Raw genomic sequence first — 144,179 nt, 5'->3', positions numbered from 1 at the left:
TATTGGGTCTTCCTTGAAGGTCTGATAGAATTATGCACTAAAACCACCTGGTCCCAGACTTTGTTTGGTGGGGAGACTTTTAATGACTGCTTCTGTTTCTTAAGGGGTTATGGAACTCTCTAGATGGTTTATCTGTTCCTGTTTTAATTTTGATACCTGGTATCTGTCTAGAAAATTGTCCATTTCATCTAGATTTTCCAATTTTGTTGAGTATAGGCCTTTGTAGTAGGATCTGATGATTCTTTTTATTTAATTTCCTCAGTTTCTGTTGTTATGTCTCCCTTTTCAGTTCTGATTTTATTCATTTGAATACTGTCTCTGTGCCCTTTGGTTAGTCTGGCTAAGAGTTTATTTATCTTGTTGATTTTCTCAAAGAACCAGCTCCTGGTTTTGTTGATATTTTGTATAGTTCTTTCTGTTTCTACTTGGTTGATTTCAGCCCTGAGTTTGATTATTTCCTGTCGTCTACTCCTCTTGGGTATATTTGCTTCTTTTTGTTCTAAAGCTTTCAGGCATGCTGTCATGTTATTAGTGTATGCTCTTTCTAGTTTCTTTTTGTAGGCACTTAGAGCTATGTGTTTTCCTCTTAGTACTGCTTTCATGGAGTCCCACATGTTTTGATATGATGTGTCCTCATTTTCATTAAATTCTAAAAAGTCTTTAATTTCTTTCTTTAATTCTTCCTTGACCAAGTAATCATTGAGTAGAGCATTGTTCCGTTTCCACGTGTATGTGGGATTTCCATTGTTTTTTCATTATCAAAGACAAGCCTTAGTCCATGGTGGTCTGATAGAGTACAAGGGATTATTTCAATCTTTTTGTATCAGTTGAGGCCTGTTTTGTGACCAATTATATGGTCTATTTTGGAGAAGGTACTATGAGCTGCTGAGAAAAAGGTATATTCTTTTGTTTTAGGATGAAATGTTCTATAGATGTCAGTTAAATCCAATTGGTTCATAACTTCTGTTAATTTCATTGTATCTCAGTATAGTTTTTGTTTCCATGATCTGTCCATTGCTGAGAGTGGGGTGCTGATATCTTCCACTATTATTGTGTGAGGTGCAATGTATGCTTTGAGGTTTAATAAAGTTTTTTTTTTATGTATGTGGGTGCCCTTTCATTTGGGGCATAGGTGTTCAGAATTGAGAGTTCATCTTAGTACATTTTTTTTCTTTCATGAATATGAAGTGTCCTTCCTTAACTTTTTTGATAACTTTGGTTGAAAATTGATTTTATTTGATATTAGAATCGCTACTCCAGCTTGTTTCTTGGGACCCTTTGCTTGGAAGAAATTTTCCATCCTTTACTTTGAGGTAGTGTCTGTCATTTTCACTGAGGTGTGTTTTCTGTTTGCAGCAAAATGCTGGGTTGTGTTTATGTATTCAGTCTGATAGTCTATGTCTTTTTATTGGAGAATTGAGTCCACTGATATTAAGAGATATTAAGGAAAAATGAATGTTGCTTCCTGTTATTTTTGCTATTAGAGGTGGAATTATGTTTGTGTAGCTATCTTCTTTTGGGGTTGTTGAAAGATTACTTTCTTGCTTTTTTCTACATTGTAGTTTCCCTCCTTGTGTTGGAGTTTTCTATCAATTATCCTTTGAAGTGCTGGATTTGTGGTAAGATATTGTGTAAATTTGGTTTTGTCATGGAATATCTTGGTTTCTCCATCAATAGTGATTGAGAGTTTTCCTGGGTATAGTAGTCTGAGCTGGCAGTTGTGTTCTCTTAGGGTCTATATGATATCAGTCCAGGATCTTCTGGCTTTTATATTCTCTGGTGAGAAGTCTGGTGTAATTCTTATAGGTCTGTCTTCATATGTTACTTTACCTTTATCCCTTACTGCTTTTAGTATTTTTTATTTGTTTTGTACATTTGATGTTTTGATTATTATGTGGCTGGACGTATTTCTTTTCTACTCTAAACTATTTGGAGTTCTGTAGGCTTCTTGTATATTTTTGGACATCTCTTTCTATAGGTTAGGGAAGTTTTGCTCTATAATTTTGTTGAAGATATTTACTGGCTCTTTAAGTTGAGAGTCTTCACCCTCATCTACCTATTATCGTTAGGTTTGGCCTTCTCATTGTGTCCTGGATTTCCTGAATGTTTTGGGTTAGAAGCTTTTTGATTTTTGCATTTTCTTTGACAGTTTCGTCAATGTTTTCCATGGTATCTTCTGCACATGAGATTCTCTCTTCTAGTTCTTGTATTCTGTTGGTGATACTTGTGTCTCTGACTCCTGATCTTTTTTCTAGGTTTTCTACCTCCAGGGTAGTCTGCCTTTGTGATTTCTTTATTGTTTCTACTTCCATTTTTATTTCCTGGATGTTTTTGTTTAATTCCTTCACTTGTTTGGTTTTGTTTTCTTGCAATTCTAAAGGAATTTTTGTGTTTCTTCTTTAAGTTCTTCTACCTGTCTACCTGTATTCTCTTGGAATTCTTTGAGAGTGTTATTTATGTCCTTCTTAAAGTCCTGTATCATCATCATGAGAAGTGATTTTAATTGAGAATCCTGCTTTTTGGGTGTGATGGGATGTTCTGAGCTTGCTATGATGGGAGAGCTGGGTTCTGATGATGCCATGTAACTTTGGATTCTGTTGTTTACATTCTTGTGCTGGTTAACTCTAGTGCTACCTGCACTCACTGTCTCTGACTGAAGCCTGTCTTTCCAGTTATCTTGCTTGTGTCTGAACTTGTCAGGGTCCAGATGTCTCTGTGATCTTGTAATTCTGAGCTCCAGATGCTCTGAGTACAGTGGCTCCTCTAGGAAGTCTCAGGATATGGTATCTCCAAGGTAGCAGACCAGCTAGGAATCCACTGCTCTGTGTGCAGTGGCTCCTCTAGGATGTGTCAGGATATGGGTGCCTGCTGCTCTGACTTCAGTGGCTCCCCTAGGATATCTCGGGATAAGGTTTTCACATGGGAGCAGACCAGCTGGGTGTCTGCTCCAGGCACCAGGCCCAGAAGAGGGGTGGAAGGTGAATGGTATTCTTCAGGGGTGGGGTTTGGGTGTCTGCTGGGTACTGAGCACTCCCTGCACCCAGTTATGGCTCTGGGGTGGATATAAGGCAGTTGGTGAGTGTTCTTACCTGCTGCTCTGAATTCAGTGGCCCCTCTAGGATGTCTCGGGATAAGGTGTCCACACTGGAGCAGACCAGCAGGGTGTCTGCTCCAGGCACCAGGCCAGGTGAGTATGTTCTAATAGATTTTTATTAAAAACTTTAATTATCCAAGTACAAAACTAAATAGATATAATAATATTTTCACTCATTGTTTTTTGGATTTATTTCTCACTTTTAAAAAATAAAAGATATTAGAAATGCATCATGGTAAAAACTAAGAAACATTAACAACCTTAGCAATGAGCCTCTTTTATTTCCTTCTTCTTTGACTTGTCATTATCGTCGCTGTCGTCATCGTCGTTTTCATCATCATCATCATCATCATCATCATCATCACCATTATCATCACCATCATCATCATCATCATCATCATCATCATCCTTGTTTTGCTAGAGTCTCATTGTATACCAGAAGAGGATGGCATACAATGCTCAATGAAGAATAGGTTGCTTAATAGTCATAACAATGATCCTAAATCAACCTTCCTAATAGATGATTGCAGACATGAGCCATCATACCTGCATTTATAGGCAGAATTATAGAATTCTTATTTACCCTATGCTTTATATTTCATCCTGAAATATTATTTCTTGAATTATATTGAGTTCTTTTTATAAAAATAAGGTAATTTGGCTTCTCAATGAGTACTTCCTGAAAAGGAAATTTGATAATGGATTTTAACTTTTAAATACTTCAAAGATGTATACTTCAAAGTACTTTTTTTTTGTCTAGCATTCAATTACAGGAAACATTTTATAGTTTTAAGAAGGTATTATGTTCATTTTGTGTTATTTTAATAATACTCCAAGACTGAATTTTTTTTAATTCCCTAAGTTTGGCATCAAATTCCTTCACTCACTGAACAATCTTGCTAGCCCAATTTTTTCCCTCAAAAATATCTTATTTTATGCATTTATCATTTTAAATAAATTTCCGTACAATATATTGTATATTTTGTATTGTATATTGTATTTGTATTGTATATTTTTTCTTTTCTAAATATTGTCAGATATTTGCCAACTCCCAATTCATCCAACTTAATATTCTTTCTTCCTTTCTTTTTTGACTGCATTCCTTCTTTCATTTTCTTTCAGGACAATAACATAACAATGTTCATCAATTGATATGATTAATGTTGTTACAATGACCATTCTACTCAAAGCAATCAATAGAGCCAATGCAATTTTCATAAGAATCACAATACAGTTTTTTTCACAGAAGTTGGAAAATAATGCAAACATCATTTGATGATAATAAAAGTTTAGGATAGGTAACTTTTTTCTAAATAATATAGAAACTATATTAAAATCACCATCCTCAATCACAGATTGTACTATAGAGATAAAATAATAAAAACAACATGGTATAAAGCAGACAAGTTGATCAATGGAATTGAATTGCAAATGCAGACATAAGGTTCACACAACAACACATACCAGAATTTTTATGAAAAAACCAAGAAGACATTCTGAAAAAAAAAATAGTATCTTCAAAAATGGTGCTCATCAAATTGTGTGGCTGCATGTAGAAAAATGCAAATAGATCCATATATATCACTCTGCCCCAACTCAACTACAAATGTGGTTCAGAAGGAAGCTGACATTAGATATTCCTCAAGACCCTGGTAAACAACTCCTGGGAATATATCCAGAAAACTTTAAGTACTAATGCAGTGACACTTGTTCATCCATGTTCATTATTGTCTACTCACATATGCCAGAAATGTGAAACAACCTAGATGTCTATCAAGAGATAAGTGGATACTGGAACTATAATTATTTATAAATCAAACATTATTTGGATGTTGAGAGAAACAAAAGTACGTAACTTTCAGGTAAATGGATAAAGCTAAAAATTACCATCCTCAAAGAAGTAATCCAGAACTAAAATAGAAACATTTTATGTTGTCTCTTACAAATGAAAGTTAGATTTTAATCTTTAATATATGTACTACAATCTAAGTCATAACAGAGATAATGCACCTATTAATGGACCATGGTTTCGAGTGGATCTCCTAAGAAAGAAGAAGTAGAATATAGTATAATGGAGACATAAAGGAGGAATAGAATAGGAGAATTACATAGGAAGGGGAATGAGAAAGAAGGCCAATGGAGGAAATATGGGGAGGCATAACAAATAATAAAGATCTTTTAAACTTGTGTACTCTTAAAAGTGTAATGTTGGTGAACTTGTACAGCAACTTATTTAAGAGAAATCAGTAGACAAATTGATCTTCCTTTAGTCTTTTATTCATAATTCTTTCCTCTTGGAAATTTATTGTTTCCTTCATTCTCATTTCATCTCTTCTGAAACATCTTTACTTATGTATCACTCCTCTGTGTGTCTCAATTACAAGTTTGATGCTGGTCTTGGCTCTCTAAAACCTCCAAATAGTAAATTGCACAATTAATTGCAACTTTGTGGAAATTCCCTCATTAAAACAAATTAGCTGGCAACTTAACTAGTGTGTTGGTTTCCACTGCACCTTATCATCTGCTGTTTCTTTGCCTAGTCCATAAGAAATAAGATAATGGAAAATCGAATCTCACTTTTGTTTTAGAAAAACTTCTATGGTGTTGCCTAGTACACTGGTTCTACCTTCCATTTTCCCATCATTCTCTTCTCTTTTCTGATATATGGTACTTCCTCATTTCAATAACTAACAAAAATATCTCATTGTATTTATTATTCACATGATTTTCTATAGCAGACTGTCGTGGAAAAATATGATTAAAGCAGTCTACTGCACAGCACTAAGTCTGTGAACTTCACCTCTGTCTGCCTCTTAAAAGAGGACAACCCATTACAGTGCTGTAATAATGATTTAATCATAAATACATGAAGTCATAGTGCTCGTAAAAAAACAGGAACCCAGTAAATGTTTACTCCTTTTACAAAATCCCAGAAACTCTGGGAATGAATTATTTCTTGGAATGGGTAAAGCAAAAACAAAATCAAAACTATCGTGACATTTACTCACTTGGAGGCAATATATGACCTGAAGTGCAACTATTTATTGTTTTACAACTAGAATAAATACTTCTTTACTGAAATAGAAAATAATATAATGAACTGTGGAACCAATTCCCATTAGTATTATGGTAAGATATACTATATGTATACTCTATTACTTTTTCTGAACTATAAGACATTCTGAAGTCTGAATAAATGCATGTGACCCCAAAGTTTCAGAAAGTAGATCACTATCTCTAGGAACTTTAGAACATAGTTTGAATACTAGCAATTTCACTGATGATATTGATGGTTTCCAACCCATGTTAGAAATGCTGTTACAGATGCAGTTGTTTCCCACATGTTTTTGCCCTAGAATTTTCATAATACATTTGTCTGTCATATATATATATATACTTTAGTATCTAATATACTAACTGGAATATTGTAGAAACTCATGAGAGTACCTATAAATGTGGTGTATAGAGCTTCTTGTACCAAACTAGTCACAATAACATTTAGTTATTGCTTCTCAGATTTACTTTGACGCTAGGTTTATAACAAAGAAAGGAATTTTCCTTGATAATTGATAATTTAACAGTGAAACTAGGAGGTAGACATTGAAATAAATTTGATAATGTTTATAATGAGATGGAGAAATCCATCATAGTGTGCATAGGGATTTTTGAGGCATCTTTTGGATTCTAACATTCTCAAAGAAAGCGTGCTCTAACCAGAGCGAGCTAGTGAACATAGGCACAAGAACTGGAACTGGTTATATGGGACTGAGACATCATAACTTTACTATAGAAGTACCGTTTTCATGGACAGGGAGAAGAGAGTAACAAGAGTCAGTATTGATAGTGAACAATAAAGTTTTAAAATTACACATGAAAAATTTGAAAGAAAAGAATTAATTTTACTTGAAAATAGGAAATATTTTCTACCTTTTTATCAATACTTTTCATTGTGGGTGACACAGCTTTGGAATGTCTTTTTGTGTGTTTGTTTGTTTTGTTTTCGAGACAGGTTTCTCTGTGTAGCCCTGGCTATCCTAGAACTCACTCTGTAGACCAGGCTGGCCTCAAACTCAGAAATCTTCCTGCCTCTGCCTCCCAAGTGCTGGGATTAGAGATGTGTGCCACCACTGCCCAGCCCCTTGATGTTTTTTTTAATTGAGGTGCTCATCAGTAGTTGTTTCATGACTGCAATAAACTTTTGTTTATTTTAAAAATATTTTTCTTAACTTCTTATAATGATTCAAGTGAAAACCTTTAAACTGATTTATTATATGGAGATGCAGTCAGGTACATGGGTAAATGGGGAGAGTAGTAGCAATGTTAGCCAAAAGCAAATGTGCATGTACAATCTTATTAAAACACTGTAGCTATAAGTCAATTAATGATACAATTTTTAAAATGAGTTTGAAAACAGATACCCCACATTAATGAACAACATTTTATCTAGTATCAGGCAGGCCCTGCTTATCACTTTATCACTTACTGGTCATGAAGACCCTAGAGATACCCAAAGCAGTACAACCTATTTATACTGTTGCTTTTGGCTGCCCATGGTAACTAGATGATAAGATCATACTGATGACTATGTCCACACATTGGTTATGGACATAAATAAATAAATAAATAAATAAATAAATAAATAAATAGTAAGTTGTTCAGGAAACTTTATTGCTGGCTAAATTCACCATTCTGGAAGCTTATAGGTAGCTTTCTAGGGAGAAAAACCATCAGTGGTACTGCCATGCCCAGTGCCAAACCCTGCATTCACACAGGCAGGATGTGTCAAGGCTGTTTATGGTGACAACCAACTACTCTCTTAATCAGAGTTGAGGCTTTCTCCATAAGATGGAATTAATGTCTGGTACTTTAAGTATAGTTTTAAAAACATGATTATGAATGTCATAGGCACACAGGGAATCTTAATATTGCTTTTCTAAATGGTCATATTTTCAAACTGACTTCTAAATGTTATATTTATAGCTCTAGATTTATGTTGCTCTCAACTTAGACCAGAGAGGGTTCTTACTGAATGGGGTACTTATTCATGTAGAGATTTATAACTGTCAGAGGATTCAGACTGACTACAAATGCTCAACTATAGATGAGGCATGAGTATTAACCCCATAACACTCAATCTCAAGGCTATTTTGGAAGAGGGGTCAGAAAAAATTAAGAGCTGGAGGCTAATAACAGTGCACTCAAATGCTGTGATCTGCTCAAGGCTGAAAATGTCACTTCATCAGATGAAGTGATGAGACGAGAGCTGTGTCCAAGCTTTACGAATACATGGCTTGGGCTGAGCCCAGAGTTTTTCTGTCTCTGTACTAACTATTTCTAGGCCTGGGCTTAGACACTTATAGCCTACGTACAATCTAATCCTCTGCAAGCCCAGAGCTTGAAGGCTTTAGATAAAGGTTCTGACTGCTAACCTACGCCTAGAACGTTTCAGCCTCTGGGACTTAAATTCACCATTTCTACTTCTTTCTGAACTCCGGTTGGCTGGTTTAACTCAGCTATTCTGGCTTAAATTCATCTCCAAGCTGACTGATTGCAATTGGCTTCTCTAGGCTTCAAACAGAATTGCTATGATTCAAAATCCTGGCTCTTACCTCCATGAATTGCTGAGTTCAACTGCTTAATCCATTGAACAGGTGGAGCCAATTAATTCATATTACCTTCAAAATACTAGTCAAAATTACAGGGTAAAATTATAAGGTCAATTTCACATTTTTTTTTATGTCAAGTGCTTTTGACTCATAAGCAGTGGTGGCACATGTCTTTAATCTCAGCACTTGGGAAGCAGAGACAGGGGGATCTGAGTTTGAGGCCCGTGTGGTCTATATAATAAGTTTGAAGAAGACCAAGGCTATACAGAGAAACCTTGTCTCAACTCCCCACACATCTCAAAAAAGGAAAGAAAACAACTAAAAAAGGAACACATGTTTAACATAGACAGTTATTTTGCATTTGTTTCATTACTAAAGGAAATCTAGGCCTACATAAACTGGCATGTCCTGAACAGAGACAAAGTGATGGAAAAATAATAATGTAGAAAGAAGAATAAAACATTTATGTGCTTTTAATAATAGTTTTATTCTTTATACTAATGATGAAGGTGGTGGCCTTGTCATATTATAAATAAGAATATTTAATAAGACTATATAAGAAAAGCTAGAAAACACAAGATATAATTTCATCCCTTAAAGTTATCTAAAGGCCCATGTGACACCAGCTTGAACTATTGAAAGGTCAAGGAAACTTTCAGTAATGGGGTCTAGTGTGAGGTTTTCTGTTAGGTATGTTTGTACCCTTTAGGAAAGAGGTCCTTAACCCTTTCTTCTTCATTCCTTCTTCCACTTTTTGTCCATGAAATGAATAGTTTTACTTTTACTGTGATGGTACCCACACATATGCAAACCTCCAAGGTCAAAGAGCATGGAAAGAAATCCCCCAAAAATAGAGCTAAAAATGCACATTTGTATTTTATAATTTGATGATCTTGTGAATATTTTTAATGAATTAGCAAAATAATTTACCACGTTTATAAGGATTTATGTATATGTTTAAGTATTTACATACCAATAAGAAAGTCATCTGTCATCTGTCCGTCTGCCTATTATCCTCTTTCACCTATTGAACATTAAATATTTTATTATTTATTTACCTGACCTCTTGCCAAAACCACTCATGAACAGTAACAGGTACAAACTTTCTTATTCTCTTCTTCTTTTCAACTGTCCTCTATTTGTTCCCCAGATCTTAGAGAGACTTTTCATTTAGGATTCAAGAACGCTACAGATTCATAAGATGATAATTTTGGTTTGAATATGAACTATCTCCTACAAACTTGTTTGAATATGAATTATATCTTTCCACTTTATTTAGAAAATAAGAAAGTCTGTACCTGTTACTGTTCACAAGTGGTTTTGGCAAGATGGTCAGGTAAATAAATAATAAAATATTTAATGTTCAAGAAGAAAGGAAACCAAAGTGTGGGTGATTTGGTCCTTCTTAAAAATTTTTATTTTCTTCTTCTTTTCAACTGTCCTCTATTTGTGGTCTCTGAATTGTATTTTGAGTCTTCTAAGGTTTTGGGCTAATATCCACTTATCAGTGAGTGAATACCATGCCTGTTCTTTTGTGATTGGGTTACCTCACTCAGGGTGATATTTTCTTGTTCCATCCATTTGCCTAAGAATTTCACGAATTCATTGTTTTTAGTAGCTTAGTAGTCCTCCATTGTGTAAATGTTCCACATTTTATGTATCCATCACTCTGTTGAAGGACATCTGTGTTCTTTTCAACTCCTGGCTATTATAAATAAGGCTGCATATGGACATAGAGCATGTGTCCTTGTTGTATGTTGGGACATCTTTTGGATATTATACCCAGGAGTGGTATATGTTGGTCTTCAGGTCCAGCTGTCTGAAGAACCCCAGGCTGATTTCCAGAGTGGTTTTACCAGTTTACAATCCCACCAACTATGGAGGAGTGTTTCTATTTCTCCACATTTTCACCAGCATCTGCTGTCACCTGAGTTTTTGATCTTAGCTGTACTGATCTTCTAACTGGTATGAAATGGAATCTCAGAATTGTTTTAATTTGCATTTCCCTGGTGACTAAGGATTTTGAACATTTCTGTAGGTGCTTCTCAGCCATTTGATATTCCTCAGTTGAAAAAATTTTATTTTGCTCTTTACCCCATATTTTAATAGAATTATTTGATTCTCTTGAGTCTAACCTTTTGATTTCTTTGTATATATTTGATATTATTCCTCTATTTGATTTAGGATTGGTAAAGATCTTTTCCCAATCTGTTGGTTGTCGTGTTGTCCTATTTGCAGTGTCCTTTGCCTTATAGAAGCTTTGCAATTTTATGAAGTCCCATTTTTGGGGACTTCCCATTTTTTGAGTCCCATGTCAATTTTTGATCTTACAGCATAAGCCATTGGTGTTCTGTTCAGTAAATTTTTCCCTGTGCTCATATGATTGAGGCACTTTCCTACTTTGTCAGTGTATCTGGTTTTATGTAGAGGTCCTGATCCACTCAGACTTGAGCTTTGTACAAGGAGATAAAAAAGGACTGCTTTACATTCTTATACATGCTGACTTCCAGTTGACCCAGCACCATTTGTTGAAAATGCTGACATTTTTCCACTGAATGGTTTTATCTCCTTTGTCAAAGATCAACTGACTATATATGTGTGGGTTCATTTCTGTGTCTTCAATTTTATTCCATTGTTCTTCCTGCTTGTCTCTGTACCAATACCACAGTTTTTTTTTTTTTTTTCACTATTGCTCTGCAATATAAGTTGAGGTCATGGATGGTGATTCTCCCAGAAATTCTTTTATTGTTGAGAATCATTTTTGCTATCCTGGGTTTTTTGTTATTACAAATGAATTTACAATTTGCTCTTTTAACTCTATGAATAATTGAGCTGGACTTTTGGTGGGGATAGCATTGAATCTGTAGATTGCTCTTGGAAAGGTGGCCGTTTTTACTATAGTATTCCTGCCAATCCATGAGCATGGGAGTTCTTTCCATCCTCTGAGATCTTTGATCTTCAAGACTTGAAGTTCATGTCATACAGATCTTTCACTTGCTTGGTTAGAGTTACATCAAGTTATTATTATTATTGTTATTATTATTATTATTATTATTATTATTAATTTCATCATCATTATTATTTGTGATTATTGTGAAAGGTGTCATTTCTCTATTTCTTTCTCAGCCTGTTTATCCTCTGAGTATAGGAAGGCTACTGATTTGTTTGAGTTGATTTTATAACTAGCAAATGTGCTCAAGATGTTTATCATGTTTATGAGTTTTGGTGGAATTTCTTGTGTCTCTTAAGTATACTATCATATCATATTCAAATAGTGGTATTTTGGCATTCTTTATAAGGGATCCATTTGACCTTCTGTCATTGTCTAATTGCTCTACTAGAACTTCCAGTAATATATTGAATAGATAGGGAGAGAGTTAACAGCCTTGTCTAGTCCCTGATCTTAGTGGGATTGCATCAAGTTTCTCTCCATTTAATTTGAAGTTGGCTACTGGTTTCCATATATTGTTTTTACTCTGTTTAGGTATGGGCCTTGAATTCCTGACCTTTCCAAGACTTTTACTATGAAGAGATCTTGAATTTTGCCAAATGCTCTCTCAGCATCCAATGAAATGATCATGTGGTTATTTTCTTTGAGTTTGTTCATATAGTTTATTATGTTGATGGATGATGTTATATTGAAATGTCCCTGCATCCCTGGGATGAAGCCTACTTGATCATGGTGAGGGATCATTTTGATGTATTCTTGAATTTGGTGTGCAAGAATTTTGTGAAGAAGTTAGGGCAAAAACTGAAGGAGCTGAAGGGGTTTGCAACCCCATAGGAAGAACTACAATATTAACTCTCTAGACACACCAAAGGTCCCTGGGACTAAACCACCAACCTACAAGTACATATGGGAGGACCCATGCTCCCAACTAGATATGTAGCAGAGGATTGCTTTATTGGGCATCACTGGGAGTAGAGCCCTTTGGTTCTGTGGAGGCTAGATGACCCAGGGTAGGGGAATGCTAGGTCTCTGAGGCAGGAGTGGGTCATCAGGTTGAGGATCACCTTCATAGAGGCTGAGGGAGGGGGAGAGGATAGGGCGTTTTGAAGGGAAAATAACATTTAAAATGTAAATAAATAAAATAATGAATAAAAATGAAAAATAAAAACAAATCAAAAAAAGATGTGTAAACTGACTGAATGAAAATTTATATATGCCTAGATGCAGCATCTTTTTCAAAGCAAGCAGAATTCTTAGTACAGTGTATCCATGCTAGTATTGTCCATCTGACAGCAATTTATTCAGTCTCTCATATTGGAATACCCAATCATATTCCCTCAGACATCATTGTTAATAAGTAACTTTTCTTTATTGTAATATATGGTAATTTTGGAGATATTCTGGTTTATCCCTTGTGAATATAAGGTTTAAGCATTAAAATGGTTCATCTGTTTTCTTTTCAAGAGGGAAAATAGAATTTTTTCAGTGGCAACTTATGTAGATAGTGTATCACTTATACTGATTACTAATTTCATATGAATATTTCCATTACCAGAAAGCATAGAAAGTAAAGGTGGCTTTAATAGAATACAATACGCTCAAATATTTGAAAAGTTTGAAGCTATAATAAATTAATTTTACCAACTCTTCTATGGCAAGCTTTTCATATTAAATTGAGATATTATCTGCATACCATTGTGATATTCATAAATGGTATTAACATATATTCTTCTTTTCATTCTCTAATTTAGTAGTGCTGCATATCTTATTCTGGCTAATGGAATATGTGTATTTTTTACTGAATGAAAGCCTTAAATTCAGAATATCTTGAATCATATTTTTTCCTCTTACTATGATAAATATTGGGACAATTTTAGATAGTGTCTCTGTAAACACAGGACTCAGAGAGCCTACCATGTACCTGGTTATTCTGTTTATTTATATTTTACATGAGTTATAAGTGAGAAAAATGGTGGTTGTCCAATTAGAGTGTTGTTTGTGCTTGCTATATAATGAAAAAAATCTATGACAGATATGTGCTATTTTAAAGCTAATTATTTACCTATGATAATATTTTAAGGTATACAGACAGTTCATGATATATGTTAGTTTAACTTTAAGAAGAGTTTTACTTCCACAATTTATTATTTTTGTTAACCTTGAAGCACAAACACACACACACATATATGTATATATACATATATATGTATATATAACTTAAAGAAGAGTTTTACTTCCACAATTTATTATTTTTGTTAACCTTGAAGCACAAACACACACACATATATGTATATATACATAAATATGTATGTATATATACATAAATATGTATGATATATATGTATATATACATAAATATGTATGATATATATGTATATATATGTATATATGTATATATATGTATATATACATAAATATGTTATATATATATATATATATATATATATATATATATATATAATCTTCTATGTATATTTTCAGGGATGATTATTTTGTATTGAATACCCAATTGGTATGCACTTTCTTTAGGGAAACCATTACTCTTGCTCTCAGCATTCTTTGGTTACCTTCAGTTCTTTCTATAGTGTTGAGACCTCTTGGGATTTCTGCGTGCACTTCAGCCTATCTATTACTGTTGCCCTTGATCAACTCAAGTTTAGGAAGCCATTTTGGTGAGATTCGATGTATTTCAAAGAGATCAGTATGAGTTGAGTGGGTATATGGCAGAATTTGTATTGAGGAATGGGAAGGGGAAATGACACAATTAAATTATACTCTAAAATATGTGTGTTTGAACATTTTTGCGTGTTTATGTACATGTGCATGTGTGTATGGTATGTGTGTGTGTATGTGAAATTTTCTGCATGCATGTGTGTGTGTGTGTTTGTGTATGTTTGCTTCTGTGTGTGTCTATGTGTGGGTTCATGTGTATGTATGTGTATACATGTTTAAGTGTGTGTTTATGTGCATATGTGCATTTATGTGTATGATACACATGAGTAGATGCATATGTATACATGTTTAAGTGTGTGTTTATGTGCATATGTGCATTTATGTGTTTGATACACATGAGTAGATGCATGTGACATGGCATATGTTTGGAGATCAGAGAAAACCTTAAGCACGTTGATTTTTTTCTTTACATGAGCTCTGTGGATTGAAATCAGGCCTTTACACAAATGCTTTACTCTGGAGCCAACACACTGTCTCATGGCTTTTATTTTATTTCAAAATCAAAATGAAAATACATGCTGTTTATTCTGTGTAAAAGAATTAATGATTGTGAATTATGAGTATGTTATTTTGCATGTGAGTTACAGAATTGTTGAAAATTTTCATGTACCCATAACTCACCCCCACTCAAGAAGAATAATAGGCAATTGAAAAGAGTTATTTGACTTTAACTTTTAACTGATTAAATATTTAACTGTACTTTTTATGTGAGCATTTCGAACTTAACTAAAGTATTATCCATGAAAACATGAATATTTGAATTCCTAAACTCCCATATCAATAAGAACATAGGCATTGTCTATTAAAAACAAATTAGTGTTTTAAATCAAAGAATACAACCATAATTTAACAGTGATCTACTTCTTCAAGTGTAAACTAATCATGTGATGAACTGATATGTTCGCATTATTCGATTTTACTCAGAATTTTAGGCTTATAAATGCTCAAAAGACTTCTCTTTCAGAAACAGTAGATGATATAGCATCCCCTCTCACACACAAGATGCTCAATACATATTCAATAGCCTGTCAGGAATTAGGCATGATAGTGCTACTCTTCCAAAAAGGACTGTCCTGTCTCCTATACTCTTACTTTTTATAACAACATTATTTGTTTTGTGATTCTTTTTGTATTGGTTATTTTATTTATTTACATTTCAAATGTTATCTCCCTTTATTGTTTCCCATTTAAAAAACCCCCCATACTTATTTTGTTTAGAACACATTGAAAAGTATCATAGTAGTAAGAATTTATAGAACTTACTCAGATGAAGATTAAAATATAACTGAAAAATATTTAAAGATTAAGAATACACAAATATTTAATGTTCTCAAGTGTGCAGGAAAATGTTAGTAAGCTTTAAGTTATATTTTTGGCAAAAGCAGCAAATAAGAGACTTACTGCATTTCCTCCTATGTCCAACATTCAGCTTACCATTTATAATTCATCCCTGAACCAGGTGACCTCCATTTCAGTGTAATAATAGTATTTGTAGCAGCATAATCTAGAAATAGAAATATTTTTTCAAAAGAGAAAGATAGAAAACAGTGGTTTTATTTTTTTAAAGATGGTGAATGTTTGCTTTTGTCAAAACAAGCAGCAAAAGAGAAGTATTGAGAGGCTTCAATTTCATAAAAGGATGGATTTCTACATCAGTAGACAATGAGAGAGCTAGCTGAACACCAAGACCTCCAAATAAATAGAAGAGAAATGTAGAGAAATCACAACATTCCAGGAATAAAAATAATAGTGTTCGGGTGAGATGAAATCAGATTGTAGGAGTATATTGCTTTTCTACTCTCTTGAACAAAACTATCAATAGAAAAATGTATAATTAAAAATATAACTTTACAAATTAAATTTTTTCTTTAATTTTTTGAGATTATAATAAAATTACATCAGTTCCCCTTCCTTTTCTTCCCTCTAATCCCCTCACATATAAATTTCTTTGCTCTGTTTTAATAGCAGAGTAGATTTTTCATTACTAGTTGTTACATACACACATATGTATGTGCACACACATTTGTAACAAATATATGTGTATGTATAGATCCATACAAAATATGTTTTTAATTGAAATAGGATTAAATAACTTTTCTTTTTTTTTTTTTATTAGATCTTTCATTTACACTTCAGATACCATCCCGTTTCCCCATTCCCTCCCCCTTAGAAAACCCCTATCCCATGTCCCCTTTTCATTTTTGCATTTATACATTTTTTTTAAGAAATGTTAATCATAGGCTTTATAAGTTTGGTATTGTTCAATCAGAGGTGTAACCCACTACCCAACCTAGATATATCAACTATCTTTGACTGGTGGAGATACATAAACATCTGCTTCCCTGTTTCCCCCCTCTATCTCTCTTTCATCACCTAGCTTCTCCTCTCCTTCTTCTTCTCCTCTTCTTACTCCTTTTCTTCCTCTCAGTACTCCTCCCACCTTAGCTCCTCCTACACATCACCCTTCCTGTTAAAAGGAAACTTTTCTCTCAAAATACAATTAGAGCATAATTATGCCTATTTGTACCAGTGAGGTACAAGATAGTCCTAATACCCAGTCCATCCTTTTGTTGACTAACCAGCACCTCTGTCATCTATCCTAATTAAAACACTTAGTTCTGAACCTGGCTTTTTCCTTGGCTTTAGGATGAATGTCAGCTGATGACCATACACTCAGATCTTTTCTCTCAAAGTAAATAGCTATAAGTTTTCAACCCCCTCAGAAATCCAGAATGACTGAGTTGACTATAATTGTGGGAAGCACCAAGCATAGCTTCTAAAACTTAGCCAATTTATAGAGACCTCTGAACACCTGGACACTCGCTCTACTTCAAAACGTTGGAGCATCTGTTCTTCTGCCTTCTGGCCCAGGATCATCTGACAGACCTTAGTGCTGCAGAATTATTAAGGGCTGATTACTCTGTCTAGGCAGATATAATCAGTCGACTATTCTGCAAGTGTGTCCTTTTCTGGACAGTAATTTGTCTGTAGAAGGAAAGTGGCAATTCTTGCCTAGTGGCTGTCTCACCACAACTGGAGTAACTCCAAGGATGCTCAATTTCTTCTTAGAGTTTAACATAGGAAGCTGTCCGGAGCAGACAGGTCTCTAATGAAAATGAACATTAATACTGAAATGTTTGTCATATCAATTCTAAGGATTTCTGATGTTTTGAAAACCAGCTATCCATGTAAGGTAATCTGGAGTGTTGCCTGTTAACTCCACTCAGCTATTTCTAAATAAAACATAGAGAACACCCTTATAATAAACTCCAAGTCATGAATTTGCTATAGTCCCTTAACTCACAGGCTGACCATCTCAAATCAGTTAAAAAAGTTAAAGAAGGACTGGGTCTAAGCTTTGTATTCCTAAGTGTGTTATACTGGTACAATGCCTATGAGAGTAACAATATTCATCTCACTCTTATATCACTAAAAAGCTCATGCCACTGAAAACCTTAAAATTTGTAAACAAAGTAAATTGGTGCCATTTAAGAATTTATATCTTCATCTTGATATTAATTATACAGATTTCTACTAATAGGTTATGGCTATGCAATAAACCCTAGCTAATCCTCTCTATTCCGACAAAACCACTACTTTTTCCTAGGGAGACAGCCCAACATTTACCACCTTAGTCCCCATGCCCAGGGAATAGGGGCGCTGACTCATCATTAGCTTCTTCAAGCTGATTATGGGCGTTGAGATATTAGAAGAGGGGTGGGGGGGAGTGCAAGTTGACAATCCTCTGATGCTGTGTCTTCGCTGCCTCCAGATAGAATTCACGGACCTCAGAGGTTTGAGCAGGTCTGCCCAGCTTGCTTGTTGAGTAGATACACCAAGGTTGATCATTCTGCAATATACAATTCTCAAAACAAATTTTAGTATCAAGATAGGTTTTTTTATATGGTAAGGGGATAAAATTTGAAATGTAAATATTATATCCAATAAAAGGGGAAAAATAGAAAAACGGTTAGAACCAACATTCTTAATAAATAACTTTTCACTCTCTTCTTCTCTCTATCTCATTTTGGGATTCTTATTTCCAGTCTCTCAAGTTGATAGCCTCTTTTTCTTTTATTAATGAACAAATATAAATACAACCTGCTCGATTTCTTTAGGAGAGAGAAGTCAGTGCTTTTATTTCTTTTAGAAGCCAGTGCTTTTTATTTCTTTTAGAAGCCAAGATCCTAGATGCAAGAAAGAAATCAGTTTGTTTTATAAAGTGTAACCAATCAACAATTAAGTAGAAGAAGTGTTGGATTCTGTAAGTAGTAAAGTAAATAAGTCCCTTCTTAACACTGTGTCACATTTTAAGATGAACAGTTGCAGATTGTTATTAATATAGTGTTTGGTTTCATAAGAATAGAATCAATTTTGAGATATTTTTGAGAGTTGAAGTTTAACTGTCTAAAATCACAAACAAAACATACAAATAAAAATTCAGACGACAACTTTACTCAATTAAAGTCATCTGCTAAGAGGTCAGATCCCCTGAAGCACAACATATAGATGAAAGCTTTAGCTCCCCTCAGTGACATGCTCAGTTTGACATTATGCCTATAAAGTTACTGGTCTGGATTTCTATCATTTTTCTGTATATCATATCCTACACTGACCCTTAGTTCATCTGCCCATCATAAAAATGCCAGATAGTATTAAAGACTGATTTTTGTCAGCAATACTTAGTTTACTAAAAAGTAAAAAATAAAATAAAATAACATAAAATAAAATAATGAAGCTAACCTTTAGTTTATCCATATGTGACTGGATATTGACATGGAGAAAGAATTAACATGAGGAAACTAGCTATAAAATTTAGAGAAATGAAATCTTGCACAGGAATCATTGATACATATATTTGAGTCAGATATATCTGATACCTTACAGTGATCATGGAGGTTGGTGATTCCATCTTTCTACAGAGACTGCAGCATAGAAGGTCTTTCTACAAGTCTTGGCAATAAGCAACAACAAATTACGTTGGTAAACTCTGAGTTTTCTCTAGCTTTTTATGGAAAGACTAAGATATATGACTTCTAAGTACTAGAAAGTTTGTATGTGTTTTCTCCATTCTACAGAATCCAAGTTGTAACCTAATAGGGAAGAGATTCCAACTGAGGTCCCCTGGAGTTTTGTCTGTGTACAAATTTGTTTCACATGAGACCACACCACTGCACTGTGCAGCTGTCCCTCTCAGATGTCCTTCTCTCCTTTCCTATCCAACCTACAACAAATCCATCAAGCAGAATGCCTTATCTTCTCACTTACTGTCTTATTTCTCAACTACAAAAACCCTTGACTATGCCCCCAATCAATTCTCTAGTGAAGTACCAAATCTTGTCATAATGACTAATGAAACGCCCCACAAGTTATGCTTGTTATCAACACTGTTTTATATGCTTCCTTTAAAAGCTGTAAAGTGGGATATTTACTTTGAAAGATCTCCACGTTTCCCATAGTCATAATTCACCTTTGATAAAGAAAAAAGTGATGAAATATAGTGGTGTTACTGACATAAATAGCATTTAGGTGACAACTATACAAAAGGTTTAAAATGAAATATGACTTTAAATACTTTTCATTTGTGGTGGAAACGTGGAACTTAAGCAATCCATGGAGAGACCTTGTCACTGTAGTTGAGTGAATCATAGTTGGAAATATCTACTCAAATTTCTAAGTTAATAAATGTCAGTAATAGCAGTTAATGGTGTAAATTACACAGATAGGATGATGTGATTAAGATTACTTGCACTCTAGGTCATCACCATGTGACTGGTGTGAAACAGAGAATCACAACTGCAGCCTATTCTCAAATACATCAGACCTTGATATCATTTCTGCATTGTCTTTCAAATTCTAGATCAGATCTGTCTTCATAATATTTCCTATCGGTTAGATTGTACTTGTAATTATGCTAAGTTATAAGCTGAGGACATTTCACGCTAACCCTCAGGTTCTTTTTTTAAGTTTGATTTTTTTTGTTAATGATAATGTGCAGTGGTTAATACCTATAGAAGACAAGTCATATTCTCCACTATTCCAGTGATATGTTATGACTTTTTTATAGCCGAACTATGTAAATCACACAAAAATGTCTTAAAAACATGCTTCACATTTTCCATGCTGAAAAGTAAGTACATCAGAAGAATTCTGAATGCTCTACTCCTAAATCTCTTTTCTATACGAATAGGATTCAAGTTGTGGCTTTCTTCATGCTACATGTGACAGCTTCTCCATCTCCTCGATGCATTAACTTCATGTCTACTTTCTTTCTTTTTGCTTAACTAATTTCCCAATGCCTTTTGCTTCAACTTATGCTGGATAGGCTTGGAGGGACACAAAAGTTTTCTCAGTACCTTGTGATCTAGTCTTTAAAACACTTCACAATGTATAACAATGGTCTATAATGTTAACACACAAGGCAATAACTGTCCATAAAATTGAAACAGAAGACTGGCTCACTTAATCTTTATTGAACTCTCTTTTGAGGAGCATGCAAAACCAAAGTTTTTCTGTAGTTTTGGAGCTTGGATCCTGCTTACCTTTGCCGACCAGATTAATTACTAAGAAAGTTGAATTCAGAAAAAATATAAAAATGAGATGAACAACATTCCCCAATCCCACTAAAATTTACAGATATGTGTTTCAGCCCAAAATGCTGCAGGAGAATTCTTAGTAGCAGTTTCAGGCAGTTCCTCTTAAAGCCAATGATTGTACCAGTGCCTGTCTCATACCTCAATTCCTGACTGATACATGGTTAAGGAGTTTTTCTTAAAGGCTTACCACTGCATCGTCTTTCTATATTTCTTCTTGTTTAACACTCTAAAAATATTCAGAGATGCCTCATCACTGAACACAGCATTTCTGATCAAGAGAACAGTATTGTCATTCATTGACACTTTTGTAGCCTACTTATGTATACAAAGCTTTTATGAAAACAAGAACAGATTGTCGATTTCAGTATCTTGTACAAGCATCACAGTGGACATAAAAATAATGCAACATATGAAAACATATTCTAAAAAGTCCTTTCATTCCCAACCACATATTATGAAAATAGCTTAGGTCTGAATTGTATGTTTGAAAATACAGTGGAGGCTTTAAATAACTTTAAAGGAATGCTTAACTTCAATTACCATAAAACATGACTAGTACATTGAAAAAGTCCCCTTCAGACACATTAAAAATCTTAAGTATACTCATAAAATAGAAACTAACATGCATGTCAGTACTCAATACTCATGCATGGATGGCAAAATAAATTCAATCTATGTAATCATACTTAGAAATGAAAATCCTGTCATACAAATTAAGTCTATTTAAATGAATTCTTTGAGCATTTTTTAAGAAAAGGCTTACTCTACAACTTCTCTGTGCATTTATTACTGGCTGCATGAGTTAAGTGAGAGTTTAATTAGATTAAGAAGTTGTCTTTCAAGTTAACTGAAGAGGAAAATATGGAATTCAGAAAGAACCACATGTGATAGAATCCTTAATCTTTAATTATCTTCGAAAATGTTATATACTTCACTAATTATAACTGCATTGTTTCTTAAAACTGAGGTGCTTAAAACAAGTCATGAAGAATTTTATAAGAATCAGAAATTTTTTTAAAAAAATGTCAAGAAAAAAATCCATCTTTAATACTTTATACATTTTTTTAAATTTAAAATCCTAACCATAGTTTAGTCAGAACAGCAAATATGTGTCAGGGTTAGGACTTGGTGTTGAAATCTGAGATATCAAATAATTTGTGATTTATATGTGTGTTCACATACAAGCATTATTTAAATCTATTGGGATTTATAAACGGCTTTTGGGGAGTCAAAGGGAAAGAAGTCCTTAAAGAAAATGGTTTCCAGATACTGTGAAGTAAGAAGAACAGCAGTAAATGGGGAAATTAGGCCTAATGACCCCTGAGCTTGTTTCAGTCAGCTGAAGTATCTATTTTTACCCTCTTTTTTCTTTTATTTTTACACTGAGATTCAAGAAAAGTTTTCTGTGGAATGTCAAGTTTATAACAGAAGTTGAGAACAACTAACTCTTTTAAACCCAAGATCTGTGAAGCAAGTGGAACCTTCTTACCAGACAGAAAACTGGTAAGGAATGGTAAGATGGAAGAACCCTGGCAATTCTCATGATTGAGAATGATAAGCATTTGAACCTGCTTTCTACCCTGCTCCTGTCCTGGATCATGTGACCACAACACCCCACTCAGAGGACCATGGTAACTGGTGGTAGTATAGAGCCCAGAGTTCTCCATGCTAATGAGGTATCTATATGGTCCTGCCAGAGGGTATAGCCAATAAGCTTCCCTTCCCGGACATTCCTTCCTGCAAGTGTTATTTAATTTCTTGTCCAACCTGAGTAAGATATATGCGTCCACTTTTGTACCATGAAAAAAACAGTTTGGACAAGCAAGAACTATCTCCTTCCTCAGGAACTGCTGTGGGGTAGAAGCCTTCCTTGTGGATCATCTGTGCCCTTTAAGTCTCCCACAGAAGGCTCTTCCGCATTCCTGACACTCAACATGAGCTGGGCTGAATTCCCCTGGCCCCGGAATCATAGCCAGCCCTGGGCCTCTGGATTTCAACTCCTCAAAGTTCTCAGAGCTATCTGGATGCACAGGAGCCTGAGAACAGCCTTGGCCCAGTCTGCACTACACAGGCTGGGGCCGCCATCTTAGGTTGCATTATTCTGCCTCTGCTGAGCGGTATGTCCATGTTTCCCATGAACCCAGTACGCTGGTGGCGATTACAGTGAAGAAAGAATGTAGCCTAGCACCTGTGTGTTTAGTCTCCTCGAAAGGTGTACCAGCAACACAGCAGCGAGGCGAAACGCAGATGCACAAAGAAAATTTTTTTTTTCATGATCCATTCCGCTGTGTGAAGTACTGCATGGCTTCTCTTCATGCTTCTATTTATTCATTCATATTTTATTCAATTTGTTTTAAAAAGCATCAAGTCTCAGCTATATTCCATGCACAATGCTAAGCACCCGAGACATGAAGATGAATAGTACTCAATTCTCCCCTCAAATTCTCAGTTTAGAAGACAAGTACTAAATATAAAATTTTAAACGCAGAGGCAAATGCTCCTGTGATGTTCAGCGTACGCAAACAGAATCAAAGCTTTTAAAAACAGAATTACTCCAGCATACTCAAATAGAATTAAAGCCTTTGAAGGCAAATTATTCTTGCTTTGTTCACTCGGGTAGCAGATCTTGATTCTAGCATCCCGGCTCTGGTGGTTCATATAAAAATATGCAACAGTATCTGAATAAGTTCACTTTTGTCTCAACTGAAACCTATTTGAAGTTGATAAAAATGATTTAGGTTCGTTTATAAAAACCATTTAGAATTCATTGTGCTAATTTATATATATATATATATATATATATATATATATATATATATATGTATATATATATATATATGTAAGAAAGTATAGCTTGTCAATATCTAGTTTTTATATTAATTAATAGTATTCATATTTTATTAAAACAACAACAAGCTTCTGTTCCAGGATATACTCCCTCCTCTTTTTTTCCTATGACCAACATTTGGTTCTTTCACATGTCTTTTGGATTATGCTGAAATACTTCTATCTGACTTATAGAATCTTTCTATCAAATACACAGTAGTAATACACTTCTGTATTAGTTTGGATAGTCAGTGTGTGTGTGATCTCTATCAGACCTGTGTATTCTCCCAAGTATCATTTTCTGTCGATTAGTTGAAAATGGGTATCTTAGGATTTTTATTGCTGTGATAAAATACTATAACCAAAAGAAAACTAGGGGACAGTCGGTTAATTCTGTTTACAATTCATGTAACATTCCATTATTGAGGAAGTTGGGACAGGAACTCAAGACAGGAAACTGTAAGCAAGAACAATTGCAGAAGTGTTGCTTACTGGCTTATTTCCCATACCTTACTCAGCATGCTTTCTTCTCCCACCTAGAAACACAAAATCAAGAAGCACTGCCCACAGCAAGCTAGGTTTTCTCATGTCAGCCATCAAGACAATGTACCACAGGGTAGCCCAGAGGCCATTTCATCAGTTGATGTTCCCTTTTTCCAAAGGACTCCAGTTGGTGCCAAGTTGACACAAAAATGGTGAGGAAGATGGGTTTTATTCAAATCTCTTTGGCTATAAGTTTCTGCTCTACAAAACCTGGAGCCCACATTTGTATACTTACCAGTTCCGTGATTACCATCAAGACTGCTTCACATCTGACCCTTTAATCATGTTTTAGTCAATAGCACATGGACCACATGCAAGGTTGATTCTATTTAAACATAAATTATCAGAATAGACAGCAGATTTTACAGGAAACACTGTCCTTCTGGGAAATCTTACAACCTGAGAAGTTTCACTGTTTATCATAATAGTAGCTTCAAATATCTTTGAGATATTACTGAGCATTTATTTTACTACCATAGAGTGGCTTATGGCTTCAGAGACCATAGCTTAATATTTGCTTATATGATTGATTTTTTTCTTTGTACTATTCCCTGTAGTCATCTAAACTGCTTGTATTTCTATGATTGATAAATTATGTTCATCTCTATAACACAGTGACCGTTTAATCTCGCCTCTGTGTAAGCCTGTGATGTCTCTGATGAGAAAATCTAATAAAGACACTTGAACTGATGTGAGACTGACTGCTTAATTAATAAATTCTGATACCCTGAATTAAATCTGCAATCACAGAGTCCTGTTAATGAACCCATGCATGTAATAAGCAAATTAGGAAGAACAAAGGAAATCATGAAGGGGTTATTCTTAAATTTAGATGGCAAGAGTAGTTTCAGTTATTTAAGTATTCATACTCCATGTTTCTTTATGACTACAGAAATCAATGCTTCCTGTACCATTAATCTACAATTTGCAATTTCCTTCTTTGATGTTCTTCTAGCATCGTATTACTTAAATAAAGCAAATGTGCCCTTAGCTTTAAGCTGCTATTTCCATCCTTTGAAGTATGGTAACAAGCAGTAGGGTGTTCTAGCTAGGAAGTCTGAGATCAGTTTTGCTATTAGATGTTGTGTAACCTTAGGCAACTAATTCAACTTCTCTGGGTTTCCGTGACACCATCAAGAAAATTGCGATAATAATGTCACAATATCTTTCTGGTGACTGATGAAAATAATAAACCTATGTGAGAAAGCAAAAAGATCCCATCAAAACCAATTATCACTTTAATAGCAGCTATTATCATTTTTATATGCTGGCATACTAAATCTTCAGAGGCTTTAAAGGTAAATATTTCAGGATAATCTATTGAATATCAATGATGTTTATTTAGAATATTCTAGAAGATTCCAATTAGTCTCTCAGCGATGTTTTTATCTTGTTTCTCAAGTTGTCTTTCAATTTTGAAGCGTATGAGTTTATTCTTACATGGAAAGCTATGCAATTAGAAAGACAAAACATGAGTCCAAACCAACATTGCAAGGAGGACCTAGGTTTAGGAAAGTATGGAAAATAGATGCCATTCTAAAGGCATTATACTATAACAAATGCAATTTTATACATTATAATAGAGCATGTGTTATAGTAAAATATGATGTGATAAATATATTTTGAAGAATTTTATTTTTTTTATTATATTACTTATTTATATACCAAATGTTGCCCCTTCTCAGTTCCTGCTCCCAGAGTTCTTCACACCATCACCCCTCCCCTTTGCTTCTGAGAATGCTTCCACATCCACCCACTGACTCCCCTCACCCATCCACCCACCCGTTTCTCACTACCTCCAGCATCTCCCTTCCCTAGTGTATCAAGTCTTTACAGGATTAAACACATTCCTTCCCATGAGGCCAGAGAAGGCAGTCCTCTGTAATATATGTGCTTAGAGCCACTGACCAGCCCATGTATGCTCTTTGGTTGGTGGTTTAGTCTCTGGGAGCTCTGAGGAGTCTGAGTTAGTTCATACTGTGTTCTTCCTATGGGATTACAATCCCCATTCAGATCCTTCAGTCCTAACTTTTCCATAGGGGTGCCGGACCTCAGTCCAGTGGTTGGCTGTAAGTATCTGTATCTGTCGTAGTTAACTATGGCAGAGCCTATCAGAGGACAGACATGCTAGTCTCTTGTCTGCAAACAAAACAGCATTAGTTATAGTGTCAGGGTTTGGTGACTGTGCATGGATGGATCCCAAGTTGGACTGGTCACTTGATGGCTTTTCTTTCAGTCTCTGCTTCATTTTTGTCCCTGCGCTTCCTTCAGATGGGAACAATTCTGGCTCCAAAATTTTGAATATAAGTGGGTGGCACCATTTCTTCACAGAGGACCTTTCCCTAGCTATTTCCTGGAGGTGCTATCTTCAGGTTCCATCTTCCCATACTGTTGGACATTTCGGGTAAACTCATCCCCATTGAGTCCTGAAGCCTCTCGCATCCCAGGTCTCTGGAGTTTTTTAGAGAATCTTCTGGCTCCCAACTTTCTGCAGCTGCATATTTCCATTTATTATCCTGGCCCTCTGGGCTTCTCTCCTGTCTGATCCTGCCCTTCTTTTCACTTCCCACTGCTCTGTCCCACCCAGATCCCTCCCTCCCTCTGCCTTCAGTGATTATTTTGTTCCCTCTTGTAAGTGGGATTGAAGCATCCTTACCTGGGCCTCCTCGTTAAAGTTCTTAGTGTGTGGCTTTATCATGGGTATTCTGTACTTTTTGGTTAATATTCATTTATCAGTGAGTACATACTTGCATGTCCTCTTGGGTCTGAGTTACCTCACTCAGGATGGTATTTTCTAGCTCTAGCTATTTGCCTTCAAATTCATGATGTCCTCATTTTCCACAAATGAATATTGTAAGTAAACCACATTTTCTGTACTCATTCTTTGGTCGAAGTATATCTGGGTTGTTTCTACCTGCAATGGAGGAGTGTTCTGATTTCTCCACATCCTCACCAGCAAGTGTTGTCACTTGAGCTTTTTATTTAGCCATTCTAATTGGTGTAAAGTTGACTCTCAGGGTCATTTTTATTTGCGTTTCTCTGATGACTAAGGATATTGAACATTTCTTTACATGTTTCTTGGTCATTTGAGATTCCTTTATTGGGAATTCTCTGTTTAGCTATGTATCCCATTTTTTTAATTTGGTTACTTGGTTTTTTTAAAGTCTAAGTCTTTGAATTCTTTATATATTTGGGATATTAGCCCTCTCTTGGATGTAGGGTTAGGGAAGATATTTTCCCGATCCGTAGGTTGCCATTTTGTCCTATTGACAGTGTTCTTTGCCTTATAGAAGCTTTTCAGTTTCATGAGGTTCCATTTGTCAATTGTTGATATTAGAGCCTGTAAGATGGACATTTTTACTGTGTTAATCCTACTGATCAATGAGCATGGGATACTTTCTACCTTATGAGGTCTTCTTTAGTTTCTATTTTCAGGGACTTGAATTTCTTGTCATACAGAACTTTTATTCACTTGGTTAGAGTTACACCAAGACATTTTATATTATTTGTGGATATTGTGAAGGATATTAATTCTCTAATTTCTATATTCAACAAAACTGGAAAATCTGGAAGAAGGGGGTGATTTTCTAGACAGGTACCATGTACCAAAATTAGAATGGCATATATAGCTTGATCAGGCTAGCCCTTTTTATCCTTTGAATACTTTTATTCCTGCCCATCATGTTAAAGCTTGTCTTTAATAACATCAACATGTTGGCAGCCAAAGTTCATGGCTTGAACTGAAAATGTAACCCCATACAAAGTTATTAATTTAACAGGCTGGCAAGCCAAGGATGGGTAAGATTCTGTACAGAGCCTTTCCAACTTAAGACAAAAGTGCATTGCTTCTGATAATGCATATTCCATGATGGGTAAGGAAGATATTCTTATCAGAACAAATAAGACAGGCTCAGTCTTGTTTATGCAATGAAAAAGTGGGAGATGTAGAGAGCTTTTGGGGCTGCTTGGCACAAATCTGACATTGGCCAAGGACAAGGAAATGGGCTGCTTGGAAGGAATCTGATATTAGGCTAGAACAAAGAAGTAATTTCAGGCAGGATTCTAAATCTTAGACTAGAACAAAGAAGTACTTGCAGGCACAAATCTAAATCTTAGTCTAGAACAAAGAAGTAGGCTTCAGGCATGAAAATGACTTTGGGCTAGGACAGGGAAGTAGGCTCAGATATTTTGGTCATCCTGATAAACCCTTAGAAATAGTGATCAAGATCAAGAGAATGATCAAGGAACTTTGTTTATTGCCTTGCTTGGTCGTTGACTGTTTGTGTTTATTGTCTTGCTTGTACCTTAACTATTTGCATCTACTATATTGCTAGCTCCTCAACCTACAACTGGGCTTAATACTTGCATGTTATTAACATGATATAAAAGCAGATTTTGCGGGAAAAAAAAGAATGCCATTCCTGCTTTATAAGTAAGGCCCTGTGAACTCAAGCATGTTAAATACAATTCACAAGCTCACTCAGGCAACATGTGATAGTGAGAAGACAGCATAACATTTTCATTGTATGTAATATACCTTGATAAACATTGGTATTTAAATGGATGTTTTTTCAGGATAAATGCTTTTTTGCCTTAGAAGACAAATTTTTACAGTTTACTTCTCTTTGCTCACATGGTCTGGCTGCACCTCAGTGATCTAGCTTGATAATTACAAGCTTCTTGCTTCATTGCTGTTCTTTCTTTGCTTCACGTATTTGGCAATTTGGATGTGACCACTCTTTCATCTCCATCTCTGCTGACTTAAAAGTCACACATGTTCTTGTCTCTAGTAAACAGACCCCATATACCAAAAAGAATGTTACCAGTTATTAAATAAATAAATATCAAGACTGTCAAATGCTTAGTCTTTGAATGTATGCCCCTCCAAAATAAGGATTTCTCAGTTTCATTCCTATCTCAGTGACTATAATCCCAGTGACGATGATTTGGGGTTTTGTCATTATATAACATAAAATCAGAAAGTATTAACTACATCATACTTATAAAAATCTTTCATATTATATGTTTGTGTATTTTCAAAAACCTTTATTTTATTGGTGAATTTAGGGATATAATGAAAATTCTAAGTATAAAAATCTTGCTTTAAGTGAAAAAAAATCAAGATCATGTAAACTATCTGAACAGTCCCATAACCCATAAGGAAATACAAGCAGTCAGTAAAAACCTCCAAAACAACAACAACAAAAAAAATTCCAGGGTCTGATTGTTTAATTGCAGAATTCTACCAGTCCCTCAAATAACAGTTATTATCAATACTCCTCAAACTCTTTCTCAAAATATAAACAGAAAGAATACTGCCAAACTCATTCTATGAAGCCACAATTATTCTGATACCTAAACTACACAAAGACCTAACAAAGAAAAATTCAGACCAATTTTACTTATGAATATTGATGCAAAAATACTCAATAAAATTTTCACAAACCAAATCCAAGATCAAATATGCGTTACCCCAGAGATGCAGGGATTGCTCAATATATGGAAGCCCATCAACATAATCTACTATATAAACAAACTGAAAGATAAACATCACATGATCATCTCAATAGATGCTCAAAAGCCTTTGACAAAATACAACACCCCTACATATTAAAACTCTTGGAGCAACCAGGAATTCATGGCACATACCTAAACATATTAAAGAGCAATGTACAGCAATCCAACAACTAATGCCAAATTAAATGGAAAGAAACTTTAAGCAATCCTACTAAAATCAACAATGAGACAAGGCTGTCCACTGTTTATCTATTTAATACAGCACTCAGAGTTGTAGCTAGAGCAGAGAACAAGGGGAAACTAATTGAAATGAAAATATTCAAGATATCACTATTCAAGGATGATATGATAATATACATAAGCAATCCCCAAAATTCTACCAGATAACTCCGACAACTGAGAAACAACTTCAGCAAGGAGGCTGGATATAAAATTAACTCAAACAAATCAGTAGCCTTCTTTATACAAATGATAAATGGCCTGAGGAAGAATTTTAAATATGGTGAGAGGATATGAGAAGGAAAAGTGAAAAAATAACCTTCAAATTAGAAATCAAATTTCATTATTAATACTAAATATTTACTATATGCCCTAGATATTCATAGTTTACAGGTAACATTGATTATTTTTATTGAAAAAAATACCTAAGCATTCTTTGACTAGTATTGTCACATTTTTAAATTACGTATTTTCTTGGGAGTAATCTGTAGGTAAACTTTTTTTAAAAGCCATGAGATTTTTTAGGGACTTTTTTTTTAACTCTTTGGAAAATAAGTTTAGAAGTCTGTGAACCTACATATTTGTGTAGATAGAGCACTTGGATATTTAATGATCAGTGTTGGACTACACACACCTATATCATTAGTCTATATATCCATTTTGTGTGATCTTGAATAGGCAGAGTCCTTTCTAATAGACTTGCAATTTGCAGTTTAAATTTTGAGGTATTAGGAGCAAGAATAAATGTTAATTATTCAACCAAATGAAAAGAACTAGTTGAACAACCATACTCTAATCCAAGATTTAATCATGAGATGTTTGTTGCTATAAGGCAATTGAGTCAGAAGGAGATATGTGGCTTTGAATTTGAGTGGAAAAAATTCAAAAATTTAAAAAGTAGATAGCATAATTGTTAAAACACAGAGGTACTTTTAAAACTTACTGTCTGCTTTCATTTGCGTCTGAAGATCTCATTCTACATGAGTCATAAGTATCAAAGCTAAGGTCACCATAATGTGAGACAAGAGATTTTTTTTTTTTTAGTGAGTCATCCCCTTAAGCTCACTAGTAAAATATGTTTAATTTATTAAGTTATTTATTTGCTTTACATCTGGATCACAGCTTCTCCGCTCCCCTCTCCTCCAAGTCCCTCGCTTTCACCTCCCCTCACCCACATCAATCACCTCATCTCTTCTCTTCAGTAAAGGGGTAGCCTCCAGTGGATATCCATCAGGCATGGCATATCAAGTTGCAGTAAGATTGGGAACATCTTCTATTGAGGCTAGACAAAGCATCCCAGTCAGGGAAACAGGATCCAAAGGCAGACATCATAGTTAGAGACAGCACATTATCTTTATACATTCTTCAGTTGAAGGACATCTAGTCATTTTGGGTATATGAGGAAGACTGTTATAGATGGATCTTGAAGTGGTTCTATTAACACTTTTCTGAGAAACGACCAAATTCATTTCCAAAGGAGTTGTACAAGTTTTCACTCCTACCAGAAATGGAGGAGTGTTCTCTATGCTCTGCTTCATGACTAATATAAGCTGTCACTTGTGTTTTTGATCTTACCCATGATGATGTATAAAATGGAATCAGGGAGTTGTTTTGCTTGGCACTTCACTGATGACCAAGGATGTTGAACATTACTTTAGGTTCATAACAGATACCTCTTTAAGAGTTCTCTGTTTAGATCTGTACCTAAGTTTTAATTGAGTAATTTTGGTTTATTTATGTATAGTTTCTTGAGTTCTTTACATATTTTGGATATTAGTCTTCTGTTGGATGTAGGGATAGAGGGAATCTTTTCCCATTGTGTAGGCATCCATTTTGTCCTATTGATGGCATATTTAGCTTTTTAGAAGCATTTTAGTTTCATAAAGTCGCATTTATTAGTTATTAACCTTAGTGCCTGAGCTGTTGGTATTTTGTTAAGGAAGTTTTCTTCTATAAAAATGTATTCAATGGTATTCTTCATTTTCTCTTTTATCAGATTTAGTGTGTCCTGATTGTTGTTGAGGACTTTGATCCACGTGGACATAACTTTTGTGGAGGGTGATTGATACGGATCTATTTGTATTATTCTCCATGCAGACATCATCTAGTACTACAGCATCATTTGCCAAAATGCTTTATTTTTTAATTATATAATTTTTGCTTCTTTTTCAAAAATCAATTATCTGTAGGTGTGTGGATTTACTTCTACTTGCTCGATTTGATTCTAACGATCAATCTGTCCATTTTATGCCAGTATTATGCGGGTTTCATTACTATTGCTCTGTAGTACAGCTTGAAATCAGGGCTGGTTATACATCCAGACGTTCTTTTATTGTTTAGGGTTGTTTTAGCTAGCCTGTTTGTTGTTGTTGTTGCTGTTGTTGTTTTGTGTTACTATATGAAGTGGAGTAATGTTCTTACAATTGTGTTAGAATTTTGAAGGGATGTTTGTTGAATACATAGGTTGCATTTTGTAGGTAGAATGGCCATATGTTTTCATCCATGTATATCATGTACTTTTGATTATACTCATTCTTCTTATTATTCTTTCAATATCTTAATAGCATATATAAAGTACATGATATACTGATAAATTTTAAATAAATACTTTCAAGAAAATAAGACCTGTGTATGGCAAGCCAGACAAAATTCTATCCCTTTACTTTGAGATAGTATCTTTTTTTGCTGAGTTTTGTTTCTTTTAGGCAGTAAAATGATAGATCCTGTTTTCAGATCTATTCTGATACTCTATGTCTTTTTATTGAACAATTGATGCCATTAATTTTTGAGAGACATTAAAGACCAATGATTGTTAATTCCTATTATTTTCATGTTCTTGGTGGTATTTTATGTGTGTGTCTCCCTTATTTTGATTTTGTTGGTATGGAATTATTTTCTTCTTACGTTGGATTTTCATTCTAGTATATTCTATAGTGCTAAACTTGTGGATACATGTTTTTGAAATTAATTTTGACATGAAATATCTTGTTTTCTTTACCTATGGTGAATGAAACTTCTACTGGGTTTAGTAATCTAAACTGGTGTTTGTGGTCTCTTAGAGACTGAAAGACATCTGCCCAGGCCCTTCTGGGTTTTCAAGTCTCTGTAGCGAAGTTGAGTATAATTCTAATAGGTTTGCCTTTATATGTAACTTGGCCTTTCCCACTTGTTTGCCTTTTAATATTCTTTCCTTTGCAGCACATTTTCAGGTTTGATTATTATGTGGTGAAAGGAGTTTCCTTTTTCATTGAATTTATTTGGTGTTCTGTAACCTTCTTGTATGTTTATAAGAATCTTTCTTCCAGTGAGGGAAATTTTCCTCTGTGATTTTGTTAAAACTATTTATGAGACCTTTGAACTGAGAATCTTCTTCAATTTCTATTATTCTTAGGTTTGGTCTTTTCATAGTGTCGAATACTTTATCAATGTGTTTTTTGTCTTCAGAAACTTTAGGTTTATCATTTTCTTTGATGTATCAATTTCTTCTATAGTATTTTCTGCACCTGAGATTCTCTCTTCCATCCCCTGTATTCTGCTGGTGATGCTTGTGTCTGTAGTTTCTGTTCTTCTACCTAGGTTTTTTATCTCCAGGATTCCTTCAGTTTCTGTTTCCTTTATTGCTTCTGTTTCGGTTTTCAGGTCTTGGACAATGTTATTCATTTCCCTCACTTGTTTGCTTTTATTTTCCTGTATTTCTTCAAGGTCTTCATTTACTCTTTAAAGACCTCTAACATCTACATAAGGTTGGATTAACAACCATTTTTCTTGTGTTTCAGCTGAGTAAGGATATCCAGTGTTTGCCATTGTAGGATAACTGGGCTCTGATGCTGATGGTACCATAATGCTTTGGTTCTTGTTGACTGTGTCCTTCTTCTTTTTTTTTTTTTTTGGTTTTTCAAGACAGGGTTTCTCTGTGTAGCCCTGGCTGTCCTGAAACACACTCTGTAGACCAGGCTGGCCTCGAACTCAGAAATCCACCTGCCTCTGCCTCCCAAGTGCTGGGATTAAAGGCGTGCACCACCACCACTGGCAACTGTGCTCTTCTGCTGGCCATTAGCTATCTGGTTGTCATTGGTGCCAGCAGGCCTCTGGTAATGCAGGCAGAGTTGTGACCCAGAAAATGTGGATTTGGGATAGTTCACTTTCATTGGATGTGCTTTAAAAAGGCTTGGCAGGCAGGTGATTAGGGAATGGGAAGAGTCCTTACCTGGTTGTCTCATGCAGGCAGTCCTCCTGGAATGAAGGCTGAGTTGTGGGCTGGAATATTGAATGCAGGGAACACAGCACTTCTTACTGCTGCCAGGCTTGCAGTGAGAGGACCAGGTTGTCCTTGATGCAGGCCAGCCTACAAGAATGCATGCAAAGCTGTGGAATAATGTACTTAATTTTAAATAATATTTTATTACATCTTTGAGAATTTCCTAAAGCATGTTTTGATTATATTTTAATCAGTTTTCCCAAAAATTACCACATGCCCACTACCTCCCCACCTGTATACCCATAAGACTTCCTCTCTGTTTTCTTTATTTTCCTTTTATATTTTTGTTTCACTACAAGAAATCTAATTTGTGCTTCCTAAATACATTCAGGAGTAGTGGTATCTATCCCCTGGGGTATGGTCTACCATTAGGGGTCCCACCCTTATAGAAAACTCTCTTCTGGTGTCTTCCAATTGCTAATAGCTTCTTAGATAAGGATGGGAATTTGTACCCACCTCTGCACTCTAAGTCTTATATCCTTATTTTATTGAAACTATTTATTTGAAATATATCAGTATATCATGTACTTTATATATGCTATTAAAATATTGAAGGAATAATAAAAAGAATGCATACGATCAAAGTACATAATACAAATGGGTGAAAATTTCAAGATAAAATCTTACTTTGTATATATTTTCTAATAAACAGTAACTAATATGATAAAGATAAAATTAAAGAATAAGAGTGTGTGCCTTACATGTTGAGAGCAAGCCTGGTTGTTTCTGTAATGTTGATGTCCTCAATTTTTAATGATGATGTTGATCTAAAACTGCATTTAAATTTTTATTTGTGTCTTATTAACTAGTTCTACCTCGTTTTTTAAAATAGAGTATAAAATTATACTTAAATTCCATTTTTCCATGCCAATAAACCATTATATTAAGTTATTTTTGTTTTTATATTTATATTTTATATTTTTATTTTATTTTATTTTATTTTTATTTTCTTATATTTTTATATTTTATATTTATTATGTTTTTGTTATATTTTGTTGCATACCCCTTATGCAAAGATCCAGATTGACTTCTTGAGGCTATATAATTTGTTTATCAGAAAGTCCAAGATTATCAACAAAGGAGTTTCTCATTATATTAATTACTAAAAGAGCAAAAACTTACCTTAGGACTTATTTCTAATTCTACACAGGGATCTTTGTTTGAGTAGTTTTCATGATCTGTTTTCTGTTTAAATTAGTTTCCATTTGTCTTTAGATAAGTATGTTTTTGTAGCATATCAGATCTTGTAAGTGATACACATTTATTAGCATATTTCATTTTAACTTATTATTAAGAATTTTATACATGTATGAAATGACATATATCTAGATATTATATATAAGATTTATATAAAATATGTATATATTTATATATATATCTGATATATATGAGATATATATATCTCATATATATCAGATATATATATGTATTTCTTCCACCCATGCCCAAGTTCCCAAAATAATGACCCTGAGATTTAATTATATATGAATGAATGTCGAGGCCAAAAGCTTTGGCTTGTTCCCACTAGCTCAGACCTCAATTAACCTGTTTATTTTATGAATGCCTCATGACTGATGTCCTCTACTCAGATTCATGTGTCTCTCCTCAGAGTTCAAGACAACTCTCTTGGCCTGACTCTATCCCAGAATTTCAGTCTCTCTACTGGATGCAGCAATTTTTAATCCTACTTCAACTCATTGGCCAATCAGTACTTTTATTAACAAGTGGTATTTTCACACAGTGAACAATAGATGATCCTTACAATATTTTACCCCAATTTTCACTGACAAACTTCTTTCTGATCCTCCTTCTCCAAAGTTCTTTTTTGTGTCAAAAGAAAATCAATTAGTATTGCCCATATATGAATGGGTAAAGGTCATCAAATGGAGGCTGGGTAACATACCAATGGTCATACCCACTGGTTGATTTACCCAAACAACTCTCAACTCCATATAGCTCCCAGATAAAGGTGGGTTGTCATCAACTCTTTCCAATTCAAACTGGAATTTAGACTGAATTGTTACTGCACATGTAATTGGAATAACTTTAATCAGTGCAATAGTAATACCATGTCTAGAAATCTGATTCCACCACACTTCTTTCCATACTCTGGCTCTTACATTTTTTCCTCCTTCTTTACCATGTAACTTAAACAGACTAGTTATTAATCTGCACTAACTGATAGCCACTGCAATATGAAGCTTCTTTGACTAAAGCAAGAATAGCATGTGACTATAGAAATAAAAATTAAATATTTGGAAGGTGTTTAATAGTATGGCCTTTAAATGAATTATTCATGATAGGTTTCATGCTATGAAACTATGCACCTATAACTTCTTCAGTGATGGCTTTTAACAAGCTTTATAGTATTAGAAATAAACTCTTTCCAATGGAACACATCTCAGACATAATCAGAAAAGCAATTGGTTTCATATAACAGTCATGCAACTATTGTATACTTGGGCACATCTTGTGAGGCAAATAATTATCATAATATGCAAACCAAGTACTTTGGTAAGTCTATCTTATTTCCCCAAGAGTAGCCCTTTCTAGCACTATGGAATCTATTTAACACAAAAGACTTTTTTGGGGTCCATTTGAAATTATTTTGTATGTCCTACAGCCAAAGAATGTGGTACCTTCAGTAATAAGGTCTTACCATGTAGTTATTAGAGCAACAACTGGCAACCACAAAATCTTGTTGATTTGGAGAAATATGTTTCATCCTTGACTAAGCACTTATGTGGGATAGTCTATGCCAGGCACTCTTGCTTTTGTTTAATAATCAATGTTTTCTAGTAGCACCTTTGTCCACTCATGTGAGATACCTTAGTTTAACTTCTTTATGTTTGTATTTTCAAATCATATTTTGATATTATAATACTAATTAATAGCTTTGTATAAGTTTTTTCACCCATCCTTATTTGGGATTAACAAATCTTTTGGTCCCTTCTCCTGCCCCTCCTCTTCTGCCAATTTCTATGTCCCCATGCACACTTAAATCTTGACACAAAATACCCTTTTTGATATGGTAAGTATTCAACAATGTACTTCAATGATAACAGATTTAGAAAAATATTTTGAAGTCATGTATCCATTAAAATAAATATATCTAGATCATATATATTACACTTATACTTCTGTAACAATAATTTTTATTAATTTTTTATAAAGGAAAAGAAATTGAGCATATAGGTCACCACTGAAGATATATGCATGGTAAATAGTATATACCAGGAGTTCAACAGCATTGTTTATGAGGGAAATATAACAATGCTGATTGATGATGAAGATTTAGAGAAATTTTATATAGTGCTGACAAAATGCAAAGTCCTGTTGGAAAACAGTTCAATAGTTCAAATGGAACATATAAAATGTATCCATGTGATAATATAATGTGGAATTTGACCTTCTAGACATCTACCCAAAAGAAAGAATGCATTTGTCTATAAGTAGAGTTATATTTAAATGCTTGAAATATTTATATAGTAGACAACACTCTACTGTGAATGACTGTATCTTATAATACCTATACAATGGAAAAAATGTAACAATAAAATGAGGAACATATTGATGTCTAATAAATCAGACATGAATTTGTGCTAAAAATTAGCTATTTGTGCTTAAGAAAAATACATGTACATAACACTGTATAAATTATGACTTTGTTTGGAGTTCAGAGTAACACATGAAAAATTATACATTTAGAAATCACATAAATGATTTCTAGATATTATCTATGGCAGTAAACTGAATATAAAGGAATACAGTTCAATTTATGGGTTATTAAAAATATTTCAAACCTTCCTTCAGATAGTAGACTTATATCAACAACAGGCTACCTTCTACACTTGTAAATTATTTTTTGATTGTCATTATGTCATTTAATATCATGTTCCATCTACTTTTCCATGTTAGACTTTTAACATTTAACATTAAAGAGTTTTGTATTTTTTCTGATAACATTTAATTAACTTATTTACATCCCAAATGCTGCTTTCTCTCCCAGTCACGACTCCCAGAGTTCCTCCCGCCACCCCTTCTCATTTGCTTCTGAGAGGGTGACACCCCCACCCAGTATCCTTAGTGCATCAAGTCTCTTCAGGATTGGGCACATCCTCTCCCACTGGGCCAGACAAGACCGTCCTCTGCTACATATGTGCCAGGGGGCCTCAGATCAGTCTGTTTATGCTTTCTGGTTGGTAGCTCAGTCTCAGAGAACATGCAGCAGTCCAGGTTAGTTGACCCTTTTGGTCTTCCTGTGAGGTTGCCATCGCCTTCAGAGCCTTCAATCCTTCCCTGTCCTCTGTCAAAAATTTGGCTGTGTGTATCTGCATTTGTCTCAGACAGCTGCTGGGTAGAGCCTCTTAGAGAAGAGCTATGCTAGCCTCCTGTCTGTAAGCACAACATACTATCAATAATAGTGTCATGAGTTGGTGACTTCTCATGGGATGGGTCTCAAATTCGGTGGTCATTGGTGGGCCATTTATTCAGTCTCTACTCATTCTGTGTTCCTGCATTTCTTTTAGACATCACCAATTTTGGGTTGAAAGTATTATACGTGGGTTGGTGTTCCTATTCCACCACTGGGGAGCCTGTCTGGCTTCTGAAGGTGATTTCTTCAGGTATCTTATCCACACTGTTAGGCATATTAGCTAATGTCACCCACACTGAATCCTGGGAGCTTCTTCTATCCCAGGTCTCTGGGGACTTCCTAGAGATTACCCCCACCTCCAGAAGCTGCATATTTCCATTCATTCTGTTGGTCCTCTGGTCCTCTCTCCTGTCTTTCCCCATTCCTGTTTCTGTCTCCACATTCCCCTTCCCCTCCCCTATTTCACTCAGTTCCCTCCTTCAGTCTGCCTCTCATGACCACTTTGTTCCTCCTTGCAAGTGGGATTAAAACATCCTCACTTTAGTCTCCTTCCTTGCTTAACGTCTTTGAGTCTGGGGGGTTTACCGTGAGTATTCTGTACTTTTTGGCTAAACTCTACTTATCATTGAGTAAATGACATCATCTATCCTTTAAAGGGGAACTTTCTAGGTTTTTAGTTTTTATCATTTTGAAAAAAGTGTCTTTTAGTTCACCTCTTAGTTGAGAAGCAATTAGTCTCTAATGTTCATATAGATTAGAATTACCAAATACAAGATGAAATACTCTCTATTAGACACTGAAAACTGCACGCCATTACATTGAATTAGCAGCAAGAACTCTCAGTGTACTCCAAGAATGAAGAAGCCTGCTGACTTTATATCCCTATCTTTAATCCCTATCTTAAAGACCATTATGGCAAAAAAGAGAAAAATATGACTTTATGTCACATTCAAATCAATATAAAAATTAATACCATATGACATTGTTCATTTATCATACCATAATCTGTTTATTTTATTGGTGAAAATATCTGTGGTAACTTCATTGATATTTGAAATATCCATATTTTAGGCTGTTTGTATGTAGTAAAGATCAATAATTATAGAAACAAATCACAATATGAATATGGAACATTGGTTACAAACTACTGATGGTCCAATTATTTTAAGCGATAACATTATGGAAACTTTTCCTGAAAGTTTAAATGTATGAATAATACTGTATGAGACTATAGATCTTATTCATTTTTTTTAATTAAAAGGTCAACAAATCCTTAAAAGAAGTGCAACAACAAAATTTAAGTTCTAGGAAATATTTTAATATTTTCAGAAAAATAATAAATTTACCAAAGCTATAATCAGTTCTTCTATGTATTCATTGTTAGTTGTCTATATAGACTAAATTTTCTGCTGTATTTTACAACTCTGGGTTAAAATTTTTTTAATTACTTTTATATAAGAATCTCTTGAGAGGGTTTGTGTAGATCAGTGAGTAAGGGTATGTTCTACACTTCCAGAGGCTCTAAGTTTGATTCCCAGCATATACATCAGGAAGTTTGTAACCAAATGTAACTTCTGCTCCAGTGGATCAAATACAACTAGCATTTGCAGTCACCTGTATACACATGCACTTTGACCCTATACATGTTTTATGAAATAAAGCTAATCTTTAAGATCTTTTGAGAAATGTCTTTGACATATGCATTCAGAATTTCACCTGCTCAAACTGCATCAGATCGTAAAAAGACAGAGAGTTTGTATTTTAAAAGACTTCAGCAGGTCTTCTTGCTAAAAATCAGTTTGAAATGTGGTTCAGACGTAGGCATTACTAAGGTTCACACACATATACATACACATAAACATACATACATACACACACATACATATACATACATATACATACAGTTTATTGAATCTTTGAAATTTTCATCATGCACCTCAGTCAAGTATAAGACTGTCTAATTTGTATTTTTTTCCTTTACCAAAAAGAATATTATTGATGAAAAAATAAATTAAAAGACTATGGAGGGTGATTTTTTTCTTAATAACGTTAAAGCAAATTGTTGGTGCAGAATAATTTAACGGTGCCTTTACTATTAATGAACGTTCCAATACTTAGTGTAGTATTGACTTCAAAGTTAAAAGTAAAATTCATTTTTGTAGAAAATTTTAAGTACATTACTTTTCAAAATTCCTATAGACAGAGCATATTCTTGAACTTGTCTAGCTCTGAAGATTTTAGTCTCAGAACTCAGAACATTTAGGCAAATGTGCAATTTGGGCAAAAAAATTATAACTTTATGTGCATGTCTAATCAAAATCTCTCACAAATTTAGCTTCTTTGTTTATATCACTTGTAATCTTTTGTAGTAAATTCATTCTATTTGAGTCTGAATTTTGCCTGATGTGCCTCATAATGTTGCAGACCTTAATTGTTCATATTTCTGATTTAACTCTATCTATAAATCTAATAAATAGTAGCATCATACTTTGGACAAAAAAGAATAGAAAGTAAATTTATAGGATGATGTTTTTGTTTATAAAACTATATTATGTCTCCTTTCATTAGCACAATCCAGGTTTTGTAAAGGTGTAACATATATAGGTAAAATGGTATGAAAGTTATAAGTATTTGATAATAAATTTACTTACCATGCTTTTCCTCCTGTACTCATCAATAAGGCTATAGAATGATTATTGACTTCGGTTCTAAAGAACATGAACACACAAATAACTATCATAGTTTGAGCTAGTATAGCAGAATAAGATAGAATGAGTGAATTACTTAAACATCAGATATGGGTTTCTCATAATACTTTAGGTTAGGATATACAAGATCATAAAACCAAAAGACCTGTGTTCTGGTAAAAGGCTATCTTCCAGGTGTGCACTCACATGACCAAGATAAAATTTCTCTTCCATTTTTTTTTGAAAAGGCACTAATTTCAATTGTAGTGGCTCCATCACCATAGTAAATCACAATCATCCCATTGTTTTATATCATCAAATTGTTCATAAGAATCAAAATTATGGTTTATGAAAAAAAAAAAAAAAAGAAACACCGGGTTAATTATGTGACTCTTCCTGGAGCTAGCGATAAAGCCCCTGGCCTCAATGGAATACCAACCTTCTAATAAATGAGTTATGGTCCTAGCCACTATATGAGACACTGGTTCTTTAAAATATGACTAATGTGCATGCTCTGTTGTGCATTGATGCAACCAAAACACACATTGTCTTTGGCAAATTCTGCTGCATCTCCAATTCTCTAACATTCTCATCCCAATGAATGCTGGGAACTTCTTTATACTGACTCTCAGGAATATTTCCCTTTTGCAATCTTGATCTATGGGTAATAATTGTCACAGGGCTTTGAGAATCTGGTGGTACATGTTTCATAAAAACATTTAGACTAAGGAAGTGTATTTAGAAAACCCAAGCATTGACATGGGTGTGGCTTAGCAAATTATACAGGACTTGACTATGCAATCATTTATCCTTAGAACAATGGATGCTGACTTTTTACCCAATGACATTTCAATTTAGTTAATAAAAGTTACCATAAAACCATTAGTGAAGCAGAAAATCAAATTCTTAAGAGACACTCTTACTCATTATTTTAACACATTTGTTATATTTTTCAGTATTAATGTTCCCCAGTGATTCATGTATTAAAATGTATTCCTTAGCATTTGCTGGAATTTTGAGATGATCGGGAAACTAGTAAGTCTGGTGTAGGTGGAAGAAATGGTTCATTAAATCTGATGTTTTACTCATTTCATCTTAACGTGAATCTCCAGCTCCTCCAAATATATTTTTTCCACAATAATATGTATTGTGCCTCTCTGTGAGAGAAGCATACATGGAGCAAAAGGTTAAGCACTAACATTTTGAAATCATAAGCAAAAATAGCTATTCTTCCAGTAAGTTGTTTAAGCTAAATGTTTTGTCCCAGTAATACAAAACTAACACAATTTCAAATCTAGATTCATTTCACCATGTCTTCACCCCTTCAATATATTTGATCAACCAAATGTTATAATCTTTTCATGTTGATAAAATATTTTTACATAATTCTCACAAGGACTTCTGAGATTTCTGTGTATGAAGACTAGCAACACTTTGGCGTTTAAGACATCTCTTTATGTGACTGAGACTTGATAATAATAAATATAATAATAAATATTTTATTGCAATCTTTATGCAATTATTTGAGAGACAAATATAAAGCAGAACACTCTCTTTTTCAGTTTCTCTGCTTCATGTTTTCACTGTTAAAATGATCATAAGAAATTATGTTATTCTTCAGCTGTTAGTCAAAGTCACATAGGTAGACTTATTATGGGCTATAAACCTGATAAGTAAGGAGTTAGTTACTGAATAGGACCATATATACCTGCCCTGGGGGCTACTATTTCAATGTAAATTTGATAGCAAGACATTTTAAAAATAAAATATATTAGGCTATATATAAGGTAAGTTGAGTAACTATATAATAAAACCCTGAGGGTTTTCATTAAATGTCAGGCTGCAATAAATCTTCAAGTACTGGACCTCTTTCCTACAAGTGTTCTGTACTTTAAACAAGACCATATACCTTTGAAAAATGGCTGATTGAAGGTCATTCTTCAGAAATTCTTTCTCACTTTTGACATTTTTGTGAGATGACCCTTTAAAGTAAAATATGAAAGGTTTTCATGTCAAATATGTCCTAAAATGTTGCTGCTGAAATAATAGTATCAGTTAACCAGAGTGGAAAATATGATGTTGGAAGAAATATGAGCCATTTCCTTAAAGGCATGAGTCATAGTTCATTTCCAGATGGTACCATTACGCAGCAATTTCAGACATGGATTTGCAAATCTTGCTCTCTAGGTTCAAGTCCTGCTTTGGCTAGTCACTTAATAACTGAGGAAAATTAACTTTCTGTCCTCATATTTCTCACTTGAGGGATAAAGAAATAACAATAATAGACAATATATTGGGTGTTTAAGCATTTAAATATGCCACTCTCTCCAAATAAATTACACACATCTATCCACAGAGAACTATGAAGTGAACTATGAGTATTATCTAATTGTCAGCACTTGAAAGTTTGGATTTTTGAAGAGGAAAAATAATACTATGAAGTCTAGAGGATAAATTCAGGCTGAATTAATGATTGTGAACATATTTTAAAGTAAAAAAAAAATCATAATTTAAGAAATACCATAGAATATGATAGAATGATATTTTATTTATTTTGGTGTCTTTAGCATATTGAAGAGTGCTTGAGAACCAGGTGCTCTGTTCCTTCTTGAGTTAATTGAATCAATGAATTATTATAAGACAGAGTAGTGTCAGGAAGGAAATGTGCTGAGTGCCATTGGATGTTCTAATTGGACAATTACTTCATGTTGAGAAGCAAAAGTCTCTTGGAGGAGGTGTTCTAAGTATAGGAATGGATTGAGTACTTGAAGCAAAATGAAAATTTTAGGTTTTGTTTTTTAAATAAAATTATATATATATATATATATATATATATATATATATATATGAATGACAGATAAAAAGACAGTGCTTTAAAATATCTAAGCAGGAGCTGAACCTACTTGGAGTAACTATCAATAGGGATCTAAATAGTTGTGTTATAATATTTATAATTAATTAATATAAATGCATATATTCATATATATGATATTGGAAAAGGTAAAATGTTGATATATTAAGAAAACAAGCTGAACTGATGTTTCATGAAGTCAAAATATTAATGGTAAGAAGACAGAAGTATATTTAATGAAGCCTAAAAACATAGCCAAAGGCATGGAGAGAGAACACTGTGAAGCACAGGATTTTGAAAATGAGGAGATTGCCAGCTGGATCAGTTGCACATGAGAGATCATATTAGGACTATCTACTGGTTTTATCAAGAAAGTAGCATTAGTGTTACAGAGACAAAAGACAAATCAGAGTGTTTAGTGAGTGAACATGAGATGAAGCAGCAGAAATGGCTATGGATGACAGTTAAACTGTAAAGATGAAAAGAGAAAGGGCTTTTTATTTAATTTTTGAGATTACAATTTAATTACATTTTCCCCTTCTCTATAAGCAGCAATGTTTCACTCCTCACTATTCTTCAAATTCATAATGGCAAGGATTTTTATAAGCCATATGTTCACATATTAATGGTATACATAAGGGCATGCTTGTGTGTTAGTAAGAATATTAGACACAATTATATACATATATACACATATACATATATATATGTATATGTGTATATATATATACATATATATATGTATATGTGTATATATATATACATATATATATGTATATGTGTATATATATATACGTATATGTGTATATATGTGTATATATATATACATACATATACATGTATATACACACACATATATATATATATATATATATATATATATATATATTTCGTGACTATGCTCCAATTAGACATAATGTGCTAGAAAATAAAAACCCATTATAAGAATTGTTTATCTCCCATTGAGTATTTGACATTGGGCTTCCACAAGCTCTCAAAAATTTCAGGTCATTGCTGATGTTCTTGATTATCCTCCAAAAATTAATGGTAAGTTCCTATTGCTAAACACAACATAATCAAGTCATAAAACAGAGAATGCACGTTGGTACTGATGAAAGAGGTTTTTCTTCACAATCTAGAAGGTACAATAAATGCTATTTTAAGATGATAATAATCAGTTTTACTTAACCCTAAGCTACTAGAAGGCCCATTCTGGTACACTAGTAGCATTTTTAAAATTGGATGCATGTGATGTTCTGCAAGATAGAAACAATATCTGTCACTATTATCAAGAATCAGTAACTAGATATGTCATAGACCCTAGGGGAACATTCTGTTAAATGAACACATTATTCAAAGGACTCCTATTGACTTACTGCTCTACCAATAGACTAGTACATCTTTCAACCCTTATTAGAGAAAATCTTTTCTGCTATGGATTACAATTAACACAAAGATTTAAAGTAGTCAAAATTGGGAGTATCAGAAAACCAAGAGTGATCAGTTCTAAATAATGCATATCTAACACACCCCTTTTTTCCCAAAGCACAAAGAATATTGCAGAAGATGGGGAAAAATGATTTTAAGGCTCAGAGTTGGTTAAAAAAATTAAAAATGAGTTCAGTTTGTGATTTTTTTTTTTAAATCTAATCTTTTTTTGTTTTGTTTTTTGTTTGTTTGGGATTGTTGTTGTTGTTTCGAGACAGGGTTTCTCTGAGTAGCCCTGGCTGTCGAGGAACTCACTCTGTAGACCAGGCTGGCCTCGAACTCAGAAATCCACCTGCCTCTGCCTCCCAAGTGCTGGGATTAAAGGCATGCATCACCACCGCCCAGCTAGAAAGGATACACTTGCAGAATAGTTGACTGATTGTATCTGCCTAGACAGAGTAATCAGCCCTTAATAATTCTGCATCACTAAGGTCTGTCAGATGATTCTGGGCCAGAAGGCTGAAGATTTGATGCTCCAACGTTCTGTAGTATAGGGGCTGTCCTGGTGTTCAGAGGTCTCTATAAATTGGCTAAGTTTTAGAAGCTATGTTTTGTGCTTCCCATAATTTCAGTTAACTCAGTCATTCTAGATTTCTGACAGGGTTGAAGACCTATAGTCTCATAGCCAATCCTTACTACTTACTTTGAGAGAAAAGATCTTAGTGGAAGGTTTTCAGCTGACATTTATTCTAAGCCAAGAAAAAAAGCCAGGTTCAAAACTAAGTGTTTTATTTAGGAGAGACGACAGAGGTTCTGGTTAGTCAACAAAATGATGGACTGGGTATTAGGATTATCTTGTACCTCACTGGTACAAATAGGAATAATTATGCTCTAATTGTATTTTTAGAGAAAAGTGTTATTTTAACAGGAAGGGTGATATGTAGGAGGAGCTAAGGGGGAAGGAGTACCAAGAGGAAGAGATGGAGTAAGGAGAGGAGAAGATGAAGGAGAGGAGAAGCAAGGTGATGAGAGAGAGAAAGATGGGGGGGGGGCATGGAGGCAGATGTCCATGTGTCTCCACCAGTCAAAGACAGTTTATATATCTAGGTTGGGTATTGGGTTACTCTTCTGATTGAGCATTACCAAACGTATAAAGCCTTGGGCTAACACTTTAAAAAATTGTATAAAAGCAAAAAGGAAAGGGGGACATGGGATAGGGTTTTTCTAGGGAGGGGAAATGGGGAAAGGGGATGGCATCTGAAATGTAAATAAAATATAAAATAAAAAATGAAAAAAATAATAAAAAATAAAATAAAATTGATAACTTACAGAGAAACTAAAAAAAATAAAAAATAAATAAAATAAAATTTAAAAAAACCCTTATTTTCTGGCTAAAAATGGAGACTTCACAAATTAACTCATAGCATTGGTGAGAGAATATGGAAAACCTGAGCAACATGGAGAAATGAGGTGGACTTAAATTTCAACACCTAGATGGAGATGGGCAGAGATCTATCTATCTATCTATCTATCTATCTATCTATCTATCTATCTATAAAATAAAACCCCATCATAGGAATGGGTTATTGTTCATCTATAGATAGATAGATAGATAGATAGATAGATAGATAGATAGATGATAGATAGATAGATGATAGATAGATAGATAAGTTTTCTTTTTCTTTAAGGGCATAGCCTTAAAGTAACACCTCAACCTAGAATATTTGATTAACCAAAATTGAACTCTATCTGTCAAGAAAACAAAAGGAATTCATGAAGTTTGATGGATATGGAGTTGGAGTGAAGTAGTGAGAGGAGTTGAATTAAGAATAAATACTCAAACATCCAAAGAAAATCATATGAAACTCTCAGAGAATTTATAAAAATATTATTTAAAATAGTCACACCTACCTTCAGATGATCACAAGCTGAAGACTGGTTCTTGCTTTGTGAATGTAATAATTAAAATATTACTGAAACCTGAGGGCTCTTACCTAATCAGTGGAATAGTCTTTTAGTAGGTACATAATCTGATGCAATTATTAGGTGTTGGTAGAACTACAAGGTAGAGTCTTGTTTGAGAACTAGGTCATGGGAGCCTACATTTGAAGACAATACTCTGATTCTAGATTCTTATAGCTAATTCCCCTGTGGAAACTTTATTGATTTGTTCCCATGATAAAAACAATGTATGTTTTCAAAGTTATTTATTACATTTCTTTATTTATTGTGGGGCATGTGCATGCCACAATATAGCTATGGAGGCCAGATTAGAGCTTGCTGGAGCTGGTTTTCTCCTTCAAGCATATAAATCTTAGAAATCAAATTGAGATCATCAGGCTTAATGACAAAATCTCTACCCAGTGGGCAATCTATCCATGATGTAATTTTTCATAGTAACATTATTTATAAAGAAAAGAAACAAAGGCAAAAAAGCTGTATCTTTCTCAACATTGTATCTGCCTTTGTACCTAGATCATAGTTTATGAATGACAGATTGGCTCATCTATAGTTCTTGTCTGCTAGTGTGAACGATGCACATGGCATTATCAAGCTTCTGTATGACTACTATGTAAGGGAATATTATTCCAGAAACATGTCTACTCTGGCAAGTTATCACGTTGAATAACATGTCTTTAATGCCAAACAATGTAGATAAGATTAGTTTGTAAAAGAAAGCAACCATGTTTGAAAGTGACATCTACCTGAGGTGTTGAAACAGTGATGAATCAGAGAAATATTTGACAGAATGAATGAGGATAGGATACATCCATCTCTCACAAGGACCTCAGGAAAGAGAAGTGACTTGAAATAGCAGGGCTACTGGGTTACATGGTTTGTTGATATCTAATTTCTTGAATTCTTTATATATTTTGAATTTTAGTGGTAAGTTGGATGGAAGGTTGATGAAGATTTTTTTCCCATTTGTAGGCTGCTGTTTTGTCCTATTGATGGTGTCCATTGACTTGTAAAAACTTTCAGTTTATTGAGGTCCCATTTAATCTTAGTGCCTCAGCTACGGATGCTCTGTTCATGAATTTCTCTTCTGTTCTAATGAATTCAATGTAATTCTCTGCTTTTTCTTCTACTAGATTTATTATGTCCAGTTTTATGTTGAGGACTTTGATCTACTTGGATTTGTCTTTTGTGCAGGGTGACAAATATGTGTATATTTGCATTCTTGTATATGGACATCCAGTTAAACCAACATTATTTGTTAAACATGCTTTTATTTTTCCATTGTCTGGTTTTGGCTTCTCTGTCCAATATTAACTGTCTGTAAGTTTGCAGATTTATTTTTGGGTCTTTGACTCTATTCCATTGATTAACCTATCCATTTTTTATGCCAGTACCATAAAGTTTTATTACTATTGCTTTGTAGTATAGCTTGAAGTCAGGGATGGTGAAATCTCCAGAAGTTCTTTTATTGTTCAAGACTGTTTTAGCTATCTTGAGGTTTATTGCTTTGTTTTTCCATATGAAGTTGAGAACTGGTCTTTCAAGATCTATAAAGAATATACTGAATCTTTGATGGGAATTGCATTGAATCTATAAATTGTTTTTGGTAAGATGATCATTTTTACTATGTTAATTCTACCAATTCATGAGCATGGGAAATCTTTCCATCTCTTGGTATCTTCCTCGATTTTGTTCTTCAGAGGCTTGATGTTCATATCATACAAGAAGATCACAATGATGGATTTTCATAAATTGAACTATTCCTGTGTTCTTGGTATGAAGCCACTTGGTCATAGGTGATGATATTTTTGATATGTTCTTGGATTCAGTTTGCAAGCATTTTATTTAATATATTTGAATCAATGTTCATTAGGGACATTGGTGTGAAGCTTTTTCTTTGTTAAGTGTTTATATGGTTTAAGTATCAAGGTGGCTGTAGCCTCATAGAATGAGTTTACCAATGTTCCTTAAGTTTCTACTTTGTGAAATAGTTTGAGGAGTATTGGCATTTGCTCCTCTTTGAAAATCTGGTAGAATTCTATACCCATCTATACTACTCCTGGGCACATACCCAAATGATTCTCCACAATGCCACAGTGACATTTGTTCAACTATGTTCATAGAAGCTTTATTCAGAATAGCCAAAAGCTAGAAACAATTTAGATGTCTCTCAATTGAAAAATGGATAAAGAAACTGTGATACTTCTACACAATGGAATACTATTCAGCTATTTCAAAAAAGACAACTTGAAAATGGAAGGCAAATGGATGGAACTATGTAGTATCCATCCTGAGTGAGGAAATATAAGAGTACTTACAGAAAGACATTATTATATGTACTTATTTATAATTGGACATAAGCATTAAAGTGGAAGATAACCATGCTACTACACAGACCTAAAGAAACTCGGTAATTAGGAGGGCCCAAAGGAGGATGTGTGTGATTCTCACTGAGAAGGGGAGACAAAATAATTATCAGAGGTGAATGAGAGAGTTAACTGGGTGGAAGAGGGGATAAGGAATATCAGTGATGATCAGGTGTGGGGAAAAGGGGTAGGATAGGACTGGGAGTGAGAATAGAAATCCATGGGAGGTATCTCTGGGACCAGCTGGAGATCTGGGATAGGGGAAGTTATGGGTAGCTTATGGGGGTGACTCCAGCTGAGATTTTTTAGCAACAGGGGATATCAAGACAAAAGTGGTCACCTTTTGTAGCCAGGAAGGACTTCCAGGGGAAAGAGGAGGCATCAACTCATCCACAAAACCTTCAATCCAAAATTGTTTCTGCTGAAAAGATGTACAAAGATAAAGATGGAGTAAAGTCTGAGGTAATGGCCAAACAATGACTGGCCCAACTTGAAATCAATCCCATGGAAGAACGCCAAACTCTGACACTATTAATGATACTCTGCTATGCTTACAAGCAGGATACTAGTATAACTGTCTCCTGAAAGTTTTCACTCAGCAGTCAATGGAAGCAGATTCACCAACACACAACCAAATATCAGGTGGAGCTTGGGAAGTTGTGTGGAAGAGTTGGGGATAGAATTGAGCAAGCCTAAGTGGTCAAGAATATAGAAAGAATACCTACAGAATCAACTAACCTGGGCTTATGGTGGCTCACTGAGACAGTACAACCAGCCAAAGAGCATGCAGAAGCAGGACCTAGTCCCACCTATATTTGGAGCAGATATGCAGCTTGGTCTTCATGTGGGTCCCCTAACAATTGGAACAGAGGTTGCCCCTGACTCTGTTGCCTGCCATTGGAACCCATTCTCCTACCTAGACTTCCTGGTTGGTCTCTCTGTGGGAGAGAAGGTGCTTAGTCCTGCTGGGATTAGATATTTAAATTTATGGTGGTACCCATCAATGACTTCTCTGAGGAGAAGATGGGGGTAAGAGGGGTCGAAACTTGCAAGGATGGGATCTGGAGAGGAGGATGCAAAGGGTGCTAAAATTGGGATATAATTTAATAAAAAATAAATTATAAAAGAAAAGAGAGCAGGGCAGGAAGGGAGGGAGGGAGGGAGGAAGGGAGAGAGAGAGAGAGAGAGAGAGAGAGAGAGAGAGAGAGAGAGAGAGAGAGGTTTTATTGGAACACTTTTACAGTTTGTATGTGTAGACAGAACCAGCCAGAGAATGAGAAGTAGTCAGAAGACTGGAACAAATTGCAAGAGATTGTTTGAGGCTAGACAGACAATTCAGTCAGAAGCTGAGAGAAGCCAATTTGAATCAGTCAGCTTGGAGAGAAGATTTTAGCCAGAACAGCTGAGTTAAACTATCTGTCCGGAGTTCTGAAAGAACTATAAAGGGTGAGCTTATTCAGCAGTAAGCCTCTGAGAGGACAATTACATCTGGTGAATAAAAGTTACTTTTACACAAGTCCTCACTAGTCATTATGCAAGATGATGGAGTGGCTATGACTCTCAAAATCTGATGTATGAAAATTTTAAGTGGCTGTTTTTTATAATGCTTACTCCATTAGGTCCAGTGCTTAACCTATGTTGTTTTACCCGTAGTATAGCAAAGGCTTTATTCTAAAGTGATTCCAAAACCAGAAACACCCCTCAAACCTTTTAAAATGAAAGGGAGTGTGATTATGAGTTGATAGTCACTATGCTTAATTATAAAACTTAATAAATATGGTGATGATCTCAAAGGGGAAATATGCTCAAAACACATTGTATGATATTTTGTAAATAGATAATTGCAACACAAAACTTGCAGGCAGTGTCTGTGGCTCAGTCATTCAAAAGAATGGGTAAGAAAAGGATGACTTTAATGACAGTGGATGAGAAAAATATTTATAACTGTGGTCAAGTCTAGTTACCCATCCTCTGTGCTCATAGCCAAGGGCTGTTTTTCCTTGGCACTACTGAGACTTCACACTTGAATTCTTTATCATATGAAAAGTTTTTTTTTGTATATTTCTGAGTATAAAGCAAATTTTTTTTAAAAAAAGTAGCTTTTATTTCCTCCCTCCACAATTACAATAAGAAAAACTCCCAACATTTCTGAATCTCATGTGAGCAAATTGTCCCCAAGTGAAAAGAAGCCCCACAGTGGTCTCTCTCCAGCCCTGCACTGATAGTCACTTCCCACTTCCTAGACTTGAGTCCTTAGGACATATGGATTGTTCTTCCTAAGTGTGTGCTCCTGACATTTAGGAGTTTGTTTGATGGGTACAGTGGATCATTTTGGAGTTTTTCAGAACCTAGACTATATAGTTACCGTATTTATATGGCTGTTTTCTCTTGTCCAAAAGGAGAAACAGAGTCAAGTTGCCAAGTGATAGCCAACATACAAACTTACCGTGCCTTTTATTCTTTTTCAGTTTGCAAAGCACCTACATATATTTTGTGTATTTTAGAGTGAACTGGAATTAGCCATTGTAGCTATAGATAGTAAGATGTTTGAGAAAAATACCTCAGCACATATTGGGAAATTATATTTTGGAAAACACGGAAAACTTCCATCATAGTAACACTTTCCAGTTTGTGAATTGCAGTAGGCACCTTGTTACTATCCAAGGAAACATCCTTCACCTTTCCTTCCCATTAACTTCTTATAACTGCTGTCAGAGCTTCCAGTCAGATATGAGAAGAAGACCAAAGTGTGTTTGAAAGTTATTGATATTACAGCATAAGGTTAAAGTTGCGGAACAATAGATGGTTTCATATTTCAATAAAAATATGGAGAAAACTGTTTTATATTAGCTAAATGCAAGGAGTAACCAGAAAGTATTTGCTATTCATTATGTACTAGAAGTGAGTTAATTCCTGCTGTACTGGCTAATCAGATCCTTGAATTTGTGTGTGCAACCTGTGAAACAGTTAAATAATCCTTCACAAACACTGTTAATTGACAAAAAAAAAAACACCTATTGACATCATGGACCACCTAAATGCACTCATTTCAGAATCTATTCTAATGTACTTTAATTGATATTTGAGTTATTCGATATGAGCTGCTTTAATTAATATATTTTATGGAAACGAAAATGCTAAATATTGTGGAGTAGGAGAAAAGGAACAAGGAAGGTCATTACTCATTTTCAGATGACGAGGAGTCAAAAAGAAGAAAAAATGCAGCAATATATGGTAATCTGAACAACATACAAGAAAGGAAAAAGGAGGGGAGAGAGACAAAGAGAGAAAATCAATCAGTTTCTAGCCCTGCCATGCTCATCCGGTGCCTTAAATGGATTTCAGTGGCTATTGTAGCAACAGATCCCTTACCGCCCCACATGCACAAGCACTGTTACTTCTGCTTTGAACTGCTTGCTTCTCACCCGAGTACATGGTACATTTCACTTCATTTCTGAATTTGGGCAATTCCAGGTGGTGTGGCGTGATTAATGATGCAGCCTAGGACCCCATCCTTGGGCAAGATCCCTGGGAAGCACGGATTTAGCAAGGCGTAAAGGCAGAAGATGGCTGGGCACTGAGCCTGTTTCTCCACAGCCACGGGTCTTTGCAGTACAGTTGTTCCAGCTGCCAGAGGCTTTCTGGTTGCCATGACAACCCTTGGGCTCTCTGTTGTGAACTCAAAACAGAGCCTCTGAAGTTAGGAACCAAACACAGGAGCTCCACAAACGCAAATGAAATGCGCTTGGGCAGGGGTAAAGCAACAACAGGATCTTCCACGTTACATCTTTGATTGAAGGAGCTAGTACAATTAGTTTTATGGGTTTTGTGTTTGTAAAATAAGCGAGTACTTGGCTGGTATTCTTCATTACTGTCATTTTCCAGTGACTGATGAGAGATGTACATTGTAAACCCGCACACTATAACGCAGGCAGTAGGAGGGGGTGGGGACCGAAACGTGCTTAACGGGAATGGGTCCAGCCTGCTCATTCATTCACTGAGTTTTACACTCCTCAGCTCCAGAGAGCTCATTTGTGTAGGGCATTGTGTCAGGTCCTATGCCTGCAAAGAGAAATAAGACACTGTCCGGAATCAAAATTAAGTACCAATAATTAATAAAAAAAAAAAAAAAAAAAAAAAGACAGGATTCTCGCCAGCTCAGAGTAAGTCAATTAGGCTCTGTGTACAGAAGGATAATTCCCGGGGCTCTCTGTTGAAGACAAATTAAAAAATAAATGAATAAATAAAAATAAACGAATAAATAAGTGATTCCTAGCCAAAGAGAGAGAAGAGGTAGTGGCCCCGATACAGAACAGTAGGGCAGCAGGAAAAGCAACATTTCCCTTGGGATCCCGACTCTCAAGGCCACACCAATGTTTCTCAGGGGCTGGGACTGAGAAGAGGTTTATTTTCTTTTACAGAAAAACCGAGCCCTTTTCCCCACTGGGCTTGATTTCTAGTATGGGAAACCCCGCCTTTCTGGAACGCTGATTGGTTCAACTCTTTTTGAGATAATTTATGCCGCATCCATCCAGTGTGATTGGCTCCTCAGCTCAGTTCTGCTGGGAGTCGCATCCTACCTGCTTCGGAGGTGTACTGCCTATCCACACTCCTTGTACTCACTGTGCTGCTGCTGCTGAGGCGTGAGGCAAACTCTGTGCTTGTGGACTGAGCTAGTGGAGGAAGGATCATAAAAGCGAAATGATGGGTTCTGGGAAAGCCTTCTTCTTCTCTCCCTCCCTCCTGTGGAGTCAAACTAGAGGAGTGAGGTTGATATTCTTGTTACTAACCCTGCATCTGGGAAACTGGTGAGTAAATTCAAGGACTTAAAACTGTCTCCTTAATTTTCTTTTTCTTAAAAAAAAAAAAAAAAGAAAATCATTCCAAGTAATTTGCATTTTCCCGGGACATGTGCAATGTTTGCAATTAATGTATTTTCTGATTCTGCTTACTTGGAGACAGCATGAACTTGGCCTATTTCTGAAGAATAGCTATTAGTTCATTTGTTTTTGAGTTCTACAGGATTATACACTAATGTAGGCTCCATTCCCACAAAAAAAGATTAGGAGTAGAAATGACTTTGCCAAATATATTTGGGATTGAATGATGCTGCTGAACTTTCTGGATGATTCTGAATTTTAAAGACAAAGTTATTTCAGAAACTTTGTGTGAGATAGCATGATGTTTATGCTGTTTGTGTATAAGCAAATATGTTTTTTCTCATTCATTTTCCGGTAACATTCTTCATTAAGCTGTTCTTTTATAGGCTAGATCTGACTATGCATCTGTCACCTGTGAAAAAATATATATCCAGAAAACATCAAAAATAACTCTCTATTTTATTAAAAAAAAACCCCAACTTCGAAAGTCTTACAGGACACTATGAATGTCTTGGCTGTATTTGTGTGTGGTCCTACTATACACAAATCTTCAGTGTGACAGTAACACGACTGGACTGTAAAGCCTTTCAAAAACTTTGAAGTCATCCTGTGAGTGAAAGAAAATCTCACACTTGTCCTGTGGAGGAGACAGAGTGTAGGAGATATTGTCATGTTTGGTTAAGGCATAGACACTTTAAAAGTTTTTATATACTATTCATGTATTGTTTCATTTGCTCTAAATAAATTTGCATTCAAGTTATGGTATTCTATGCTTTATTGCTGCTTAGAATCCCAGTAAAGTGCAATTACTGTGAAGATAATTTTTGTATATGGATTTTTGTTGTCATTACCAATAGATAGAACATCTGTATATCCTCAGAATGTGAGCACTGGATCAGAGCATAAGCAATATTGGCCTTTCTGGATTAAAAATTTGGTATTTAGTATGTTTAGGTTTCATTTGAGTATTACAGTTCTATTTGTCATTTAGCCTTAGACTTTAAATATTCTCTATGTACAGACAATGTAATGAATGATTCATTCTATATACTATGTTGTAATGACTTATGTCCTTGAATATATGATGTTTAATAGGAGATATTTAGGGAGAACAGGTATATCATTGCAAAGGAGAACTCAGATTTGCTCAGTGCTTTTCTTGAGTAACAACCTGCATGCTCTTTTTTGTCTTTATAACTTCACATTTCTATTTCAGTCATGTAGGGATACTGTCTCACAAAGAGCATATTGTATATTCAAATAGATGTTTCTTTCGGGGTAGGCTCACATTACATTCATTGTAGCTGGCTCGCAAACTCTCCTCAAGCTGCTCCGGGTAAAGAGCTCTGAGGTGCTGTGGGCAGGAAACTCATTGGGTGCATGCTTTTTCCTGCCACTGCTCTTTAAACTCAGTGGATACAGTAGTTTAATCTACGAATTGTAGGATAGCAATAGACCATGTCTGACTGCTTCAAATATTCACAGTCAATACATGTGAGATTTGAAATGAAATATGCCGTGATTTAAGGGTATTTTCGTGAATCTGAGTAGAACAGAAGGGGAAAACTCTAATGTGACTGCCATCTCCTTCTCTATTGTACGTGTGAAATAAGTTACAGGATTCAAATTTATAAATAACTCATTTATCATTATAATATAGATAAACTGGGATACTTTTGTCAGATGAACTAATACATATGGAAACAAATCTAAATATTGCTACTATTTTATAGTCCAAGTGTCTCAATTATGAGCATTTATGGCTTTACCTTATAAAGCGGCCAAACTTGTGATGAATTTTATATTCTTTCAATGCACACTTGTAGAAAATTATCATCAATACTTATAAACTTTTTATGATCATAGGTATTAGTCTTATCTTCCCCATTCATTTAAGGTTTCTCTTCCCAACACATCAATGATTCTGCCTATAAGAATTTCAATGTCATATTAGTTTCTAAAATACACTTTCAATGTGGTCTATTTAGAGATTTACTAACTTGGGTTATATTACTTTTTATATCAAATCAATGGGGAGGTCTTGTTTCCACATTAGTTTCCATAAAGAGCAAAGGGAGACAGTGTATTGACTTTCCATACTGCTGGATTATGAAAGCTGATCCTCCTGTTGTACCTAAAAGCTCTGGTCATAGATGCTGGGCTTCATTCTCCAGGAGAGTCTGTGGCATCTTGAAAACTTGGCTTTATTTTCACCCTCTTGATTTCACTTTTGTAATTTAAAAAAAATAAAAGGAAGTTAATCAAGTTTACATGGAGTTGAAAAGTCTTTTAAAATTTAGGTGTTCTAAAAAGTAAGCCACTTTTGGAATCCTGAAGAAATAGAAAATATTTAAACATTTCCAATAGGTTAAAAAAATTCCACTGCAGCATTCAGTTTTCCACATTAAAATATTCAAATGCACTTACTTTTAATATATATTATTTTAGGTCATTTCAGGAAATTTAATTTGTGAGTGTGGTAGTTAATAAAAGGATTTTTATATATTTCTCTAGCTTTTAGGCTTACTTTTCTAGTACAATGCCAATGGTAACCACATAAATGTTCGATGGTTGAACATATTGAAGGGACTATAGAGACAAATTGATATTGAATGAGAAGATTACAATTGAATAAAGTTCTGGATATGAATCTTTTAGATTACCTAAACACAAATTACAGTACAGTTGCTCTCCATTCTGTATATTGAAACAATATTCTGTTTATTGTTAAGCAATAAAGGAAATGTTTCATACTGTAATAGTCATAGACATTTTGTATTTATATATATGTAATTATATTTGTTTAAGAATTTAAGAAAGAAGGTAGAGTCCCAATAAGAAGGAGTCAAGGTAGGATAGAAAACTGAATAAGGGCTGTTGGGGTCCTGGGAAAATGAAAGTCACATGTAGCATGTGACTTCTTAGAAATGAGGAAATGTGTTGAGCAATTTAAATGAAAGATTTACAGTGAATATTCCTAAATAGGAGGTATTAAGAGAGAATCCTGGTCTTTATCATCAAATTTCAATTTCATTTTCAGCTCTCATTTCTTCCTGAGTGATTTCAGGCAACCATTGGGGCATAGAAAACTCATTTTTTTTCAAAATCAATTCTAAGATATTAAAAATATTTGGAAAATCTCAGCACATAATAGTTTGAGAAGGATGCAGTAGCAGATATTGTGTAGACTCATTGTAACTCTACTATTATTGAACTTTTAAAGTAGTTTTAAATACAATAGAATTAAATATTGAACCATTATATGTTATTAAGTTTCATTTAGATTTTAATGAGATCATCATTTATTTATTAAAACATATTCATTGAGTACCAATTGGTTACAAATGCAGTGAATAATGTTAGGCTTAATCTAGCAAATAAGGTAAACAGAAGCTTTACACAAATGAAGCTTATCTCTCTGCTAAGTTCTACAAGTGATGTGTTAAAGAAAAACATACTACCTGAATAAGGAAACAGAATGTCAAAAGTCCAAAGAAAGTTTGCTTATAGTTCTTCTCCTAAGGGTGAAAGCTTGTGAAATTTCCTTTTCCAATGCTGGAATGTCAATACCATTTTGTTATTTAAGTTTTGTTAAATTAACTATATTATAGAGATTTCATGTGTATAGCTTCCGTGTTCTATCAAAAAAACAACAACAACAACAAATCTGGTTATCATAGCGGTTCTTAATTTGTGGGTCAAAACTCCTTTGAGCTTGCATATCAGATATCCTACATATCAAATATTTTACATTATGATGTATAACACTAAGAAAATTACAGTTATAAAGTGGCAACAAGATGATTGTATGGTTAGGGTCACCATAACATGAGGAATTGTATTAAAGGGTCACAGCATTAGGAAGGTTGAGAACCACTAGCTTATAGTGTCCAGATCCATTGGCCCTTACAACCTTTTTACCTCCTCTTCTTCAGTTTTCCCTTAACTTTCCGTGTAGTGGTTGCATTGTATCAATTGGGGATGGATACTCTATGGATTCTGCATTTTGACCAATTGTGATTCTTGGAAATCCTCTCTATTTGTTGGAAAAAGAAGCTTCTCTGTTGAGAGGTTAGAGATACTCCTATCTGTGAATATAGGAATAATTATAGAGAATACAATTGACAATTATATTGGTTTGAGGAACAGGTAGTAGTAGGTTCTCCTATAGGCTGTATGACATCTCTAGTCATGAATAGTTGGCGAGTGTGTAGAATCAGCCATTAGTTTCCCTCTATTGAGCAATCCTTAAGTATAATTACAAAGCTGTTTATCATCCTTCAGTTAAATGATTTATTATTGTATCAGTGACAGTAATTCCTTATGTTGGCAATTGTTGATTCGTTGGCTTTTGTAATGGGTAGAACTACCAATTGACTGTCTCTTGGCAGGTAACTCAGAATTTTCTGATAATGTGGGAGCTAACACTCAATGAGGAGGTTGGCAGATCATTTCCAGCTTGATTGCTTCAAGTCCTTTATATGAAGTTTGTGGTGTCTTCAGCAATAGAATTATATCTTTGAATTCTAGGAGACAGCCAATGACAATAGTAATAGAGTACATTGTTTGATAATCTATTGGACTCATCTGACCAAGAGCTCAACAGGCAGTTTCTCATGCCTGTTTAGTCTTTGACTTTTAGGGTGTGAATTGTGACTCCATAATGAGCAACTTCATTGAATATATATATATATATATATATATATATATATATATATATATAATTTTAAAGTCAGAGAATGCAAAAATTGCATTTCTCCATAAATGAGATGCCTGCTAGTTTATTTCATTCCATTGGTTGGACACTGAACATTAAGAACAACACTAAATGGATTCAATTGAATATACATATATGTATATTCATATAAGGGTTTTGTGACTTTTTGTAGTTATAACTAGCATATATATATATATATATATATATATATATATATATATATATATATAATGTTCTTTGCCTCATTTTGCAAATGACAATACAAAGGCTTAGAAACTTTTAGAATATATTAGGGGTTATCTTGCTCTTAAAAGCTAAATCAAAGAAATTCACATCTTCTGTGAGTAGAACCCACATTCTTAATATTAAACATTTCATATAATAAATTCGCTGTAAGTCAAATCAATGAGTATGGTTCTTAATGGATGGAGACTGGGGAGAGAGGAAATAAGGAAACAAGGGGAATGTTACATAAAGAAAAGAGGAAAAAAGACTGAAGAAGAGAAAGAAATAAAAAGCCATGGAAATGTAATTGTGGATTCATTGATGCAAACACGATAGAAATTCTAATGTATACCTATCTCCTAAGCCATTGACTATGCTAGATTCATTATTTTAGAAAAGCATTAAGCAACCTGAGGTACTTGTTCATTAAAAATGACAGGTTAGAAAAGAATTAAAAGCAAGAACTTACAGTTTAGATACAATTTGTTTTAAGAAACTTAAAGTTATTGTTTCAGGCTCTATAAAAAATCACAGTGAGATGTATAGGTGGACCACATACTACAAGCAAGTAATGAACATCACAGGAAGCTACAGTTTCTCTACAAAGGAATAATAGATGCCTTATCACAAGATCCATTCAAGCAGAAGCTTGTTAAAGTGTTCTTGTACTCAGTGGGAGGCTGATGAGATTTATGGTTTTTATCTATTTTTAAGCAGTATCTAATTTTCTCCATACTAAAATAGTTTGGCCAATTGAATTCTAATGCATTAACAAATAGCTTTAGCTATTAATCCATCCAATGAATATTTCTTGCCCATTATTCATCTAACAACAATTTACTCAGTGCTCACCAAAGTGTTAACCAGTGTCCTGGAACCTGGTGCTAAAGTGGTAAGCAAGAAAAACCTTTGACTCCTTGTGTTTGTAAAGTATAAAAAGAACATAGATATGACACAGGACAGATGTATCAGGTCTTATTACAACTGAGCTTGATTTCTGCTGCCCATTTTGTTGATAGTTTGTTAATAGAAACAAACAAATACAATAAAGTCCTGTAAGTTGGGTCCCAAGTGCTAAGTGAGGTGCAGTGCTAATGATTAATACTTTGCCATCAATGCAGATCCAAGCAAAGACCAGACTCTCTGGAAAGTGTTAGACTGAAATTGGTCCAGAGTTATAGAATGAGAGCTCAGGAAACAGGTCACAGTCACATGTGTGTATGAGGTGCTATTAGGAAGTTTGGTAATTTTTGGAAACAACATTTCTATCATCATCTCATGTAACAGTAAAGACAGCATTTCTGTAAAGGCTCTGTAATTTCCTGTAAGAGTGAGGTTCTGAATTATAGACATCATTTTCTCACAGAAACCATGTAGTCTGTAAATTGACATATCTCTTTATGTTTGGACAACTGAGTAGCAATGTTAAGAGACTACCAAGCCACAGGGACAAGAAAACACACTTAGATATTCTAAATTCTAACTTGCAGCTGCATGGATATATCAGAAAATCAATGCTTAATGCATGTTGGGTTTCATATTAACATTTTACTGTTGGTGTGGTCAAGTTTCTAAAATAGATTTAGAAGTGTTAGAATTAAGGTTTCTGGCTATTAAATAATCATAGTGTATACTTCTGATATCATCAATGGAGGTTGTGCAGTATGAGAAATTCTTAAATGCAAGGATGCATTTGCTCCTCTGTCATCATAGATGTATTTCAGAATGTATGTAATTTTCAGAATATTCATCTAATATATGTAATTCAGTGTTTTCAGTAAGGCATACATTTTCCCTAAAGAAGTTATAATACATTGAATTTGATCTCACTGAAACATCTGCAATCTATAAGACATTTTGTTATTTGTGCAAATGATTTATGAACAAATGTTTATTTTCAGGATTTAGTTAGTAGCAATTCCATTTTAACAGCCCAGATTGTCACAATTAGCATTTATGAGAAAAAATGATCATTTATTTCTGTTACACTCATTTGTATCCGTTGTCTTCTGAAGGAAGTGTTCCACAAGGATCTTATATTAATGAGTATTATACTCTTATTTTGGATCTCAGGACAAGAAACTGGCATGGTCCTCTTATAATGGATGTACTAAATCTGAATTCTTTCCCTGTAAAGATATTTTAAAATATTCTGTAATTGAATAAGAATCAACATGATGCCTTTACTTTGAAAAACTCTTACAGATTTAAAGCATGTATCTGATGCATAAAAGCATCAAAGATTTAGAAAATGTAAACGTCTTGAAGGATTGTGTCATATATAAATCCAATTTATGTCTTGTCAGGCTCTATGGATATAAATCGAAATGGAGACTTTGATGTTCCTTTTATAATATAATTTATACACAGTGGCCACTTAAAATGTACTGTACTGAAGAGTATGCTTGCTTTCTCTGCCTCAAAACATCTCCTATGGAAGTGGTTACAAAGGACATTTATAATCTTTGGATATAGACCATATCTCTGAAGACTTTTTGATATCCATGGTTTCTAGTTTCTAAAGTCAGTTTAAGGGGCTAAAGAGGTAACCAAGAATTTGGAGCAGAGTGATTTCAGAAGACCATGTTTGAGTCCAAGAATTTTCACTGGGTGACTGGAAACTTTCTGTAGCTACATCTTTGAGGTCTCTACCATCTTGTTCTGTTTTCCAGAGGCACCTATGCTTGGCACCTCCACATACACACAGAGACCAAAAATAATCTCTGATTTTAAGAACAGAGTTAATCAAGAAAATAAATAAATAAAACAGACAAAAATCAAAATGTTGGCAAGTTTCACGTTTTATTAGTAACAATTGCTACTTCTTTTTACTGTAATATGTATCATTAAAAAATTTCAAAATTGATATCTAAAATATGAAGAATATTTTTATCATTTTATTTTTATCATTCTTCTAAATATATGCTGCTAGTCATGATTTTTTTCAAAAATCTACTTTGCTATATTTCTGTCAATTTTTCATTAGTGAAAAAATTTTCAATCTTATAGCTCTAATTTGACCTAATAAACTATGTCACAAAAGCTTGGTTACTGTTCACAATGCTTTTGAAATCAACAATGACCTGAGAAGATCTCACTCCTATAGAAGGAGCTTTGGGCTTTTGATAACAGTGAAGGGAGGGAGAATCACTCACTCTCCCTTTGGGGACCTGGCTGCTAGTAGGTTGCTCCTGCAGTTGATGGAGTGGCACTAATGTGTGCAAGGACAGCCCTAATAGGACTTAGCAGGTTATTAAAAATAAAAACAAAACATAAAAAGAGGACATGAATCTGGGAAGGAGGTGGAGTGAACACTACAGGAAGTTGGTATGGTAAGGTAAGCACTAAGGTAGTCTGTATGGTTATGATCCAAATATATATATGAGATTTTAGAAAAAAATTATAAGATATACAATATCAACAAAACATAGCACATGAAAAAAATGACATATCTATAGATAAACACATTTGGTTATTTGGCTTTTTTATTAGCTTAGTATTTTATACTAAAGATGGGCTCTGGCTTATAAAAGTATTTTTAAATATATTCTCTCAGTTCTATAAACACAAATTTTGTGCTTATGTGTGCATAGGTAAACAATGTACATGATTTTTATTTCAATAAGTTAATCAATATTTCTAAATTATTTCACACAGAGCAAGTCTCAGTGTATTAATGGTTGTACAATGCCATTTATCAATCTGCTTACTGGTGATGGGCCATTTAATATTTTGCCAGTGTGATGTTTAAAAGTCCTATTATATTTTAATGTACTCATACTCCTACCAGTGAATGTTAACATAGTTCTGTATATTTACTGGTTTTTACAATCTTTAAATTCTCATATGCTTACTGTGGTGTGTATCTCTTACTTGTCTCTAGTGATGTCTAAAGTGAACTTTGTTATATAGCTTTTCTATTTTTTCTCTTTCCTATAGTTGTTTCCATATGTTCTTTAAGAGTTGGCAGTTTATTGCTTTTCAACATTAACTCTGTCTGCAATTTTCTGCTAGAAATCTGATTTTTATTTTTATATCTTAGTTAATCACAATTTCAATGCATTTTGCTAGATATATCACTATTTTATTTCTAAACAAACTAGTCATTTTCTTTCTACTCACCAAATTTCCACATTGTTGGATATAATTCTGAGCATTTAATTTGCTCCCATTGACATATTTTTGTTTTTCTAAGTAAGAAAAATTTTAAAATTTATTTTTAATACTCTTGTTATTTGAGAATTTTTGCATGCATTCAGTGGTTGTTTGAATAAGAGAGATTTCCTATAGGCTCTAGTGGAGGCATTGTCTCCACTTGGTTCTGCTGTTTACGAAGGTTTAAAAGGTATGTCCACATTGTCAGATATAAGTCACTGGGGTGGGCACTGAGGTTCAAAGCCTCACACTAACTCCAATTTAGTCTTTCTCCAGTGTAGTATCAGAAATAGGTTATTGTTTTTTGAAGTTGTTACTCAGTGAGGTCCAATATTTCCCCTTATATTGCAGATTAGTGTCAATGCTCTTCGTTAGCCTTGGTCTCATAAGACCCTATTACTGAAGATACAAGATACTTGAGTCATAGAACAAAGAGAAACTGAGGTAGAACTCACCTGGAAGATTCTGACCTATTGGCTAAATTTCACAGTGCCAGAAAGATCAATGCATACAGCTAGAATATAAAAATAATCATCAATATTACCAAGTACCAATAATGACTAGCGTTGGATACATGCTTAGTGGTATACTAGTGATACAATTGTCATGAGACTAGATATTCATCCATTTATGTTAGATTTAAACCAAATCCACCAAATGAAAATCATACTGCTGTTGGGCTACCCAAAACTGTCTGCCATTATTCTGCTAAATAGACATCCTATTAGACAAATCTCAATGACTTATTGTACCCATACATACTGTACCCACCCATCTTTTGTATTAGATGATGAATAACACAGAGATTCTCAACTGAACAAAATCCAGAGAATGAAGAAGGGTTGAATGCTCAGTCATAAATTGAACAGCTGTATTATACTCATTCTTAAATGCTCAAGAAATATTATGGAAGGTGTAAAATTGTAAATGCTGGAAAGGGGATTCTTAAAGATGAAATAAATATAAAATTATAAAGATTATTGAATGTTTCATGAGCAGCAGATCACAAGTGGAACTTGTGTAGGTAATACATATTTATGTTTACAATGTACATAAAATATTTATAAATGATATGTCACTTTTTTCTGTTATTTTGGAGTTAATATTCAGTAAGGGAAAATAATATATATACATATAAAATGATATATATGATATGTGCATAATTATAGACATGCATAATATGTTTTCTCTGTCTTATGTAATTAAAATAAATTAAATATTAAGTACGTATTTAATTATGTACAGATTTTAGTATGATAATGGAACTTTAAACTACAAAAAAGAATACCTTTAGTTAAGGCCAGCTTAAAATTTCACATACAATGTTCAGATATGTTACAAAACATATAAATATCTAAAGTATTATCCATTGTAAATGTTTGAGGAGGAAAAATTTAAGATGGAAGACCAGATGAAGAAACTGGTGATAGCCATTCTGAGTGCATAGAAAACCTTCACATTAGGATCCAGGGCTCTAAAAGTGTGTGTGTGTGTGTGTGTGTGTGTGTGTGTGTGTGTGTGGTGTGCCATGCCCTTCATTTTTACAGTATTTCAATGGTTGTTGTGTTGATTATTAAATACAAGTATCCAAGAGCTGAAGAGAGTTTCTGGCGAATTCTGTCTTGAAACTGGAAGTATGATAACTGCAAAGTTCTTCAAAATTTTCAGAAACTTCACTTGTATTTGATTATAAAAATCGCTATAATGGATACCTTATGTTAGGCACATTCCTATTTATTCAGTCATGGATTAAATAATAATTGGGATCCTATTTCCCGCAATGTTATAGTGTAAGTGATGAGGTTGCATGAGAAAATAAATAAGGCCAATCCCAACAGTTGAAAGTTTCCATTAAGAAGGAAACAAAAAATGAATGCATGTTCAGGAACCAGGAGAGAGATTCAGTAATGGTTGTCTTGAAGAAATGAATTTCTTGCACTTTAAACAACTGCTAAGATCCACAGGGAAATAAATGTCCATTTTTAGCTACTACTTTATGAATGTATGCCTGCACAACAGTAAAGAAATATAGATTGAACAAGACTGAGCTGCATTACAAAGCCTGAATCTAAAACTATTCTTCAGAGATTTATTGACATAATTATGATTACCATGACAAAAATCATGTCATATTTAATGGGTAGGACCTTAAAAATTAGATTTACTATGACTACATAATTTCTTTCTTTGAATAAAAACATCTACAAGAAATTCTGACACCAAACTATTGAACACAAAATATCAAGTATTCCCAAGTTAGTCATTCAGTTGAGCAAAGGAGAATGAAAACTGTAAAAATCAGATTAAGAAATCTATATGTAAATATATTTTTCCTTTTTTTAATTTTAAATTTTCTCCAGTCATATAAGACTATATGTAAATTTTATCCCACACTTACTTTCACGCAAAAATTTGTTTAAATACTTCCAATTGACAATGAAATAAGGAGAAATTCTAACACTATTTTTGGCAAATATTTATGTTTAATGAATGCTCAGAATGTTCTAGGCAATTATTTTTTGCTCTCCTTATGTTTTTAATGAATTTTTTTTTGCTTCTTTACTACAAATAAAAGTAGAAAGGACTCTGTATCTTTCTTCACATAACTTTATTTGTCAATGTGTTTTGAACTATATGACCATTCTCACTTAGAACGGACCTGCATTCAAGAATACTAAACAAGCTAAGTATATTTCACATGATCTGTGTCATAGAGGAGGTAGAAAGATAGTAATAAGAGCCAGAGTCAGTGACCCCCTACCCCAGGAACAGCATCTTCCAGACAAAACACTGTTGTAGGTACACATTCACATAAAGTGCAAATTCACAAGTCCTGTTCAAATTCAGCCAAACTAGACTAAATCACAGCATAGAGAAGGAGAATTAGGTGCAAGTTCTCACCCCAAACAAGAAGCTACTGCTATTTATTTTATAGATTTATGGGAGGAAAAATCAGTTTTCTCCAATGTGCTACATTGGATATAGCAACACAACTTAGGACAGGCTACCTGCCAGGAAAAGCTAACCAACACAAAATGGATATCATGTTGCCTGTGTGCCTGTGTGTGTGTGTGTGGTTGTGTGCATGCATACCTGCGTGTGTGTGCATGTGTGTTTGTGTTAGTGTATGTGTGTATGAGTGCACCTGTGTATGTATGTGTTTATGTGTTTATTTATTTATTTAGACTTTTTGTTCTTTTAAATTTTGTTGTTATGTTTATGAGTAAGAGCATGAGGAAAAGTGAAGTTGGGAAGGCTTTGGAGAAGGGAGGATTTGGGAGGACTTTATGTAGGTTCAAAAATATCATCCAAATACCATGTATGTAATGAAAGGAAACACTAGCCAGTTGGCACATGACAACAGAACCTTGAGGAAGAAAATAATCACTCTGGCCCATTCCTTGTTTAAATTTGATCTTTTGCAGAGTCTGTTAAATTTTAATAACTATTTACAACTTCACTTATGCGAACTTTCCTAAGACTGAGGTGTAAGTATTTTAGAGGAATATTATGTTACTAATCAAATCCATATTATTTTTATATGAATTATGGTGATGGTAACATGTTTGTCATTCTTGGGGTGGCCAAGAACCAAGATTCAAGACTAGGTAGCCTAGGTAGCCTGGAGACTTCGGATAAAACCAAATATTATTCTTCTAAAAGGAAAAAAAAAGTAATAATAAAATGACTCCTAATGGCATTCTGTTATACCCCTTTTATGGTTTGGCTTAGCCATCAGAAAAGCTTCCTCCTGCAGCAGATGAGAACAAATACAGAGTCCACAGACAGACTTTACTTGGAAAACTCAGCCCTCAAATGGATGGCTCCATCAGCTCCTTTCCCTCAGAACTCAGAGAAACATGCAGAAGGGAAAGTGATAAGAATGGAAGAGCCAGCTGGATGGAAGACATCAAGAAAACAAGGTGCCCTGAATCACCATGATCAAAGCACATGTAATGAACTCACTGAAACTTTGTCAATATACACAGGGCCTTCACAGAATGGCATTAAGTCCTTTTTATATATATATATATATATATTATGACTTTCAGTTTAGTGTTTGTATCAGATTTATGAATGTAGAAATGAGTGGGTCTCTGATTTTTATACCTTCTTCTGGGCCATTTTTCTTCTGTATGTTTTGTTCAATTTCAATGCGTTAGACTTTACTTTGTGTTATATATTGTTATATTATATTTACTATAATTTATTTTCCACCACAACTCTCTTTTTTTCTAATATGATACAGAAAGGGTGTGGACCTTTAATGGGGAAGGGTGGTGGGGAGGGACCGGGTGGATTAGATGAAGGGAAAGTGTAATCAAGATATATTGTATGAACAAAGACGAATTGTTTTCTCTTAAAAATTTCTACAGGAACATAGTTGTCTTTAAAACATTATTTTGTTTTGAATATAATAATTACTATGCTTTTCCCAGCTACTCTACACAATACTTATGTAACCAAGCAGTCAGGATTCAACACCTCTCCTGCTTCAGTAAAAACAGCTGTGTATTCTATGGCTATTACTATATGCTGTTCTTTCAGTCTTACTGAATTTTATTTTATTTTATTTTGTTTTGTTTTATGCAAGTCAGTTCCATAAAGGACCTGTATCTGCTGCCATGCCATTTGTTTGAGTCTTCATGAAGAGTTTACCCCTGACTACAGAAAAGACCATATTTTAGATCTCCAGATGTATATAGCCCCTATACTTATTGTGTAGTTCATGTTTGATATGTCTCCTTACTCATCAATGAGTGCTGCTTGCAAAACCATCTTTCATTTAGCTACTTCTGATTGTTTCTTAGAAACATAGAATACTAAACCAATATACTCTTTCAAAATGCAGCTTCTAAAGATTTGAAAATATATAAACTGTAAACTATAAGAACAATCCAGAGAAAAAACTTTTAACGACTTCTTTATGCCCCACAGTTTTATTAACAGACCAATACTAATGCATATTCTAAATCTTCTATATTCTACGAGTTTTAATCTAGGGATATTGTATTTCTCCTTCTACGCTCATCATCTAGAAAGATGCTAAACTCATAGCAACTACTTGGTCATTATTATAAATAAGATACTATTTATAAAAGTAGCATTAAAATTGAAACTATAGTATAATTCACAGCTCAGTTGTCTTGTAAATTTGTCCAAATCAATAGGTGCTATATATCCAGCATTGTTCTATTTTACTCATGTATCATTATCAGTAGCTTATTTTCCTGGCACTTATAGGGATTACATAGTGTTTCATACTCACATTTACAAAATGAATTACGTAACTATATCTACCAATATACAATATATATGTGTCATTTAGAAATAAATTGTATAAAGTAAAATAAAATAGCTACAACATTATGAAGTTCTCTGGCATTGATGAGAGAGTAAAGTAGACTGTTGTACACCTTAAATGCTTGTTGAATTCATGCAGAGTTGACAACTGCACTATTATCTATGGTTTTATAGTTCATAACAGATTTCTTTCTACCACAATCTCATCCTCTTAGCTCATCATATGTTTGCTGGGTTTATAGACTGATACAGCTCTGCCTGTCTTATTTGAATGCAGGCCCTCACAACACTATAACTAATATTTTACCCACTGAATCACTCCTGATTCTGCATGCATTCAGAACCTTTGGAAAAATTATTTGTCTCTTATACTTAACTTATTTATAGTTAAATTAAATCATATATTTGCATTAAGTTAAGAACTCCTAACTGGGCTTTATTTACTGAATGTTTTATGAAAATAGCAAAATATGTAAAATATATATTTTGATACCACCTTTTTCATAAAAGAATTTTTAATCATTAGGCCTTTTTAGCTCAGTAAACCAACACTAATTAAATATACCAAAAAAATAGAACAAATTATATTTAATAATATTAACATGACAATATTTACAAGCTCAGCTAATTAAATGTACAGAATGATGTGTAAATAAGATAAAAAACTGCAGTCACAATATCTGAGTCTACACACACACACACACAAACACACACACACACACACACACACACACACACACACACATATATATATATATATATATATATATATATGTTATATATATATATATATATATATATGAATATTTGAAATGTTAAATTGTGCCAACTCAGGTTCCTTGACCAAGTATACTTATCCTATTACATTTAATGTCTACAGCTCATTCTTGTTTCTGGAAAGCAGTTAGTATAATCCCCAAATATAATATAATGATAATATAAGTTTCAAATTTGGTGATTTTAATATAAGTTCCAAATTTGGTGATTTTAATAAAGGTAGTAGTAGTAGCAGCAGCAGCTGTAATAGGAAATTTGTTTGTGATTATGTAGTAATCAGTTAGTCCCAAAACTTTGAAGTATGAGTAACAGTAGCAAAATGTGTATTGTATTTTCTACCCAGAGATTTTTTTCTATATATTTGCAGTACAATAAGCAATCATCATCCTGTCCTTGTCCAGGAAATATATAGGGAATATCTATGTAAAATTTATGATCCTGTCAGTGGATATCACTTGAAATTTTAACCTTTCTATTTCAAATCATGGGAAACATGCAGATAATACTCTTTAATAGTTTAGAGAAATTCCTTGGGCAATTCCTTAAGATGGTCTGGATTACACTGTTGTTTCTTAGATTAATGGGAGAGGCACCCTCATATGTCAGAATCAGAACACGCTGCCCCTTTTATGTGAACTATCTATAGAGTTACTCTATAATTCATCATCCTAAGTAGGTCATTTTGTAAGTGAGAGAGAGGGATTTAAAAATAATTCCACAGCAACAGATTTGAAACAGACTTGTCCTGAGTAAAATTAAGGAATTTTCATCTTATGAATGAAAATTAGTTTATGGTGGTTGATTGATTTGCTTTAGGCACATGTATGTTATCATTGTCTAAACATGGCTCCACTTTTGATTGTATGACAGAACCCCACTTGTCTTTTCTGATATTATCTCTTAAATATTAGGTAAAAACACTTTCTGCATGAAAAAAATCAACTTATATAGCCATGAAAGTCCTTTCATATGCAATAACGTGTCATCAAAGAACTTCCTGTATTGTGCTACATTAAGAGTTTAGGAAGATATGATATATATGATATCAAAGCATTCTTTAGTAACTAGTTACAGATAACTGTAGATGCAGACACTTTGTTGTAGGATATAGAAGCTAAGATGAGATAGGGCATGTAGAGATATTTGAAAAAAATACAGGAGAAGGTAATGTAAGAAAAACAAATAGAAGGGAAAAGCTTTGAGTAAAACAGTTGCTTGCTACCTGTTAAACTAGAAAGATGGAATGTCTTGAGAATACGTTGCTCTTCTAAGACAGGGAGGCATCAGACATGAATAGATTGAATACTGTCCCTGCATGTTCTGTTATTGCCTGAGAGTAGCTTCTGGTAACTAGGGCCTGTATAGTCTCAGGGCTGTTCCCAGGTGCTTGTAGCTGAATAGGTTGGAGAGCAATGTTCTCAGACTGGGGTATCTTTCAGCAAATTTCAGGTCTATCATGATAATTACGTCGACAGAATAATGTACTATCTCTCCTCAGAAAAAGCTCCATTTAATTATTTATTTTCTATGATTAGAAATTCAATTTAGAACTCCTTTTTGTATAGACGAAGCAGAAGTTCATTCTTAGGTTGTGAATACTTCTATATTAGGTCCTCTCTGTTCATTAATATTATAAATTATATATTGGAAAATTGTATAATACTATTAAATAAAGAATAACATCTGTGGTTTCATTTGTATAAAACATTGAGTATACATGTTACCTGTTTTCTCACCAAATACTTAGACTCACTTTATACATAAATGATAGAAAAACTGCTTAATGTTATATTCATTTCCTCTTGTGATTATAATGCCCTATATTTATAGTTTTGGTAATTATTAGAGATTAAATTCAAGGCCTCATGCACACTAGGCTTATGCTTGAGTTCTCACCTGCTTGGCTAAGTTCCTAGCCCCCTTTTCAGATTATTTATAAGCATTAATTGATTACATATAAACAATCTATTATGTGAATATTTAGTTATTTACTAAAGCATATTCATACTATGAAATGTCCACTGTTTCTTAATAAACCCAGTTGTGTGCAATGTTTTTCAGTATTATTTGTTTGACTACATCTACTGTGTTTTAGGAAATCTTTACTAAATCAGGAATGCCATGCTATTTGTCTACATTTCCAGAATTCCACACATTTTAAATACATAGTAATTTCTCCATAAATGAATGAAAACTGGGTTGGAGACCAGTCTCCTTAGAAAGTCTTTTTCAGAGAGAAGGTGTGATTCCTTAATACTCACACTTTCAGATGTGGAATCCCTTGAGGTTATTATTTTACCTTCTTGTAACCAAAAGATGGAGCAGGAACATTTTAGACTTAGATTTTTCCATAACTTCATTTATACTATGTAATGTGTGCTCCTCCAAAGTAGCAAATCCATATCCCGCAATCTTTAGTAAAGATAAATTATGTTATTTCAGGAAACTTCAGAAAGCTCATTTTTTTAGCTTATATAAATTTTAGAAACAAAAAAAAAATAAATCTGCTTTTTATTATTTAACCCATAATGCATCCTGTAAACATTTTCTTATCTATGAAGTAGGGATGTATGTGTTTTCCCCAGAATTAATGCATATTAGGTGACATAATGTGTCAAAGAAACCACAACTAGATAAGGTTAGGCAAGGTTTCTTAAAACCATTGGTATTTAGTAGGGACAATTGCTGATAATAACAATGAAACCATTAATTATCACCTTGGACAATTAGTAAAATTGCATAATCAAGACTAAAAGACTCATTGAAGTTACATTTACATGAATTTAAATTGCTTATAGACTTCTTTGAGAATGAGTCCAGAAAAGTTCTAATGTTAGTAAAGAAAATTTAGTAATAAATATTTACTTCCTATTGTTGCCCAAAATATGTCAATTTTACATTAATCTTCAAACTGTTTACAAGATCTACATAACCAGTTGAGTGTAAAAATTATTTTCAAAAGTAGTATTTTTAATTATCTAAGTAAGACCAATATGATGTTAAAATACTTAACAAATATTCTTAAGCTGATTTGGATAGCTTCAAGGAAGGTGTAGTGACATTAGAATTAATGAATTTTCTTTTATATTATGAGTTAAAGTGAGATAAAATAGTTCCATAATAGTAACAAGATCACTTTTCTGTGCTGCATATTGAAGGGCGAATACAACTCATTATAAATGTGTTTTTGTTTACCAAAGTCTACTATACAAACTAGGGTGAAAAAGCTTTAGTTTACTGAGAGATTTGACTGCAATTATGTTTCAAGGGAAGGTTATATACTTAGATATTCAGCAACTTTTCCACACCTACTAAACACTTCCTTCTCTATAGCATGGATTGAAGGGTGAAAGAGTTTAAAATAAAGCTTATTAACAATGTCTCAGCCTCTATATGATTACTAACTTCCAATAATTATATTCCAAGGTGTCTCACCAGCCTGAGGTCTTACAATTTCAGTGTTTTCGATGTCTTAGCTCACCTAAGTGTACACTTGTCATTTTAGAGAAAACAGTGAGATCTGTTTAAGAGAACAGTATAAGGTTATATAAAGATAATTTGTAGAACATATAAAAGAAAATTGAAGCAATGAATCACTTGTATAAAATTCTAATAAATAAATCTTTATGAAAGTTTATCTTTTTTATTATTTGTAATAGCTATTGCTTTATTTGAAGGGTAGGGGAAAGCCTTCATTTTCATTTGTAAATATTCTCTCAATAAAAGCAATATTTCATTATCTTTGCTGAGCAGTGCAACTGTCAGAATCTCAGGTCCACCAGCAGATCATAGTCAAATCAATTAATCCCCTCAGGTGCTATTCCCCCATTAATAATGTACTAGAATACAGATAATATGGCAGAAGCATAGAGCTGTCAATTACCTTGTAACTCTGCAAAGGATATTTCCTAAGGTTGTACAAAAAGTACATACTATTGTATTTTTTCCATCATCATGTAAGTAGGATAAAATGAAAGAGCAAAGATCAGACTAAGTCTTCCTCTGTAAAAGATGTGGCCTTGGCGAGAGAAATTGATGGAAGTTTGGAGAAAACAATCGCAGGCAAGTTTCACAAGTATATGTCTACTTGTTTCCTAAGACAGGAAATAAAAAACCAAAAAAGACCACAGTGACATTATAAGTAGGAAAATACCAGGTTAAAGCCTGCTGGTTACAAACTGATCTGAAATGCCTGTGGCTTACAAACCTAGCCTGCTTGAACACTATAGTTCTGTTATGTCTTGTCCATGTCACCTTCATTCTTGGACTGAAAAGATCAAGTATCCTTTAATACAACTAGTTATCTGCCATGGTACATGTATATGGGATTAGACATTCTACTTTGGTATGATTAATAACTTATTTTTCAAAACAATTTAAAGAGTATTATTTAATACTTATTAATATTTGAGGCCAAGGTTATTTAATATTATTTAATATTTGAGGCCAAGGTTTGTATAAATTTTTTTTCAGGAACAACTGACCAAGTCAGAAGCGATTGGGCTGAGAAGTATGCCTGAATAGAAAAGAACAAACATACATTGCAAAGAAACTAAACACAGCTAGCTACTAGCTGAAAATATCAAAATCATGGCAGAGATGAATTAAGACATGAAATTCTTTAAAATTTAGCTTCCCTTTATTGTTTTATTTAATGTTTCATTGCTCAACTTTTTGTTCTGTATAAAAAAAGGACCAGATAGAATCAAGGCATGTCGATAACAGTCTCATTTCGGTCCATGATTTTAGAGGTTTCACCATTTAACTGTTTATTCCATTATGTTGGGTTTGTAAAGCCACATGACAGAGAGGTAAAAGAAATATTGGACAGCCCGTGTGTTCTCTTGGAAATATAGAAGCAAAGTGATAGGGAAACAAAGACAATGGTGGTCCGCAGCCCAATTATGTAACTGTACTATTAGAATTCATCTTCATAGATCCCATTACCTTTCAGTGGTTCCACAGACTGAAGACCAAAGTTCTACCCATGGCTCATCGGAGGACATTTTACATATAATCTATAGACAAACACATATTAAATATATAAAAAAGAGTAAATATTTACTAACAATTTGTGGTAACAGCAATAGAGACACAGGAATAGTGCATAAAGATATAAATATACTGATGTAAGTAATTTAGGATAGAACTTGTCCTTGAGTTATTCAATGTTAGGTTTAGGTGTTGGATGTATTTCACTTAAGAACTAAAGACATAAAATATAGTCTGTTGACAAGTCTATAATGATTTCCATTAAACAAGAATGGGGTAGTTAAGCTTTGTGTAATAAAAAAGTTCATTAATTCTTTTTTCTCTTTTTATCTGTACATAAACATTATACCTGAATCTATATCTGTTTTACTTGAATGTCTTTATCATTATTTGGTAGTAGAATGAATTCTTATGCTTATTATAAATGTATCTGTGTTTCCATGTAGAGATGTAACCAAATGCACATAAGAGTACAGCACAACAGTACAGAAAAGAGAGGAAGAAAAGTTAAATGTAAGGAGATGAGTAAAGACAGAATGTAGATAACGGGCATGAATTGGGAGAAAAGACATACAGCTAATTCTTGTTCTAGTTTCTGTTTTGTAGGTTTTGGTCTGGTGGTCTTTAATGATAGGATTATAAATACAAAATTTTACTCCTTGTTTAATAAAATGGTTCTTTATGTGCTTTCCTGATTCTTGTAATTTACCCATATTTTATATATTTTGCTAGACTATTATTAATTTTCTTATAATTATTTACTTTTAATTTTAATCATTTATTGTAGGCGTTACCAAGTCACCACATGCAGCTTTGGGCATTATATTCTGAACAAGTCTAGGGAGCAACATTCATATTTTTATTGACTATTCTGTTTATGTTATGGAGCAGTTTGAAGACGTATTCAATATTTTCTTTAGCATGCTTTATGGGCTTTATTTTTAATGTATTTCTTATTTTAGTGTTACCTTGTATGTTATTACAATTTAAAGTGATAATATGTTTTCATACTACCATATAAGTTACAATTTTGAAGTAACTTACATATTTATAAATACACATTTTCATAAAGCTTTTTCTGCACAACATTCTCTTTGAATAATTTAGCGTCGATAAGGCAGATGATGAAGAAGATGAAGATTTAACTATGAATAAAACATGGGTCTTGGCACCAAAAATTCATGAAGGAGATATCACACAAATTCTCAACTCTTTGCTTCAAGGTTATGATAACAAACTTCGTCCAGACATAGGCGGTAAGTCTGAGGTATCAATCTTGGATCTTGATGACTTCAACTGTTACTAATTTAGTCATTATCTCATATCCAATGGATGTTCCCGATTGTTCTGGTTAAAGATTTTTTAAATTAATTTTTATTGGATATTTTATTAGCATTTCATATTTTATACCCTTTCCCCATTTCCCCTCACCCAGAAACCCCTATTCTACCCCCCTCCTCTTGCTTCTATGAGGATGTACCCCCACTCACCCACCTACCCTTGAATTCCCCCACACTAGGGCATCCAGCCTTCATGGACCAAGTACCTCTTCTTTCACCTATGCCTGGCAAGGTCATCCTGCCATACATATACAGCCTGAACCATGGGGTTAAGGATTGTTAACAGCTGTGTTCAGGAGTCTTTGAAGAGTTTATGTTCTGAAAGAAAACAGAAAACAAATATTTTTAATGTGGTTTTGTGTCAACTGGTACTATAAAAGGTGTGTTAGCAAGGAGTTTTGATAAAATATTTTGGAAGACTAAAGAGAATCATAAAAGTGATGGTGTTTAAAAATAATTGTTGGTACTACATCTCATAAAATAACACATTTTATTAACAGAGGACTATAAGAAGTGGTGGCAAAGTTACGCTGTTCAACATTGTATCTCTAAGGCCCAGGCAGGTATATCTGTATTTAACAAAACAATTAACTCTGAAGGTTCTAATGTTAACTTCAAACAAAACCAAATAAACAAATAAAATTTACAAAAAGTTTAATTGAAATTGTCTTAAAATTACAGTTAACAACAAATTGCATGTATGTAGAAAAATTTCCTAAGTTTATTACATTTAATGGTGTAAATTATTTTTCCATAAAACTATTATGAGAAATATTCTTAAATATAATAGATATCCTTGAAGATTTTAAGAACAGTAATTGTATTTTCCTAGAATGTACGTTCAGTCTATATTAATAAAATCAATTTTGTATATGTACACAACATTGATTAACTATTAGTTATTGTAGAATAATTCTATATTTGTTTTAATAATACAAAGATGTGATTATCTTCACAATGATGACCACTTTACTTGTTTAATTTTATTTAAAAGTGCCATGACAGGACTTGAATGCAGTGTACAATAGTTTTGGTTTGTTTCTGATTCCAGAAGTCTAATTTACATTTCAGTAGTATATAGGAATGATGGTAGATATGAGAAAATTTTAAGACACTATGCTTGCTATATTTTCTTCTTATATTGAAAGGGTTTTATTCCCCTAAAACTTGAAATACTTTCTGATATAGAACATAGTTTTTTTCAGTATTATCTACAAGTAAGTTTTAATCTTTGAATAACTTTAGTCAAGGGCTGGAGAGATGCCTCAGAGGTTAAACACATTGACTGCTCTTCCAGAGGTCCTGAGTTCAATTCCCAGCAAACTCATGGTGGCTCAGAACCATCTGTAATGGGGTCTGATGCCCTCTTCTGGTGGGTTTGAAGAGAGCAGTGGTGAATACATAAATAAATCTTTAAAAATAAAAAAAGTCAGTCAAGCTTTGTATGAATTTTATTTATATATAAAACTTAGGGTGCAGCTTCTCCATTCTTTCATCTGTATGCATGTTTACCACAGTGTGAAGCACACATACTAAGTTACATCTCATACCTCATTTAATAAGATTGTATCTGTGTTTGTGTAGAATAGTGATTGATTGGCCATGTTGCTGTTTGTATTGTCTTTATGTTTTCTAACAATTATTTTAGTGATATAGACTAATGAGCTACACATTACCTCCCTTTTATTCTCTGGATATCTGACATGAATGTATATACTTCCTTAAATATTTGAAAGAAAACCTTAGAAAATTTATGTTGGAATAGAATTTTGTTTGTGGGTAAGTAATATCTGCAATATGTAAAAGTTTTAGTAGATTACATGCAAAGTTAAAACTTGTGTGCAAATTTCGATGATAATCATTTCAATGAATATGTTATATTTTTAAATTGCTCATTTTAAATAGTTATATATTTTTTATTTTTAATGTTCCTAGGATTTTCGTATTTTCCATTTTTTATTCATTTTATTAACAATCTGTTTCTTTATCTATAAAAAATCTTGAATAAAGTTTCAATTTTATTTTTATATCAGGTCCAGTTATTTCTTTGCCAGTTTGCTGTGGTGGATAATTGCAGGACCATTTCACTGCTGTGAAATATTGGATTTATTAATTTAGTTTATTTTAGTACTCATACATTATCTCTCTTCCTAGGTTGTTTAAATAATTTTATATTAAAATTGAAATAATAAAAATCTGCATGTATACTTCAATAATCTGCAATGTTAACTTTAGAAACTCAGTTTAAGAGAAATTAAGAGGAGAACATTGACACAAGGCTACTACTTAAACATCAAATCTTCTAACCTTATGCCTCTTTAACATTTTGCAGTATTTGCATTTATATGACCTTAGTAAATTAATAGAGAAAAAGAAATAGTTTTCTTTGGTTATTCTTAATCAATCAAGCAATCATTTCTGAAATATCACATATACACATACACATATACACATAGATACAAACAGATATGTATACATACATATGCATATGCAAGTTAACACTAAACCCTAAGCATTCTAAGCAGAAGGTATTTATATGATTAAGCACATACATACCTATTTGACTCCTTGCCTCCTCACTCTCCTCTCATGCAGTTTTACACTCTTTCTATCTCTTGTCAGAAAACATAAATCTGAGGAATAATAATAAAATACAGTAGGATATATCAAAATGAACAAATTGGAGTATGACAAAGCAACCAAATTAAAAAAAACAAAGGAAATACACAGTAAATATATATAGACACAAAGAGATACATATGTACATATATATACATACATACATACAGAAACATACATTTATATCTTCATATGTTCATTTGTTTGTTTGTTATAATTGGGTATCAGTTGGCGATAGCTTGTTGGTTATGGATGAGGCCCTGTGTCTCCATCTTCCTTCAGCATAGGACCCCATTTGATTTGGACCCTTTTGGCCCTGTGCATGCTGTTTCTGTCTGTTTCTGAGTTCATGTGTGAACCAATTCTGCTGTATCTCGAAGGCCTTGGGTTCTTTGATATACTCCATCCACTCTTGTTCACCACTGCTTCTGCAGCTAAGTGTTCTTTGCTATGAGGGGAGGGACGTAACGGAGACATCTCACTGAGGATTTCAACTGGGAGCAAGGTAGAGTACACAGGGAGGAGTCTAGGGAAGAAAGAGACCATGGAAAATTAGGTAATTATATTTTAATTTGAAAAAAAGAGAGAGACAAAGAGCACTGGCCAGTTAAGTGCCCCTAAGTGTTTTATTACAGCCGTGTTAGTCTTTTTGCCTAGAATCCCACAGCAGTGATTTGATCCCTTTCAGTGCATTGCATCAGGAAGATGTGTTACTGCTCAATCTTGGACCAACTTGTTGCTTTGTGATATTAATGATGTTAATATGCTTAAGTATCAGATCTTCCAACTGTCTCTAAAAGGTGTTATGTTCCCCTTTACTGGTTAATTTATTTTAAAAGTGATACTGTGAAACTGTGCTAAAGTATCCATCACAGTCCTGTCCATTATTTGTGAATCATCAGTGAGTCATACCTGTGACATTTGTTTCTGCCCTACTTTCCAAACAGACTTAATACTGCCATTATTCAGTCTATGAATATTGACTGTAATTCTATCATAAGGAACAGTGGCTCCTCCTCTTGCAATTGCTTGCCTATAATTACTGTCATCAACAAAGACCATAAGCAATTATTTTGCTTTACACTTCCTAATCCATCATCATCATTATTCATTGTATTGTACAATGTGAAACCTTCAGCCACAGGAGTCTCTTATAATTTGTTCCCTTTGTTTGTGTAAGTGTCCCTACTGTTTTATACGCTCAAGATTTTTTTCCTCCAATCAGACATTCCAGCTCATCTTGACCTAGAACTAGAATTCACTCATCCTCCAAGAACATTGCATTCTCTTGTAATTTTTTTGGTTTTTGTAAGGACATTTAGAATTCAAGATCTAAGCCTTAGGTGTATTCATTACTATTGTGTAGCACTCATTTTTTTTTTTTTATTCTCCCAGTGGACTATGGTAGAAAATTACTAGTGTTTTACACACATGAATACTCATAGATATTTCTTTCATACATGTATTATGAAGTATGATTTTGAACTGTAGTTTTGGCTTAAATACAAACATCATAGCAATCAATCTAGCCCTTGGTTCGTTCGCTTTCTTTCTTTCTTTCTTTCTTTCTTTCTTTCTTTCTTTCTTTCTTTCTTTCTTTCTTTCTTTCTTTTTTTCTTTCTTTCTTTGATTTTTTTATTCTTTCTTTGTTTTTTTTTAAACGTTTGCTAGAATATTCTTTATTGGGTATTTTATTTATTTACATTTCAAATGTTATCCCCCTTCCCCTTCCCCTGCTTCTATGAGGGTGCTCCCTCACCCACTCACCCACTCCCACCTCCCCATCCTGGCATTTCCCTACACTACGGCATCAAGCCTTCCCTGGACCAAGACCCTCTCCTCTCATTGATGCCCGACCAGGCCATCCTTTGCTACTTATGCCTCTGAAGCCATGGGTCCCTCCATGTGTACTATTGGTTGGTGGTTTAGTCCCTGGGAGCTCTGGAGGTTCTGGTTGGTTGATACTGTTTTTTTTTTCCTAGGGGGTTGCAAACCCCTTCAGCTCCTTCAGTCCTTTCTCTAACTCCTCCATTGGGGACTCTGCTCAGTCCAAACTTGGCAGTGAGCATCCGCCTCTGTATTTCTTACAGCTTCCTTTTCCAACGCTAGGACATGATCCTAATGTCTCTGCCATATATCTTCATACTTAGCCCACATAATAGCATATAATTTTAGAACGTAATGTATCTCTGCGCATGTTATGCTTCATTAATCACATATTTTGAATTAACTCCTGGATTTGGCATAAATTCTAAATCAAACTATATTTTCCAAATTGTTATTCTGTTGACTCAGTTTTATGAATTATTTTACTTATTACTTGAGTTATTTTCCTACTAGATATGATATTTTAAGCATTTACTTTTTCATTTGCATGTGTATTTTATATACTAGAAATACTATGGTATATAGTAAAATATTGTAGTATATAATGTATCCATAATATAATATTACAGTACATAATATATAGTATTTAATATACTAAATACTCTAGTTTATCTTGCCCTAGAACTAGAATTCACTCATCCTCTAAGGACATCGAGATCTTTTGTACTTTTATTGGGTTTTTGGAATGACATTTAAAATTTGAGATCTAAACCTCATATGCATTCAATACTATAATACTGTTAATATATAATATCCTTTAATGCTATTATCTCATAATTCTATGGTGTCTTTAATTTTTAGAGTTACCTGAGTTAACATGCATGTATGTTTGAATATATCAACTTTACTACCATTATATTTGTCCTAAAATTTTTGGTATTTTTTTAATGAAAAAATGATATTTTATTTTTATTTTATATTTGGTATTTTATTTTTATGTACTGCAGTTTGAAAATTTCTTTAAAAAATGAAATCTTGATAACATGGAATTTTCCAACAGAACAATGTGGACTGACTTTCCATTCATTCACATTTAGTTTATGATTTCTAAGAGTAAATAAAATATTTCCCATATGGTTTGTTTACATGTACTCATTCTAGTCTTAGGTATTTATGAATTATGTTTCAAGCAATGTTTTCTTAACTATCATATCTAGTAATGCTGATTTATAATCCTCATTGTGTATTCTGCTATTTCATATTTTTTATTTTAAAAATTGTTTTATGAATTTTCAGAATGTGCTATCAGAGCATATGTCGGTAATTAACCCCCTGCTGCATCAGTTAATATGCAGTCCCATTTAATAATATTCACTAGTAGTCTACTTGTCTTGATATGTCTGTGATCTCACAGAAAATAGTATTTTCAATTAGTTTTCATTTGGGTCCAATATCTTATCCTATATTTGCATTATTAAACTTACATTTTTTTGTCCTTTTAATCAATAGTCTCTTGTCATTTTTCTATCTTGAGTCATTCTTTCTGTAGGTAGATTTTTCTCACATCATTTATGAATATTAAGCCTTTTTTGATGGCTTGATCTTAAATGTACATGCAGATATAAAAGCTTGAGTGTTCTCTGTCTTTTCTGAGTTTCTGTTAATAGGAAACTTTGCTTCTGGCATGCTCAGCTTTTTCATTTTGAAAAGTGTGATGACAGCTCAATGATTTATTCTTTAACGAATATTTGATTATTTGATTTTAAGTTGTTCTTTCTGTGATGGTTTCCTTTAATTGTTTTGTAACATTTCAAAAAAGTGGTTTTACTAATATATACCCAAGAATTATTCTGTTTAATTAGCTTTCCCCAAAGCACTTGATTGTTTTAAAGAACCTGTTTTTATGTTTTTAATGCCAGGAAGATTTATTTATTTGCTTGCTTGTTTTTTGTTTGTTTCACATGATTCCATTACTATTTCTATTTCAATGCATCATTTCTCCGTGGATTTAATTATCAGCAAATTCATCACACTTGCTGATCTTGCATTTATCATGTATTTACCTCTTTTTATAATAATTATACTCTATTACTAAGTTTCTAAAGTATTCACTGTTGGTCATCCTGTGATTCCATCTTTGTATACAAGCAACAGGCTTCTTTCTCGGTTTTTTTAAGGACAGGAACTGTGCCTCAGGCTTACCATCTGAATTTCTGATTCAAAGTGAATGGTGTTCTTTCTAGAATACTTGCTTGGATACAGGCAGCTTCTCTGAGTATTTTTCTTTTGAGGTCTTTATGGCTTACTGCTTGTAAGCATTTTTTGCCAAGTTGCATTACTATGACTTTAAATCATTTTTGAAACAAATTTTTTTGTCTAATTATTTTGTGATTTGTAGATATTTTACCATTGGTGTTCTCAGGGTGTACACATAGCATTTAGTGGCTGTGGTGGTGATGTTTCTTTTGTGTTAGATGAGGATTGAATGACATTCAGATTGTTGGATTCTGTTCCTTTGTAGAAACATATAATTCTCCTTTTGCTATTTTTCTCTTTTCCCATCCAATTTTTAAAGCATGTTTCTATTTTCACTTTTGACATTGTGCTCTGCCCAGAAACACCTTGTATTGAAGAATGTTCTTTTATAACACACTTAGTCATAGATTTCTTTCTTCTTACTGTTTGTAAGAAGAAAACATGTTCTTAAGTATCTTCAAATTGATGACACACAAGTTGTCTTTTATGGGATTTTCACATCATTCTCAAGCTCGTTACAGATTTCCTTCTCTCACAAACCTTGTTTTATTCTGTTAACAGAAGAAAAGTCATACAGAGTGAGAGGATGTTTGAGGTATTTCTAAGAAAATCTGTTCTCAATTCTTTCTCCCCCTCACTTCTGTCCCCCTTCCCTGGATTTTTCTAATTTTGTCTATTCCCAGAAATCCAGTTTGGAATTTGAGCATAGATTTTTTTCCTTCTTCTCTGCACTACTGCATTTCTTATTTTGTTGGAAATGTTGGAACCTTGGGCAGAGTTATACATGTTTCTTTAAGCACTACTTTGACCAGTTTATTCTTCTTTCATTTCTTCTTGGATATGTGGGAAATTAAGTGAATATTGCCTAATTTCAATAGTTGAGAAGTATTTTAGAAATATTCTTATCACTGACTATTTCTACTGAACAATAGTGGTTTCAGTAGTCTGGGCCTAAGACTTGTATTTAGAACCTGCTTCCTTTGTTGCACACATATTCCTGGAGTAACTGAACAATTTCTATATTACCCTAAAATCTTAGCAGCTTTTTATATTCAGTTTGTCAGATAACTTCTGTATACCAGATGACTGAGGACATTTCATGCAAGACTCCCAACTCCACTCCATGTTATTGTCATTGTTGCATATAAATTGTGGGTATCTCACAACACTTACTCATAATTTTCTCTAACTTAGTGAGATAGTACAAACTACTTGATGGACCTGAAGTTTGCTTTGTTGCAAGATGTGCACTCACAATTCAGTATCTTTAATAATACAGGTATTCCTCAGTAATTCCTATGAGTTCTCTCAAGTCTATCACTGTCTTCACACAGCTTTCAGTTTAAAACACTTGTTATCCCCAGATTTTTCCTCATCTCTGCATTATTTTGTTTACTTACATCCAGTGTATTTCAGGATTTTCTTATACAAGCATATGAGGTTATCACCGTACATTTTTATTTATTTTATTTCATGTATACCCTATACGACCATCAGAAATATAATGATAACACTAATATATTGATATTGTTTATCCATGTCTCATTTCTAATTATTTTGGGAATTTTACAGGCTAAGGATTCAGTGATATAAAAAGTATCATTTTTGTCTTTATTTGCAAATTTACCAAATTGGTAATAAATGAATAAATACTGAAAAATGTCTCAAAAATTAAGGTCCCTGACTCATTTCAATAATTGGCTAATATTCTGTTAAACAAACCAGAGTTAGACATTTCAAAATAAGTTGGCTAATAGCACTCCTAATTATACAGTGTGGGTAAAATTGTTCTTGGAGAAGTAATTTTCAGATATTTAATTCCATAAAAAAAATTGAAGAAAACTTCATAAAAATCTGACCATGGTTTGGTAACTAAAATTTAAATTTAGGAAGGAATATGAAAATTTGAAAACAGACACTGTGAAAAACCTGTAGACAATGAGCTCTCTGCATGGAATTGGGTTTGTCCCATTTGAGAACAGTAATATGTTTGGTTTCCTGAAATTATTTCTATATGAGACAAAATTCACAAACATAATTTTTTAAAAACTGTGTTGTTTCGTAAAATGTCTCAATCAATTATATGGTTTAATTGCTTTAATGACTATTTTGTGAAAATAAGAAGTCTGTAAAAACTTCTTCCATGTATAAGAAGGTAGGTTTGACTTAAACAAACTGCCGTAATAAATTATAGTTGTAAAAAGATACATACAGATCAAACCAGAATTATTATAAAATACAATAAATGTTCAAATTATTCTTATTTAAAAGGCTGATATTCTGCTGAAACAGTCTGAGAGGGACTGGAAAATTTTTTCAGGAATGCATGATCAGAACCCTCTGTCAAGAAAAGATATCCCAAAATCCCCTTATTAAATATAATTTATTTTTTTCTCTTACGTAGATGGTCAAATTAACCTGAACTTCTGTTTTTATATATTTATTTTTTCTGGGATGTCTCTTATCATCTTGGTGTATGTTTATAGAAGTATGTTTAGTCCAAATGTGAGCCCATCTTGGACATGCCAAAATGGATGGTACAAGGTCCATGAGGCTATAATCCTGTGCAAAGAACTAAAGGCAACTGAGGAAAACTTGGATCAGGAGAGATGATCATTCACAGGAAGAGCACTCAAAGTGGTTGTCTAGTGCCAAATGATCCTCCATAAAAACATACATACAAGCAATATTATACTGACAGAGCAGATTGTATTTAGGAATATACATATATACACATACACTCATGAATGTGATAATAATTAGTGAGAAAAAGAAGTCATGAATTCAAAAAGTTCTGGGTAGATAAACATTTTAGAAAGGAGAAATGGGAAGGAGAAATGTAATTATGTTATAATCCTCCAAATAAATAAAATGTATAACAATTCAGAAAAGAATATTTAAAGTCCCATCTCAGAAAGGAACTTTACAGAACTAATGCAATTCCTTCTCAGTTCATTGTCAGTGCATAGATCTTTTGTTTATTGTTAGACTGCTATAGGGAAGACTTTGATATATGTGTATATTGATGAATTAAACATAATATGTGCTAACTCTTAAGAAGTCACTTCATGAGGCCAAATGGCATTTCCCTCTAAATTGCTTTTCTCTTGAATTCATCTGGAATATGTTTTTCTTTCTAAATATCATAGAAATGTTGCTGTTGTCCCATTTTGCATAACATGATGCCAAGAAGATATTTTTTCAACTTGTAAAGACATTTGATTTTGAATAATTTTTACCTATAAACAATACTTACAGTATAAGTCAATCAGAGGGGCGATGAGTCACTGTGATTGAGAAGTTACAGATTTTTGTTTCTTTCCTTAATTATGTTTTTTGTACTTTATAATCATTAAGCTTAGTTTTCAAATTCATCTGAAACATTTTATTTCTGTAATTTTTTACACCCATACTTCCTCATCTTGTGTAGGGCTACAATTTAAGTCATCTTAACTCATTACCAGATAGCTAATGTTACCAAATGATATAAAAAAGAGGACCCATAGCTGGAAAATATGCATTTCATGATTGTTAATGGAATATTTTTCACCAATGAAAACAAATAGGAAACCATGAAAATTGTCCATATTCTATAAACAAACATCGAGACTGTTTGCTCATTTTACTAATGTTTTCATCAAAACACAGTTCTAAAAAATACATCGTACATTTCTTATACAAACTTAGTTTCCTTACACAATAAACCAGTAGTTTACTGATTAAGAAAGTATTAAAGTAATCTATATCAATAGCAAATATTTTGTCTTGATCTGATGATGGTCTTCACTGTGGGAACTTCAGTGGCCTTGCTTGTTGATATTGGTCAGCAATTCTCCTAGTACCTGAATGTCATGTAGCCTGTTCCCTAAAGCCAGAGTTAATATTTGACTAATATATACAGTTTCATCTTATAATCAGTTTAGAAATATTGATATTATGGAGTGAGGGTAACTGATTAATATGCAGAAGTTTCTACATTTGAATATGATGAACATGTCTTGTAAAATAAATACCCTGTAGTCATTTTTTTTTACTGTAGGCAGTAAGTGTTACACAATAAATACAGAAACCAAATATTTGTTGATTTATGTGTATAAATGAAAAATCTGTTTATGAAAGAGTTGTATGTTTAGATCAGTTGTCTAATTGCTTAGAAAAGGCAATAAATATACTTGCAAATTCAACTGAGGAACATCTTATATTGTTGTTAATTTGCTTCATAAAAATTATCCTTTAAATCCTAGCTGTGATTAGCTTAATTATCTATTTATTGCCACCAGTAAATAGTTAGCAGAAATAAACGACAATTAAAGGCACTCATCTTAGATGTCATCAGTCATATATATATATATGTGTGTGTGTGTGTGTGTGTGTGTAATAACATATATATATATATATATATATATATATATATAATGCAAACCTCTAAATAATGTGCCCTATTTTTAAGACAGCCACATGAGGCTAGCAATTAAAATTACATTTTCTTATGTTAGTCTGGAAGCTCAACTTTCTTTTAAATTACTTCAAAATGATTTTTTTATATTTCTGATTAGATAAATAGATATAATAGTCAATAGTTCTTGTTGGAGGGAACACATAAACAAATCTATGTGGAGAATGAGTGATTCTTCACCTGCAGATGCTAATCACTGAGATGTCGTTGTGAGCACTGTTTTGCAAAAATGCCTACAAATTTCTAATGAAGTTTTGTAGCTTGAGGGCTTTGTTAGATAGACCAGTGGACAACAGCCCGAGAAACATTGAAACTGACAGGTTTGGCACTATGCAAAAGAGAAATAAAATCCAATGAAGACTAACACAACCCTTGAACAGAAGTAATGTATATCAGGTTAGAAAAGAGAAAGCATACAAGGCTTACAGAGATAGAAACGTGAACTGAACAATATGGCTTCAGGCATGCTGTGATTGCAGATAAACTGTTAACTACAAGATGACTTTTCTCCTCATTTCCTATATCAAGTTCTCTGGAAAACATGATAGATTGTCTTGCAAATGATTTTAAAAAATTAATTATCTTATTTATTTACATCCCAAATGTTGCTCCCTTTCCTGGTCCTCCCAATCTCAGAATTCTTCATTCCATCCCCTTGCCTCTTTGCCTCAGAGATGGTCTCACCCCTTCATCATTCTTTCTTAAGATATCAGGTCTCTACAGAATTAGGTTCATCCTCTTTCACTGAGGCCAGACAAGGCAGTCCTCTGCTACACACGTGCCTGGACCCATGGACCAGCATGTGTATGCTCTTTGGTTGGTGGCTTAGTTTCTGAGAGCTTTCAGGGGTCCAGTTTGTCTTTTAATGGGGCTGCCATCCCCTGCAGCATCTTCAGTCCTTCTCATAACTCTTCCATAGTGGTCCTGACCCCAGTTCAATGAGTTGGCTGTAGGTATCTACATCTGTCTCTTGCAACTCTTATCCTCTCATGTCTACTTTGTGAATATGTTTTGTCTTTTCTCAACTAGAATCCAATGAACCAAAACAAACTGTCCTTTGCATGTTTTATTATGGAGATGCCAAGTAGAGTTAAAGAACTATGTAAAAATATTATCCGTGGCAGTAAAACAATTGTCAAATATTTTGATAAATCTCATTAGAGAGAGGTTTAATAGGAACAAATGACTTCAGACACTATCAGATACAGGACTCTAGTGGGTAAGTTTTAATGGTAAATGGTATCACTTTATAACAATTTAAAATGCAGGCCATTGATGTGTATTTTGGTAGAATATGCAAAATCAGCTATATTCTCTGAAGACTACCTGAGAAACCCCGAATGACAACATACAAAGGAAAATAGATGAGGACCATAGAAATATCTCTATAGTGATCAGTAAAAGCAAGTATCAACAACATCAAGGAACACTCTTACCAAAACAGAGTAAAGAATGAATGAATGTCTGTTAAGATACTCATGGGAGTCCAGTTTACAAGCAGCTTCTTACGTAACCTCCTTCAGTATGTATGCTACGTTGGCACTCTGTGCCAAACATGGCTGTAATTAGTAGACACATACTGTATATCATCTCAAATCTATTTAGTGACTTCACATTGAATCTTTAAATTAGCCATCCTGGATTAAATAACCACTTTATAAAACAGCAAAAGTTAGAAATCAACATCTTTTTCCTTACTCTATGAGAGTAATATTGCTATACACTCACTAAAAAGAATTCATTATATTTGAATATATCTATTCCAATCTAAAGGCCTAGAACTAACTCAGAAAAAATCTGGTAAACATTTTATTGAATATAGTTGTAATTTTGGTAAACATTTTTTTGGTGAACAATTTTTAGATATCCATAATATTTTAGATTGTACTCGTGAAATATTAAATCAGTGATTTATATTCATATAACTTATTTCAAATTGAAATTATTTTCAAATTTTGTAACAGGTTTTTGTAACTATATTTCATAATGAGATGTGTTATTATTGAAATATATAATTAATATGATGCATAACTAAACTTAAGGTTTTTCTCAATCCTTGATATTATTAACCATTCTGTGCCACTTTTCAGTGAGACCCACAGTAATTGAAACTGATGTTTATGTAAACAGCATTGGACCTGTTGATCCTATAAACATGGTGAGTAAGAACTGTTACAATACAGGGTTCATGAGTGCGAGCCTCACAGCAGCATGAGGAAATGTGTGAATTAAGATAGTTGAGTGTGAAATGATTCTGTTTTAAGATGGAAATTATTATTATCTTGGTTAATTTGACAATTTTGACGCAGAGTAAGTTCATCTGAGTAGAGAGAGCCCCAGTCGGGAGAAAATGACTGTTTCAGGTTGGCCTGAGTGCGAGTGATTGGGAAATTTTCTTAGTTAATGATTGATGTGGGTAGTGCAGGTGTTTCTAGGTTGTATGAGAAAACAGAATGAGCAGGCTCTGGAGAGCAACCCAGTAAGCAGCAGTCCTCCAAGGTCAATGCTTCAGTTCCTTTTTAAAAGGATTTGGTCTCCCTGAATTCCTGCCAAGGCTTTCCACAATGATAGACTGTGACCTGCAAGCCAGCTAAACACATTCTTCCTCAATGTTTTTTCCCCCTTTGGCTGTGGTCTTTATTACAGCGATAGAAATCAAACTAGAAGCACTCTGTGTCAAATATAGGCAAGTGCAGCTATGACACTCCTTAGGGAAGAACTAGTAACACCTTATTCCAGTGGGTTCAATTTCTAGTGCATAAATAATTATCACCCAATTTATCAAGAGTCAATCGCTGATGAAATCTAGGATAAGAAAAATGAGAAAGCCCAATGTGAAAACAGACTAAGATTAAGAAGGCTTGCTAGAAAAACAAACTAACAAAACAGACATAGTGTGTTAGCAATTTTATGATTAAAGGTATTAAGAATAATCATTTTAATAGCCCTTATTAACAAGCTTTTATTTTAATAGCTTTTATTTATTAAAGATTATAGATTTGTAGCTTCTAGGAGGCTACAAACCCCCATTCTAGAACCCATACTCTGTGTATATGTAATGGAGTCAGTAATATACTGTATTATGTAGCTCAATTAACACTTCCATCAGTGAATGGTTGTCCAGGTTTGCTGTAAACAAATATAGACTGTTGTGAGAGGAATTCAATTCACAATTGTAGAAGAGAGAAGTACAAGTTCTTTGTAGGCATCTTTCATGTCCACATTCTCCTTGGATCCTAGCGATGCTTCTGTGTGGTTGTTTATTCCTGGTGTCTCTTTCAGTATGTTTTAAAATATTTGTCTTTCTCTATAAAATTATGTATGTGTTTTAATATGAATACAATATTCAGGTTTATTATGCTTGAAAATAAGAAGTTTAAATTAAAAAGTGTATGTGTATGGGTGCAGGTGTATAGATGTGTGTGTGTTTTTGACTGTCTGTTGGTCTATCAGTCTGTGTGTCTTTGTGGATGTGTGCAGGAACCCTTCAAAACCAATCAAAAGCCCACAGTTACAAAGGGGGCTAGTGAGAGGCCCATGTAGAAGACAATTTTAACTAAGGAATTCAAGACAAATAGAACTCACATTTCATGAGATGTTTATGTGCTTTGCTGTGAGTATTGTAGAGCAAGGGAACATGAGTACAACTTACCAGACAAGAGAACAGCTTCAACTTTATCTCAGTAATTGCCCAGACAATTACAGTGAGAGTGGAAATATTCATGCACTGGTATAATTGTTATATGGGACTTGTTTGCCTTGTTATAAAAGGTTATGTTTCTTTTGAAAGTTACTCATGTTTAGTAGCACATTATAAAACCTAAAACTTCATTTTCCAATTAATTACAGATTTCTTTCCTGTGTTTCAGGATTGGATCATGAGTTTGAAAAATCATATTCCTATTTTTAAAACTAGGGATCTTTATATTAACTACAAAAATGTTTCAACCAACTAATAGATCATTTCATTAATTTTTATTTTGAGAATATTTGAGAATGCACTAATGAAGGCTGAAAAGAACTAAGTAATGTGAAGAGGCATTATAGTTTTGTTTACATTTTTATTAAAATGCATAAATATAGGCAGAAAAACAGGTGCATTTGGATCTGAAGCCAGATAATACCAAAGGGTTAGTATAATGGAAGTAAAGTATTTTCTTCTTTGTAGATTTACTATCTTTGAGATGTGGATAGGGTGTTATTTTGTTGATCACATACAGCTCATAATTGCCTTCTAACTAGTGGGTAAAACAACCATGGATTAAAGAATTTGGGAAGGGGAATAACAGTTGAAATATAAATCAATAAAATAACCAAAAAAATTCCTCCAGTGAAGATAAAAGAAGAGAAGCAACCAGAAGTGAAAGCAGATTTGTTTATGTGCAGAGACTAGAGCAGATTTGCAGGTGTAACACCACCATCTCATTGAAACCTGCAAGCATGCACTGGATGTGAGATCCTTAGTGGGAATTACTGGAAATGAAAGACAGGAGAGATGTAAGCATCAAACCCTGCCATGGGGTAGAACCCGTACCACATCTTCAGAACATAATTTATCTTATCCCAGTTACCAAGTGGTTTCTCTCATAGTCACAGAACACAGTTTCTAAAACCATAGATCCTTCTTGCTAGAATTTCCTCCCCCCCCTTTTTTAATTGGATATTTTATTTATTTACATTTCAAACATTATTCCTTTTCCCTGTTCCTCCCAAAAACCCTTTTACATCCCCCTCCCCTTCTTCTGTGAGGGTGTTTCCCCCACACACTCACCTACTCCTGCTTCCCTGCCCATGAATTTCCCTACACTGGGGCATCAAGGCTTCACAGGACCAAGGGCCTCTTCCCCCCATTTATGCCGTACAAGGCCATCCTCTGATACATATGCAGCTAGAGCCATAGGTCTCTCCATGTGTACTCCTTGGTTGGTGGTTTAGTCCCTGGAAGCTCGGGGGGTCGGGGGGGAAGGAGTAAGGTTGGTTGATACTATTTTTCTTCCTATGGAGTTGCAAACCCCTTCAGCAATTTCAATCCTTTCTCTAACTCCTCCATTGAGGACCCCATTGGGAACTCCGTGCTCAGCCCTATTACTTGGCTTTGCTAATGGAGATTGGGCTGAGAACCAAAGATCCAGATATAAAGTGTGTAAGTCCGAGACAATCTGGAGAATCAGTGGGGCTGTATTCCAAATAACAGACTACCAGAGTAGGCTACTTGGCTAATGGTACAAACAGAATTGGGTCAAGTTGATAAATAAAGTGAAATTATATAAGTCAATATAGAAACATTTAACAAACAAGATTTTTTTCAAGTTAGTTTCAAAAGGAAAGGAAATCCAGGAGATTTTTCAAACAAATATACATGTAAAGCTGCAAAGTCAGAAGCTCTGGTCAGAATGAAATGGGAGTAGAGGGTAGTTCTCTTCAAACATGAGGAAGAGATATTGCTCTCTTTAATTTTCATGAATGTAACAGAATAGAAAACTGTCAAAGCAATGTGTGTGTGTGTGTGTGTGTGTGTGTGTGTGTGTGTGTGTGTTTGTGTGTAGAAATAACTGAGAAGAGAGAAAATAGAGTTGGGGAACCAACATAGAGATATTAGAAGCAATTGTATCTGCTCTTCTGATACATAAGACAATGCAGACACATTATTTAATTATACCCAGCACACAGATACAGACAACACACACACACACACACCATTTAAGAAGAAAAAAAGAAAACCCATGGGATGTAGCTTTTGCACATCAAAGAATATATTTTTCTTTTACTATATTAACAGGAAATGTTATCATGCCAAGAGCATTAACTTGAGAAATTATGAACAGGAAAAATGGCACAGGAATAAAGCTTTGTTCTTTTTTTTCTTAACAGATTAAGTGGTCTGCATGTGCTGTGGAGTGGAGAAAATAATTTGGGTATTGGGAATTGGTGAACAGTTGTTATATTTGAAGAAACCCACCTGCAGTTTTGACTTTAATTTTATTCCCTTGATTTTTATGATCATTAAAATCTTGTCACTGTAATTTAATGTCCTTACTTATGCACCAGATAGTACATTTTGTCACTAGTTACTAAAAAAATGACTTTTAACCACAAATGATATTTTAGAACAATAGGAAACATTTTTAATATTAACACTAGCAGAGAAAAATCCAGTTATACATACAACATTTTCTTTTCTTGGCATCTATGATCTAGTACGCTCATTTGCCATGAACTTATTACATCAAAGTTATATTAATGTTTAGGTACTTAAAATTCAAAATAAATTTTATCTTGCTTTAGACAAACTGATTTTTTTGTTTTTTTTTAAAATTTGTTTTATGTATTCCTGAAGTATTTGAATTCATGGTGTTTGTGTATGAGTGTACATGCACCATGGCATGCAAGTGGAGATCAGAGGTCAAGTCTGTGGAAATAGTTCCCTTTTTCCATCTATGACTTGGATTTTGAGGCTCACACTCAGGCTATACACAGGAAGGACTTATACCTGATGAGCCATCACACTGGTTCAAAATATTTATTTAATTAGGGTTTGTTATATTTATTGTTGCTTAGCTGATGAAAATTTCTGCAATCACTTCTCAGTTTGTAATATAGAGGCTTTTTCTGTGAGGGATGCAAAAGAGAAATTATAAAGAAAGCTGCCACAGTTTTTAGAAAGTAGATAATTTAGGTTATTTTATTATTCTATTATTTATTTATTTTACTCTTTTAGCAAGTAGTTATTTTTCAGAAAAAGAAAAGTAAATGATATCAAGATCAATGTATGAGTCTATGTAAGTTTAATGCCAGTGCTGTTTGTTATAAAAAGAAAAGTTGATAAGAGTAGTGTTTTCCTATATTGCAAAATGAATGTGTGACTGGTAATTTAGCCTAATGCAATCAATAGTAACTCTGCTAGGGAGAGAGAAACTGTGGGAAGGAGAGAGGAAAGAAGAAATGAAAGATGGAAAGAAGTGAAGAAGGGAGGGAGAGAGGGAGGAAATGAGATGGGAAGAAAGGAGAGAAGAAAACAGGCAGAAAGAAATAAAACAGGACAGAGCTAGCTGTTGTCATAGCAAAGTTACAGTTGGCACAGTTGTGATCAATTTTTCCTCACTGTTGTGGGCTTTTATAAAGATACTTCCTTGCATCACAATTAGGGCAAAAAAAAGTCAGGAGAGCATGAAAAGACTGAGCTTGAAAATGTAGAATAATTTTTATTTAAAAAAACTTATAGATTCTAAAAGGAAATGAGAATGCTCTTGGAAAATTATATTTAGTCATCTGTGCTGTGAAATATTTAAATGTGTATATGAACACACTTGTATCTTACAAATGATGCTTCACACACTCAAATCTGATTCCTAATGGTTTTCCAGATCTCATTTTCTGGGGATTTCTTTGAATACTACAAGTCTTCAGGGTTAGTTATTTCTTTCTTGAATTGATGATCATTTAGGTGAAACTCAGCATGCAGTGAAAATACAATCATGAACCTATAAATGTAAAGTTTTAGTCTATTTTTTCCATTCAATTGAGAAATATGAAACAAAGCAGAATTAAAAATGAGATGAGACAACACAAAAACAAATGTAAACATTATTAGAAAACATAACATAAAACTCTTCCTCCCACCAAAAAGATTCATTTCCCTTGTCTAGAAACAGAGAAGTGGATATTTTTATTTAGATAGCTTTCTTTCCAAAGCCAAAGAATAGCTATTCACAGTGTGATAGCACCCTGAAGAATAATTTCTATGTTATTTTTTTCTCGGGTAAGATTACCAGTTATTTGTCCAAAATACAATTGCAAACCAGTTTTTAAAGGTTTCACTTTTTAATGTTACTAGCATTAACATATTAGAACAGTTTTTTAAGAAAGCAAACTAGCTTCTATAATGGGGGTCAGCCTCCCTAAGTCACATGAAAACTTAAGAGAACAAACTCAGTTCCTCAAAAGGCAACTTGGCCTTCAGAATGCTAAGTCTGAGCGCGGAGCATCAGCATCCCCTGTTCTTTAGTTGCTTGTCTGCTCTGCAGATTTTAGACTTAGTCATACTTCCCAGGTTCATGTGCCAATTCTATATAAAAGGCCTGTCTACTCTCTCTTTCACCTATCCATCTGAAGTGTCTGTTCTTTCTCTGCAAAAACTGATCAGCAAAAACTCATGGAGACAGATCTGGGTGCTAAATGGTTAGACATGAGAGCTACTACTAGCCCCTTTGTTGTGCCCAAGTCTCCCTAAGGCTAGGGAAGTTCTTCTTTTCTATACTATGGCAAGAGTCTGGCTGTGGTCCTACTAATTTGGATGTTTTACTCTTTAAAATTATACTCAGATTATTATGAAACTTACACCTGATGGTAAAATTATGGTTAAGCATTATACCAAAAAACCGAATGAATTATTAGTAGAATTTTAGGTTCTTAGCTCCAATTGTAGTATTAAATGGATTTAGAGCTATATTTATAGCTCAGAAAAATTAAGAATTTGATATTAAATGGACAAAAGCTTACACATGTAAAATATCATGTATGTTTTAAAAAACTAACAAACAAAAACAAAAAAAACCCAGCATCTTAGACATACACACAAAATTCAATCCTTTATTATGTTAGGTATGCATTCTTTAACCATTTTAATATATGCAGAAATTGAGAGTATTACTCTAAATTTATTACCAATTTATTAATCGAGGTGCTTTGCACCTTCCAAAATCCTGACCATATGTACCTATATCACTAAGTCTTTGTAAATTACTTCCAGCTAAAAATAATTTCTACCAGTTTTTACCATTTAGCTATACTTATTCCAAACTCTGTTGATGTTTAAGTGTTTATTAACCAGATATTCATATCAAACAAATAGAAATAACAGAGTAAGTAAACCATGAAAAGTTGTTTGTTGAATGAGTTAACAAAGTAATATTTGTGATACTCTGTGATATTTGCAAACTACATTCACAGAAACAATGCCAGAGCAGAAAGGTTCACAACTGAATCCAGGACTCATGGGAATTTCTTGAATTTATCTCATTTTATAGTTTTATGACCTCCATCTTCTCACTGAAAATTTTTAGATAAAACAAACCATCAATTTTTTTTACTTATTGTGATAATCTCGGGTCTTCTGTTTTAGGATAATTAAGTGAAATACAATTGGTATCTGTGAAGTGTTACCACTAATACTCCTATAATATGGATTCAATATTCATCTCTCTCCCTGTCTGATTCTTTATTTTAGTTTACAGATGATTAGGTAGTTTAAGAAAATATTAATCTGAAGGTGGACAGATAAGATCAGGATCAATCAAACAGCACAATAAAGTTATAACTCTATGTTAATAGCTAGGAAGATTATGCATTTTATATGAAGATTTTTTTTTCATTCTAAGATCAGACAAAAAACAAACATCCCCTCCATCTGCAATAGTTATCCAAAAGGTAGCTACAATATACAGCTTTGGTTTCTGTACTAATACCCACTTATGATTCTGCTTTGCTACCTTATAAAGCAGAGTAGCACATTTTTGTCAGTTATTCATTTTGTGGATTAAATTTCGAGGAGACAGTTAAGTTTACAAGGCATGGCAGATCTGAAGTATTAAATGTACTGTTCCTTATCTAAAATGTTTCTGCTAGAAGCTATTTTACTTGTTCTGAGTCAATAGAAACTCCATTTCAGATTCTTTTTTTCCTTATTTTTATGCAGATGATTATAACCTTTAAATAGGAACATAAAGTACAAGAACATAGTTTGATCATTTTCTGAAAATTACTCTAATATGACTGTGTAAACAAAAGTGGATTTTTTGATTACATATAAAATGGCACAGACTTCAATAACCTTCTTATCTCAGTAAGACATTTATTAAGGATTAGCAGTTCAAAAGTGCTTGGGAGTACAGCACCTGCGAGGCTTTGTGCACGACAAGTTATCGAGTAATACTCTCTGCATCTCTTTCTTTTGACCACAGATTAATTTTGAGTAGAAACATTTCCCTTTTCTTTAATATTTTCTATTTAGGGAAATTTGATCTCTTCAAAGCCAGAACCCATTCAACAGTGATGAACACGTTTAGAATTATGTATAATGAAATGAAGCTCCATTCTGAGCATAAGGCTGTGCAGGTGGAGAACCCTGGGTTAATACATCCCTTGAAGTTGCTGAATGCCATTTGTGTTATTTCAACATTTCCGTTAGTGGGGAAATCATTCTCAAGCGCCACCTTTGATGATATCTTTGGAATCTGAAATTTAAGTATGCCTAAGAATCATGATGCTCTTCATACTAGACACATTTTATACTTGGTTAAATATGAATTATCTGCTGTAGTTGCCCATCCAAATGTGTAGGGGAAAGTGGAGTAGGCCCGGGTAAGCTGCCTTGAGAGATATTCCTTGTAGGTTTTCCAGGGTAGAGTCCATGGTTCCTGGGGCACAATGTGCCTTTCAGTTCTGAGGAGATACCTATGCACTACCTCAGGTAGTGAAACGTTCAGGCTGCTTTTTTTTTTTTTTTTTTTTTTTTTTTTTATGTTTCTTTAGTTGTTGAGGAGGCATAGAAGCTCGATAGGACAATTGGTCATAGATATTAATCTTCTGTATCCAATGTAACTTACAAACTTCATATATCCTGGCAATTACAACTGTATTAATCCTGGCAATTGCCTTTGTATTCCATTTCTGATAAAGCTATTAAAAACTTGATTGCTTTTAATAAAATTGCTGCAGCCTCAGTTTTGCTGGGTCCCTTCAAGTGGTCTGATTTAATTTTGTTCCAGTAAATAAGTACAGGTGAATACATGAATGTATAACTTGACTCTGCTAAATAATATTAGCCATATTCTCTCACTGGGGTGTACAGAGCTTTTGCTCTGTTTATATTTACTGTTACAACCCAACATTTTATCATTGGCAAAGTTAGTATTGGGCATCAAAGAGTTAATCATTTGAGTAAATGAAGAGGAAATATAGCTAAATTTCATCAATATTAAATATTTATTAGGGACATTTGCCCTGACCAGGAAGAGAGAAAAGGATTAAATATAATAACCTTTTATTTATTTTAATGATAATAATAATTTTTACATGATTCGAGGATCAGTCCGTCCAGTGCTAGGGAATTTAGTAGATTTGACTTGCTAAAACTGCTGAGATTATGTAGCACACCACTGATAATATTCAGTAAGATGATTAAGAATCTCTATCATATGTTTGTGATAAAATGAAGTTTACCCTCTTAATTTATCTCCATATTCCAGTAACCAAATGATAAAAACTCTTCCTGCAATCTAGGATTTTATCCAACTTCCCTATTGATAAGCTGAGTCCCTGACTGTTTAGTCATTAGTCTCTCTGGCATAAAAATAGATATTAAACATTCATTAACCAAGCTCACAGTCATGCTTCCATTCATTTCTTTTCTTTCTTTCTTTCTTTCGTTCTTTCTTTCTTTCTTTCTTTCTTTCTTTCTTTCTTCCTTCCTTCCTTCCTTCCTTTCTTTCTTTCTTTTCTTTTTTTTGTGTTTCAAGACAGGGTTTCTCTGTGTAGCCCTGACTGTTCTAGAACTCACTCTGTAGACGACCAGGCTGGCCTCGAACTCAGAAATCTGCCTGCTTCTACCTCCCAAGTGCTGGGATTAAAGGCAGCATGTGCCACCACTGCCCTGCTATGCTTTCATTTCCTATGATAAATACTTTCTTTCAGGCAAATTGACCAACTGCAAATTTCACATCAAGAATGAGGACTGAATCTTCCTTTCTACTAGCCAGCAAGATACTTCCTATTATTAAGCTGCTTTTACTTTCTCATTTAATATCAACGTTTTGCAAACATACAAGCCAATGTCCACACAGAAACATATATTTATAGTTCCTTTCCTCTATCATTTATTACTGTTCTCTCCTTAATTTTATATAAAAAAATTAACACTCATAAGATGGGTAAATCTTAGGCTAGAACAAAGAAGTAATTTCAGGCAGAAATCTAAATATTGGCTTTTCAGACAGCAATCTAAATTTTAGGTTAGAACAAGGAAGTAGGTTTCAGACATGAAAATGACTTTGGGATAGGACAGGGAAGGTGGCTCAGATACTCTGGTCATACTGATGAGCCCTTAGAAACAGTGATCACAGGAGTATTCCCAGAACTTTGTTTATTGCCTTGCTTGTTCTTCCACTATTTGTGATTATTTTCTTGCTTATTCCTTGGCTATTTGCATCTATTGTATTGCTAGTCCCACAACCTAGAACTGACCTTAATATTTGCATGTAATTAAAATGGTATAAAAGCAAAAAGGAGGAGAGGGGATGAGATAGAGTGGGTTCTAGGGAGGAGAAATGGAGAAAGGGGATGACATCTGAAATGTAAATAAATAAAATATCCCCCCAAAAGATAATAGGCACTTTTTCAGGTTACAAAAGTGGGTGATATCTGATCTGATATTTGTGATTTATAGCCACACTTCTTTCTCTTGGTAGTTATTTTCTGTCAGCAGAGTGTTGCAACCTACATCTCACTAGAACTCTAATAGGAATTTAATATTCAACCTTGTAAATGACCATTGGAAATTATTAACCCTGACATGGGGAAACGTTCTTTGCCTTTCATCATTTGAGCTTTTGAGAAAAAAATTATTATAATATATATTTCACAAGATGTTGGAAAGTTCTGAGAACAGGATAGCATACAGAACCATTGATGTGGTGTTTCAGATGTTATAATTGCTTAGTAGTCAATAAGGCATTTAACACTATTGAACTCAATGAGAATCAAATTTTAAACTAAAGATATTATGAGTGACTTTTGATAAATTAGTGGATATTTGCCCTTCTTGATGTTGGACATGTTTATAGAATGCATATATAACCAATCTTAATATTGTTAACAATAATTATTAAATGCTAAAACTGAAGACTATGGAACTGAAAAAAATCACAAAAGATTAATACCACAGAAGAAATATGAAATTACTGGATTTCACTTTATGTGAGTCACTTGAAATCATTTTAAGGGAAGTTTAAAATACGGGAATTATTTCTTCAAAGAGACAGAATCTAAGTGCTACTCATTTATAGGAAATTTGTACTATAAAATGCAAATTTCTTAGGAAAACATCTAAAATGATAACATTATTAATATACTATTATTTCTTAATCTTATAGGAGTACACAATAGACATAATTTTTGCCCAAACCTGGTTTGACAGCCGTTTAAAGTTCAATAGCACCATGAAAGTGCTTATGCTTAACAGCAATATGGTGGGAAAAATTTGGATTCCTGACACTTTCTTCAGGAACTCAAGAAAATCTGATGCACATTGGATAACCACGCCTAATCGCCTACTGCGGATTTGGAGTGATGGAAGGGTTCTCTATACTCTACGGTAATATTGTTTGTAACTTCCTGTTACTTTGTCAGCTACCAAACAGGCCTTCTTTATACCAGCCAAGCAGGACACAGGGTCTCCTTTTATTTGCTAAAATCTAAAATGAGGAACTGTTGGAGTGATACGTTTTTATAAGTAGAGTTGCTTTTATGTGAAAGGTCTGTGGAAAGTCCTTGGAGTTTCTACTTGGAAACAGAAAAGATTTCAGCTAGTATTTTAGCATTCATTTATTTATTTGATGTTGATTTAAGTTCTTTTTATTTTATATGTATATTATTTCTGTTTGTATTTCACTGAAGCAGGGTTTCTTTGTATAGCCTTTGCTGCCCTAGATCTCATGAAGTAGATCAGGCTGAACTCATGGAGACTTTTACTTTTGGATTTACTTTTCAATTCCTGACACTTTCTTCAGGAACTCAAGAAAATCTGATGTACATTGGATTTGTCTCCTCACTGCTGGGACTGATGGTGTACCTCAATACTGCCCAGCCTTGCTTACATATTTACCAAATTCATGCCTGGCAGAAGCCAAAAGAAGCATTTGGATCTCCTGGAACTATATTTATAGAGGGTTATGAGCCATTATGTGGATACTGGGAATCCAAATAGATGCTCTGCAAGATCAGTGAATGTGCTTACCTACTGAGTCATCATTCTAGCTTGGCTTATATTGCTGAAAGTGTAATGGAAAATACTGGCATTTTTCTCCTTAGAATTTAATATTACTCTGATTTTTAGCACTGTAGTAAAACATGACCATGAAATGATTGATGTGTATGTACAAAACTAATCAATAGATTCCCATTAACATATATGCTTATTAAAAAAAGTTTTTTTTAATTTTACTGTTTTAATTTTAGTTTTGAGATTATAATATAGTTACATTTCTCTCTTCCATGTGCTCCCTCTAAATCCTCCCATATATTCTTCCTTACTTTTCTTCAAATTTATTTCTTTTATTAATAATTGTCATTACATGCATTACATATATATGTATGTGTATACATGTGTGAATGTGTATATGCATGTAAATATATATTTTTAAGTATGACTTGCTTAGTCCATATAGTCCATATATGTGTCTTCTCAAGGCTGACCCTTTGTCCCTGGACAGCCAGTAGGTACAATCTTCCTTGAGAAGTCCCCTGGACAGACAATGGTTATGTTCTTCCTTGGGAAGACCACCTCTCTTGCTCCCAGTGTTCCTCAGTTGCCTGAAGTTCACTGAGGTTTCAAGAAGATTTTCACTTTTCCATGTTCCTTGGTGTTGTCTTTGAAGATTTTCACAAAAAAAATTAGAAAAAAATTCATACATAGCCTTGTATAATGTATTACTTTCATATTCCTATAAATATATATTCACATACATGTGTTCATGAAGTTCCAGAAGGTATTTTAATGTGAATGTAGAGATTGAAACATATAGAGTAGTAGAATAGCTACTTAGTTGGCTTAAGAAAAAATGTTTGAATTTCATACTCAATAGTGAATGATGTAATATTTATCATTAAACTTTAAGTTAAGCTTAGTATTCTATTCTACCATAGTCCATTACAGGAGGTCCAAATGCTGTTTTAAAACACAAATGGGTTTTTGATGACTTAAAGTATTTGCTTTTATGTAATACCTTTTTCCAATTAAATAGATTGACAATTAATGCAGAATGCTACCTTCAACTTCATAATTTTCCTATGGATGAACATTCCTGTCCACTGGAATTTTCAAGCTGTAAGTAAAAATAATTGATAATTCTACAAACTTTAGCTTCAATATACTTTATTAATATACAAAATAAAATAAAAGCTAGTATTAGAAATAATTGATGATTTTTGTTAAAAGTCTTGGCCACTCCCTACTGGACTGTGAGGTAGCCACTCCTAAGTTTTACCCAACTTTGTCTCTCATTTACCTCTCAAATCCTTTTGAATTCAGTATTAATTTTCTGAAATATATTAAGTTTACCAAACCACAATATAATTCTATACTAATCAGCTCAGATCTCAGTTCTTTGTTTTTCAAACTTTATCTCAGGGAGATAAAATTCAATTTCCAGACAAGATATACTTAATAGGTAAATATTGATGGTATGACAGTCATTGTTTCCTTTTAAAATTTTAATTCTAAAATCTGGGTATGATCTTAATTTGGCTTTGATTGGAATTACATGGGAATACTATATCTTGTATGGACAATTTGGTGTCAATGACACAAAAACTCATTAGTTATAATCAGAATTCTTCAGGTTGATCACACAAGTCCAGGAGGGAAATTCAAATTTTCACTTCTCATATTTTACAACAATTTACAGCAGATTCTATTATAGTCTAAATGTATCAGTAAATGTCATAATTCTGTGTTTATCAGTGCCCATGATACATTATAAATATACTGTGTACTTTCTGTACCTGTAATGAATAAGAGCAAACAACACACAATACAATAAGAGAGTGACAAATGATGAAATTGAAAGAGTAAACACTCTTAAGACAAGTTTTCAAAGATGACTCAATTATTAATTTAATGACAGAATATCCTGAAAAATAATGTATTTACTTGAAAATCTCTACAGTGATTAGTGTGTACTGATTATGTAATATGCATACCAACTCCTGTGTTGAAACAATTAAAAATTTCTTCTTCCTAAAATATGTTCAAAAGTTATAAATGATTTCAAATAGGAAAACACTTTAGTCACAAAAATTTATATAAGAATTTGTAACAAGAAAGGTAGACTTGCAATCAACTTAGATTTGTGGATATTTTTAAAACATGTTGATTTCATATGTTGGTTTGATAATATTTCAGGAATAATGTCTAGTAGAAAATAGAAATTACCACACCATGGTGGTGGCAAAGTATAATTCCAGCACATGATATTCTGAGATGCTTTTCAAGTTTCAGACCAATGATGTCTGAGGAAAACTGAAATGCATGAATAAGGACCAAAAACAAGGCCCCATCATTCTGAAACTAATGATGCTGAAAGAAACCAAATCATACCTGTAATCATCATAACTGTTATATAATACCTGTAATCATCATAACTGTTATATAATTCTTTAAAGCACGCACACACACACACAAACATACACACACGCACACAGACAGACAGACAGACAGGCATTTCAAGTAGCACTTTCTGTATTTGACAAACCTTGTAACACTGAATGAAAGAAGACTTTCCAAAAGCCATGGTTTGGATGGTGTTGCTATTGCAATGGTAACTTGTTTGAATTTTGCTACACTACATATATTTTATAACAATTTTCTCTCCAGATGGATACCCTAAAAATGAAATTGAGTACAAGTGGAAAAAGCCCTCTGTGGAAGTAGCTGATCCTAAGTACTGGAGATTATATCAGTTTGCATTTGTAGGGTTACGAAATTCAACTGAAATCTCTCACACAATCTCAGGTAAGGAGGAAATTGAAGTCAAATGAATAATACTGGCGGTCATAGTCATTGTTATTAAAGTTTAAAAAATAAAATCTACATTTTATATGTTTTACTCACTTTAAAACGTATCTGTTTTTTATAGGAGATTATATTATCATGACTATTTTTTTTGACCTGAGCAGACGAATGGGCTATTTCACGATTCAGACATACATTCCTTGCATTCTAACAGTGGTTCTTTCCTGGGTGTCTTTTTGGATCAATAAAGACGCAGTACCTGCTAGAACATCCCTGGGTAAGGCTATGTTACTACATCATAAAAACTTAAAAATTAATAAATAAAACTTTATTGATGCATATATTAGAAATATCTTTTAGACTACAATGAGGTAAAAATAAATAGAAAAGTTTAGTATTATACCAAGTTGAAAGGACTTTAAAGAAAAACAAAACAAAACAGAAAATCACATAGAAAGAACTTTGAATTAGAAAACTCATATTTTTTCCTATAAACAGAACTTTAAAATGTATGAGAATTAACACATGAAAAAGAGAGAAGGAAAATGTCTAAATTTCATTTAATCAGTATTTTAATTGCTTTATAATAAAATTTTGTTTGTTTTAGCAGAGTCAAAAAAAACCCACAGCTTTGATTTAATGGTGAATCCTGGAATCACAAATCAATACTCAGCTATTCCAAGAGACAGATATCTGGAAGGAGCATGAAGCTTCCTGGCTTCTGTACTATAAAAAACACTGATTAATTTGTTACTCTTAGTTTCCTGCACAATAATTAAAAGAGTACTTTCTATTCATACTTAAAAAAATAAATTATTTTCTTCCTGTAAGAGTGTTCTGTAGTGAACATGCTGTATAAAAAAGTAAATGATGTATTTTATATATGCTTATGAGAGAGACAATTTATTATCCTTGTAGTGATGTACAAGGAAAACTTATTAATCAATTGATTCATTTACAGCATGAAGATTGGATCTCAGTACAATTATAATGGAATCCAAAATACAAAGTTAAGTTGGTTTTATTTTCTGTGGTAAATAGGTTTTCCTGTAATTTCTATGAGAGTAGTTAAATAAGTTCATCTAATAAACATAGTAAAATGCAAATCACATAAATATGTTAGCAATAGAACTGAAGATTCAAGTATCAGAAAAAAACTACGGTGTCTTATCCATGGTGCAGACAAAATAAGTGAAAAAAAATCTACATATCTACATATCTACATATCTACATATCTACATTTCTTTATATTAATTAGTAAAAATATTTTATGGTCCTATGGTCCATAAGTTTTATTACTTGTGGAAAGATTTGTATGATAATAAAATTATAACTTAGTTAACTGGGTATGTTTGATGACACTAATGTAAAGGTATAAGAAAAAGCAATTAAGACACTGTTTTACGACTCTTGGAAAGATTTGTATGATAATAAAATTATAACTATGTGGTGTAAATACAAACATACAAACAAATCAGGCATACACAAGAGTGCTTAGATAAGTATGTTAATAGATGAATGAGAACGACTGCTTTAGGCACAAAGAATATGGAGGTTTTTCCTCTCATTTATTTGTCCCAAGACTAACAGAGGAGAGAAGACTGATATGTATAAAAAAGAGAGGTAAATGAGTCCAAAGACCGACCGATGGGCTTGGCTCCGATATGTATTACAATTACACATACTAAAATCTTGGAAACAAAAATTCATTGTGTCTTTGAAATATAAAATTTATGTAACTCTGGATATATCCTAAATTTGGAATTTTAAATAGTAAATCCAAGTTATCATATTAAAAAACGTTTTGTTAATATATTAGTTTATGTTATTTTCACTGGGTAAGGCAAAACAAAATTTTAAAAAAGCCCTCCAATAACTCTTATTTGAAGTAAGGTGAAAAGTACTTGTTTTTTATTGTACAAGTGCAGAAGTTGCGGTTCATTGTGGTGCATATAATGTGGTGCAAGAAGGATTCAGGAGCATTGGGTTTGTTGTGGGTGGATTTCTGGAGTCTTCTAATAGTTTAAGGTGGCTATGCTGGCTTCTGGATTTTTTGTATCACAGCAAACCTAAGAACACAGAAAAAAGTAGGGCATCTCCAGCAATGGCTTCTTCTAGGCATTGATTTCTGGCTTAGATCTTATTCTGTGATCACACTCTGCAGCAGAGAAAGTAGACAATGAAAACGTTTTTCAGAAACCACCTATCAACTAAAAAAGGTTATTTTTTTAAAACTATGGAGGAAGAGAAGACTGAATATTAGAAACCAACCTGCAATCCATGGCAATTTAAATCATTAAAATTTTCTACACAAAGAACACAGTGAATGTAATGTAGCCATGGTTACTAGTAATTCTTTCTGGCAATCATATCCGTTTGTTTCTTTTGTTTATTTCAGCTGACAATATTGTCAAATTAGACAAAAGAATACAAATGCTCTGTTAAAGTACTTTTAATCATCTATTTTCCCCCTTTATTCACAGGTATCACTACGGTTTTGACTATGACAACCCTCAGTACAATTGCTAGAAAATCTTTACCTAAGGTTTCTTATGTGACGGCAATGGATCTCTTTGTCTCTGTGTGCTTCATTTTTGTGTTTGCAGCACTCATGGAGTATGGAACCTTGCATTATTTTACTAGCAACAATAAAGGAAAAACCACCAGAGACAGGAAGCTGAAAAACAAGACTTCAGTATGTGTTATTTTTAGTTTTTATTATTGATATGGTGATAACTTCACACAGGATGGAGCATTGAATAAATGTCCCTCTTATTTTTTTTCTGTTCTTTGCTACTTTCCTAGGTCATAATCTTTTCCTTCAACTATTCTTGTTACATGCACAAACATACTTGTATGTAATATGTGTGCAGATGTGCATACGGCACTCTGCGTCCATTTACCATTACTCGTATGTGAATTTGTCCAGGGTTGCTTACTTGGGATTGGACACATTTTATGGGAGTCTGCTCCTGGGAACAACTGGTTCTCCATTTCTCAGCAACAACTAATCCCCTGTAGCAATCCATCTAGGAGTAAGACCTATAATTTCTCCTGCCTGCAACTGGTGTTGTCATGATGGTTTTGTTCAGGCAAGTAGGCTGCTGAGAATTCATATGTGTGTTTACTTGTCGTGTCTAGGAGATAAGGTCTCTTAACAGGCATCCTCAGGCACTGTCTATTACAGTTTTCCACTCCCTCTTCTATGATTTTCACTTAGCATCAGGGTTTGGAATTGTACTGAAGATGTATTTCTTGAGATTGATCATCCCACAGTCAATAATTCTCTGCATGTTCACTAGTTGTGTATAGACCATATACTTGTCTCTATCTCTTATGAAATGAAGCTTCTTTGATGAGCAGTGATGGCTACACTTATCTGTGGATATGATAGTTATTTTGAAAATGGTTAGAAATTATACTGGATTAGGAACCTGGTAGCAGCATATTTTGTTCTCAAGCCTATGACCACTTCAGCCACTGGTAGGAGAGTATGTTTATAGAACCACCATAAATTCTCTCCTTTTGAGCTGCTGAGTAGGCTGCTGAGAATTCATATGTTGTTTACTTGTCATGTCTAGGAGATAAGGTCTCTTAACAGGCATTCAATTAGGCAGCTGCTAGTTATGTCTGAGTAAATCATACTTCTCTTTCACCAATGTGGATACCTTAACAGTACCCCATTTTAGTTAGAGATGCTTTTCTAAACATCTATGGGTTTATCTTGTTATATAAACAGGATGTTTGAGAATCTATGATAAAAATTAAGATAGCACCAGATTACCTGCAACTTCCCAGTTGGCAAATCTATTTTATAGTTTTCTCTACTGGATATTCTTTATAAAATGACTTTTTAAAACATATATTTTATACAGAGTCCATTTTTGATATTACTATACTTCACTGCCCTTACTCAATCTCTGCCCCCCCACAAGACTGTTGCAGCAAATTTTGATCCCAACTTCATGTTGTTTTATAACTATTTATTTTTAAGTACTTAGTCTTATCTGTCCTGATTATATATACACATACGTGAGAGCATGCTGTAGGTTCTGGATAACCTTCCAATGGTCATAATTCTGAAGTAAATGATGCTTTTTCTTCAAGCAACTACAAACACTCAATAGTTCCTCATCTGAGTAGTGGTTATGGAAGCCACAACCTGCTTCTAGCTACATTTTTTAACTGGATTGATCCTATGTATGCAATCATAGATGCTGCTAATTCTTGTGTAAAAAAGCCATTTCCAGAAGACAACATTTCACCACATGCTTTTTCTTACAATTCTTTTTGTCTCTGTATCCTAAAAGTTCACTGAAGTTTTGTAGGATTGATGGTATTGATGTAGATCTTCTTTCAATTATTGGGCACTTACAGTAATTCCCAATACTTTTAAAGAGTTACACACTGAAATATAAAGCTCCTCTGACAAAAGTTGAGACCAGGACAAACATAAGTATATGTAATAGAAATATAAGTACTTATAAAGCAGTTTGAGAACATGGCCATTTAGAAGAATAGCACCAAAATTATCCTCTATAGTCCAAGACTTCCATAGCCATGAGTTTTGATCATGTTTTCAGTACCCCTTCTGTGAAGTGGCTTGGCTTCAAATCTTGTCAAGAAAGCAGCTGGTTAACCTTGAAATAGAATTTCATTGTTGTACCAATGAACACATCCTGTCTAGCAGGTCAGTATTAGGGCATTCAGGGACTAGAGTTAGACAACACCATTGATGTCCTTTCTTCTGCAGCAGCCTGTATAACACCTTGTAGTGCTATGAAAGCAGGCAGCAGGTAGAGTGTCTGGTCTGCTCAGGATTGATTTCTCTGGAAACTTAACCAAGGAAGTGGTTTCTCCAGCAAAAGAATCTAATTATATGACAAACACAAGAAATGGCAAAAGATTCTATTGTTTAAGTTTGTATTTAGGCCTTCCTAACCTTAGGGAAGTAATCCATTCCTTTAATTAAAGTTTTCATTTAATAATCTATCTCTGTTAGTAGTAGTAGTATTCATTAATGTGCAGTATTTCTGTTCAAATTGTCTTTTAAAAGATTATATCTTAAATTAGCTAATCTCCATAGACATTGTTTTAGTTACTGGTCCATTTCTGTGAAGAGGTACTGTCATCAAAGCAACTCTTATGAAAGAAAGCATTTCATTGGGGACTTTCTTAGGGTTTTAGAGGGTTAGTCTGTGATCATCACTGCACAAACTAGACAGGTATGGCATTGAAACAGTGAGAGAGAGAGAGAGAGAGAGAGAGAGAGAGAGAGAGAGCACCTGACATGGCTTTTGAAACCTCAAGCTGACTTTCAGTGACACATTTTCTCCTACAAGACCACATCTTCTAATCCTTCCTAACAATTCAACAAATGAGAAGAAACATTCAAGTCCATGAGGGTACGGTGCTCATTACTTTTCATACCTCAATCCCCCATCTCCACTTAAACCGTTATTCTCCCTCTGTCACCTCATATCATATGTGTTCTATTATCCTCTCTCACTGTATTTTCACTTGAATTGCAAGATAATAGGTTCCCAATATGCTTTCATGCTTCCCCATGGGTCCTCCCATTTCTAATCCTGATACGTCACTACCTACTTCAGTTTTTCTGTCCCAAGAATTCCTCTTCTCATTCATTTCGTATGAACTCTACAACTCCCCTTTTCCCACATGCATCTTCCTCATTAAAAGTCCTCTTCAATTTTCCTAGTCTCCACATATGCTATATGTTAAACATACAGAAGCAAATAATTGGTTTGATTCCATTTCCTATCTATTGTGAACAAAGCAGCACTCAACGTGAATGAATGTACAAATACCTTTATAGTAATCTATAGAATTCTTTGAGTATATTTGGAGCACTATGTAAATTTCTTTTTAGCTTTTGGAGAAACCTGCATACTGTTTTCAGAGTAGCTGAGCTAGGTTATACTTCCATAAATAATATATAATACAGGCAAATAAAATCCAAGATTGCATTAAAGACCAATCATCAATACCAATATAGCTTCATTCTAGAGATGCAGATATTATTCAACATGTGAAATCTGTAAGTGCTATTTATTCATAATAAACCCAAAGACAGAAGTCATGTGATCTTTTTATTATGTTCATTCAAATTCTTTTGACAAAATTAATTCAACATCTTTACATGGTAAAGGTTTTAGAGTGTTTAGAGTTAGAAGAGCATGTCTGAACACAATAAAAGCTGAGCTGTATAAGACACACACACACACACACACACACACTCACACACACATAACCAACATTTGTCTAAATGAAAAGAAACTCAGAATACACCACTATATAGGAAAAAAGACACAAGTTCTAGCCATTTATATTCAATTACTGCAAAATTCTTTCATACAACATTATTTTATATAAGAATCTAAAGTTATTTAAGACACATTTTGAATATGGGTGGTTTTTCACACCTGTTATTTCAGCAGTTACAAGGTAGAGGAGGGGGATTATCATGTGTGCTGGGCTATAAAATAAGGCCTTGTGCCAGTGCAACAAAGCAAACATTAATAACATCAAAGATTTCTCTTTGATTTCTATTTCATAATACATTCGTATTTTCAACAATGAATGGCACACACAATTAACTTAATTTTAGAAAGTAAGATCACTGTTTAGGTTAAAACCCAGCAGTAGCAGGAAGTCATAACTGTTACATTCTTTCATATTTCTGTAGATGTGTATACCTTCACTCCATGTTCCCAATCACAATGACTAAATTACAGACTGCAATTGATGCTAAAATTGATTTTTTAATGATTCTAAAACATGTAACAACTTGATGATTGACAGTAATTTCATTTTAGAAAAGCAATTATAACAACCTGAATCCAATCTCTAACATTCACTGAGGGTCCCAGGAACTGATATGAGCATTTTATATGATTTCATTTAGACTCAAAGAAACCATAAAGGTAAAGGTTCGGTGATTTTTCACAAGGACAGTTTTGTTAATGTTGGATCATAGACTCATACACAGGACTTTTGAGAACTCACAGCTCCAACTTTCTACCCTTCATTTTAACATTTCCTCTGTTCAAAGAACTTATAAAAAGTAGGCTTTCACTTCTCCAAAATTGACAAAGTGACAGTACATTACTGATTCCAGTAAAAACTCTCAGAGCAGATTATGCCAAAGCTCAAATAAAGAGAGTGTAAAACATTTATTCTCGACAAGCAGCTTGTAACACTGCTGTAATGTGTGCACCATGAGACTCATGGGATCAAATTTGTTCACTTTAAGTTTGGAGACTTAATGTTTTGGATCTCTTTCTTATTTTTTTATATTATTTGATTTATAAATTTTGACATAATTTTAATTCTATTTTAAGTCATCTATTGTATTTCAAAAGGTAGAGCCTAGTAAACTTTGCTTTTGGGTCTTGTGATATTTAAAGAAAGAAGATATTGCTAGCTGTAAAACGCCAAGACTTACTTCAATCTACAAATCTGTGACTGTCATAACTGCACATCATCTTAAAAGATGTTTTTAACATGATAGCCTGCCCAAATCGATAAAGTATCAAAGAACAATGATTTTAAATAAATAACCACTGCTAGATTCAAAACAAATAGCATTATCATTGTGAATATGGGTTATGTGTGGGTGTGTTCTTCCACATTCCAGAAGATGCATGAACAGCTCTAAGTACAGCATGTGGTATAGGTTTCCTCCTTCCATCTTTATGTCGATGTGAGTTCCAGAAATCAAACTCAAGATTGTCAGGTCTCCAAGGCAAAGATTGTATCCACTGAGCCATTTTCATCAATTTTTCCACTGACAAAAAAATAAAATTTAAACAAAGAAAACTGAACATTGTTTTCCTTTGATTTTTCTATAATCAAGGCCAAACATCCTGTTTTCTCTCATCATTTAGCCTTTATTTCAAACTTTAAATAGCTATCCCTATAGTTAGCTATTCCTGTTGTATTCATTGTTTTTTTATTTGCTTTTTGAAACTCGTATAAATAAAAATAAAACCTATACCACATGTTGTACTCAGAGCTGTTTATCTTTGAATAAAAATAGTTGGCTTTAACCCACAGGTAATATGCAATGCCATGTGAATTTTATAATTTCTTTCTACATATATGTAATGCAGGAGAAATATTACTAAACAATGCACATCTTCTGTGGAAGAACAGCTATCCAGTATAACACCAGGAAATAAAGTATTGAGCATAGTTCCTGGTGTCAGGTTGACTGAGCCGAGCTGAAGCATAAAAATGGAAACTTTAAAATTATGATATTATATTAATCATTTTATCACAATGTATTAAAACTACTAAAGTCGAGACATTTTTCTTCAGTTATCTCAGAATAACAATCTTGTGCTTAGTTTCTTAAATTTAGCAACAACCTCAGCAAATTACACATTAAAAATGGAAAAGAAACAGCAATGAGATGAGAGTCTTGAAATACTAAGTAGCAAATAACTCACCATTGATATTTCATAATTGACTGGAGCATGTAAAATATTTTATAGACATTCAATACAATATTTTCTATCATTCATTTTCCTGAGCATCATATTTTATTAGCTCTTACAGTACTAAATGGAAATTTAAAAAAACAGGACCAACAATTAAATTTGTATTCCTGCCTGGTTTGTGTTCAGCCACAAGTCTTGTTAATCTGGTAGACAGAATGAGCTGACATGAAGAATAGAGACTTTTGTCCATTTTGCCTCATACCTTCCATTAAGCACATTGTGGAATCTACATTTTCCTTTTATTCCAACCAAACAATGCAGCCCAAACTCGGGTCCCACAGCATCAACACTAGCACTTGATTTTCTTGTTTTGAATGACTTCTCTCCCTTCCCTATATTTCTTTTCTTTCCAAAAGTTAAAGTTATTTAACTTTCTTTCTCTTTTCCATTTTTGTTTTAATTTTATTTTTACTCTGCCTATCTGTGACAGCTGAAGAAATCCAAATCCCATTCAATGTGTGCATTTTGTCCCTTAATTATTCTTACTATTAAATGATTTGTATACAGTTGTTATCAAAAGAAAACCTTAAAAGTTAAGTTAACTATGCTGGACTATGAATTAGGATTCTTGTGGAAAATGTGAAGATGGTAGACATGCAGTATCTATAAACCTGCCATCAGCAATGATGAACATTTCATGGTGAAGCTTCAATATTCATAGGTTATCAAAAATCTCATAAGCCATAAGATACCTGCACTTTGATACTGAATCAAATACTGATATGATAGATGTTTATTTTTGTATCATTGTAAAGGCAATTTGGAGACAAAAGAAATCAATTGTATCTTCTGCTCCTAATAGTGTTCAAAGACATGATATGTATAGACAACCTTGACAGACAAGTATGGCATTCAGAGGTCTATTCTCAACACTCATGCAGAAACCAAGCATGGTGGTGCTTTCTTGACAAGTTTTGCACTTTAACCTATGTCAGATCCCAATGGAAGACACTGTCACAAGTAAAAATATGTGGTTTGCTTATAAGTATTAGCAATCAAACAAAAGTATTAGCGATCAAGATTGACCTGTAACCTCCCTCCACTTATACATCAGCTTTTCACAAAAAGTAGACTATGCTTTGGAGGGCTCAGAGGCTTTACTTTGTGATCTGTCTTCTATGCATCAGTTCCTATTTTCATTAGTACATTGTTTCTTTAGTTATTGTAATAGTCTCCATATTTATCACCTTAGGTGGTTAATGAGAGATCCACATTATACATGCACATTCATCTATATATACATGTGCACTAATGTGTATACACTATGCACACATACACATAAAACAGCAATTATAAATTTGTAAAATCAAAGTAGTCAAATAGGCTATTAGAAAATTAGCAGTAAGACCAGTAATTTCTAAAACATTTTCAAAGGCATAAATACCAAAAAGATGAAGATGATTTTTAAAAGAATATGAGCACTCTTATCTGTGAAACAGGAAACTATCCCCAGCTTGGCTTACATGAGCTATGCCTAGCATTCATCGGCTGCTTGAGACACTGTGGAAAGTTGTCTGGGAAGTATAGATTTAATAGACACATAGTGTTGAAAAGAAAGTTATGCGAATGTGGGTCACATGGCACTCAGAAAATTTTCCTTTCATTTCAAGTGGAAAGAATTCACTTGTAAGGGGTGTAAGAAATAAGTCTTCCATTCGATGTTTGGCAGAGAAAGTTTTCAGAGACACTGTAGCACTGTTGAAGCACTTGTCTGGAGAATAAATTGTAGTTTCCAGAAAAATAAATTGGGAGAAAAATTAACACAGAGAAAAACCACATGTACTGAGTTGAGGCTTGTACATTGGAAGGAAGTCTAGTTTATGCCCAGAAATATGACATCTTAATGCAGTTGCTGTTAGAAACTAGTTCAGTTGATTCTAACTGATACAAGCTGAACAAAATTCAAAAGGAAACCTTTTCATAGCACTGTTGCACTACATGTGTAACGTGCGGCTGCTCTACTGAGTAGAGGTGACAGAGGGTGTGTTGCAGCTCTGTTGGACACCACTACTTATAACACAGATGCTTTCTGGACAAAATTACCCATGTTGAAGAGAGACAAGTAGTTTGTGGAAAGCTTGTACATTTTTAGCGTCGTGTTAAGATTATAGTTTTTGTCCTTTCAGCTCAAATGTGTCACAGAAATTTCTAAACAGAATGGCACAGTGGCATCTATATACAATAATGATAATTGAAGATAAGTACATAGTGTGTATTCTTGAATTGCAGAAGAGGTGGGCCCTGAATCTCATGACTATGGTAACAGCTCAAGAAACAATATACTACTGAAAATAAGAACTGGCGTCTCAAGGGAGGATAATGTGAGGGATGGCCTCCCAACCCTCCAGTTCACAGTCTTCTTTCTGCAAAAGGCTAATATCCTTTCCAACCAGCACATGTCTGTATGAATAAACAATCAGATAGCCTTCAGAGAATGTAATGAAATAACAAACACTTGTGTCAATCTTCAATCTCACAAATCATAAAAGATATTTTTTTCTTTTGAAATGGTGTTTGGCAAATCTCCCAGGAGGTATTTTGTGATATTAGCAATATGTAAAACAAAACTACCAAAAGAAAAAAATAGCTTAAGTAATTACGAAATGTCAGTGGATGGTGGGATAAGACGGTAATCATTAAATGTCAATTGCAACATCAGTTAGAGAATGTGAATTCACATGCATCTAGGTCCCACTAGTAGTTAGCTTTCTGTTTTGTCATCCTGATAGCATATATTCATGTTACTACTGTTCTCAGGCTAAATAAAAAGTTTAATCATTGAATAAGGCTTTTGATAAAAATCTAAATTTATATTTATAGTTGTGTTTGAAGCAAATGAATAAACAGAACAATAAAATTTGTGTGAAGAATGAACATCTCTGTCCAGCACAACTGGTCACAGATTACAAAATTAAAATTTATCAAAATTTTGGTTTTATTCTTATGAATAATCTCACTTATTACTAACAGTTTATAACAAATTTTGAAGCAAAAATATCAGAAAAGAGGAAAGTACATATTTTATATGTAAAATTACTTTTCTACTGTCTCCTTTTCATACATATGTGAATATATTCATAGGAATAAATGTATTCACCCATGTATTTAGTACTTTGTATATTGCTTAATTTATGTCTTAAATTTTAAATTTATATTTATGACCAATTCTGATGCCACTTTGTTTCTTCTAACCTCTAAATTTTATTATGTTTTATAATGTAAAAAAATGTCAAATTTATGGTTCAACTTTTTATTTAATATCTTTATCTTTTATTTTTGTGAATTTAAATATTTTAAGAGCTTCATTTTATCATTATTAATTATGTGTATGACTGTGTGTGTGTATGTACATTTGAGTACAGGGACTCTTAGGGTGAAATAGATGACACAGATCACCTGGAAGTAAAGTTACAGGTATCTATGAACCACACATAGAGCTAAGATTCTAAACTAGGCTCTTTGCAAAAGCAGCATCTTGTATATGGACTTAAATAGTGAGACATTTTCCTAGTCTCTTTTTGATTTCCTATTATGGAAATGTCTATTTTCTCCTCTAAATGTCCTAAGATATTTATCTTCTTACCAGCTAGTGTACACTGCTTTATTGGTGGCTCAGTATCTGAGAGATCTCAGGGGTCCAGGATAATTTAGACTGCTGGTCTTCCTATGGGATCACCATCCTCCTCAGCTTCTTTCAACCTTTCCCTAATTCAACCACAGGGGTTCCCAACTTCAGTACATTGCTTGGGTGTAATTATATGCATCTGTCTCAGTCAGCTACTTGTTGGGCCTCTCAGAGGACAGCCATGCTAGACTCCTGTCTGTAAGCACATCATGGCATCAGTTATAATGTCAGGCCTTGGTGCCTCTCCTTGAGATGGGTCCCAAGTTGGGCCTGTCACTGGACATCCTTTCCCTCAGTCTCTTCTCTAGTTTTGTCCCTGCAGTTCTTTTAGAGAGGAACAATTCTGAGTCAGAGTTTTTGACTGTGGGATATCAAACACTATCCCTCTACTTTATGCCCTGTCTTTCGACTGGAAGTGGACTCCACAAGTTCCCTCTCCCACTGTTGGTCAGTTCATCTAAGGTCCCTCCCTTTGAGTCTTGAGAGTCTCTCACCTCCCAGGTCTCTAGTACATTCTAGAAAGCCCCCACCTCCCAACCCCCCAAGGTTGCAGCATATTTCCATTCATTCTGGGCTTTTCTTATGTTTCCTCCTATCCCCAATACCGGATCATGTTCCCTTCTTCCCCTTCCTGTCCCCTCTCCCACCAAGGTCAACCCTTCCTCCCACTCCTGTGATTTCTTCCTTCTCCCCTCCCAAGTGGGATTGAGGCATCCTCACTTGGGCCCTTCGGCTTGTTAAACTTCTTGAGGTCTGTGGATTTTATCCTAGGTATTCTGTACATTTTTGGCTAATATCCACTTATTAGGGAGTACCTACCATGCATGTCTTTTTGGTCTTGGTTACCTCACTTGGGATGATATTTTCTAGTTCCATCCATTTACCTGCAAAACTTAAGATGTCTTCATTGTTAATACCTGGATAGTATCCCATTGTGTAAATGAAACAAATTTTCTATATCTATTCTTTCCTTGTGGAAAATTTGGGTTGTTTCCTGCATCTGGCTATTACAAACAAGGCTACTATGAAAATAGTGGAGCACGTGCCCATATAACATGGTAGAACATAATACCCAATAGTGGTATAGCTGGCTATTCAGGTAGATCCATTTTCAATCTTCTGAGGAAGCCCCAGCCTGATTTCCAGAGTTATTGTACCAGTTTGCAATCCCACCAGCAATAGAGGAGTGTTCCTTTTCCTCCAAATCCTTGCCAATAAAAATCTTTGATCTTAGCCATTCTGATTGGTGGAAGATGGAATCACAGGGTCTTTTTTATTTGGATTTCCCTGATCACTAGGGACTTTGAACTTTAAGTGCTTCTCGACCATTGGAGATTCCTCTGTTGTGAATTCTCTGTTTAGCTCTATACCCAATTTTTTGATTGGGTTATTTGGATTTTAGAGGATGGGGAGGCCTTCCAGGTGTGGATGTAGGAGAGGGTAGGGACATCATCTTGGAGAGGAGGAGAAATGGGGTGAAGAACCATTGGAGGATGGAACAGGAGGAGGATAATGACTGGACTGTAAAATACTAAAAGTAATAAAAACAAACAGAGTAAAACAAAACAAGAAAACATGCAAACAGAAGACCCAGCCTTTAAGTAAAAGGATGATTTTAAAAATCATTTTTTATTATTTTGAAGCAAAAATATCAGAAAAGAGGAAAGTACATATTTTATATGTAAAATTACTTTTCTACTGTCTCCTTTTCATACATATGTGAATGTTTTAAAAAAGGATGATTATCTTCTTTTTGAGAATTTTATGTATGCCTATGCTTTAATCACATAGATACTCATTCATTCATATCCATATTATTCATATTCATTCATTCATTCATATATCCTACACCTTCTGACCACTTTGTATGTACATGTAAGACCATATACTGGACCACATGCCTGAAGAAGATGAACTCTCCATCCCTTATCAGTTATCAATTGCCAATACCTCCTCAGATAGGAATGAGACCTCATCAAATCCTTCACAATTTACCCCCAGATTGGAAGGATTGGGCTGCTTTATCTTATGCAGCTCTTGTGCATTCATTCATATATACTAAAGTTCTTGTTACAAAGCTCTGTCATGTCTGGTAAAATTGCTCCAGTGTGGACATCCACCACCTTTGACTCTTTAAAATCTTTCATCCTTCCTTTCCACATAAACTCTGAACTTCACATGTAGTATGTGATGTCATCTCTATCTCTATCTAATAGATAGATAGATAGATGATAGATAGATAGACAGATAGATAGATAGATAAATCAATCATTCTTATTTTCTTCCCATTGAACTTCTTTGAGTCTCTGCAAAAAGATGCTTCTCTGATGAGGAGGTATCATGCAGTCCAGATTTTCTTTTATGATCTTTTACTTTGTGTTATATGTTTAATTAACTTACAAACTAGTTTTTTTAAAATAGTCTTTATCCACTGTACATTTTCTTTAACCCACTCCCTGTCCTCTCCTTTCTTTGTCTCTTCACTCTTCTCTCCCTGTACTATTCTGTCTTAATACTTAAGTCTCCAATTTTGTCCCAACCCCATATTTTATACCAAAGCTGTTCTACTATCACCATCTTATAAACTTTCCTTGTGAGCCAAGATCATAGATTTTTCATGTAGTTTTCTTATACACAGTTCTTTGTATAAGTTTCTTATACTTTGTATAAGTTCTTACCTCATTCCTTGTCCTACCATCTTCATCACTCCCACCAGTTGGGATCATCCTGGCCCCAGCACTCCTCTTCTCTGCCATCACTTTCCTTTTCTTCTCCTGTCCCCTCCTTTGATTGAATTTTCTTCCATGGATCATTTCTAGTTTTCTAACTTCACATGTACTCTGAAACAAGATGGGAAGCTAAGAACCTTCATTTTACTGAGTTGAGGTCTCCCATGGAACTCAAGTTTCACCAGGTATGCTAGGAGAGGAAGCCAGCTTACCCTGGGATCCTTTGTCTCTTGCCTCCCAAGCATTGTTGTAACTAGACACCAGCACACCCAGCACACATTTTACTTTGGTTCAAGAACTCCGAGCTTGATAGCTCATAGCTGCAGGACAAATGCTGTACCCACAAAGCCATTTCTTCTCAGGCTGCATCTGCTCAATGTTTAGCATTTTATTTGTTTGTATTTTCTTATGATTTAGAAACACAGTAGCTTTGAATGAAGGTTCAAATTTGAAATAACCTACATATTGTTTGATTTTTAATTATTTTTCCTAAAATATATCATGCCTGTGAGTTGCATATTTTTTCAAAATTTAATGCAAAGAAAAATTATTAAGTGTCTATGTGAGACAGAATTAAGCCCAGTAAAATTATTCTTTATATTCTTGGCTTCTAATTTACTGCTTAGATGGGCACAAAACGGTGCTTACAGTGAGATCTACAAGCCACAGGTAACTGATATCATACCATCCAGAAGTTAGGGAGGACAATGGATGACTAAAGCTGCTGTCTTTTTGCCATTTTAACCGATTGATATTTTTTTTTCCCCTAGTAACCACTCTTCTTGTCAGTGGAATATATATGTTTTACCATGTAGTTTATAGTTTGTTTGACACACTCTTTTCAGAAAGCAATAGCAACATAGAAGCAACAGCAGTATTATGTGCTGTCTTCTTGACACCAGATTAGTGCTATACATACCCTATTTAATTAAGTTGATCTGTAACATTGCAGCAGTCACATTACAGGCATCTCAGAGAGATGAACAGCCATACTTCTTCTTCATGTTCACCCAAAACCTGTATTGTGGAAGACATACAGCCCAAGGTTTTCTGACTCTAAGCTTTATGTTACTCAACATTTTGACTCTTTCCTGAGCTATGCTATTTTTTAAATATTATTTTTATCACTTACAAATATTTACATCCTGCATCAGTTGGGTCTCTCAGCAGGGAAATACACATTTTTTACCAAGACTAAAACCTAAGTTCAATCTCAGGTCTTAAGAAGAAATACAAATATATATATATATATATATATATATATATATATATATATATATACACACACACATACACACACACTGGATATTCATTATGATGCAGGTGCAGATGAAGAACACACAGAGAGAACTAAAATAAAGATAAAAATAATAGTGAGAACCTGTTATAAAATGTTAATTTGATATGGATATCAAATAATCTTTGAGTTATTGTTATCATCAGTGTATTGATTGTTGTATAATACCTTATAAAATTTATGTAGGCACCAATAAGTTTTCCTCAGAGAAGATTGCCACAATCTTTAAATGGGCCTAGTTTTGTTCATCTGTTGTTCCTAAAGCTGAATTTATAAATCATTTTGATGTGTCTTTATGCACTTACTTGTACACATACCATATATGTCTTTGTCCTTTCTGGTTCTTCAAAGTGTTTTGCCTATGAGAATGTCTTTTCTTGCTATTTATTCTCATTATAACTAAATGAATTATTTAACATCCAATAGCAACATTATAATTGTTTGAATTTTCAACACCATAGAAACATGTTTATTGCCCTTTTATACTTAGATTCATGGTTGACAATATTTTTGTAAATAGACTTTTTAAAGTTGTACAATAGGTTATATTTCCAAAGTTATTTTTTCCTACATAATTTTCTGAATAGAAGAAAAGCTATATAGAACTTTTTCAAGTAGATTGAAAGCTGAAAATACATTATAATCGAAAATAACTAATATTTTTAAAGTCAAGGTGTGCTTTTTAAATTGATTATCAGTTTGTTAATGAGTCTCTTGCAGGGGCAAAATTATTTTTTCTTTAGTTTTTCTGTCTCACAGTCTCCCTTGTTTACTCAGGTGTCCCCAGGGCTCCATGCTGGATCTACTCTGATCCCCATGAACAGCATTTCTTTGCCTCAAGGGGAAGATGATTATGGTTATCAGTGTTTGGAGGGCAAAGACTGTGCCAGCTTTTTCTGCTGCTTCGAAGACTGCAGAACTGGATCCTGGAGAGAAGGGCGAATACACATACGCATTGCCAAAATTGATTCCTACTCAAGAATCTTTTTCCCAACAGCTTTCGCCTTGTTCAATCTTGTTTACTGGGTTGGATATCTATACTTATAAGTTCTGCCAATAGATTAAAAAAAATCACAAAAGTCTGGCTTAGTCCAATATAATCAGTTTTATTTCATAACATGAATTTTAAATTTAAAATGAAAGTCCACTAGCTAAAATCTGAATGGTATTGTTATTCTATTAGGGCTTTCATAAATGAATAAGGCAGAATTATTCAGGTTAATCTATCTAAATAAACAAAATTGATTGTCCAATATAACACATTTAAACCATAAACTTATATTTTTACTTTATTTTTTTTAAGTTTCTTGTATACAACTAATATTGGACTTAATACTTATGTGAGAAATATTTTGAATATGAAATAATTTTAACACATATTTTATTTAAATGTATCTTTTGCTTATAATGAAAGACTACTGCCTAATATTAAAGTATTCTTTGGCTAGATTCGTCATTAGCTTGATTTTATTTCTTGCTTTGTATTTTCCCTGTTTAGGATAAAGCTTCTTTAAAACAAAGCCATGATTATCTTGGATTTATATCAAAGATATGTTATTCCCAAGAAGAAAATAATGTGTGTATTAATTACTTTTTAAATAATTTCTTTTGTGAACTGACAGTTTGTATACATTTATATATTTAAACACTGTCACATCTTATGTTTGAAGTGTAAAGCAATTAAATCAAACTACATTGCAATTACAGTTTTCAAAATAAACAACTTTTATCTGTAATCCAATCAATTTTCTGCTCAATGTTAAAACAGAAGTCAAGCTACATTTATTTTCAGGATTTTCAAATTTGGATAGGAAACACTAAAGTCATGTTTTGTTTTGTTTATAATGCAAGTTCAAAAAAATCAGACTTATTTTCTGCCTTGTAGGGTTTATGAGGTATTAAGAGGTTAACACTAAAATGTTAAAATGTAATAACAATGAAGCCAAGTGGGGAATGTTTTGTTTTTCTCTTTATGTGCTACAAAACAGATTCACAAGTTCAAAGAAGCATTGCATAAAAGGCTTGATTTAACAGGGCTTAAAGAACCATCTGGCAAACGAAACTGTAGGTTGTCTTGGGAATATGGACTTAAATATATGCTATTGATATTTTATAGAGTAGATATATTTGGGAAACATCAAAATTATTTATCTACCCACAGATTTCTTAGATGACTTTTACAACTGTATTATAATCACTGTGTTCTCTCTTTTAGACATGTGAGATTTCTCAAAATTAATTTTGCAAATGGACTTAGTGAGACACAACTGTAATGAACTTGAGTAGGGACGTCATGAAATCCATACAATGAAGAAAAGACCCTAGAGACGATCAGTGTAGGGAAAGCTGACACAATTTTCAATGCTACATCTGTGAGCAGAGGCTTCAGCTTGGAAATAAGCAGTAGAAATATTCACCGTAGTTCTGGCAAGATAGCTGAGCATATAAGAGCATTTTATGCACTTGCTGAGGACCCAGGCTGAGTTATCAGCCTCCACAGGGCAATTTACTATGGTCTGAAATCAGAAATCTAGAGCCCTCTTCTGGCCTCTGTTGGTACTGCATGCACATGGTACCTACACACAGACAAACACATAAAATAAAAATAATAAATTCTAGAAAGACATGTTCATGTTGACAGCAGTTGTCACAATGAGAGGTTTTATCAACAAGGGTATGTTGATTTTGAAGAGGAGGCTGCCGTGTGGGTGTTTGACACACATGCTTTTAATTCAAATATTCGGAGTCACTGAGTAAAACTTTAACTGTATTATAATGTGAGAATTACAATTCTCCAGCTAACCATAGCTTTTTCACCTTCCTCACAAACACACAGAATTTGAAGGACAATAAAATATTGACTTTTTTTAAGAAATGGAGATCCAAATAAAATTTCGAATATGTATATATTAATTTTTAGGTATTCCATGTGTTTATGTTGAAAATATTAAATATTGGTAAATGTTAATGAAATAAACATCATTTAAGGGATAAATGAAGTGTGGACTATCCGTTAAGGCATATCATGCTTCACTATATTTTTATGGCTACTTCCATATTTGTATTGATGGCTTGCTCATTGTTAAAGGTGTTAGAGTGTTTAGAGGCTCTTTCAATTGTATGTAAGCATGACTATATGTTAAAATACTTTAAAATGCTTGATATGAGTATGATTAATTTTTTCATTGTTGTTTTATTAATTAGCCTTTAAATGTTGACAATATTTACAAGTGAAAATAAAATTGTTAAAAATATCATGTTCTCTAAATATATTCCTTGTATATATCATCAAATAAGTACTTTGCTTAAATAAATAAAAAATACATAAGCAAATGGTATTTTATTTAAACATAATTATTAGAAAACCAGAAATGCAAATCTAAATATTTGTAAACCTAGAAACAAAAGAAAATATTTTTATTTAGAGCTGAAGAAATTCAAGGAGTAAAACCAATACTTGTTTATTCTTGTTTCAAATTTAAAGTCAACTATGATGAACAATTTAAATAACTATATCTTTTTTCTAGATGAGTTGAAATAATTTATTAGATTCATTTTCCCGGACACATGGGAAATTGATTTTTAATACTAACATAAACCAAAAATATAGTCACTAGGAATGACAAGACATTGTCAAATAGGAAGATATAAGAGCCTTAATTCATGTAGACCTGGTTCCTACTTACAAGACCAGGATTTAAAATGGTTGAGAAGCAGAATGTGCATAGTGTCATTTTATTCTCCAAGACAAACTAGCACAGTAAACTTCATGTGCCCTTCAATTGCATCCTAGGTAGTTTTCTCTGTATGCTCCATTGTATTCCAGAACATTATTTTGAACAGTTATGTGCCCTCACATATTTGAATGCAATCAACAAGAAGAATCGGCTTTGCAGCGCCAAGCTATTTAGAATGATCTTAGGAACTGAGCTGTGTTTTCTGTCATTTTAAAGTGGTCTGTGGATACCATCCTGCGATTGAAATAAACAACTGCAATCAGGAATACAATGCCAACTGACTCTGCCTTTACCTGGCTGGATTCTGAAAAACTGGAGTGTGTGTGTGTGTGTGTGTGTGTGTGTGTGTGTGTGTGTGTGTGTCTGTGTTACAGAAAATAGTTTGAAGAAAATGGTTCCAATTTCCAGTGTAACATAATATCTTTATGTCTACTGTCATAGTTCAACCCTAAAACAAGTTCCATGAGATAACTATAACTGGAGCTTTCTACTTAAGAAAATATGCCAAGGATGAAAGCAAACACAGAAGTTTGAGAAGTGTGTATCTAGTTTTAGATATACACATTACATAAATCTAGATTTATTCAATTACTAGTTATTAATTTAAATTTTATTGACCCCATTCTATGCTTTGTTAACATATAATCAAAGCATAGGTCATACTTAGTAAAAATATATTTACATTAGCTACATTTACTGAGAGGGAACCCTTGGTGTAAAGGACTGTGTGCTCTTCATCTGAGGCTGAACCACTGGCAAGAATGTCACCTTCAATGCTTTCTGTTCTGAAATCAAAAAGAACCATCCATTTCATCTCTGATCAAAGCTATGGGGATCTGGGAACACGGTGAAAGGAAAAATTTTCCCTACTTACTCAAACATATTTGCATTTCTAGATGATAGCCTTTAAAACTTTATTCATAACGCATTTAAGTGAGTCTGTAATTTTTACATCAGAAGTTGATTATTTTGGTTAGTTGGAGAATTTTCCTCTTTGTTTACTGATACTTAGATATTCTAACCCCTATTTTGTTCTAAAAAAAAAAATCTTGAGTATGGGGATTTAACTCAAATAAGATTAATCTAACATGATTTTTAAATTAATATAATTTCATATTAATAAACATTGCCTTTAAATATTTGAGTATAAAATGGCCATTACTGAAATTTCAGTGGGTTCGTGCTATGGGGGAGAATGGGTATTTGGGTCATTAATTAATGAAGTACAGTCTAGGATTGAAAAATGGAGAACATATTGTTGACAGTTTTCAGTGATGAGTCAATAGCATGGAATACAAGAGGAAATGACTAGATATTAAAAGTAAATAATAAAATTAACTAAGAGATTTAGTGAGTTTGGGGGCCTGCACATACAGATCGTATGTTCGGTACTTGCATGTTTGTGAATAGACAGAAAGGCAAATTGTGTCCTACAGTCTTCTTTAACTGTTGTACTTTAATCCCTTTTCAATCTATGATCTATCTAGTTATGGATGAAGACAAAGGATTTTATCCCAAAATATAAATGATACCTGAACTATCTATAGAACTTTTATTTTATAATAATTTTTAATGTTTATTAAAAAGTTCATGTTTGTGATCACACTTTGGGGGATAAGAATAGAGACAGGAAAGGCCCTAAAGTTCATTGTCTAGTTAGTATGTTCATTTCAGGTTAGATGTGAAACCTTTTGTCAGATGGGGAGGTGGAAACCAATCAAAAAAACTGCTGATGTAGACATCTGACCTCTACACATGCACTGAGAAGCACATGATCACATACACACATATGCATATGATACATGCATATATCACATATGCATATACAATTCCATCAGAAAAACACACAAATACATACACATTTTACTGTACATAAACCATTATTAGGCTTGATAACCACATTATTTTTTTACATATAGACAACTTCTTGTCATAAGAAATAAATTAAATTTTCTTTATTAGGCAGTAAAATTAATAGCGACTCATTGAATCTGTGAATATGAAAACTGGTGATGACTTGAAAACAAGACTATGCAGATTGTAAAGAAGAATTTACTTAAAAGAAAGTAGTTCCTGTGTTGATAAGTCACTGTAATAACTGTTATTTGCATCCATTAAGTGTGCACAGCCACTTTGCATAATAAAGTTTCAGGCTCATGATTACAGTGACTTTTGTTCTGCTTCTGCCTCCTCATTTTTGCAGAACACTTGCAAATGTCTCACAAAACATATTGCAATTTACAAAAACATTTTGTACCTTCATGATTCTAAGTATAAAGTAAATCCAGTAATGTTTTAAGGTGCAGAGTTCTGGATTACATTTTCTTAAAACTAGTCCTTTTTGATAGTTGCATATAGGCTCTCTTGCTCTGGTGACATCAACATATGTTAAATTCTGGTTAATTAAATCTCAATTAAAAACAATCTTTTTTTCTTTTTTTCTGTGAAAGGAAATTTTTTAAAGGGATTAAACTCTAAAAGACTGGGTAAACATTACATTTGTGTATTATTTTTATTGGTAAATCTGTGTTGCTGAATTATTCTAACTACAAAATTGCCATGTGTCAGATATTCCTCAGTGAATCTAAAGAAAGGATGGAAGGGCAGGGTGTTTATTGTGTATCTCTGTGTTCTGGACCTTTACTGAGTCATTTGTTAAAATTTTAGTTTTCAAGGAGAGGTCTGTTTCAAAAGAGAAGCTCAGAAGAGGAGATTGGTTCCCCAAGCATATGTATCTGGAAATAAAATTTAATTTTTATACCTCTGCTCACATAAACTGTCTTTCAGTTATAGCAAATCATCCTGGTGGCAAAGTGACTGCTCATTTTTTAACAATTGAACATGTTGCTTTCACAACAAAGAAATGGTTTCCAGAAAGAGAGAGAGCTTGCTCCATTCAATTCAAAGGGTAAATCAACATCTTGAGCTATTCATTGATAGAATAGGGGGACCTTTGTTATTCCTTCCTTGTTATTTCCGAAGTACATTTTGTTTCAGCTGAAATCCACCTATAACAAGAAAGCTTTTAAAGAGACTCCCTGGTTGGGAATGGTAACACGTGCCTTGAAACTTAGCTCTGGACAGTTTAAGACAAAATAATTATGAGGTTAAAGGTAATTGAGTTACACAAGGAGACCCTGTAAACAAAGCAAACCAATAAACAAATACAACTATGACACCAAATCAAAATACAGAAGTTCTGATTTTTAAAAACAAAGACACTTCTTTTGTTAGGCAGTTTACAGTTTAGGGGGTGGGGAGGGGAGCACTATTATCCCATATAACATAATACCATTAAACACACACATATAAACACACACATACACACACACACACACATACACACACACACACACACACACACACTCACAAGCACACTTTTAAGTAGGCCTACAGAATTTTATATTTGTGTGTGTTGTATGTATGTGTGAGAATGTGTGTATGAATTAGTCAGAACATTCAAGGAACCCAAATGCTTATATAAGGCTGTTTAGATGTTCTTAATGTGAATTATATATGCATTGGAATATTATTACTTCTCTACATTAAAAGAAAATATACATGTAACAACATGGGTGGATGTTGAAGCAAATATTTAAGGTTACTAAATCTGTTGCAAAAAGAAAATCAATGGATAATCCTACTGATATGATGGATTTTATATAGTCAAACTTAAAATTTCAAAGTAAAATTGTGGCTGCAAGAGGCCAGGTTTGATAACATGTTGGAGGTTTCAGTGTAGTAAACTACACATTATATATTTTATTTCTTTGTTTCTGATTATGTTTTGTGAAACAGAATCTTCTAATATAACTTAGGCTAACCTTGAATTTATGGGCATCTATATAAGCCTCCCAACCTTTTGAGATTACACACTTCTGTTCACATGTCTTGTCATACACATATATTTTTAACATATGTATATAGGTATGTGTAGGCTTAGATTTTTTTCAAAATCTACTTATTTAGGGTTCCTAAATGCTTCAACCTCCCTTCTAATTCACCATTGAGTGGTAGGGAAAAATGAAGGTTAATAGGAAAAGGATGTTGTGAAACTATTTAGAAGTAGTTCCTTGGGGCGATTCTACTCTTCATTGTCAGCACACCAGCAGTTGAGTTCAATAGCAAACACCAAATACAAATCAGTAGTGGGGAAAACTCCAGAAGAAACAGCAAGACTTTGTCAACTCTGCATAAGTCAGTGGCCAGACCTAGCTGGAATACCATGAGAGGTTATATGGCACACTTCTCTCTAGGAAGTGAAGACCAGTGAAGACCAGCAAAACCCAGAAAAGACCAGCAAAGAGAAATAAAGTGTTGCTTGGCATAGTAATACAAGAGAGTCCTCTCACTCTCTGTGGGGTTCCATTTATATCTTTTTTAAACACCATGCACCCTTTCTTTCTCTCTTTTTTTTAATTTTCTCCATTTTTAAACTTCTTTTTTGCATTTTATTGGATATTTTATTTATTTACAATACAGATGTCATTTCCTTTCCCCATTTCCCCTCTCTAGAAACCCCTATCCCATACCCCCTCCCCCTTTATGCTTTTATGCCATTTTGATTACATGCATGTATTAAGGTCAGTTCTAGGTTGAGGGTCTAGAAATACAATAGATGCAAATAATCAAGGAACAAGCAAGACAATAAACACAAATAGTCAAAGAAGAAGCAAGGCATTAAACCCAGTTATATGAACACTCCCGTGATCACGGTTTCTAAAAGTTAATCAGGATTTCCAAAGTATCTGAGCCTACTTCCCTATTCTAGTTCAAGGTCATTTTCATGTTTGAAGCCAACTTCCTTGCTCTAAGCTAAAATTTAGATTCCTGTCTGAAATTACTCCTTTGTTCTAGCCTAATATTTAGATTCCTGCCCGAGATTACTACTTTTTTTGTAGCCTACAATTTAGACTTCTACCTAAAATTACTTTTTTGTTCTAGTATAATGTCAGATTCCTTCTTGACACCTTCTTCCTTGTCCTTGGCCAATGTCATATTCCTGCCAAAAAGCCCATTTCCTTGTCCTTGGCCCATGTCAGCTTTTTGCCAAGCAGTCCCAAAGCCTCTCTACCTCTCCCCACTTTTTATTTCATTAACTAGACTGAGCATGTCTTAGGTCATTCTGACAAGAATGCCTTCCTTACCCATCATGAAATATGCATTATCAAAGGCAATGCACTTCTGTCTTAGGTTGGTAAGGCTCTGTGTAGAATGTTACCTGACCTTGGCTTGCCAGCCTGTTAATTTAATAACTCTGCCTTGGGGTCCATTTTCAGGTTTAAGCCCTGTACTTTGGGTGCCAATATGTTTATGTTGTTAAAAATAAGCTTTAACACTATGGGCAGGAATAAAAATATTCCCAGGACAAGAAAGGCTATCTTGATCAAGTTATATATGCCATTCCTGAGGTTTGTTCAAAATGAAAATACTGAGCTCAGGCCATGGATAATTTTATCAGCATTATCTGTATCATCAAAGGTCAACAGAGCAGCATTCTTTAAATTCATAATCTCACTATGCAAAGTTAAAACACCCAGAGAGGTATTAGGATTATGCCAAATATCCTACGGGTGTCTTTAAACTTTTGTCTAATTACAATGACAATCATTGTGAATTTCAAAAATAACACTACTCCAGTGATATTTGTCATGAGACTTGGGATGGCTTCTAACTCTTTAACCTAAACCTCCTTCAGTTAATTTGTTAATGGGTTTTAGAGCATTATTTGTTGTTCTAGATACCGTTATAAATCCTTTTGTATACTCAATACATTAGTAGCACTTTTTGCTAATTGATTAACAAAAATATTTGGCTTAATTCCTTGCGTCAATGCTATTGCAGAAGCAGTGGTGCTAGCAATTAATGGAATTAAAGCTGTTATACCAGCAATAATCAAGCCTGCTACCCTCTTGCTTCTGCTTAAAGCCTAACTCACTTTTTCCAGCACTTTCAATCTTTTTTCAGAAAATCAAGGTTTTCTAATACTCATGGCAGTGAGACGAAAGCTGGGTGGTAGACTCCCATAACAAACATGTCAGGTTTCAACACACTAACATAATTATAAACTATACAGTCAATGCATCTTACAATAAATGCTGTAGAAGAGACAAAACCAATTTTAGCTTGAAAATTTAAAGAGCTTTAAAACATGCACTAACCCTTGTTTGAAATCCAAGTCTTGCCCCAACATTATCTCTTGCTATCCTAACATCATAGTGAGCTACAGCTAGCTTCCAAATATGTTCCTGACAATGTCCAGATTCAGTCTTCCAAAAGTAGACTGTTATTTCCCATATTGGATTGATTTCTAGACCAGTACATGATTGAGTTCTAATAGCTGGACACCTTTAAGAAGAATACAAGAGACATAATTTCTCTTTTCGATTCTCTGTCACACAGGGTCTAAAAACTTGAGGCAAGGCAGCTTGTCCCATCTGGGATATAGTCAAACAAAGGTGGGTCAGGAACATATGTCCAATACAGCTCTCCAGTCACCATTGTCAGTGCACTCAGCAAGCTCACAGCTTGGTATCATTCTTTGTCTCAGCAACAGTATGTCTCACCAATCTTTTTAAAGTTCCACGAGCCTCTTCCACAATACCTTATCCTTGAGGATTATATAAAATCCCCAGAATAAATTGTTGACAAATAGTCTCGACTACAATTGCCAGACCCATTATCTGCTTTTTTAAACTGGATATTTTACCTTTTAATGTTATCTCCTTTCCAATTCCCCCCCAAATAAACACTTATTCCATCCCCTCTCCTCCTATTTCTATGAGGGTGTGCTCCCACTATCCTCCCCTTCCCACCTCCCTGCTCTCAAATTCCCCAAAACTAGAAAATCCAAACTTTCAGGCACCAAGGCCCTTCACTTCCACTGATGCCTGACAAGGCCACCCTCAAATACCTATATATGTGGAGCGATGAGTCACTCCCTTTGTGGTCTCAGGCTGGAGGTTTTAGAATGGCTACTCCAGCTTGTTTCTTAGGACCATTTGCTTGAAAAATTGTTTTCCAAACTTTTACTCTAAGGTAGTGTCTGTCTTTGTCACTGAGGTGGGTTTACTGTATGCAGCAAAATTCTGGGTCCTGTTTACATATCCAGTCTGTTAGCCTATGTCTTTTTTATTGGGGATTGAGTTCATTGATGTTAAGAGATATTAAGGAGAAGAGATTGCTGCTTCCTATTATTTTTGTTATTAGCGGTGGCATTGTTTGTATGGCTATCTTCTTTTGGATTTGCTAAAAGGGGATTACTTTTTTGCTCCTTCTAGGGTATAATTTCCCTCCTTGTATTGGAGCTTTCCTGATATTATCCTTTTCTTTGAGAGTGTTATTTATGTCCTTAAAGTTTTCTATCATCATCATTAGAATTGATTTTAAATCTGAATCTTGCTTTCCTGGTGATATGGGGAACTCAGGACTTTCTAGTGTGGGAGAACTAGGTTCTGATGTTGTCAAGTACCCTGGGTTGCTGATGCTTATGTTCTTGTGCTTGCCTTTCACCATCTGGATCTCCTTAGTGCTACCTGCCCTGTCCCTAACTTCAGCCTGTTTTTCCTATTATCTTGGTTGTGTCAGAACTGTGTGGAGTGGGTGTTGCTACTGTGGTTAGAGTTGAGGCCCAAGATCTACTCATTGCTTGAGCCCAGACTGGAAGGAACCAGTGCTCTGGGCCAGGAGTGATTTCTAGGTCCTAGTGAATCACAGTTACTCCTTGTTTGGAGCAGGTGTTGCTGTCTTTTTACCTAAGATACTGCCTGGGTTAGAGCTCCTGGGAGCCCTGTTTCCTCTGGGGTCTGTAAGATTGGATGCAGAGCTGCTGCCCAGAATCTGCTCAGTTCTCAGGCCCAGACCAGCCATGCACCCTTTCAAGTGTCTCTTTTCAGCAAAATATCACATACCCTCTCACAAGACAGCTTCCAGAAAAACTTCAGGTGACACAACTGACTTGTTAAAGAAACCAGAAATTTCTGCTTCAGTTATGCATATATACTTATACAGATACATATATATACAAATAACACACATATACACACACAGATAAACATATACATATTCTTTCCATACTATATTAGGTATGAACAAAAAATAGATGTTATATTTAATAAAATTACAAGTTTTGCTGTGTAGCATAAAAGTAAACCAACTTTGCTTTATTTCATTTTTTCTGCCATATCTTAGGTTTAGCCCATGGCTTTGTGATTTTTGAGCAAGTGCTGTCCTCATGATATACACATGATACCCCATTTCTGGAAGCAACTTTGAAAAATTCAAAATTGAATTCTTGTTGCTTGTGCTATTTACATAACTGTGAATAAATAACCTAGCTTTCTAATTTTTTAATCTAATCTATCTATCTACATATGCAAATATGTGTAGATGACCAAATTTTATCTGTGTATAACTTTTAAAAACTAATATAAACCATATATGTGTGTGTGTGTGTGTGTGTGTGTGTATCACTTAAAAAGTTGATGTTCATGAAAGTGTTTAACATTTTGTAGACAAACATTTAAAGTTCCATTTCTGATGTTTATGTGAAGTAAAATCTTAATATTCACCTCTTGGAATAGTGATCCTCTGATTAAGGACTCTAGTTGAGTCAGCACCAAGAAATCAGTGGACATTTGGCTCTGAATTCAGAATCCTACTTTTTACTGAAAGTTTGTCACTTACTAAACATGTGATAATGCTAGGTAAACTGCTTAATGTTCCAAGCCACACCCATCTCTGAAACACAGTATGGTGACAGCATAATGATACTGTCACCTACATGTTTCCTACAGAGCATGCAATGTACACTGTACACTGAGTCTTAACAAATGCATCTTTAGGTTTTCTCTAAATAGAAGCAAACAAAAATGTATGTCACCAAAACTTTTCCCTAGCCACCATGGATGAATTTCAGTTTGTAGAGTGTTCCTCCAGCATGCACAAAGCCCTAGGCTCATGTTCCAGTACCAATAAACTGGTCATTTGGTATCTCTTTGAAATCCCAACATTAGGCTGGTAGACACAGGATGAACAGAAATTCAAAGTCATCCTCAACTACATTGTTAATCTGTGGTCAGCCAGAACACAAAGTTACTGTCTCAAACTGTAAAATCAAAATAAAGATACAAAATATAAACCATAAAAACAAGCTGTTAGATTACTGGAGTTTGATCTTGGAACCAAAGGGTATAGGACTAAAACCAGATCTACAATGTGTCTCTGAGCTCCACACACAAATAAATGTTTAAAATGAAAAGAAATTAACAATTTTACAATATAAGTTTGAGCATACAATCTAGTCCCCATTAACAGCCTATTAGGCAAGATGTAGGCCTTTATCAAGTTTTTATCATTATTCTTAAGGAATTTATTAGGCTGATTTCTGAAACCAATTTTTAGGGCTACCAGCTCTTGCTCTATCCTTTCATTTTTTCTAAAATTAAGACATAAATAAACCCAAGAGGAAAAAGATTGAATTCATGCTACTATGTAAGTACCATTTAAATCTTAGACTATTTCAGAATTTTTCTTGTCTTTATGGACTAAATAAATGTCATGTGTGTTTGAAATAGCATAAGTCCACAAGATTAAAGGAAGCAAATTATAGAGAACATTTGGTGTAGCGACTTAACTCACATCAACTGCAGACGGGCATGTTAGTGAGTGCACCTCTCAGATGTTTTATCGTTCATATGCTCCAATGTTGAGCACTGGTAATAAAATGTGTTCAGAGAGAATCTACACTTGTGTGATAATCTGTACTTTTATTAATCTCTTAACCCTTTCGGTAATAGTGCCATGAAGAGCCAATTGTACCCTAAGTTTTATTAGATTACTTGGAGCTTTTTCCAACCCATTACTTTGCTCCTTGTTTATTGTCGTACTGGTTACAGACGCTAGGGCTCATGAGTCAGTTTGCTAGACCTTGTTTTCATGACATAGTCTGAGTTGCTCACAATGATTTATACTGTGAAGCTTCCTTTTTAATCTCCCATACACCGCTGTGTTACCACAACTGCCAATGTAATCTGATTGATTCATTGGAAAGTTATGGAAACAGATATTCAAGGTCATGAAAACATAATGCAAATACCTCAAAAGCAATCGAAAAATTGCTCCTTGTATGAGTCTTACTGCAGTATTAAAAATATTCAAAGTGCATCTGGTTTGGACTATTTTTGATGAATCTTAAAATATCTTGTGGGAAGTAGAATGTCCTTGCCATATGCTCCAGCCTTAGTTCATTGATTGGTTTATTGAGCTGTGCTGACTTCCTAGTGTAAAGCCGATTCATTTTATAATTTATCATAGGAAAAGCTAATGAAAACCTCAGATGCTTTTTCTGCTCTCGTGGAATATGTGTCTTTCCAAATGGCTTTTAAATGGTGTGGCTCTCAACCATGACCTTGATTTCATCTCTCCAAGATGAAAATTAAGATAGCATTTAAATTAAAATGTGGTATTCAGTGAAGTAAAGATGTTTCTGGTTCTTTGAAAGATGCATGGACCCTGTCATATTTCAGAGTTCATTATTTACCTAACTAGCCTACTTTAGTGTGGTTTCCTGAAATGACTACAACAATATTTCCCAATGCATGTATTCTAACAGTAAGACTTTGACTTGTCTCCCATTAACAAGTCAGACTTGGGATGTTTCTACATAGTCTGGAGACTGGAAAGGAAGGCAAAGCATTGCAGTGAGACGTGATGCAATTTAAAGACTTGTCTGGGTACTATCAGTAGCAAAGAAATGATGAAGCTCCAGGATTCACACGGCAGTATTATATGGGACAGTAACATCAGTAGTGTGCTTTAAGGGAGCATGTCACTGGTGGCAGAGAAATTCCACAGTTAAAGGAAAGATATTACTACACCTCGGTGAATAGCCTAGGTAAGAACTTGAAGTCAAACAATTGGACTGTCATGTAAATCACCTCCCAAAGTACAAAAAAGAAAAATCAGATCTAAGTAAACTTCACCCTGCTTCACCATGAAGCATTAATACATGTAGGTAATGCATCCTCATGTAAAATGCCAGCAGATAAAATTCATCAAATAGAATTTCACGGCAGAGAAAGTACTTGCTAAATATTACCATGATCTTCTGGAGTGACAATCAAGAAATCTGTGACCAGTAATAACTCATAGCGATCACAAAGCTCTAGCTTCAACAAACATATTCTTGATGTTACATTTCTGACTCCAGGAATGAATTCAAAATAACATCTCATGCAAATGACAATTTAACCTTTAAAAGCTTTATTATTTTACTTAGTATGTGTGTGCATATGTATGTGTATGTATGTGTTTGTGTGTGTGTGAAAACATGAATATGAGAGTGCATATATACATTAGAAGTCAATGTAAAGTGGGTTTTTTTGTATCTTTCTCACCTTTACAATTTTAAGGGGCCTCTCACTTAGGCTAGAGTTCCCCAATAGCCAGAAATTTGTGGGGTACTTTCAACAGGCCTCAGAATTGGGGTTATATCTGGATGTTTACCATTTTTAACAATACAAAATAGAATATTCTCCCAGGTAGTTTCAACTGTTAACTAAAACATCCCAGAATTATTTGAGACCATGTCAGTGGATTGTGTCTATCCGATTGACATATAAGTATGTATGTGAGATATTTTAATTGCTAGTGATATAGGAAGGCTTAGCTAGTGAGAAGTACCATTCACAGGCAAGTGGGCCAGGACTGCATTAAAAAGCAGGCCAGACTTAGCAAGTCGGTAATGAGTATCATGTTATGGTTTCTGCTTCAGTTAAGTTCCCACTTGGGTAACTGTCCTGATTTCCCTCATGATCTACTGACTTAAAGTCCAAGCCAAATAAACCTTTCTTTCACAAGCTATTTATGCTCATGTGCTGTCTGTCTGTTTGGTTGTTTGGTTGGCTGGTTTTGTTTTGTTTGTTCATTTTTAAACTGAAAAGAAACTAGAAAATGCTCATGTACTTTGAAACTTGTTTAATCCAAAGTTCTGTCAAAACCTATAATAATACCTATTAGTCATTCCTGTTTCAGTAGGCATCCAGATGAAAAATTTTATCTAGTAATAGTAAATATCAGTATATTATAGGTGGAGATTGAACACAGACTATCAAACAAAGATAATTGCTGAACAAACATGAGATCAATTCTTTAAGCCTACATTAAAAGGTGGAAGGGAAAAATGACTCCACAAAGTTATCCACTGGCAACTACAAGCACACCATAAAAGATACATCCACATACTCAATCATAAATATGTACACAATAACAAATGAATAATTAAAATATTATATTTAAAAAATGTTAATGTGAGAATTAAAGCACTATCTGCATTCCAAGCATTTAGAGGGTAGACATGGCAGGATGAGGAACTGGAAGACATCCCTGGCTTCACAGCAAGGGAATGTGAGCCAGATACCCTAGAAGGTAAAAAGTAAACAAACATGAATAAAAGTTAACAGAATCTACATTTAAAAACTTTAATTCTTAGTTATGAGAGACAACTTTTAGAAAAAATTCCATCAATTTCGTACATAATACATGTTTTTTTAGAACAACACAATAAATTCATCATACCAGAGCTTCAATAGTTTTGAATTTCTTTGATTGCATTCTATACTCATAGAGTATTTCACATATTTTAAAGGCTATATGTTTGAGGTAAACTCTGGAGGTTCATTCTATAAAGTATTTCTTTTAGTTTGCGCATCTGCTGTGGTGTGATGCAGGAGAAAATCCATACATTTGTTGCAGTTGAGTTATAACATACAGAGAAGCTGCCATGAGAATGAAGATGCAAAAGATTACTGGGAGCAATGCCTAAGAAGCATCAACCAAAATGAGCAAGAGAGGAGAGGCGCCTCCAATCACCATGGATGCTGAACATCTGTGAAAGAAATGGAGTGGGAAGAAATGGTTTGGAACAACTTAAAACTAAAGTACACATCCAAGAAAGATTTGGCAACATCAGAGAGGAATGCTAAAACCATTTCATCAGTTAGAATAGATCTGAGACTCAAGAGTGACCAAATATGAGGGCTCTTGTCATCCTAATCCAGTGACTCTAAATAATGTACAATTAGCACAAATTCTAGACTGAAAGATTTTTGCAGTGCACTACTAAGGTGTTCACACTCAGGATCCATCCATATCCCTCAACTAAAAGCAGCTTTTAGTTATTTACTTACTGGCTTTTAGCTCTGTCATGCAGAGATGGACAACTTTTGCTTTAATATATAGTTTGCACTAGTGCTTATTGGTGGTTCCAGCTACCTCTGCATTTGAGAGATCATTGGATACAATGTTTAGTGTTCTGTGTCTCTACTATTTAGTGAGTATAAAAGTATTATAAATCAGTAAATAATACAAATTAGAATTGTCAGATATATCACCTTGATCCTTTGGCCTTGTTCAAATAATGCTTACTGAAAAATCAGAGATGTTTTATTGGTTTATGTGTCATTATTCTCCTTCAGGTTGTAGAATTTATGAAGACATTATTTCATAGAAAGACATTCTATTGGGGCTTGAGACATGTCCAGCATTTACCTGCATGTATTGCTTTAATAGAGGACCTGAGACTGGTTTCCAGTACATATGACAGCCTTCTCACAACTGCCATCAAATCTAGCTCCAGGAGCTTCTAATGTCTGTCATCACGTCAAACAGAGGTACTTATATGGTATTACTCATTCAATGACATGCTTTTTTTCTGTCTGTCTGTCTGTCTGTCTCTTTCCCTACACACACACACACAAACACACACACGTGAATGAATGAGAGAGTGGTATCACAAAAGTATATATGCCATTATTAGAAAAATAGTCCTGTGTATAGTAAGTAGAAAATCAAATGTACTTCAACACCCTGGAGAGATCTATACTATAAACTAAGATTGTACCGCTATTTATTTTAAGGTATAACATGAAAGTTTACATGAGAAATTTAGCAAATACAAGTACTTACTTAAAACCAGTTACTAAGGATTCATTGTAATACATAGTATGCATTAATGTGTCTCAATATTTTCTACCCAATAATAATTTTTCCTTCTCAGATATACTTGTTATCACCTTATGTTTAAAACATTCCCACAAGAAAATCTCATCCCTTTGTCTTGACTGTATTATCTGCCCCAATGTAAAGATTCTAATTTATAAACCATTCTTGGATGCACTGTGTCAATTTTGAATTCTGTCAAGAACGTATGGCTCTAGGGTCTGAACGATGTGGGAATTATTTATCATATTTCTCAGAGAGGTTGTCCTGAAAAATATTAGTTCTTATTGCAGCAAAATTTAAAACTGCTGCTATTACAAAATCTGCTTTTCTGTTTTCCTGTCAAAGCTTACCTCTTTGCCCTGAACTGTTCTGCCATACCTTTGGCTTGTAATGTACTTTATCTGAATAAGAAACATATACTGAAAGTATTAAAAAAGATTTTATATGTTGTCATGAACTGGTCTTCATACTTTAATTAAAGAAACAATCAGCATCATATCATCAATAACATATATATATATATATATATATATATATATATATATATATATAATACAAAACCTTCACATATTCACAAATCACAAAGTTTACCTACTACCACATATTAATATTTATAGAATAGATATGTTCTATGCATTGGCAAGGATGAATGAACTGTTCACAGACAACAAACAATACTAGGATTCTGGGTAGTGATTGTAAATATCTTTCTCAAAGTCTAAAAACTATCCTTTTTAGCCAAACAGGAATCCATGTTAACAAAGTACAAATCATGTAAATATTGCTTGTTACTATATTAACTGTAGAAAAATATCTCTAGAAAACTGTAAAAATTACCATAAGAGTTCTTGCTATCTGTATCTTGCATTGTTTTAGCATACAATTTTCTCTGTGTGAGTACATAAATATTTGAATAGATGGCATACTTATACCTCAATATTCAAAAATGGTTACTAACAATACCCAGCTAAATATACATCCATCCATACTTCTATTTTTTTTATGTTATTCACTAAACTCAGCAATTGAGAGTGTCTCATTCTCTTGTTTCTGGAAATGTTCTCTGTGTTTAACACATGTATGCATCTTTTTAACACTGGCGGAAATCTAGAGCATCATCAAGGCTTTTCTTTTATGAAAGAAGATGTTTACCTGAGGTCTAATATCCCCATATATTTCATACTTTTAGCTAATGAAAGATATTTTAGAGAAACATATTTTATTTTGTCAGTGCTAACAACATCTAAAATTATTAGTAGCACACTAAACAATCAAGGAAATAATAAATAATTTTTTCAAAACTTTGTTGAGGACTTTAGATTCTAATTCTGGTGTTTCGTGTTGTTTTTTTGGTGGTAAGTTTTGTTATTTGTTCACAATACCACTTTCCCTTGGTTAATGGGCTCTCACTTTAACTTGATCAGCTAATATGCTTCTGAAGGATAAATCCAAGGAATCAAGAAGGAGATTATCATGAGAGGATGCAGTAAAAACAATAGAGAATAAATGTTAGCATCACAAACCAATATCTAAAGTAAATATACTTCATGGAATATAAAATGTAAAACAGCTCTCAAGGAGGGAGGAAATACAGAGAGGTAAAGCCTTACATTTTTGAAACCGTAGACTTTTTGTTGCATGTTGGCAAACTCAATATATCCTACCAATACCTTAAAAATTGATTCTACGTAAAAGTAATACTATGTTGGGCAGTGTAACATAATGTAAATAACAATAATAAAATAAAATTTATTTTTTGAGCTAGGGAAATTGAGACTCAGAGAGGCATAGGGATTTTAACAAAAATCATCTGCTAATAAGTTTAAAAATGAGACATAAAAACACACTTTGACACCTATTATCATTTAACTTTATCTTGCATAAATTTCACTAAACTGTGCATGTCAAGTCTAAAACATTTTGCTGGCTTGACTCTTAATGACACTATTAAAAATACAACAGAAGAAATTCTTTTCAGAATAAGACAATGTCATGAAATAAGGCTTCCCTGAAAGAAAAAAAAAAAAAAAAAACTAGTGTAGTTTGGCAAGTTTTGAAAAGAAAGCATAATGGCTAGCTTTGATTGACAACTTGACTAGATTCTCAAAACACTGATGGTATTAATGCAACATATTGCGGTGGATGGGCTTCTTTCCAGACAGGAGAACTGAGCAGAAGAATGGTACCATACCATTGACAAGTCCCTAAAGAGAGAAGGCTAAGGATAACTGGAGGCCAACTGTGCTTCCTAGTCACTCATGTGAGCATGCTTTGCCAGTACAGCTGCCAGCCACTCTTATTACTGTGCCTTCCCCACCATAACAAACCAGGAGTCAATTAAGTCCTCCTTCATGGAGTTCTTACTGTGTTGAATCACAGTAATCCATTGCTGTACAAATAAAGATAAAGTAGGGTAGATAAGGAAGTAAGGAGGTCACAATAAACTAGTTCATAAAACACTCAAGGAAATTTCAAAGAATTTCGACTTTCAAAGAATTTTGACATGAAAGAGACAGGAAGTCACTAAGTGTTTCAAGAAGATTCCTAGAAGTATCTGATTCTTGGCACAGACATATCTAATGGGAAAAGTGAAAGTCATAAAGCCAGTACATTTGCTGGTCAAAGACCTAGCAAGGATGAGCCTAGTGAGGCAATCACTGTTTTGTAGTCTCACACTTTGGTCTTGATCTTTACATGTTGCCTGTTGGTGATTTTAATATTTGTACAACTTGGGATTTGGGGTTGATGGAAATGTTCTTATGAACCATTTATCCATTCTCCCAGGAATTCTGATTATAAGCTTCTCCAAAAATGTCCCAAGAATACTACCACTCCAGTATGGTTTCTCTTCTTCCTTCCTTCCTTCCTTCCTTCCTTCCTTCCTTCCTTCCTTCCTTCCTTCCTTCCTTCCTTCCTTCCTTCCTCCCTCCCTCCCTCCCTCCCTCCCTCCCTCCCTCCCTCTCTCTCTCTCTCTCTCTCTCTCTCTCTCTCTCTCTCTTTCTTTCTTGTGGACATTTTGTTCATTTTGTTGCTGTTGCATATTGTCTTTATTTACATTTCAAATGTTATTCCCTTTCCTGGTTCCCCCCAAAACTCCCTCTTCCCCTCACCCCCTCTTCTATGCATCTGGAGCCATGGGTTCCTCGATGTATACTCCTTGGTTTGTGGTTTAATCTTGGGAGCTCTGGGGGTTGTTTTTGGTTGACATTATTGTTCTTCTTATGGGCTGCAAACCTCTACAGCTCCTTCAGTACTTTCTCTAACTTCTCCATTGAGGACCCCATTAGGGACCCCATGCTCAGTCCAATGGCTGGCTGCGAGCATCTGCTCTGTGTTTGGCAGGCTCTGGCAGAGCCTCTCAGAAGACAGCTATATCATGCTCCTGTCAGTATGCACTTTTTGGTATCCACAATAGTGTCTGGGTTTGGTGACTGTATCGGATGGATCCCCAGGTGGAGCAGTCTTTGGATGGCCTTTCCTTCAGTCTCTGCTTCACACTTTGTTTATATATTTGATCCTGTGATTATTTTGTTCCTCTTTCTAAGAAGGCTGGTAGCACCCACACCTTGGTCTTCCTTTTCCTTGAGCTTCATGTGGTTGGTTGGTCTGTGAGTTGTTTGTTGGATATTACAAGCTTTTGGACTAATATCCACTTATCAGAGAGTGAATACCATGCATGTTCTTTTGTGATTGGTTTACCTCACTCAGGGTGATATTTTCTAGCGCCAGCCATTTGCTTACGAAATTCTTGAATTCATTGTTTTTAATAGCTGAGTATGGTGCAGGTTGAGTGGCGATTAGACCTCGGTGTAAGGAGCCTGGGTTCGGGGGGCGTGGCTGAACAACCACAACCCAAGAACCAGGATACCCTTCCACAGCCCAACAGTTCTCCATTGTGTAAATGCACCACATTTTCTGTATCCATTCATCTGCTGAAGGACATCTAGATTGTTTTCAGCTTCTGGCTATTATATATAAGGCTGCTATGAACATGGTGGATCATGTGTCCTTGTTATATGTTGGAGAATCTTTTGGGTATATTCTCAGCAGTGGAATTTAGCTGGATCCCCAAGTAATGCTATGTCCAATTTTCTGAGGAAGCACCAGACTGATTTCCAGAGTGGTTGTACCAGCTTGCAATCCCACGAACAATGGAGGTGTGTTCCTCTTTCTCCACATCTTCACCAGCTTCTGCTGTCACCTTAGTTTTTGATCTTAGCCATTCTGACAGGTGTGAAGTGGAATCTCAGGGTTGTTTTGATTTGCATTTTCCTTATAACTAAGGATGATGAACATTTCTTTAGGTGCTTTCTGACCATTTGAGTTTCCCGAGTTGAGAATTCTTTGTTTATCTCGGTACTCCATTTTTTAATAGGGTTATTTGATTCTCTGGAGTCTAACTTCTTGAGTTCTTTGTATATATTGGATATTAGCCCACTATCAAATGTAGGAGTTATAAAGATCTTTTCCCAATCTGTTGATTACTATAGTAAATATGGCCATCTTGTCAAACAAATGCAATCTACAGATTCAATGCAATCCCTATTAAAAATCCAACTCAATTCTTCATAGAGTTAGAAAGAGCAATTTTCAAATTCATTTAGAAAAACAAAAATCCCATGATAGCAAAAACTATTTTCAACAATAAAAGAACTTCTAGGGAAATCACCATCCCTGACCTCAAGCTGTATTACAGAGCAACAGTCATAAAAACTGCATGGTATTGGTACAAAACCAGGCAGGTAGGTCAATGAAATAGAATTGATGACTCAGAAATGAACTCACACATCTATGGTCACTTGATTCTTTTCTTTTATTTGGTATTTTAATTATTTACATTTCAGATGTTATCTTCTTTCCCCATTCTCCCCCCAGCTCCCATTAATCCCCTATCCCATTCATCCTCCTCCTTTTTTGCTTTTATACCATTTAAATTACATGCAAGTATTAAGGTCAGTTCTAGGTTGAGGAACTAGCAATACAACAGATACAAATAGTCAAGGAATAAGCAAGACACAACAAAAGAGCCAAAACCATCCAGTGAAAAAAACCAACAGCATTTTCAACAAATGGTGCTGGTTCAACTGAAGGTCAGCAAGTGAAAGGATGCAAATCGACCCATTCTTATCTCCTTGTACAAAGCTCAAGTCCAAGTAGATCAAGTACCTCCACATAAAACCAGATATACTGAAACTAATAGAAGAGAAAGTGGGAAAGAGCCTCGAACACATGGTCACAGGGGAAAATTTCCTGAACAGAACACCAATGGCTTATGCTCTAATCTAAGATCAAGATTCGATAAATGGAACCTCATAAAATTACAAAGCTTCTTAAAAGTAAGGCAAAGGACACTTTCCCTCTACTTTTAAGAAAATAGCCTTATCTGGCCCTACTTGAAGATTTTCCTATTGCCAACGATATTGTGACTCAAATAAAGATACCAGAAATTTCTTTATGAGGCTCTCACTCCAAGATACCCTTACAAAGATGCTTCTGTACTTACTCTAGAATAGGATAATCAGAAGAAAGTAAACAAGATTAAGTTTGTTAGAGAAGTTCACATCAGATTAGGTTGAAAGCCTCTTCTTACTATACACTTAGAAAATTATGTTCTACATAGGGGCTTATATTCATGGACAAAGAATGTTGTGAATAAATGCTAAAAGAATCCAATATTAAGACTGCCTGTTTTTAGAAAAGTTATGTCATGTAGGGTCATTGTGGTGTCATATGACCAAGGAGCAAAAGACTACAAAGATTAGACATATAAATAAATTCTACAAAGACATAAAATATCAACATTGTTTTATCACCAAAAAAATTGTGTCGTAACTGCAACAGCTTTGGCCTGAAGATTCTTCTTCAGCCTAATGACAATTAGCACTCTGACCATTAAGAGTTAATAATATACTGCTTGGGGTGTGAC

At 34.0% G+C, this 144,179-nt stretch overlaps 1 protein-coding gene across 1 annotated transcript; it reads left to right on the top strand.

Moving 5' to 3' along the window:
- The first annotated feature begins 54,544 nt into the window (after positions 1-54,544).
- On the top strand, positions 54,545-124,521 carry Gabrg1 (gamma-aminobutyric acid type A receptor subunit gamma1). Its single transcript, XM_034509509.2, has 9 exons — positions 54,545-54,816; positions 76,166-76,314; positions 89,647-89,714; positions 100,705-100,925; positions 102,574-102,656; positions 104,205-104,342; positions 104,467-104,619; positions 106,826-107,037; positions 121,293-124,521. Exons 1-9 carry the CDS (start codon positions 54,710-54,712, stop codon positions 121,560-121,562), a joined length of 1,401 nt encoding a protein of 466 aa, XP_034365400.1. The 5' UTR covers positions 54,545-54,709; the 3' UTR covers positions 121,563-124,521.
- The last annotated feature ends 19,658 nt before the right edge of the window (positions 124,522-144,179 follow it).

Source organism: Arvicanthis niloticus, chromosome 7 (genome assembly GCF_011762505.2).
Source record: "Arvicanthis niloticus isolate mArvNil1 chromosome 7, mArvNil1.pat.X, whole genome shotgun sequence".
NCBI lineage: Eukaryota > Metazoa > Chordata > Mammalia > Rodentia > Muridae > Arvicanthis > Arvicanthis niloticus.
This window is presented reverse-complemented; position numbering and strand designations above follow the sequence as displayed.

Bases quoted from the DNA above. Each gene is read 5' to 3' on its own strand.
- Gabrg1 (XM_034509509.2), top strand. From the start codon at position 54,710: ATGATGGGTTCTGGGAAAGCCTTCTTCTTCTCTCCCTCCCTCCTGTGG. The intron at 54,817-76,165 runs GTGAGTAAATTC...TGAATAATTTAG, and splicing joins ACCCTGCATCTGGGAAACTG to CGTCGATAAGGCAGATGATG. The intron at 100,926-102,573 runs GTAATATTGTTT...CCAATTAAATAG, and splicing joins AGGGTTCTCTATACTCTACG to ATTGACAATTAATGCAGAAT.